The sequence below is a fragment of the Pelmatolapia mariae genome, linkage group LG15 (assembly GCF_036321145.2).
Source record: "Pelmatolapia mariae isolate MD_Pm_ZW linkage group LG15, Pm_UMD_F_2, whole genome shotgun sequence".
Classification (NCBI taxonomy): domain Eukaryota; kingdom Metazoa; phylum Chordata; class Actinopteri; order Cichliformes; family Cichlidae; genus Pelmatolapia; species Pelmatolapia mariae.
The window spans coordinates 25,010,893-25,154,778 of NC_086240.1; the positions used below are offsets into that span (position 1 = coordinate 25,010,893).

The window sequence follows — 143,886 nt, forward strand, 5'->3', positions numbered from 1 at the left end:
TTTGCTAAGAATGTCATATAAGATTAGAATTGTGTGTCTCAATATCATGTATCATAGCATCACCCTGTAGTTCAATTTGAAGTGGATGTCATAGTAATCTCGTTCTGTATGTGTGTATAAACCGGTGCTGAAAAAACACCGGAGACAGGTTAGCTGGTTACATTTGTTTAGATAGTCTACTGTCCCCAGAATTGATATTTTCAACGAATGGTCTTTTCTGCCTGTCAGTGTGCCATGCAGTTTTCAAGATTAAAGACCTTGGCAAAGAAAAAAAAAAAGCTCCCCACTCCTGGAAATGCATCTAGCCTTCATAACAATATTATTTTCAGACAACAATTAATTATTTTAATTTTGAATAGTGAAATGCCAAACAGTGAACTGATTTAATGCACATCAGAAAGTGCATATTCAAATGAATCTCCACATTAAGATGAGTAATGCCTTCAGACATTATATCTGTGGCTAATCAGACAACAATATTATTTTAAACAAAAGAATTAACCATAAGGCCTTTGGTTACACTTACTCATTTCTCTTTTCTGAAACACCTCATCAGAGAGAAGAAAAGGTCAGAGGTCACAAAATTCACATATTTAAATCGTTTCAGCTGCTGGTGAAAGAAATGAGCCAGCTCCTCAGGTTTATACAAGTTCATTTTTATTCATTACAGCATCTTGCAGGTGTGTTTCTAAATGAAAGTTCAAACCAAGATGAAAATATTCATATATCAGGACATAAACACTGATACAAACTCAAAATACAAACAGGTAAAATATTTTACAGCAAATGTTCGTCAGTAAATAACTGTTATGTGTATTACAAGGCCCCCAGAATCTCTGCACTCATCTGCAGAACGGAGGCTCAGCAGCTCCATTCCCCCCAAAGTCTTTCATACAAAAATGAATCTCCAAACATCCGGGTTAAACTGTCCTCATCCACATCAGTTACACGAAAAGTGGTGCCAAATGATCCATAAATAAAGTCCCCATCATGCCAGGACTCAGGTGATGACGTTCAGCTGAATATCATTTAGCTGACAATTCATTTCTGGATCTTTCCAGTCAAAACCGTTTTCAGAAACGTTTTGCAGTTTCTGTTAATGCTTTCAAATTCTTTGTGCTGAACCCTCAAATCAGACGATATCTTCTGGAGATCAGCTGGTAGCTACGTGCTCTGTGTGGGACTCTGTGGGATCGAGGTCTCTGCAACAGCAACAACAGCACCACGACCATGAATTCAGACTACAAACATCAGCTGAGTTACGTTTAGTGTTTATGCTCACCCATAAAAGAAACTGCAGAACCCAAGTGCAAAAACATACTCGAGGTCATTTAGAGAGAGTTTTATTACATAATCAAGCTTTCTGAGCGCACTGAGATCTGATCATGTTTATTGTTCCTGGCCCACTGCTTTCACTGAATGTTATTCAATCGAGTGCAGAGGCTCATGAGGAGGAAAGGGCCTTCCTGATGCATCCTCCATCAGAGGGGTATACTACGAAGCAAGTTTAACATATCCAAGCTTTGTTTATGTTAGCTGCTTTGACAGAACCTAAAACCTCAGTCAAAGATTTCATGCATCACAACGGTGGTTATCGACATTCTGGTGACTCAGGCTTTCTGCTTTAGGACAACTTTGATGCATCACTTCATTCTTAAGAGGAAAATGGATCAAGTGAGAGCCGCCTGCTTCTGTCAGACACATTTGTGATGTCATAATTGAATATATTTATTACTGAGTGCTCCCATTTATTGTTGTAACGGATCAGCTGCACATTGGAGCTCTGAAACTTTAATGATGGACAGAAAGGCTTAACTTTAGTAATGCCAGTAAAGTACGGCTCAACAGGCTGCATGTCTAAATGGCACTTAAGGGATACTGAAAGTAAAAGAGGCGTGACTGGCTGACTTTAAATGGAAATGGAACATAACTTGATCCAGACAGGTTTATGTAATCGGCCCTAAAAGCTCTGACTTTAGGCTCAACATGCCTCACTAACCCACTGATCTCTCTTTAAAGTACACTCCACAGTTAAATATGTAGGTATAAAAACTAGTGACATAATAAACCCACTGGCAATGATAAATACAGGTCCTGATGGTCATCTGCACTGAGCTCATTTATACACGGTGTGTAGCTCAACACTAAACAGTCTAAATATCAACCTGAACCAGTTCAGTTACTGAAACCTCAGGTTTTATCACCCTGTGTTACTCTGTTTTTTTCTGTTACCTCTGTGCAGTGTGGTCGTCTTTATCCGGCTTTCCTCCAGTGTCACAAAGCAGCCGCTCGTCTCGTCTGTCACAGCTTCACCTGTCCCGATATCGCAAGTCATCATCATGATGGGACCTTTCCCCCCCTTCAAGTGGACCTGGATGCTGTCCTGCACCAACACACATGCATGAATGTAACCTGAGTTTCAGCGTATGTTTAGAAAACTTTATCATCAGGTTTTGAAAAACAACAAAAACAATGATTATTTTACACACTATTTTAATCATGCTACATTTATTGGAGTTGAACTCAGATAAAAGAGACCAGATCATCCTGAAAATGAACTTTATCCTAGTCTATGATATTTTAGTATTTTTTATGTTGTTTTACCTCTGTCGGTGCAGGAACCTCCAGTTTGGTTTCCTCTGGAGCTTTGACGACGATCACCGTCTGCTCCTGGAAAGCTTCGAGCCGGCTGATGTCCTCATGGGTCACGTAGGCCAATGTGCAGGAGGACAGTTAAAGAAAACTATCTTCTGTTCACTTAACAGTTATTAAAGGGTGGTTTTAGACCTCACAGTTTCTTTTCATGCCAATGCCAAAAATGACATTTTAATCTTTATAGAGTGTCAGGAGTGATGCTCTCAGATGTGCAGCTACAGTAAATCATTGATAGATTTTCTGTTCTCTCATTTAACCTGCAGTAACTAATGTAATGGCCACAAGGGGGCAGTGGAAGCACAAATATGGAATTATAATAAGAATACAATTATAACTGAATAAAAGAATACAATTATAATTGTATTCTTATAATCTTGAAGGCAAACTCTGCAAACCAGGGGCTGTTTCTGTATCAGCAGGTGTGACACCAAGTGGCATTTAATTAAACTGCAGGTTTTTTCATGCATGAAGAGAGGAAGTTTTGGTGCTCAGAGGTTTTACACAAAGCCAGAGGAGTCTCAGCTCTCTTGGAGTTTTGTTTACTCAAGCATAACATACTTTTTTTTTTTTTTAACCAAAGAACATTTACATTAATTTTGATTCAAATTGGCAAAAACAAACTTCTTACCTTTAGTGTACATTGCCCAGTCATGCAAACTGACTTGTTTTGAGGCTCATTCTGAGAAAGGAAAAACTTTGACATGGTTAAATCATGGCTTACATTCAGGAGAGCATTGTTTTCATTACTTCTGTTCAAACTGTCCTAAGTCCCTGATGGAAATGCAGAAGGATATAGAGCGTTCTGCCACTCGTCAGTCATGTCAAACAGCTGCTGGGCGCAGCTTTTGATGAGGCTGTCAAGTGTGTCCTCCACCAGCTTCAGGTTCTCCAGCTCTCTCTGGAACTTCTGCCTGCTCTTTGGCAGAAAGCTGGAGATTGGACAGCTTCCTCTGGACAGACGACAAGTTTACTGTTACACTGTGTTACACAGACAGCACACAGGACATTAAGTTTAATTTTTAAAAAAAAAACAAAAAACATCTTTAAGCCACCTCTTTCTACTGATAGAAACCCAAGAGATGTTCATGAAGGCCCACAAAGAGACCTACTGTCAAAAAATGTATTTTGTCAGCGTTTAACATTAAACACACAAAGTATTCAGAACTCAACAGTAAGAAATTAACTTTTGCTCACTCACGTCCACTTAACCTTATTGGCCGTCTGCTTCTCAATGAAGTTGAAGCCCTCCAGGACATTGGTGATGTCATAAACTCGCCGCCTGCGGGTCTGCAGGCTTTTCGTCACCTCCCGGAGGTCGATCGAGCCATCGGGCGACATCAGCAGAAGCTCCAGGAAACGCACTGTCAAAACTCCCAGAGACACATCTGAAACCAACATGACACTCAGATAAAGGTGGAGCAAGGGGATAAAAACATTTTAAATCTACATCTTTCTATGTTATCCACTAAAAGATGTTGCAAACACAGCACAGGTTAGGACTACACTCCACGTGGCTGTTCAAGTCCCAAGCCGTGAGTCTCCAGTTGGCTGGCTGAACATTTACTCGATCTTATCCACTACTTCTCTGTATTTCAAATCTACCCTAACCTAAACCTAATAAATAAATCTGAATAAAGAGTAAATATAAAAGAAGGATGCACCTTGGCGGGTGGATATCCTGGTCTGTATCATCTCTTTTAAATGACTGAGGATTTCCCTGGAAAGAAAGATTTAAAAAAACAACTAAATTCATTTGTCATTTATCGTTAAGTTGTCTGCCATTTGTAAAATGTAGTAAGAAAGCAAAAAAAAAAAAAAAAGCATTTTTTTTACCTTCTTGTTCCTAAATTCGTCTTGGCATCTGGTTCCTCGAATTCAAAAAGTGAAAACAAAGCAGATCAAAGTCAGAATGGTTTCATGTCCACCAAAAAGTGTTAAAACACCAACGTATTCACACCAAAAAGAAAGAATCAGGATTAACACACAAAAAACAATCAATTACAAGCTGATTGTTTAAATACATGTTTTCAAACACTGTGGTTAATAAATTAAACAATATTGTAACTGCTTATACACTCAGTTATGTCTTCAAAGGAAAAAAATATATATATTCAGTAAGTCACTAGTTTGGAACTGAGAAGTAAAAGAAAATCAAAACAAAAAAAGTTTTTAACTTAAAAAAATGCATCAACGTGACATCCCTTTATCCTCCCACTCAACTAAAGGCATAATCTGGTCAAAAATTACTCCAAAGTTCCTCACAGTGGTACTGGAGGCCAAATACATTCCAGTATTCTCACTCCCAAATCACAGGTCGAGGCCTTTATGTATTTAACATGTGTTTACTGATTTGTGTGATTTGGTTAGTGATTCCACATTAGTGCAGACAATGTGCTGGAGGGCTTTCAAACCAGCAACCGTGACAAAAAAAAAAAAAAATACCCCAAACAAAACTGGCAAACTTGGCACTTACAGACAGACCCTGTATGACTCTATACAGGGAACAGCAACCAGCTGTGAACTGGACCTTACTTTACATCACACAAAGAAATGTAGAGATAGCCATTTTCTTACCTGCTTATGTGGAGTAGGTCCTTGTGCAAAAGGTATAACAGGAACATTAACTTCCTCCTCCTCTTCCTCCTCCTCACCAACTCCTCCTCCAGCAGCCCACTGATCCTCCTCCTCGGACGACTCGGCCCCCCATTGACTAAGCAGACCTAGGGCTCCGTCCAGGCAGGGGGGCATTATGGGAATGGCGTCGCTGCTGACGCCTTCATCTGAGATGTCCTCTGGCAGGAAGTGGTCTTCACAGATTAGATGCTGCTCTGCAGAGTCCTGCTTCTCCGTCTCCCTCAGCGCTGCAAGCCACACCTGAACAGTTACACAGTTAGTCTTTATTGACCTCTAGTTTGACTGACTGGGTTTTTACTCCATCACAGATATTGTGATACAGGCCCAAAGTATTTTTAAACTGGTAGTTATTTGTGATCAAAACTGCATTTATCTGGTAGAAATAAAAAGAAAAAAGTATTTACTCGTCTATTGGCCAAACTAGTTTTAAATATCGTAAACAGCAAAGCTGATTCTATGTTTTGGAAATGGCTTCCTGTTTACTCCAGCTGTGTAGTAAATGAGCTAACACATGTCATCAGGGTTATTTAAACAGCAGCTGTTTAACTGGCATCATGTTAGCCGATATAATCATAATAATATATAAGCGATGCTAACGGTCGTTATTCAAACATGTAGCTTGTAAATATGTTGTAACTCGCAAAGTTTTTTGACCCTACCTGGACACGCGCAGGGTCCTGGGGGAAGTTGAAGAACCTCTTCTTGGGTCTGTTGAAGAGCCCCCGGCTAACATTTACCATGCGGTTCGGACACCCAGAGACGACACACTTCACCATGGTAATCGTCTCTTCACCGCCCAGCCTCAACACACCGACCGGGCAAAGCGCACATCCGCAGCCCGTTTGTAACCGTTAGCACACGGGGAATAAAAACCCGCCACAGCACGACTGGTTTGTTTGTGCCGTCTTCCACGCCGGAAATAGACATGTTTTCACCCGGAAGTACAACAACGCAGGCCAACGATTGCGATAATGTATGTTGAAGCCAAATGTGCGCCGTCTACCGGACAATTGATTGTACTCCCCGGATTTACGGTTTTAGATTTGTTTATGGATTTAATTTCTTTTTAAACCTTTATTCACATATCACAGTTTGTTATTTACAATTGTTTGTACAGCAAGATTTATGTCCAATTGTATTTAGACATGTAGACATTCAAACCAGCCTGCTGAAATTCAAACTTCATGAAAAAGTGACTTATGTGACGTTGAAAGTAGCATTGTTGTCGGTGCTAGACAGGCAATATGCAGATTTGAGATGAGATAAGCATGGGAGGAGGCGTTGGATTCGGGGGAGGGAGGGTGATAGTATCAGTGTACATGTTTCGTGTGTGTGCGTGTGTGTGTATACCGTGTTCAGCGGAGAGAAAGTGACACCACGCCCGGTTAAGCGGAGATCAACAGTTTCCAGTGGACCCAGGTGGCCTTGAAGGAGGGACAAAGAGTTCTGACAACAATTCTGTTATCATGGAGAATTTTTGTTGCTCCAGTCAGCTTCGACCTTTGCAGGCCTTCAGCTGGCGCCAGTGGGATAGCCGCATGAGTGAAGATGGTGAATGTTTGGGTTTAGTGCGAACAACTGCATCCAGTTTTTACAGTTGGTCTAATGTCCATCACTGGTCACCAATTCTCTCAATTCCCGTTCTTCTTCTCCAAGATGTTATCCATATTGCAGAGCCATGAGCTTCTCCTAGATCTTATCCATCTGAGTACTCACAGCCCTGCCCATCGTCTATCATGTCGGCCAGTCTTATGGGATTTTGAACAGCTGTAGCCGCTTCTTGTTCTTCGATAAACCAGGTCTGAGCCAGCTCCAATCAGCCAGAACTCTGTTATCGTGGTTCCGAATTGGTAGATGTCCTTCAATGTCCTCCACCGAGAGTGTCGCCAGACACACGACGCAATCGACCATCGAGTATCCAGCAGCCCAGGAAGATGTCAATTTTGTTATGGGACCAGTTGATCAAATCCATAATTCTTTAGGTTCTAGAGAACAAGACTGAGAAACTCTTTGAGGGTTAGAGTTAGAGAAGACTAGACAAAGACATAGAAGCAGCAGCAGGGAAGATAAGGGAGGGAGAGGGTGAAAGATGAGTCCGCCTCCTCCGAGAGCCTTATTAATCTGAGCAGATTTCACAAAATGCTCAGATTTCCCCACACAACCATCTCTAGGGTTAATGGAGAGTGGCCAAAAAAGTAGAACATATCCAGAGCCCTCTCATCTATACCCACGGCTGCAATCAATCAATCAATCAATCAATCAATCAATCAATCAATTAATATACTTTATTAATCCCAAAGGAAATTAGGGTTACAGCAGGCAGCACGCTAATGGCGCATGCGCACTTACAAAGGAACCTTCTTACCAACTTTACACAAACATCACATTGGGGAGACATGTCAGAAAGGTAGGCTGATAGGAAAAAAAACAACGAAAATACGTAACATGAGGAGAGAGGAGGAGAAAAAAAAACTCCACTCAGACTGAACTCCTAGTGGGAGAACAGTTTGATAACAGAAAAAAACATCTCAGCACAAAAAGCACATGACTATCAATACACCATAGAAACACAAGACAAGCAACAGGGGCGGGTAAAGGGTAAGAGAGAGCCGGTGTAGACAGCGCTTCCGGTCCTGCAGCATGTCTGCGCTGGTCCAGTCGACTGCCATCTTCCCCGGTAGGGCACAAGCATCGAAGGCGTTTGGAAAGGGAGGGGGGATCAGTGTGTGCATATCAGTGTATGTGTATGTCCAGAGTCAAGCTGAGACAGTGTCCTTCGCCCTGCCAGGCTAAGTAAACAGTCTTCCAGCCAACTCAGGTGGCCTTGTATGGAATGGGAAGGAACAGACTCAACACAGTCGTTATCAGGGAGCTTTTGTTCAGCTCCAGCCTTGAGCCCACAGCTGGCGCTGAGGGGGTAGCCGCATTATGATGGTGATTTTTCTTTTGCAAACAACTCATGAGAATTTCAAGCTGCTTTTAGCACTCCGACACTGGTCTCTCAATTTCCCTTTGAATAGCTGCGAGCTTCTCCATGATGTTATTAACCGTCGATCCCGTGATCTTGTCACTCTGTTGCTCACAGAGCAGATTCTGAGACCTCACGACCGCAGCCAACTGATCTGAGATGTAATCCAGCTTCCGCCCCGAGTTGTTGTTTTGGGTGGATTCTTTCCTGATGAAATCCAATATACGCTCAGAGGTGTTATTTTGAGCATTTACTGCAATCGTAAGCGCCTCCAAGCTCTTAACCATGCTGCATTCAGTGAGCCCTCTCTGAGAAGTCGCACCTCGTCCAATCGTGTCAATTCCAGCGGGCAGCCTTGTGGGGGTTTGAACAGCCGGTTCCGCTCTCTTAATTCTCCGATAAGCCAGGGCCAAGCCAGCTCCGATCAGCAAGAACCCTGTTATCATGGTTCCGAATAGGTAGATATCTTCAGCGTCCTCGATCGACAGTCCCGCCAGGCACACGATCCTCCAGTTCTGCCACCCGTCCATCGTGTATCCGGCAGGGAAAGTCCCTCCAGGGCACTCGGGCTCTCCCGAGCCCAGACCTCTCGTTGAGAAAATGGTGTCAATAGCGTTCAGAGACCAGTTGATCAAATCCATAATTCTCTTTTAGGTTTTAGACACAGACTGTAAGAGAGTGTTCCAGGGAAAGTAAAAGCACGAGACAAGACAAGGACATAAGAAGCTAAGCAGGGAAGATAAGGGAGAGGAGAGGAGAAAAGTGCGACCGCCTTCGCTGAGAGCTGAAGAGCCCACAACAACAGCCTCATCATCATCAAGTTTGCTGACGGTAGTCGGACTCATCTCAAAGGGAGACAAGGCAGCCTACAGATAGGAAGTCCTGAAGTTGGCAGCATGGTGTTCAGAGAACAACCTGGCACTGAACATCAAGAAAACCAAAAAGGTCACTGTAGACTTCAGGAGGCACAGCATTGACTTAGCCACCTTATACATCAACGGGGAGTGTGTGTTCATATGTATATAGTGCTGCAGAAAGTGAGCACCTCACCCTCCTTTCTTCTCCCACATGTTTGCACTGAGTAGGAGATGCTCTGTATCTCATTGTACATCTGTATAGTGACAATAAAGGCATTCTATTCTATTTTATACTAAACAGCAATTCTGCCTTGTTGCTGGGGCAGCACCATCTCTGCTGTGGACAGAAAGAGACTGAACAGGCAAATCCATGGTGCCAGCTCTGTTCTAGGATGCCCAGTGGACGTCGTGAGTGACTGGAGAATGGAGGCTAAGCTGTCATCCCTGTTGGACAACATCTCCCACCCCATGCAGGAGAGATTCCACAGGTCTTTCCTTCCAACTGCTGTCAGACTCTACAACAAAGACTTTGCAGATGACCATACACGCGCAGACAGACGCACACACACACACATTCAATACACCACAATAGCCTTCGCCTAGTCTCCCTTATGTGTTACTACTAAGTGTAATTTTCCAATGCAATATAGTATTTTATTCAATTTATATAGTATTTTATTCTATTGTATACAGCATCTTGTTCTGTTTTATATAGTATGTTATTCTATTTTATCTCATTCTGTTCTTTGTTTTTCTTAATTTTTGCTGCTTGTAACTTTGTACTGTCCACTTTCTGCCATAACCTAACAAATTTCCCCATGTGTGGGACTAATAAAGGTTTATCTTATCTTATCTTATCTTATCTTATCTTATCTTATTTTGTCTTGTCTTGATACCAGACGAGAACAGCCAGACTGCTTTGAGCTTATAGGAAAGCATCAGAAACTCAAATAATAAGTACTTACAACCAAGGTATGCAGAATATCATGTTTAACCTTGAAGTATATGGACTACAGCAGGAGAAGACCACACCAAGTACCACTCCTTTCAGCTAAGAACAAAAAACCGAGGCTAGAATTCACCCAGGCTCACCAAACTGGAGAATCAGAAGACTGGAAGAACATTACCAGGTCTGATGAGAGTCGATTTCTGCTGACATTCAGAAGGTCAACAACATGAAAGCTTGGCTCTATCCTCCCCTCTATCAGTGGTTCAGGATGGTGTTATTGGTGTGATGGCATGGGGGATATTTTCTTCCAAACTTTGGGCCCCTAAGTGTCACTTCAGTATCCTTTAAATGTTACAGCTTACCTGAGTATCTTTGCTGACCATATTAATTCCTGTATGAACAGTGTACCCATCTCTGATGGCAACTTCCAGCAGGATGATGCACCATGTCAGAAAGTTGGTTTCAAACTGGTTAACTGATCATGGCAATGACTTTGCTGCAAAATCTGTGTGATGCTATCACGTCAATATAGACAAAAATCACAGAGGATTGTTTTCAGCACCCTGTTGAAACTGTGCCATGAAGAACCAAGGCAGCTCTCAAGACAAAAGGGATCCAACCTGGTACTAGTAAGGTATTGGTAACCTGCAGAAAATCACTGGTTCAGATCAAACACTTAAGTGCTTGTAGGTGCCACCAGTAGTAGATAGCTCAGTGTAAGATCCTGACCAACTGCAGAAGCTGTGTATGCTATCCCATTTCTGTTAAGTCCATCAATAAACTACCTAGGACTTAGGGTTAGGGATTGGGTCGATTTAATGTCCACCCCTCTTCATAGAATTTTTGCCCACCTAAACCGAATAAAATTTAAAATATGCTTATCTAGAATGTGGCTAAAACAAAAACCCAGTCTTAACTCTAATGAGTTCGCCAGTACCCAGGTAGATATCCCTGAACTACTTTAGGTACTGAAACTAGTACTAGCCAGTGCATCCTGGGAAGGCTTGCTTTACTGGAGATAGTCTCAGACTCAAACTACCATTTGTCAAGGTCACACAGATCCTTACATTTTCCTTTTTCCTACATCATAGTGGTTTTAATGTTTTGGCAAATTGGTGTATATTACATGTTACAAAGATAACTGGGCAACTGGATCTCTTTTCATTGGTGTATAAATAATAAAAACCACTAAATGTCTGCCAACTGCACACTATTAACATAACTAACTGTCAGCTTTAAAAATGACAAACAAAGTGAAGGTTATAATCAGTGTTGCAACACAAGATTTATTCAGAGCAAGAGATGCCAACACCAGCATGATAAAAATTGTACAAACTTCACAAGTCAAATTAAAATATCACATAGCAACTCATGACCTTAAACATACAGCAAAAATATCAACAGAAACCCATGCCATGTGGTAAGAAAACTGCTGTCGAAAGTTTTGCAAGTAACAGAGAAAAAGGGGTAAAAGGAGAGAAAATGAATGTTGTATAAAAACCCCTTATCTGTGCACTGCTGAAAAGAAACGATCATCTTCATAAATTGATGATTTCACAAATATTCATATGGATTTTCTTTTGCATTCTAGCGTGTCACATGTTAGTGTTGAGATTCTCTATGTAAATAGTTACAGTTTAGCTTTTACATCTGTTATTACAATATCTAGTCTATCGACTGTCTTTAAATGGCAGAATTGTGCTTTTACTCCCATTTCCTTTGTTATCAGTAAGAATAACTGACTAAATAAAAAATACAAGCTGTCAGTCTATCTAACGCAGAAGTTTACTGGCAGGAAGCTGCAGACGCCAAGTTCTGGACGAAGATGTAAAAGTCAGGGAATGAGACTTTGCAGTAAATGTCCAAAGAAGTCTTAAAAGAAAACTCCCCCCTTTGCAGTTTGTTTCTCCCTTGTGTGGAAAAATAAAAAAAATACATTAAAAAAATGTATTTTTGTATGATAGACAATTTGTAGTTTTTTACACAAGTAAATCTTTTCTCCTCATTTATATTCATATCTAGACAAGCTGGTTATTTGTGCAGGTTTAAATATATCAGCACATACTGCTGCACCTGATTACACAGAAATGCAGTTTAGTTTCCATAAAAGATTTATCAAAATTTCTGTACTTTGAAGTATCAGTTTTCATTAGTACCACTTGTCTAAAAACTTTCATATGGATACCAACTGTATCAAGTGTTTCTGCTAGTAATTATGGTGGTGTAATTATGTATCATTTAGAAACAATCCAATAAATTGCTTTCCTTTAAAACATTAAATTGAACGTTTATGCTTGTATAAGTGAGGAAAATTTCACCCTTTCATCAGTTTAACTGTCTAACTGCTATTACTAAGCTGTATAGTGCAAGTTCCAAAATTTGCCTTTATCCATGTATTACAATTTCAAACAAATATATTTTAAAAATATACTCAAACGTTTCCACCCTAGATTCTCACGAGGCTCCTGGATCATATACAGTGATACTATTCGTGTCTTAATTTGGTCCAGAGTGGCTTTACAGTAATATATCAGTCAGCGTATGCAGAGAAGCCCATCAGATGTGCAAATGTTTAAACATTTTGCATTGCATAAACACAGTTTCCCATCATATTATCTGTTTCTATAAAGAATTAGGTTTGATTTATACTTGTTGTTAGTGTTATTAGTGGGTAACCTAAAGTTACACTCGGTTGAATTAATCTTCTGGAAACATTGGGGGTTGTAATCAGCTTACAACATATAATCACGTTTTTATGTACACACAGAAAACATATGTGATTTTTTCCTTTAAAAGATCCAAATATTTTGGAACTCATTTTGGAACCACGCACCCTCCCTCCACTCCAACCAACACAGGCCTGTTACATCCCAAGTAACCCAAACATGAGCCCAGGTCTCAGGAGGTTAAGTGCTCCAGGAGTCATCTTACAATGTCTATGCAGAAAATAAAAGGGCACTACAGTTTTCCACTCTGTTGACACCATATTTTGGAAAAGATGGCAGACATATTAAAAAATGATTATTGTCTTATTATCCAGTGCAAACACGTTTTAGAATGTGTCTGCATACCAAAGAAGAGATCCTGAACTGTGATGTTTCAGACAAAAGTTTGACTGTGAAGACGTTTTCTTCTGCTAAATCTTGGACTGTGAAACAAAGGAGACTGGGGAGAGACCACAGGGGGAGTTTTCCCTTAATTAAATCAACTCAGTGAAATTTGCTTCAAGTTGCTTTCCAACAGGCATCTCCAGCACAAAGTCTTATCAAAGTCAGTTTCCACAAACTCGCTGTACAGTTTTTGCTTCATTTACCACGTGATAATACTTTAACATACTCCAATAAAGTGCATGCATGATCGACGGTGTTGAGAAAACATGTTCCATCAGTACTGTGATTTCAGACCGAATGTCATCAGTAAGGCCGATTCAGATCAAATACTCAGTCGGTAAATTCAGTGCACAGACGTCACGACTGCTGGCTCTAGTTTTCATTCATCTTTTTCAATTACAAAGACTTAAAAAAGAAAAAAAGAAAAGCGGTGCTTGGTCATCACGTCGTCTGGCATCATGTCCCATTGTGGCTCAGACAACAAGATGCATGACTGGAAAGACGTTTTCTACAGAACGAGTGCAATATACAATGAAGGATGGGAACTTTGACCCTGTTAGTCCAGCGGAGCCGTCAGCCTCGAGAAAGAAAAGTCATATCTACAGATCCGTTTGCCTGCTAAGTGCCTCTTAACGGGCAATAAAAACATCAAAACATGGAAACAAAGGTGTCCCTGTGCAAAGTCGAACATGACAGAACCAAAGTCCTCTCACCCGTGTCAGATTCCTAAAACATGATTGTAGTAAAAGGTTTATACAAAACGCAATACATTTATAGTTAGTAAAAAGATCTATCAGCTCTTTTCTAGTTTTATTCATAAGAAATTGCATATACCCAAACAACTTTTTTTCATATAGATTGCATCCCATATCTAAACAAACGCTTTAATATTATCATACCAATATTGCTGACACGTTGTTCTATTAGCTAGTCGAGGTTGATGATTTCAAATAAATTCACAATGGCAGATTGTCTCCTATATTTTCTGCAGCCATTGGTCTTTCCACTGGCACTCCCTCCCACGAACAAAGAAAAAGCGGGCCGCGGAACAGGACAGCTTTGAAACGGAACAACTCCGAAGGGGATGATGGGATTTTGCACCAGAAAGTTTCCGTGTCGTGATGTTTGAAATCTTCTTGCTCATAGCATCGCTTCTTCTCATAATTGCTAAAGATTTACATTAGTGTCCGCTTCCAGACATTAAGAGGAAAAAAAAAAAGAATTAATGAGCAACTTCCAAGCTCGTGAAAAGCTTTTCAGAAGTGGTTGCTCTTCATGTTCCAGTCGCCGCTCTGCTCCCTGTTAAACCCGTGACGCCCAGTTTGTATTTTTTTTCTTCTGATGTATGAAAAAAAATCGCATTAAAATAAAAAATGATTCAAGCTTACAATAAATAAATACATACATATACACTAGAATGTGCATACATTAGCAGCTATAAACAGTACATCACATTATATTAGGTCATATGAAAATGTACAAAACGTGAATGTTCATTTAAAACCTTTTTTTTTCAAAGCAAGGCAACAACAATCAACATAATAAAAAAAGAGATACCCATGGAGTTGAGAGCATTACCGCAGAAGAAATTAAAGAACTAATGATAGATTACAGCAGCAAAAAACAACCCACTCCCTTCTTTTTCCACTTTTTTTCCCCCATTTGTTGCTTTTGCTTTGCATTTGTTGTTCTGGCCTCAGTCAGAGTTAAACCTGGATGCCCTGCACGGCCTGTTTGATGTTCTCCAGCAGCGCCTTGTTCTCCGGGCTCTGGTACTGGTCCTGGTGGGTGTACATGTCTGTCAGTGTACTCACATAAGTGTCAAAGTTCTGTTCATTCATTGGTTCCTGTGAGGGGAAAGAAACCCATGTAGACACAATCAGGTGGGATAAAGGTGGCGGTTTATTTTCACTCAGACACTGGGGGGGAGGTTTGGAAGACAGGCGGGCGGCAGGAGGAGGAAGGGACACCATCGGGAAAGCATGGCTTCACTAAAATACTCCCTTTCTAAAAAGTAAATGTACGATATTTGATGTAATATCAGCCGAATATCTACGAAATGCAACTCCAAACCATGCAAAAACCAGGTGAGAGATGGTTAGCTGGTGGGTATATGAAAGGTTAATGTTTAGCACATGGAGACAAAATTGTGATGATAAAAACTAATGGGATGCTAATGAGCAGATGGGAAAGACATAACTGGAAAGTCATATTTGCCAACTGGGAGTTTCGGTGGTTCAAGTACTTCTCCGAGTGAGTGCAGCTTTGGCTTCAGGAATTTTGGTGGGTTATTTGATGATTGCGCACCTTAAATGTCACATTATGTTATAGTGTCACTATAGTCTTTGAGGTCTTCACTGACCTCCATTTAATACTTGCCATTTATAAGTTTTAAGGAACATTAATACAAATGACTATTTTGGTGCCTGACCCAGTTGCCCTGCACTTAACTGCACTGCTGTCATTGCATCCTGCTAACTTCACACTGACTCAGCCAATCAAAGAATTTGAGTCCAGAGCCTCAAAAAGCCAATGATCCGTCTTTAATTGGCACATAAAAGTCAAATATCCACGTCTCAAGTTAAATGATTCACACACTTTCATTGTTATTAGCCTCTTTAATGGTCATGATTGGTCATAATACCCCCATTAGATGCCCTCTTGTACTAAGAGGAGACAGGAAGGTTGTTATCATCCATTCTAATCACTGATCATTGTAATCCTTAAATGAAGTGATCAACTGAGCCCACTAAGAGGTCTTTCTATTGTCCATTTAATGGGCTTTAAATGGACAATAAAAAGATTTCAGTTATGTATGCTCTTTAATTAATAAGTCAATTTAGATCTTAGGCAACCTACCTTTAATACTAGTATGCCAGAAGACTGTTATCACCCATTGTGATCAGTAGGATAAAAAAAAAACCAACCCAGTGACATGACCATTAAATGAGGCGATAATAGACTACTGAGCTTACTAGTTGATGGAAGAGGCTGCCTGCGGGCAAATCTATGGGACTGACAGGAGTCGTTTAATGGACTGAAAACAGTTAAAAGATGTGTGTGAATCTGGTTTCAGTGTATGTGCCCACCGAATAATACTCATTTCAGCTTTTCAGTGCTGGTGCAATAGCAAAGCAGATAATACTGTTCAACTACAGACACCATAAAAAGCAGGACTTGGCTTCTGGGACTGAAAGAAAGAAGCGTAAACCAACTTTCTTTTTACTGGCCACCAGGGGGCGATACCTATGTTTACATACATACTTCAGTTCATAAAGTAGTCAAGGGGATTTTACCTCTGTAAGTACTTTCCTGATGAGTTTATAGGTTTAGTTTATAGGTAAGTGAAAAAACAAACAAACATTAAGTCATTAAGGCGTAGGATTGCAGTTAATGTCACGTTATCTAATGATCTATCTATCTAATGATTTCAGCATTTCAGTGCAGTCAGAAAAAACAAAGCAGGAGAATTTCTCACACTCTCTGCTGGGGCCAAATTTGATTTAAAGATAGATTTAGCTTCTCAATATATTTTTTGTCATAAAGAGGAAAAGCGGTTATCTACAGTTGATGTCACTATCAACATGGCTGAGTTGAAAGCTGCAGGATAAATGGATAGCTAGGATGTGCCTATGCCACAGTGAGCTACAGGAATTATAGGAAGGGGGGATGACAGTGCAGAAGAGAAGGATAATTGGATAAAGGATAAATGGATCTCTTACTCTGGGAGGCATCTGTAAACAGCAGTTATGCTTTACTGGGGCCTCTTTCTGTGGCAGCGGTCTCTACAGGAGAGGGTGTACAGAGAAGTCTATTAGCCCGCTAGACACACAGCGGCGGTCACAAAGCTTCATAAGCTACACCGAGGAGTGAAAAAAACATAATGTCCACCTTAACAAGTCTTTTCGCCCTGCAGCTCTGTTCAGACTGCAGCAAGCTTCCTGTTTCTGAATAATTTTAAAGTCAGAACGAACTGAAAAAGGTATAAAATGCCAAAAATAAAGAGACAACTGAGAGAACAAACTCTTACACTGTGAGCTAAAATAGAATCAAAGATATTAAGTCCTGCAGTGTAAACACAACTTTGGATTCAGTTCAGTATTTTTCTGGTAATGAGATTGTGTCTTTCTGAGAATTCCTTGTTAAGGCGGATATTTTTCTTACAGTGTGATATGAAGCATTCCCGCCCATTAAAGGAAGAAGGAAAGGAAGCAGAGAGTCCAGTTATCAAGCAACTCTGGTTTTTACTGCTTTAAGAGATTATCCAATTAGCCCCAGTCTTCTTCCAACACTGAGACAACATGACGTTAAAACAGCCATGAGCAACTTCACTGAAAGTCAACCAAAAACAAAAAAGCAACAACAAAAGAAAGAAAACAACGGGGCCGTTTCTTTATGTGAAAATCTGTGAGGCGTTTCAAAGCACAGGAGAAGCACAGCATGAACTGCTGGGAGGAAAAAAAAGAAGAAGAAGGTGGAGAACAGAAAGAAGCAGATGAAGAAAAACCTGAGTGTTGCTAAGGGGGGAAGAAGCTGGAGAAGGCTTTTTAAAAATCCCTGGGTCGAAATCATGAACAGCTGGCTTCAGATCTACATTTCATTTACAACACGTGAAACAGAAAAGCCTCCAACAAAAACTCAAAACACAATCATAAAATTTTCTAAGTGGCATTACACAAACTGTAACAGATATAATAGGTCATGTCAGACAAAGAACATAGAAATAAATACATAGATTTGCATTTCAGTCCATTTGGAAGTTTTTGCTCTTGCATAAATTAAAAAAAAAGAAACACTCATTGGATAATGCATGCTGGTTTATGCATGCTGGTTTTAGGCTTTACTACACTCTCACTGCTCTAAAAACTCAGTTTCAGACAGTTGTTTTTTCTAGTCTTGGGTCTGCATGATGTCGGATAGTGGAGATATCCCAAATATGGTCATCTCAGGCACAGAAGCCCCACCCACCTGGTCTTAAAACCTTCTGTTTATAAGGGGAATTTTTTTTTAACTGTGACACATTCAAAGTAAAGTCCAAGAATAAAAATAAGATCCACTTTAACTCTGCTCTAAAACTGCTGTATATTTGTTCTGAGATGTAATTATTTATATTTGTCTTTGTATTTAAAGCATGTTGTATACTGATGTTAAACATATAAGATTTTCAAACCAGTAAATTCAAAATTTAAAATATTTAACTGACATTTTTAAGTCTCTAGATGTTTAAATTACACGTTAAGGAAGCTTATATTTGTGGTAAAAGAATACTTGTCACATTATTAGTCATCCTAGGTTTACTTCTTCATGCCACATATGATTTTTTTTTTCTTACCATGTGTGGAAGCTGGATGTTAGCTAGGCTGTTGATGAGCGACTGGCTGAGGTTAGCCAGCTCGTGCAGCAGGGAGTCGTTCTGCTGCTCGATCACCTTGTTCTCCTCCTCGATGGACTTCAGGTTGGTCTCCATAGTGGTTATCTACCGGATGAGGAAATAAATCAGTAGGAGACCTTTTAAAGCTTTTGTATTAATAGTGACATTAGCAAAATGGCTGGGAAGCGTGCAAACAATCAACCAACATTAACTTCGGACAATTTTGGGAGAACTGAGTCAGCATATTGCCCACAGATGTCCTCTCTCCCATGTAGCACACAGCACTTGCATTTGCACTGCTGGAGCTGGTTTAGGGAGCCTCCTTGAAAACCCACGATGCCCACCTGCTATTGGTAAATGCACTGACTGACTATTAGCTGAAAGATCACACGGATTGTTGTACTCAAAGATGGCAGATTAAACACTGTGTCCGACCTATTGCATTGGACACATGCACATCTGTCAGGTAAAGTAGGAAAGTCTTGCATATGAAGGAAGATGCAGATGTTGTGTCCGTGCAGGTTCTCAGTCATCCAAGTCACATAACATCTGCATCTTCCTTCATCTTAGGATTTTAAAAAGAAGGCAGCTCTGGACCAAGAGGCTTCTTCAATTCGAAACATTTTTTAGAACTAACATTGATCTTCAACAAACTTAAAGAAGTTCTCTTCAGCCTCCTAAAGAGCATGCGTTACCAAGCATTAGCAAGATGGCTGCTGAGGGCAGGATTTTCTTATGAAAGTATTTTTTTATGAATGTCAAAAGTTCCTCTAACCCTTTCAGATTAAAAGTCTGAATGCAGTTAAGGTGCAAAATTTATTCTATACAAAAATTATTAGAAGAAAAAGAAAACATTGAAGGTTTTCATGAACTTAAAAAAACAGCATCATCTTCAAATAATCAAATAATTTAAATATCGAGTAGAAATGTTTTTGTCAAATAATATGACAAAAACATTTCTACTGGAAATAGCAGCTTACTGGGATACCTTTATCTCTGTCTATTACAGGACAGTCTAGTTTCTTACCCAACTAGTGTCTTACTTATTTATTTGTATTTATGTTACATTAACAAACAGAGACTATCTTACTTGTGTCCTCAGTTTTATCATGTCTGACTCCACTTGACTGTTGGACTCATTCAGATCTTTGATTTCTTCATCCAGCTGTTTGATTTCTTCATCGTTCTCGATACCTGAAACAAAAAAAAAACAAAAAAATCCATCTCCCCTGACTTAACGGTCAAAGCAGCATTACCGCATTTTATCACATTTAAAATGTCTAATATAAGGAAATTAGTTTTTTTCACTCTTTCAGATTAAACAATTCACTTAGGTTAAAGCTTCTTCTGTTTCTTGAGCTCTGACCTTTGCTTGCTCTTTGTTTGATTGTCAACATTTCCACGCCACTCATCCTGGCTTTCTTCATGGCTGAGGTGGCGCGGGGACAACCGGAGAGACTGGAAAAAAAAAATAAACCAAATGTTTCTCCAAGTTAAAAAATGTATCTATGTTAGCTTATTTTTGTACAGATAACGTCATACAAATCACTGCCTTATTTGGAAAACGGTGACCAAAAGCCAGCAGCATGTACGGCAGGAGGAGAGGACCTGAATATTGGCCATTATTTACCCCCAAAATTGTATAAATTGTATAAAAAAGTTGGAACTGATGACAAACTTTGTTTAAAGTAAGAAAGATCTTACCTCCGGTGGGTCAGGAAGCTCCCACTGACGTGCCCTGAGCCATCACAGCCCGGGGTCGGGCAGGTCATGCCATCTGTCTTGCCAGATTTCCAGACAAACTGCGAGCCATTGACGTAGCTGTCCTTTTGCCTCTTTGCCGCAAGGGGGCAGCCTGATGCACTGCGATGAGAAGCGTACTTCCCTGTCACATGACCCTGACCATCACAACCCGGCACTGGACACCTGAGAAACAAGTATAAAGGTCTCAGTTTGCTTTTGAAAAAAATTAAAATCCACAGTTCTAACCTGAAGTGAAGTCTTGTCACCTCCAAAAAGCTTTAGTTTAAGAAAAGACTAACGCAGCCAGCCGCGCTAACCATCATCAGCTCTTTGATCAGCTGGACAGAAACACTTTGCTTTAGAAACTGTCCACAGCACTCCATAGGACTCTTGATGAATAGGGGAGGACATTGAGTCACGACTCACTTCCTCATCTACAATCCTCCCCCACCCTTCCAAGGCCTCAAGGCCACAGCAGCGTAACGATGAGCAGGACAAACGCCTATCACCTCTTCAGCTTCCAGACACTCAGCTCTGCCTCCTGCATCCCAAAACGCCCTTCGCTGTGACATTTGGGCTGATTAGAATGAGCCGAGCGTCCACAGGCCGCTCCCCAGCCGAGCTCAGGTTAAGCTTAATTATGATTCTACTGTTAATGATGATGGTGGATGGAACAGAGGCGGCGGTGGCAGCTGGCTACAGACTGACACAAGCTGAACTTTAGATTATTCACAAGGTCGTATTGGCTTAGCATTATGGCTCTGCTTTAACACAAATGTCAAAGGCTCACTAGAGCTAACCTTTATTGGACTTGGTCTGCTGGGAGCCGGAGGTGGAGTGCAGCACTGACCGCGGCTCCCCGCTTTTGCAATATTCTTTGCAAAAGTTAGAAAGGTCAGTCTACATAGGCAGCATTTTAAGAGAGAGATGATGGATGAACCTGTCATTAACAAAGTGCTTTGACCTTGATGCAAAAAAATGCATAATAATGGGACCTGGAATGTGCTTTTAAGAGGCAACGAAACAAGCCAGTCCTTCTTGCTGATGATTTGAAAAGTCTAACTGATGCACCTTCTCTCTTTTCTCTAGAAAAGTTGTCAAAAGTTGAGAATCCTGTTCTACCTGTTTAAAATGTACGGCAACAGTTTAACCTGTTATTTTAATTCTTCATATATCCATTAGCATGTGCAGCAATCCTCCACAACACCTTCAAAGTCCCCAGATTCCAATCCCACCGACCTCACCAACAAACCTGCACAACCCAAAGAATGCCCCCCTCAGAGTTTGACATCACTAAATGTTTTGTTCTCTCTGACTTATTGTATTTTTTGGCAAGGTGCTGTTTCAAAGATTTATTCTCTTAAAATCCAACATCTGCCTTAAAATAATTATTTTACATTTAAGAGAGGAACATAAAGATGCTGATGAGCATGAATAAAACCAACAGCAACAAAAAAACTTTAAAGAGAAACTAGAATTTGCTTTTCTAAAGCGCTGTTATTGTTCTATAAGCTTTAATATAGTGGTAGGATCCAAAAACAGGACACCTAAGCCCTGTATTTGTGGACCTTACATAAAATCTATGAGCAACATCTCAGTTACTGGTCTGAAATCAGTTTGTTTGTTTTTTTACTTGTTCTTTGCTTTGTCTCAGACAGTTTAACAACACCAGGGAAGAAGCTGATAGAATATGGCAAAAACTGTCTCATACACCATAGGAAAATATTTAAGAAGTGCATTAACTTTAAATGAATGCACAACCTTGAATCTAGTCAGATCTTTAAATGTCTCAATGACAGAGATTTGATAGTTTTTTGAGTGGCACTGTCTTTGCCCCTGATATTGCTTGGGTTTACTTTTAATCTTGGACCTGACACTTCCCAATATTCTCAATATTAAGGCTGTGACATATCTCCAAAATATCTCCTTACTTGATTGGCTCCTGATCGTCTTTGTCCTCTTTGCTGTGGAGGATTTTTATGCCACTTTTCTTGGCTCGTGGACAACCAGACAGACTGCAGAACAGAAAATTACTTAAAACATGTGCGTTCAGTGAAGCATGGTTTACTGTCGCTGTTTGTTTGTCTGTGATTTCATGCACGGAGTTGTATATTATACTCTTTACGAGTGTACCTCCTGTGGGAGGCATAGTTTCCAGTGATGTGTCCAGATCCGTCACAGCCGGGCGTTGGACACCTGAGGAGTAAATACAAGATCAAACAACTGTATTATCACATAATGGTTCCTGTGTCGACAAACAAAAGTAAGACTACATCCACAAAAATGCTTTCTTTTTCCGTGAATGTCTGACATCAGAAACTCAGAGTTCTCACAAATCAATTACAGTAACACATTAGAGTGGTACCCAAAGCATCATAGACAGGAAGAAATGGTTTTAGGAAAACCGATCACGGATGAACCAGAGAAGAGCGGGCTCTAAATCCAACCATAGTAAAAGTTACACACTTTTAAATGAAAGGACACTGAATGGACAGCAGTCGTTATTTTTAACATTCTTTCCTTCCCACACTTTCCACTCTGCTGAGAACAACACACCAGTGATACACTGATCCTGTTGACTCACTTGAGTTCTTGTGAGTTAGTGGTCATCATCCCGCGGATGTTCTTGTCGGCCAGCTGACAGCTTGACAACCTGCAGGAGGAGAAGAGCCACTATTACTTTAACACCACCGACAGTTTTACAAACATGCTCTCATCCCAGGGCAACACGTAATGTGGTTTTCTCCTATGATGGCTGTGTCTCACCATTACACACAAGAGTTATTTTTCTTTTCTTTTTAGCACCAGTGCCTTGTTGGACTGGCTGCAGGAACATTGGCCACTGTGACATAAAGATCCTGTTTTACAGACCTATGGCAAGCACCTAGGTGGTGCTGGTGAAATGCATCACCAGCATTGTGGCAGCACTGTGCTGCTCATGCCACGTGTCGTTAACATTTGTCATCTTTTGTATTTTGTGTCTGTCCTGCTTATTGTTTGTGGTTTCCTCTGGTTGCTCCACTAAATCTGGGGTCTCCTCCTATTAAAGGGCAGTTCTTCCTCACTACTGTTGCCAATCAGTCACTTACAGGGGATTGTCTGACTGTTGAGCTTCTCACTATACTGTAAGGCCTTTACTTGGATTAATGAACTCAATAAGCCAAAGGCTTACTAGCCCGGATACCAAGATTTGCCTTTCCTTTAGAATTTTGAGTTTTACAGTTTGTTTCATTTCTAACTCATTAGTTGGGTTTAAGTTCAACTATTTGGTCACAAAAACAGCACAACATAGCACAAGAAAAAGGACTTGGATCTGACAAACACCTTCCTTCCCAAAGACCAAAGACCTTCTGCTAAAGAGGTTTGATTACAAGGAACAAGAAGAAAGTGCATCATTTGTGGTGTATCTCTAAATTCTCCACCAGGAGCAACCACCTCATGAGCCTCCCGTTGGAATTTCACTCATGTTTGGAAAACAATAGCCTTACTTACAGTCAGTGTACAAAACACTGGAGCCAACATACACTTCATAGATAGAAGTCCTCTTTCTTGATGGTGTTATGTTAACTGATGGCTGATGATTTTTTTTTGATGATGAAGTAACTGGTTTAGGAAAAAGATCGGGATTTGGGACAAAACACTATTCTTCACACCAAACATGATGAGTCAGGAGTAACAGCCAAAATGTGTCCCAAATTCTGAATGAAAGTAATCCGATTACATGTAGTTTTATACTATGGGTTAAGCTGTTCAGTCTTTTGAAGATGCCAGTGTTCACATTTTGGATGGGAAGCCAGATGGTTTGATAGCGGAGTAAAAGAGAACATCTATGTCCACTGTGAACGTCCATCACTGAACAGAGGGACACCAACTGTCTGCTACCTACAGTGTAGTCTTAAGATTCCTTCCCAGGTGTCAGGTGACCTCTGTAGGTCACATGATAGAATGAGGTTAGGTCTCAAAGTAGTTTCACCCTAAACCCTTAGTGGTAATGACCCATGCTGTTTTTCACACCTTGGCTCATCTGCTCACACAGATGATTAATTATGGGTCAACAACCACCTCTTAAGGGACAATCCCCACTGTGGTTTAAATACCTGCGACTCTTAACTTAAAGAAGTCCAGTCGCTTCCGTCCAAGCTCCTTAGACTCTGATGACAAAGAATCTTTGTTTTTTGAGTGTACCATGTTTCCACATTTTACAATCCAAAGTGTGGAAATACTAAAATCTCTATGAGAATCAATTTTTTTCTTTAAAATTTTTGAATTGAAAGAAACTTGAAGTTGCTGAAACAGGTCAAATAACATCTAAGCAGAAGTAAAATGTAAACTTTGCAGCGCAGAAGTGATAAGCCTCTGTAAGGGAACGATTAGGCTAAACACGCATAACAGAGATTTTCTCTGTCCTCACATGAATCCTGCTTCACTCGTGCAAAAAAATTCACAGCCTGAAGTCTTAGTTATTTTGTTTGTTGGTTGTTATGCAGTCTTCAAAGTAATTAACCAGATCAATTAAGGGAAACTGCTCTGGGATGATTTTGATGTCTGACCCTCCTCCAACTCAGACGCCTGCCTCATAATCAAGAGTTTCAGATTTTATTTGCTTACACGAGCGCCCGTGACACAAGCTGATGAAAGTAAAAACAATTTGGCCAGTTGCCCAAACCCCAAAGAAAAGGCTCGATCAGGACACATGCTATGCATAGCAAAGAAGTGATCCCCCCATAAGGCTCAAAGCAAGCTCCTCCACAGTTACTTGTTTATATCACACACATCTCCTGATATGTGTGCGCTGTGAAGTGTCTGCACTTATTGAGCTACAGTGAGGGGGAAAAGCAATAAATCAATAAAAAATGATGAGAACTATTTTTTTTTTCTTTTGGCCTGTGAATTTCTGTCATTACTAATCCTGAGCTGTTAGCATTTGTCTTATTGGCTCTTCGGCAGCTGGCGACAGAAGATGGTGCGAACGCCTGTGTCACATCTGATGAAGCCTCTCAACGAGATCAGAAACACCATCGAGACTAAAACGTGCACTAATGTGCTGATCTCCGTTTCTAAATTTACAAGGCTGCTAATTAGTTTTGTTCCCGCTTCAAACTTGTCCTGTTTGTCTTTGCTATCTGCTGATGTTTCAGGGTTATGTCTATATTTATGTACTTTTGTAAGACTGCTGCACCATCAATTTAATGAGACAGGAAAGTAAAGTGACGTATAGCGCATAGTGAACCTCAGCTGCCTTTGACTGAGGGTTTCTCGCCGTCCTTTGACCTGAACGTGAGAGTGTTTGGCTCAGAGGCTGCTGGGTAACAGCGTGCAGCAGTCGGATTAGAGGTACAACTTACGTAATGAGCTCCTTCTTGCTCTCCTTGCAGGGCAGATATTTGTGGTGCTTGGGGCTAGGCATGGTCACCTCGGCCGGGTAGTGCTGCTCGTCCAGCAGCTCCTGGAAGGGATCCAGCTCGTCGCTCTGGTGTAAGGACGAGAAATAAGCCGACTACAGCGCGTCACTAAAAGCTCTTCGTTTACAAATTTACACAAACTTCACAACACATTCCCATTTCAAACACAGGAGACAACAAGGTTATGTGAAAACAGCATGCATTATCAGGTAATGTTAGGTTTTCCTTAGTCAAAGATAATGTTATCCTCAGTGAAACAGTCGTTAAATTTCCTGTAACATTAATTAGACATTCCTCATGTCTGAACACACTGCTATGATATATTAAATTAATTTGTGTTCCATAACAACTTTAGAAGTAATTAAAATAAATTAAAAAGTCAGAATTAAAAGAACATTTTAATTTACTGAAATAAAAAATAATTACAGATGCAAACAAAGAGGGTAATATGTAAAGAAATAACATTAAAAAGTCAGACATTAAGTTTGTGAATTTAATGTCAGAATGTATAAATCTTCTATGTCATTTCACAGAATATGTGCTATTGTCATTCAATAGCTTCCTGCTTCCTGCCGTAAGTAAGAATATTACCCTCCACTGTAGTTTAGCTGATTTTAACCCACAACAGGGCTTCATCTCATATTATGTCAAAAATCAATATATCACAAAGTGAAAACATTTTAGGCATTATCCAAAATGTTACAATCTGAAAGTTTTAACGGCTAACTTATAAAAATGTGCAGATTACAACATGTACAAATGTTGTGTGTTATATATAAAACAGTTAAAACCAGGATTAGGAGAGAATAAAATGACTAGAAACCATTCTCACATTAGTTCCACACAACACATTTATCTCAAAAATTCAGAAGAAAACCTGATTCATTGAGTTGAATAAAATATGGAGTGTTTCCTTACATTAAGTTTAAAAAAATATTCTATAGTCCTCAGGAATGTATTTGGTATATAGATCTTTGCTTATAAATCTAAAAAGGTGCATTATAATCAGTGTTTTAGAAAACATTTGGCCTTTTTTTAGAACCTCATAAACCTGAATCAGCGTAGTGTGTCAGTGCCCAGAGAGCTACCAAGCATAAGGTCTAAAAACATACATATAGGCTGTTTACACATAAACAGCCTAAATGTACCTACAGGTTTGTTATATAGCTGTGCTTTATGTATATATATATTATGTTTTTTTCTCTGTGTGGTGGAATACTTTTAAACATATTGATATAAATTTAAATTTAAGAAAAAAATTATAAACATACCAGGGAATTATTGTGGACATAAATCGAGTGCTTTGGCATTTATGTGTGTACGAATAACTAATAAGAAGAGCCTGATTTATAGCATTTAAGGCCCTTTTTAATGTAACTGTATGAGTCATATCGATTTAGTGTCCCTGAAGTTCTGGTCATAATAAGCAGATCTGTACTGGTTGCCAGATGATTTCCAGATAAATGTGTTCCCAGCACAGGTGTCAGAGGCATGTCTCTCTGCTTGTTAACCAGGTCGAGCTTCTTTCTGCAGCAGTTTGTGAACAAAAAGCTTTTGTGGCTCTAAGAACACTGCAGTCTGCTCTGCAGTCCACACATCACACCTCCTCAGTCGGGAGCAGAAATCGTTGTGGACTGTCTGGAGAAAATCCCATCAGACGCCTCGCTCTGGGCTCCGGCCTCCTCTGCAATGTCGTGCTTCATTAACAAACGCAATTACTCTCCTGATTAAAACCTTTCACTCCAGCGCTCTAAATCCAACGAGGCAAATGTAGCAATTTGCTGCATGGGTTGCTCTGTGTGATATCAGATCTGTGAGGATTTAAAGCGTGCCGATGATCTATCGTGTTTTACTTATGTATTAGTGCTGTAATTCAGTATTTTAATGCACCGTGTGTGAGCTCCTGAAGCGTTCATTTAGTCTGAACCATGCAGTGCTGCTTCTGGCCACATGGGAGCGCACTGAGCCTTCCGGAGAGCCTGTCTGCATCCACCCTATCAGCCAGGGTTATTTATCAAACTGCACAGAGAAATTTGAACTTGCATGAGATAAAAATGGAAATTCTTGACTTTTACTCCCCAGAAACTTTAGATTAAAACCCATTTATCAAACTTATTTTGTCTCTGTTCACTTAGATCTTAGATTAGTGTTGCAGTACACCGACAACGTGGATGGACTGTAACGGCTGAGATGAATAGCTGTAACCCTATTTATGCTTGTATTGTATCACAACTTTTTGTTCTAAAAGACTAAAGCCGATTGATCCTTTTGTTCCGTGCCACACTGTAAGATTTTCTCTGATCTATCGCATCTCCGCAGCACGAACGACTTCCCTTTTATGTACGTAATATAAAGTTAATTTCACAGTAGTGTATTAAAGACTGGTAACACAATAACAACAATCTTCATAAATGGAAAGTGGATAATTAATTAAACTTTACAGGTTTTTACAGCCAACAAAAAAATCCAATGCAGTAGCAGAATAAGTGAAAAGTGGCACTGCGTGTGAGCCTGAAATTATTTTATAAGGATTACCTGTTATGTAAAGGAGTGAAAGAAGAAGTAAAAGTCATATTCCTATTGAAGTCACATTTTACTCCATATTTGATACAAATTTTTATTAGATACTGATATATTTAATATATCTAATATTATAGATATTAGATTATATATTAGATGCTGACTTGCTTAGAATAGTCAGATCTTGTTTTTTTATTTGCTTATTTTTTAGGAGACCACACCAAGGAGCTGGATAAAAAAAAGAAGTATATTTTCAAAATAAAAGACCCAGTTTCTGCAGCCCAAGCAGTAACCTCCAGAGCTGAAAAACGAAGCCAGTGCAGAGGCACCAAAACTGCAGTTCCTCTAATGGCCACTTGAGGCTGACTCCGAAAGTATATCATTCCCCAGACTTTCATGTTAATATCTCCAACTTTACAGCAGAAATAAGTATCTTTCCCCCTCCATATCAGTGCTTTAAAAAAAAAACCCATTTCATTCATCTAACTGTATAACGGAGTTAGGGGCGTCGCCATCTTCAGTGACAGGTGCTCTGACACAGCGGCCATTATTCAGATCAATAAACTGGACTTCTCTGCCATGTTTAACAATAAAGTCAATTTTGTTTGAGTTTTATTTTGAAAGTTTAACTTATTCTTTATCCCGTTCTTGTGTCTGACTTTCTGTCCTCCTCATCTGCTCTTCGCATGTCAAAGATTCACCAAAATAGACACATTATTATAAGAACAGCAACACAAACTAAACAACATTTGATGCCCCGAGAATTACGAATGAAACTTTTATCACCAAAAATATTATCTAAAAAAATTGATGCATTGTGCAATATCTACTTTTAAAAAACTAAATAATTACTTATTAACTTTTTATTAACGATTACAGTTTATATGTGATGGTTACTATAAAGTCTTATTTAAAGGCTTAAAAAAAGACACAGCTTGACTTTAAAGTTTAAATTACTTATGCTTTGGCAGAATAACATCACTGAGGTAACTCAGCAGCTAACAGCAATAAAGCTCTGTTTCTTTGTTTTCACTCATACACTTCGCTGTAAGTCTCTTGTGTGAGATGTGTGATGGCGTTTCTTCTTTTATATGATTTTGCAATCTCTCTCTTCAGCGGTCTTTCTTTATAATTCTTTTGTTGAACTGTTTCTGTTTGGTGGCTCCAGGGTGAGGGGTAAACAGCAGAAACTGAGCGGCGATGTACAATTTTGGCAAGCACCATCGTTCTGTGCCATTTCAATGCCTTGGGTTGGTGAAGAAGTGCATGCAAACATAATAAACCCTTCCAAACTCACAAAATTTCCTCTTGCGTATGTAAAGTGATGCAAAAATTATGCGTAACAATCGGCAACCAGAAGTACGCCCTCGCAAAAAATAAGCCCAGAACTTCTCTATGGCCCTTTCTGCTTTGCACCGCAGAATAAGGATTCCCTTTTAACAGCTTATAAACCCCGATCATCTTCTAATCTATGCATGAACACATAATATAAACTCTGGGTTCCTTAAATCTCTCAATTTCATGCTTGAAATTATCCTTACTTTGCACGATTAGGGGCCTAAATAAATCTTAAATCAAGTGCTTAAAACCCTTAATCATAACTGTAAGGGCAGAGAGTGCAGCAAGAGCAACATTTAGAGCTTTAGCGTGGCCTAAAAAATATTTAACTTCCACCTCTTCAGGTTACTTATTCAAAGCACTTGTCACCTTAATCCTAAAATGAAAAATTCAAGGTGTCTCTGCCTCCATATCATTAAATATTTTAAGTTTTAATCAAGCATACTGTAGTACAGAAATTACTCTCTACATTAGTTTGTGTCAGTGTAAATATTAATCTGCTCCCTGCTGAGCTAAGTTTCTATATAAACTACTTAAAGTGGTGCAGAACCTCCTGTAAGGACGAGTCCTGCAAGCTGTGTAATAATCTGCCGCAGCACTAAATACACCAAACTCTAGTCTTCTTTGCTGCATTTAAATCAGTAATTTTAATGTATTCAGTTTTTAAATATGTAGTGTAGATGCTGCTAATGTGATCAGTGATTCACAGTGAAGTGAAGTATTTTGCAGAACTTCAGATAACAGTTATTTTGAAGGCCAACAAATTCCTAATAACTGGTTTATAATTTCCGATGAAGGCTCTTTGAACGAAGTATATCAGTTGGTACAAATAAATCTAATTGTTTATTTCCTACAAGTCACATAATTTCAAATGAGTTGCTTCAATAATTTGGTCTGTAAGTCAGTGCACAGCAGGTTTGCTCAACATCTACAACAAGCTAACAAAGTTTTAACAAAGGCTGAATTTTTTATTTGAGTTTATTAAAGTTAACCTATAAATCTGTTCCTTATTTTCTGTCATATGCATACTGCCACAGTGTTGAATGCCCATTTTACACATGGCCAAAGTTTGAAATGATGATGTCAGTGTATGTGCAAGTAGTCCCTTTGAGCTGAAAGCTCAGGATTTCGACTGCTCTAAACACCCAGTTTCAAATGTTTTTTTCTACTCTTGACTCTGTATGATGTCATTGGGAGGGGGTATCCTTATATGGTCATCTAATGGCAAAGGCACGCTAGTAAACCTCCTTCTGATTATAAGTATTTCTTTGCCACAGCTACTACAGAGCCTCAGGGTGTTGCACACTCAACCTCTAGGTGACCACTTTCAACTGCAAGCAGATGTCACAGATGCAGTATCGTTTAATCACCATACTACACTATGTCACTATTTGTAGAGGAATATCTGAATTTGCATCCACCCATCGATTTTATTCCACTATTCCACCGCAGCGAAGGCTAAGGGAAGGAGCTAAAAATGCTTTTTTCATAGAAACTATGAAAAAAAGCTAGAAAAAGATTGTAAGGCTCATTTTGATCTGTGACTTATGCAAAGCTACTCTAAAAAGTAAAATAATAAAAAGCATCTAGTTGTAAAAGGGCATCATAGTCTATTTAACGATATCAGTGAATCAGGAGACCTCTTGTGAGGAAACACTAACAGAAAATAAACTCAATAGTGTCAGAACTTTTTAATCGCCCTATAATAAAAAGTCAGTATTTATAGGAAATTTTCAAATAACTACAAAAACACACCTTCCACCAAGGCCCATGACCTATTTTAATGAAATATGTTTAGATGTGCTTTGTCAGTGCTCTTCTTTTCAACCAAGTTTCATGAAATTTCACTTGGCAGATTTTGAAAAACCTTGCAGGCAGACAAACAGCACCAAAAACACACATTCGAACAGCACTGCAAATAAAACATTTTAAATTGAACGCATACCAAAAGTAATAATAATAATAATAATTTCTGGAAACATCGTCATCACAGAAATGTATTCTAACTATGAACATTTAGGTGTTAATGTGCTTTTATATTATATTTATATTATATTTTGTTGTATTAAATATTATATTTTATATTATAGTAGCTTTATAATATGTGCAAACTGTGATTTTTGAGGTTTTGTTCATAACATCCAAATGATAAGTCCTAGAAGAAAAAGTATGATGTCAGAGTTAAACTTTGTTGTTTGTATGTATAATTAATGTATTCATTAACTATATAAGCTGTAATAACAGCATGTTGTATTTAACCTCATTCTCATAATGCTCATTCTAAGCTCTGTAAGTTCTGCACAGTGTAGACCTTCCTGTTACCTCTTTGTGGTCCTGCTCATCTCCCAGACGTTTGATCTTGTTGCAGTCGACGGGCAGGTCCCAGCAGTCGGTGTCGCTCAGCTGGTAGCAGCGGCTGCTGAGCAGAGCCTGCCGCTGGGGAGACATCGGCTGCAGCGGGGTTAACACCGTCCCGCTGCCCTCGGGGCCGCCTGGCTGACCAGCCACATCCACCGCCCCGCTGTCATCCAGATCGCCAACTGGACTCTGAAGAGCAAAGGAATCTGAATACTGGTGAGGTATTCAGAGGGCTTATTTTTGTTATGTGTTTATTGTTGCTTTTTTTCAAAAAGCTTATTTTATCATTTCTAACAAGTTCTCAGAAGGTTACAGGCTAGTATACACATAGTCTCGGTCACAGAGGTTTTAAATGTTTTCAGTCTTCAGGTCATTCAAAAAGCTGCTGCCAAACCAGAAGACCTGTGTATATCCTTCTCCATACTAAACTCCTGCTCCACTGGCATCCAGTTACATTTCCTTTAGACTTGCAGGTGATGCTTAAATGTGATGCTACTTTTCTACTACTTTTGATTTGTTTCTTTTTTGCACCTTTACTTTTACTGTCACTGCACTCTGTTATCTTACTATATGCTACCCTAAATGATTTTATTCTATTTGTATCAACAGTAATGCCCAAAATTATTCGTACTCCTGTGAAATCTTTTACACGAAAGCTCAGCTGGTGAAATTTTGCCTTTATTCAGTTTATTGTAGTTGTGATAGAATGTTCCAGATGCATGCTGATTTTACACAATGGGCATAACAATAAAAATACTAATACTTATAATAATTTGTACATGCTGTCCAAAATGATTCATACTCTTCACCTGCCTCGGTATTAGGATTATTGTTTCTTTACAGTGTAGGTATTTTAGGCATTTTCAGCAATGTAAGGCAAGAAATCCATGTCGATTTCTAGAAAAGTCCAGAAGCCGAGAAGATGGGGGGAGTTGGTAAAAATGCTGCCAGTTCATGGGCAGCACTAGAATGTGCTATGAGTAAGAACTAAGTGAGGAGCTCCGGTCACGTATTTTGATTGTTGTCAAGGATGCCATGGGCTACAAAGCCATATCCAAATGATTCCAGGTCCCTGTACCCACAGAGCATCCTTAACAAGAACAAGATATTCCACACAGTCAAGACCCTGAAGAGACATTGTAGAAAGCCCAAAGTTACACGCCATCTGGGAAGAAGTGTGTTATGGGAGGCCAGCAGTAACCCACACATCACAACTAAGACTATTCTACAAAATCTGAGCAACACCAGAACACAGATTTCAAGAAGATACAGCAGCAAACACTATCCAAGGGGGCTTTTCATGGACAGTGACCACTCCTCCAACACAGGCACACACAAGCTCATCTAGTTTCTGTAGCTCTGTGACAGAGATGGGAACTCTTCAGGCACAGAGATGTGGCTTCTGTTTGGTGAAAGAAATGTGAAGCATTCACCCAGAAAACACAGTCTCACTGGTCAAACACTGAGGCAGGAATATCACGGTCTGGGGTCACTTTTCCACAGATGGACCCAGATGAACCTTTTAAAAGTAGAAGGAATCATTAAACTGGACCGGCATTCATCCAGCATTCTTGGGCAGCAATGGACCGTCTAACCAGATTACAGTCCAAAAACATATGGCTAAATTAGTCAAGGAACAATTTGTGGACAACAATCGAAATATTTTGGAGTGGCCAAGCCAGCGCACCAACCTGAACCCGGTTAGAATTTCTTGAGAGAACTAAAGACCAAGATCATATCAAACAAACCCTCAAACCTTGAGGACCTGGAGAAGTTCACCAAAGAGGACTGGGCCAAAATCCTTGTGGAGATGTGCAGAAACATATTCAACTGCATAAAGTACTTGGAGGCTGTAGCTACAAATAAAGGCATTTATACCACTGGCTACAGAGAAAGAGTATGAATAATTCTGGACATGAGATTTTTTTTGGAAATCAGTCAAATATAATCATGCAAATTGTTAAAAATATCGAACATCCATTTAAATGTTCTTCTTATAGCCTTATGTCACCCTTTTTATAAAATGGTGCAAGAATAAATTTGATGTGTCAATAATATATCTTAAAACCCAAAAATTCGACAGGGGTATGAAGAATTTTAGGCAAAATTACATTTAGATATGTCTTCCTAATGCTCCTCTCCTCTCTAGACAAAGCTGCCTTGTCTTATTTTTCCCCACTCCTGCCATTGTTTAGGGATGTGATGTAATAAGGCAGGCATCCCATTTTTACTTGCACCGCCTCAGATTACCTGTGTCAGCAGGTCCTGGGGTTTCCCTCCCAGAGCGTGCGGGAGCTCCCGGCACCGTGTCGACAAGTTAAGGATGGCCGTGGCCGCCATGTGGGCCGCCTCCATGTCGTGGGTGTAGTCGAAGCTACTCTTACTGCAGGTGCTGCTGGCGCTGCTTCCACCTCCACCGCCTCCCCCTCCTCCTCCACCTCCTCCTCCTCCACAGCTCAGGCTGCTGCTGCTGCTGGGAGCGTAGCTGCTGGTCGTACTGCTGGCCGGGCTGGACGTCTTACAGTAGCGCTTAGCTGCAGGGGTGCACACAAGTATGGCTGATTTGTTAGGCTGATGCTGGCTTTTGGCCAAGCTGTTCAGCAGATGGGTTTTTTGCACGGGGTTTAAAATTGCAGAGAGATCCTCTAGCTTTTAAGAATATGCAATAAAAAAGACAGATTGGTGAGGGGAAAGAGCGAGAGAAACAGATTGAAATTTAAGACTTTCTAGGATTAAGTGGGGAAACAATGAATTGACCAGAACAAGAATCCACTCCAAACTAAAATTCAAACAAGCTCAGTGCTTGAGATTGATGAAGTTGTTCAACTTTTTTGGTCACTTTGCCAAAATCAGAGCTCGTAAATCAAGATAACATATCTTAAGACTGTTCCTGCCTCAGCACTGAATTGAAAATGCTTTGGACTGATGTCTACATCTGATTTTTATTTGGAACAAATTCTAAGAACTGCAGTATTTCCTTCTTTGTGAGTAACATTTGCTAAAAAAAAAAAAAAAGAATACAATGCCCAGCTGTCCCAGAAAATAACTGACCTTTAAAAAAACAAAAAAAAAAAGTAACTACTTACAATATTTGTATCTTCAGTACATAAAAAATGGACCCACAGGAACAATAAGCAAAGTATTTAGAGGCCATTTTTGGTCTGTTTAAAGGATTTGCTGCCAGCTAGAAAACATATATGAACACCAGCCTTATGCGTTAAATAGGGAGACCTAGAGTCATTCAACATAAGACAGAGAAACAGATGTTTGGGCAAAGCCAGAGAAAGACGCTGCGTGGTGGTGAATTGGGCCTCAGCAGGCTGGAACGATGCTGATGGAGGGAAGAATGGTGGAAAGGAGGGAGGCAGGGAGGGAGTCGTGACAGAGGGGAGCTCAGACACCTCGTCTAAAAATCTCCCTCCTGCCTGCTTCTCACTAATGGCTCCCAGCCAAAGAAACAGGGCTCGCCTCCATTATCTCTCTCCTGTTTCACAATCCCTCCATCTGTACCTCCTCCCTCCCTCCATCCTCTGCTCAGAGGAGGCAGGCTCTTAGCTTGGCATTTCCATAACTCTGCTCCAGCCATGTGGAGAGGCCGAAAACATCAGTGTTTTTAGCTCTATAACAAAGAGAAGACAAGCAGCACAGAGCATGTGTCGTTGTGCACGTTATAATGCTTTTAACATCGGATACAAAATGTTCTCCTCAGAACAGGAAAATGAATAGTAATCCCTAAGAGTGGGATCATCTGGAAGGTTTCTTTTTCCTTTCAAACAAACAAAAAAAAAGGAATCACATTACGCCTGACCATGATTTTTACAGTGATTTTTTAATTTACCTATAATTTAATTTTTAGACACATGGATCCATCATTAACTCAAATAAATATCTCCAATATTCTTCAAAAGGTAAGGAGAACATCAGACCCCGTACAAACAAAAGACGCAAATCACCAATCAAAATATACGATAAATTGTTGTCACATGATCTAAATGTGGGACCTATGATTTGCAATTGTGTATGTTAATTCTTCTCACCGTCGTATCCCTTCGGGGAGGTGTCTCGCCCGTGGTGGTGGGACTTGGTTGTCAGACCTCTCTTTCCGTAGCTGCCGTGTTGGGCATCATAGCCGCCATAGTCATAGCTGGTCTTGGAGTATTTCTCCAGCTCCTTCGCCAAGTTGGATCGTGGCGTGCTGGTGGGAACATTGTTTTTGTAGCCATACTCAGGAATCTCCAGCTGCTTCACAAAACACATTGGTCTGAAAGGCAGCCAGAGGGTAAATAAGGCTGGGATCGAACTTCACTGCACCATTTAGCATCCCTACTTCGGATTAAAAAGTGGATTTTTTTTTAATTATATTTGTTTCGTTTTTTCAAAGAACTAATAACACGAGGTAGTCTGTGTTATTTACCTTTACGCTAAAAAATTGGCTGCACCATTCAGCATCCCTAAAAAACTGACTTGTTCGAATGGTAATTAGTGGAAGAAGATGGTGAGTTTCTGTATTGTGGAAGAATATTTAAGCCCAGCTTTTTATTTAGTTGCTAACTGACATCCTTTCAGCTTTCAGTGCATTCTGTTTAAGAAAGGCAACATATATTCCCAGATTGCCTTACAACTCAGAAATATACCAGGAAATTGTTAAACCATTTGGCGTCATCAAATAGAAAACAATGAAGGTTTTCTTTGTTATGGAATATTTTGCAAGTCTCAAGCTTAAAGACACTATTAAGCTTGCCCCGATCATTTAAGGTGGTGCGAGATGCCCTCCATCAAAATAAGTGCAAACTTTTAATGTAGATTTAATATGTAGAGATAAATGAAATCACAAAATACACTAAATCAAGCTGCCATAGATTTGATTTAAGAGTGTTACAACCACTAATAAAATTTTTTGTTTGTGCTTGCTAATTATTCACAGGATATTCTTTGATTCCGGAATTCCCAGCATATCTGAACTGGTCGCACATGTGGTTGAATGTACTAGTGACCTAAACTGCACCTAGATATAATGAGGATTACTAGCTGTTCTGCATCCTCAGTTCCTTATGTTTGATATGATCTGGAGCTGTATGTGTGGGAATTTCATTGCGCCATTCAACATCCCCGATTTAAGAAAAAGTAAAGGAAAAACAACTGCTTCCATAACATACCATATTCAGAGTTCAGTGAGCAATTCGGCATCCCTTGCTAACCTATCAGAATTCAAAATATGCTGCTTTATTGTACTGAAGTGGGGGGTACCTGAGGACACGGTCTGACGCCTGATTGGTCTTACTGCCACTGTCAGTTGAATGAGTCTTCTCGTGGACCTTCGCCATCTTCTCTGCAGCAGCGATGGGACAGCCGGACAGACTGAAGGATTAGGGAGGGGAAGACAGCACACGGCCTGGTTACACACTGTACCAACACACGCACACACATGCAGCATCTGGCTCTCAATGAAGAGCAGTTCAGCTGTCAGTACCAGCAGTTCAAAATGAATTATGGATTTAAAAATGGCCTACTTTGTGTTGACTTTATGACTTGCTTGCCAGATGACAAACTGGTTTACCAGTTGACTTTCTGTGTGACTTTTTTCTAAATAGGTATTGCTTAAATTTACAGACAGACACGTTTGTGACTCCTGCTTCTATACATCACTCAAACTGCAAAATCCTAGGCTGAAAATGAAGCCAGTGCAAAACTAACATTCAGCTAATGTCCACCTGAGGCTGGCTCAAAAAGTTAGTCACTGGTCCACTCCCACATCAATGTCCAACTTCAGCCATGAAAGCAGAATGTTTACAGCTTCATATAAGAACAGGCCTCTTGCCTGTGGTTGTGCTGTTGGTACCTTTTAAATAAGTTGTAGTTTGGAAATGGCAAGAAAATAAATGTTCCTGTTTTATTGGGCTGTTATTTAGCACTAGCTATGACCGGGTATCTTTGTCTATGCATTCTTTGATGTCCTAGCAGTCTACTCTCTCGCTCCAAAAACATCAACATAGTGATGGCCAAAACAATAATGTGAGGCTAGTAAAAGTGGAGACTAGAAACTAAGTGAGGGTATGTAAATGACCAGGTGACAGCATTTTTTATCTCCTTATTGTCCTCCCATTTCACATATTTGTCTGGATCAAATTTACAAATGTGACTAAACAACTAATCATCAAAGATGATTAGCTGACAGAACAGCAGCTCAGATTTGGCATATTTTTCCTTCACACATCACCGGCAAAACCTCTAACCTCTAACCATTTTAATGGAGATAGACAGAATATCAAAAATACAGAAAAAAAAATTTCATAAAAGTTATGAATTGATTTGCATGCAAAGCTCCAAACCGAGCGTAACTGATGATCTTTCTTTTATCAACCAATTCAGACTCGCTTGCAGTCTTAATAACATGTTCCAAAACGGGCCTTTGTCTTTATTTCGTTGGTCACTCTACGTCAGGCTCTTTAGAATTTAAGATAAGATAAGATAGGATAAGATAAGATAAGATAAGATAACCTTTATTAGTCCCACACGTGGGAAATTTGTTTTGTTACAGTGTTTGTATCTGGATCTGGATCTACTCCCGTGACTCTTTATACAGCAACTGAATACTTGGTTGAATAAGTGACTAAATTATTAGTTCTTAGCGGATGCCTCTTTACTAACAACACACACAGTTTTCTCCAGTTATTTGGGAGAGTTTGTAGCTATCTGTCCCACAGGCCACTTCCACTTAACAAAACTGTCACTTCCCACCAACTCCCAGTGATAAGTGTTAAAAGGTAACACCTTCTCCGTTTTTAATCATTAAATTTGTTTTTCATCCCTAACCAAGTGTAACCTCACAGGAAGCACACAAACACAAATCTAACACAAACACAAATCTAATCCTGCTCATCGGCCGCTGCAGTGATTGACTGATTGTGCGATAGATTAGATTACATTCATTAAGCAGCTGCTTTTGGTCTTCTGAGGAAAATAATTAAATGTCATCAACAATCATAAGTGGATTTCTTTAAAAACAAATTAAAATTGCAATAAACAGAAGAAAATTTGTGATGTCGGACCGAAAATTCCATCCTGTGTACTTCTGAGATGTACCAGTCATTAAAATGTGTGACTTGCTGACCCTCGTGCGGTGCAAACAGGGGTAAAGGAGAAGCTGATTGGTTGGGGATGTGGCTTCTCCCTCCTGCCACTTTGGGCTTTTCCTAATTGCTTCATACCCACAGAGGCTATGAAACATCGTTAGTACACACACGCACACACACACTCGTTTTAAAGCATGGCAGGGCTACTGTGTGAGTAGTGTGTGACAGATCAGCACGGCAGTGCCCGCTACTGCTGCTGCTGCTATGAAGGCGTTTCCATGGTGACTGCCAGACATGAAAGCTGGTGGCTAACAGTAGCTAAGCTAGCTAGCTAGTGCTTTGTTTCCTTTCCCAGTGGAGCTGTGCTACATAACACACCCTGCAGCCACGTCTGAGTGTGTATGTGTGTGTGTGAGTGTATTCTGTCTGCCAGCACACGTGTGCTGCTGTCTGTGAGCTAATTTGTAAGTGTCTGACTGTGTGTGTGTGTGTGTGTGTGTGTGTGTGTCAGGCTGTGTGCGAATGAAACAGTGTGTCATCTAAAGCTCTACGTATGTGTGAGCAAATCACTTTACATAATTCAAAAGTATGTATCTGTGTGTGTGTGTGTGTGTGTGTGTGCATATGTGTGCTGCCTGCACTTAATGTTCTGCTCTGCCTGTTAAACAGCTGAACTGCTGATATGATGCAGGTTCTCCTTCTCCAGTCCCTTCTCCACAATTCCACCTAAACCGGAATACATTACAACATTTTGCATGCTGTTGAAAGAAAATGTGACTTTTTTGTGCCAGAGCTGAGTTAAAACCAAAACTGTTTTTGCAAACTGTTCTTGTTTAGAGGAAAACTCCCACAGTGGCAGGTAAAACACAGAAACACTAATTATGATTTCACATTCTACGATGATTTTGAGCACTTATTTATATTTCTGCAGTTTTAAGGACAAAGCAATAACCAACCAGAAGCATCCAGAAATAAGAACTGAAACCACCATGTCAAAAAGCTGCAGTTCCCCTAATGGCCACTTGAGGCTGCCCCCCAAAATTATTTCAATCCCCATAACCTCCCATGTTAAAATGTCCATGTTTACAGGCAGCTACAAAAACTGGGTTTGTTCTTTCTAGCAGTTTTCTCCCTTTAAATCAACTCTACAAAGTTCAAACCTTTTAATGTTTGGGTTTTTTTTTTTTACACTTAAAGTTTTGTCTTATTTTGGTTGTTTCTGCCCTGAACGACAGGTAAGGATTCACTTAACTGGACCTCATGATGATGCTTGTGCTGTTAGTGCTTTCTGAAGCATTTATAACACATGACAAACAATATAACCCACTAACAATTAAATAATAAGAAACACTTCAAAAAGTTTGTGAGAGACATTCTTTAATTTTAATAGTCTGCAACTGAAGATATCTGTGTCTCCAGCCTTTGGATGCACCTGATCAAGTCTGGAGTAATACTGAAAACTGAACTCCTGGTCAACAATATCATTATCATCATCATCATAACAGTAACCAAATATAATCAAATGTAAATTCTGCTTTACTACATTTCCTCCATTATATTAAAATAAATAAATAAATATTAAATTCTATATTCAGGTTTCTAAAATGGGTGAAAAAACCCTAAGCCAGGAATTTGCTATACTTATAAATACAATTTATTATAGCCCTTTGCTTTCTGAGTGTAGCATCAAGACCAGGAATGTGCTCATTTCGTTATTTTGATTTGTAATTCATTCATTTTTATGTGTTTCATTTACTTTTTTCTACATTTTGGGCATACATGTTGCAAACAGAGTTAATAATCCGTTTAGGAGGTGTAATTCTGGACTGTACTGTACTAAAGTACTTATGTACTTTCTTCCATTCTTTATAAATAAAGTTGTTAATATTAAAGTCTAGAAGAAGAATTATAAGGACTCTGAGGACCAAGCTAGCTAATAACAAACTCTCAGTTCAGTTTTATTTATATAGTACCAAACAGTCAACAACAGCCAGCCAACAGCTTGAAAGAGTCAGTAAAGCCCCAGATTAGCACTTTATAAACAACTGGGTGATGTCACAGGAGCTCTGTCCTTCTTTTATATACAGTCTACAAGTGAAATTGAGCAGCATGTGCATTAACACAGTTTTTAATGCTGGACTTTCAACACATTTTTATTTTTCAAAACCTGAAATACTTATTTATAACTTGAGTTTCACTTGCACTCAGACATTTAGGACTTTGATACTTCCATCCATCTGTTAGCTACATCTTCTTACCCTGTAGTGAGTTGTGTGGGTGGTGGAGCCAAACTCAGCTTATACTAGGAGAGGGGTGGGGTGACCCAGTCAATCAGAGAGCTATTTTTAATAACCACACAGACAACCAATCAGACTCACATTCACGCCTAGGGGTGATTTAGAGTTACCAGTCATCATAACTTCCAAGTTTTTGGACTATGTGAACCACACAGAGGGGACACTGAAGTTTACTTACTTAGATTATGTTATCTATACTTTTTTCCTTCATACTGAGGAGTAAAGTTGCACATACTTGTGTTTTTATTCATTTATATACTTACTTTTTATAAGTAACGAACACTTCTGCAGAGGCAATTTAGTGTTGTGACTATTATTTAACTTATGCTGTGGTTCGACTTTGATTCTTAGTTTCCAGTATTTCTGTTCGGGTTTAGCTAACAGCAGGGGTCCATGACCAACCCCCCTGTAGCGATTAATGATGCCCAGTCTGTGGACTTGTTCAGAAATGCTGGTCAAATGCTGATAAAACCAATGTTTCTATAAGTGTGTGGCGTATGGGGCACAGTAATGTAATGTAAAAATTTATGTTTTTAACTTTCCAAAGAATTAAGGCCATTCATATCATACCATTAAGTATAAGTTAGAAGTTCCTACTTAAATCCCTGTTTCTTCATAAATGCTTCTTACATATTGCACACTAACAAATCATAATAATAAACAAAAATAAAAATAAGTAATACTTCATGTTAAGAGTTTGCAGAATCCTTTCAGCCAAAGCAAACATATCCGAGTTTATGGTGTACAGGACCTAAGCATCAGCAAGTAGTTTGACTGGAGATGTGCTCCTGAAACCACACACACACTGACGATATCTGTACGATAGAGGTGTGGATCAGCTGATAGTGGCCCGGCGAAAGGCCACTCACTCACCTGCGATGCGAGTTCCTGTTGCTATTGACATGACCCCGTCCAGAGCAGCCAGGAGTAGGGCACTTTAAAACATTTTCATACATGGCAAGGACTTTGACAGAGAGGAAAAGGTGAGAAAGACAGCCAGGGTTAGGAGCAGACAGGAGAGTTAACGGGTGTTCAGCTTGACGGTTAGGCATGCACAGATTACAGCTGCACGACTGATGCGACAGTGGGCAAGAATTTCACAAAACGGGCATGAACGCTAAGACAAAGTGCGTCAACAGCAGGAAGTCGCCAGTTCTCCTCTTTGTTTCCCTTGTAGCCACCTCAGATTCAGCTGTGCTTCATGTTTTGCATCGGTTTAAGAAACATGCCTCCTCATGGGACTTATTTTGTTACAAAAATCATTAAAGATTAAGGTATGTTTTTTGCCTTTTTCCCCACGAACTTTCCTCTAAACTGCTCTCCGTTTGTAGTTATGATTGCCCCAAGTATTCCCTTCCTACTGAGGAAACACAGCTCTCATTTGCCTTTTGATCACTGCGGTCATGTCATGAAATTTCATGAGATGAGACTGTACTGGATGCAGTAGTTCGTCATGCACTGTTAAGGATGGCTGATGACTCCGCAGGAGGAAGAGGAATGCGTCTGGTAATAAATGAAGGTTTAAAATTCTGTTTCAGATCGTTTTTTTCAAATATGTATAATCTTCATATACAGTTTAAGTTTCTAGATATTGCAAAGCCCTGCAAGCTTTTACCTGTATGTCTGAATATCTTTCTGTATTCTCCATACAGGTATTTCTTTTTGTCATTTTACCTTATTGCATACAGAAGATAAGCTCTACATAAAAAAGGAGGTGAAGTCTCATTTGGAAGGCTGAATGTTTTTGCTGCCGATACATTTTTCTTTTTGTTTTATATACCAGACTGACTTACAACTCACAAAATAGGCAGGATGATAAGGCAGGGCATGGTTTACAAAAGGGCTCACTTGTGATTGACAGATCAAATACGGTCCTCTCTCACCATGCCTGGTCTCAAAACAACACGATGCTAAAAGCCAAAATGTTCAGCGCAAGGCTTCTGAACAGGCTTCGTTCACTCAAAAAAATCTGTTGTTGGATGAACACAATTTAATCATGGCACCTTTTTCCACGTGATTTAACCAAGTACAATAACCCATTTTTGACCATGTCAAACCAACACATTTGGCATTTGGTGGTTTGATGTAATCACATTACGTTGGATCAACGTAGTATATTTACATTGACTTGAAGTGATTTATTTAAGTATGTAGAGTGAAATTTGTTTTAATTCATTCTACACAAGTTAAAAACTTCAGGAAAACGCAATGAAATCTTATTGTTTGAACAACTACTTTGTTAATCAAGGCAATTACTGCTAGTCTTGCTTAATGAACCAATATGCAGGTTGATGATTTCATAGAGGCAAACAACCATTTGCACTTACATTCATGGGTAATTTAGAATAATCAATTAACCTAACTCTAATTACACACTGCAAACCAGACAGATTGTGGATTTGAACCCAGGCCCTTCTTGCTGTGAGGCAATAGCACTAACCATCACACCACCAAGCTGTCAAGCCAGGCTTAACAAAACTAGGAAAGCTATGATTACAAGGCTTGATGCAGAATTTTCTGTACGTTTTTGTCCTTGATAGGTTAAACCACAATAAATAGCAATAGCAGAACGTGGTGTGGGTGTAGTTGTCTGCCTCTTAAAACTCCAGCGATTTTCCTGCAGGACTCACGAAATTCACAAGATCTAATGTGATCTTGTGAATTTCGTGAGTCCGGGCAACTAACCACTCTTACTAGATTGTATCATGTCATCTCAACAAGAACAAATTAAGTTGCTGAATTTCATGCAGATGCTACATGATTTAATTATGTTCACCATAGAAACATGAAATTATTTAGTTCAAAGTACAAGTTTGAATCTTGTACATGTAACAATCACCCAATTTCATTTTTCTGAGTATTCACAGAGGACAAGAGACTGCTTGGCAACCACCTGGCAACCACCGGTCGCTAGGGACAAATGAGTATTCTGATTGGCTCAGTTGCTATCAGTGGTTCTTGCTAGTCACTGTGAAATTGACTGCTGCGGGCCAGTCATGCAGGCCTCGAAAATGTGTATTCCCCTACCAGTTGACGAGTGGCTGGTCAAGATAGCTGGATGTTGCTGGGTGAAATTTGTTATATATTATTATTATATATTATATATTATTCATTATTCGTTCGTTAGAGGTATAAGGTGCCACACTGAAAACTGTGATTAAAACTGGAAACAGAGAAAATTCACCTTCAGAGTAAAAGTTGCACATTGTGAAATGTGTTGATTTCAGCAGGAAGACATGAAATGGTCTTTGTCTCCAGTTTGCATCACACATTTTTGAGTTTCAGTTTCAGTTTTGAGTGTTTGCAGACTTGGCATCTTTCATTCAAACTGTGGGTGAATGTGGTACTCTGCAAATAGCCAAAGCAAGAAGGTTTTTGGTGCAGCACCTTCTTTGCATCCTTTTCACTTAGCTACAGCCAGCAAACTCCAGCATCCACTTCCCACTTTTCTCCTAGTGACCGTTAGGTACTAGAGGGTCACTGACCGGTCTCTGGGCATGCATGACTGACGACTAACAAACTGCTGATGTCTTATCGATCTTTTATACAGTCTATGTGTTCAATTGTTCCACCAGGGTGAATGAAGCCTCATCTAAACTAATGTAATGTTTTAACTGTGAGTTCAGTGAGCATGCTTCAAGCAGGCTTAGATGGTTGGAAGTAATTTCATGTAGGTCTTTTTTTGAGGTTTTTTAGTCAGCAGGTTGATCAAACTGATTCTTCATGCTGTTCACGTTACAACAGCGACACAGAAATCAAAACAAGACTTCAGGCAGACGCGATGAGGAGAATGAAAAGAAAGTGAAGCAGTTCACGAAATTGAACCAAAAAAAGAAAGATAATACTATTTCTGGGGCCACAGTAAACATGAGTATGAACAGAAGCAGCTTTGTGTCCACAACAGCACTGCAGTATGTTTGCTTTTGATAATTAAGATACTTTATTAGAGACTTTCTAACAGATAGAAGTGAAATTACATTAATATATATCTATATATATATATACATATATATATATATACATAAACATTTAAAGCTCAGTTGGTTTTGAAACTCAAAAACCTTGATAATGTTTGGCAGCATAAATAGGTCTACCTTCTCGGTTGATCAAACATATGTTAAACAAGCTCAGTCGCGCATGGTGATTAGACAAGACGTTCACAACTCCTCGTGATCATAACAAAGTTAAACCCAGATTATCTAACACGTCCAACACAACAGAACACAAATGCAGACTCATGCAGGACAGATGCATGATGGTGAACAGCCAACACTGCCAGCACTGTCCGACTTTAACTGTGATACAATCCATCTAACAAGTCATTTGAAGTCATCATTTATTCCTTAAATCTCCTCAAATTGGAAGTAAAACTAAACAAAAACAGTTCTGACCAGTAAATTATTTCCATTTGGTCCCAAAGACATGGGATTTTGTTTTTCTAAGATATTAAGGGGCAAATTTTGGGGGTAGATGTCTGATATGAAATGTTTTTTGTGCTCTCAGTCTTATATAACTCTCAGAGGCAGAAATGATCTGACTGCATGAGTAAAACCTCAAAGTGCGCAGCTAAATAAACACGATTCAGCTCAATCGTTAATGTAACACAACAGAAAAAAGGGGTTTGTGACACTGAAGCGCAGCTACCTTTATTGCCAACTTTGTAGTCACATCAAGCATCAAACAAACTAGAATTCATTATTCATGTTGTATTACAAATATGTGGCAGTGAATAGCAGACGCAGAGAATCTTTTTACTTCTTTTTAACTAAATTTAAGAATTAGACTCATTATTGGATTTATTTCTTTCCATGTTGGCTTTTCAGACTTTTTGTCACCATTTCTTTTCATTACAAGTTATTATGGGATAACTGTTGGTCACTGTTGACACCTCAGTGGTTTATTTTAGACTAGAAAGATATTGTAACTACATCTTAACACAGAAGGATGACAAATTACAGATTTATGTAGTGCTTACATGTGGTTATTTATACATTTATACACATTAATTTATAAATAATACAGAATATTTATTCATTAATAACTGTGTTTATTATTCTGGAGAACCCTTTTCTGCAGATAGCTTGTGTTTAGTGAATCTGCCTATCTTATTGTCTACGGTTACCGTCAGCAACCCTGGGAGTTGCTGACCTCTCCTGTCATCATGTATGTAGTTCATCCTCTTATGAGCCAAAGTGTGACTAATATCATCAGATTAATTACTTGGGACTCCATTGTATGTTTAGACACCTCTCTGAGAAATGGTGAGATGTCTTTGTGAAGTTGAAATGAAGTCCAACTGCCTTAAAATCCAGCTTTAAGACCACTGTGGCCTGGATGATGAGCATCTACACAGACATTTGAGGCTATGTCGATATTTCAGTGCTTCTGATGTAGCCAAGAATGTTTTGATCAGTGATTTGATCATTTTCAGGATTTTCAGGAAAACCTTCTTTTTTAGAGCAGAACATTAAAAACGTACTGCATAATTATAAAAGTACCTTTTATTATTCAGGCCACAGTTTGGAGATTCAGCAAACGTGTCCTTGTCATCTGAGGTTTTACTCAACCAATAAGGTGATTCCTGCCTCCAGAGCGCTTTGAGAAATGTCTGCACATATAAAACCACCACCCCCACCAAAAGACTGAAATACCGCTCTGGGTGAAATGACTTGTCAGACTGCTACTGAGTTTGTGTTGTCAATGCAGCACAACATGCAAGCAGAGGGACCTACTCTCAGGTGGGACACGATCTTTGTGGGGACACCCAGAAAGGCTGCGGTGATGCGGGTACAGCCCCGTCACATGACCGGTTCCGTCACAGCCTGGAGTCGGACACTTGCTCTCCTTCTTCTCTCCCCTGGAAGAGTCTGTGAAGACAAGGGGCAGCGAAAATTAGACGGAGGTGGAGTTGAGTCAACAGGTAATCGGCGTCCAAGTGTCGGAGCAGTTTTTGGCCATGAAAGGACTGAACACGGACCGTATATGGCTCATGGATTTGGCCAGTAGCCTGGTTCTTAAAAACCACCCACAACTCAGATTTGTTTAGCAAGGCAAACACTGTAGGTGTGATATTGGACCCACTGATGGCTGCTTCATTTGGTTCAAGAAACAATTGATCAATCAGAGCTTATCATGCAGAATTAAGCATCATCCTCCTACATAGATAACTCATTACCTCAGCTAGCAAGCACGGATGAGATTCACTTGGGTGTGCATGCTGCAAATCACTGACTAAGTCGGGACAAACAGAACAAAATAGGCCCCCTCCCAACAAGAAACCACAATATCAGGCTGAATAGGTGAAGCGAGAGATAGGTCTGCTGTCCTTGCACAGATGCAGACATCATAATAAAAGCCTTCCTTTGGACTAATAACAGCTTCTTATGGGTTAACAAAGACTCTCTCTGTGCTAATGAAACAGTCTGAAGCCCATCTGAGTCTGTAGTGAGGATGATAACCGCACAGTGTCGACTCCCTACCAGTGGTAGTGGGGTTGTATATGAGTGGATTTGGAGAAATAGGCCGCAGATAGCGTCCCACAGATGAGATTTGCTCTTCTAACGGGCCGTGCAGATTGCCATTACTCATGCCTGACAAGCTGGCCGTCTGATGTTCCCACACCGGCCTATTTTAACAACATAAGCTGCTGTCAGTGGAAAACCATGCATCTGCAAAATAAAAAAAACCCCAAATTGTGTATAGCCCTGAATGCAGAAAATGAGTGCCCATTACCTCGTCTGCAGCCATGTACAACATTTCTGAAATAACACAGCGGGATTTTAACCAAGCCCAGAGGTCAGAAAACTCATTCAGTCCAGCAGTGTCCGTAAAAATGCTCAAATCAGGGAGGAAAAGACATTAAAGTTACTTTTATGTATTATTTTTTTCCTGCTGCAGCACTAATAGCCCCTGGCTGCTGCTGTACTGAGGGTTTCAATAAGTCAGACAGACAAGATAAACTCCCTCTCTGCTGATCCGGGGTCAACATTTTTGAGTTAAATATGGCTATGGTTAAATATGATGTGAAAAGGTGATGGGAAACTGGCAGAATTTAAAGAGAAGCATGATCATTTGACAACTTTGTGAATATAGTAATAGGTTAGAAGAAGCAGGAATGCAAGCAATATCTATTTCTCAGACAGGAGCCACAAAGTGCTTACATACATACATACACGGCATATAAGCTTACTGTAGAACAAAGAGCTAAACAGCAGTTTTACAAAAGTAAAAGAGGAAACATGGAAGTAAAATCACTACATAATGAATCCTATTCATTACCATCACATATAACCTTTACTGCTGAATTAAAGGCACATTTCTTTTAGGAAGTTTATTTTGATCAGATGCAGCGTGATCGTGTCGAGCTACAGAGGACTGACTGAACTAAATTCGTTTCTCAGTGTCCAGGCTTTTGTGATAAAAATAGTCCTGGCATGAAAAACCAGATGCAGGACTGTGTGAATGAAGAAAAGACTCCTTGTGAACATAAAGGAACGTTTCCAATTTAAACGTGTTACACAACATCTTACGCTGGAAGTCGAAACAGCAATAACGGCTAAAAGATCCTTAAGTTGGCTCCAAACTACTTAACAGACCTGACACATGGAACATGGAAAATCAGCATATGCTACAGTATAGTTTTCCAAGTTTGCCGAGCGCAGATCAATAATAACACAGACAGGGTCAGTGTGTGGGTTTTTCCTTGCCTACCTTTAGGGTAGTACGCCCTCTTCAACCCATCCTGCTGCATCCTGGACCTGCGCTCCTCTGCAGCGCTACTCAGCCTTGGGCTGTGCTCGCCGTGGCCGCGATGATGATGGTGGTGGTGATCCCGACGGGGCATCGCGTGCTCCGAGGCCATCCGGTCCCTCATGACCTTTGCCCTCTCCGATTCCAGTGCGATGGCCTTCTCCAGCAGCGACAGGTTTCCCTTGGCCATGTCGAAGGTCTCGTCCGAGCGGTCGGAGGCCACAGATGTGGTGTCCTCGTCGCCCTCCTGGCTACAGCTGGTCGGGTAGCCTCGGGACGCCGGGCTCAGCTGCTCCTCCAGCTTCATTAAGTTCACCATGTCGGAGTAGCTGCGCTCCAGAGACCGGGGCTCGTCTTGTGCACCCTGCTGGCAGCTGTCATACCTGAATGTTTCCACAAATGAAGTCAAGATGCGAATATGTGGAAAGGTTATCAAAAGGATGTTTTATATCTCCTCTCTAACTTGTTCAACTAAATGAACTTGAATGAAGGGTCACAATTTTGCCAATTCAGCTGTATTCTACAAAAAAGTTTATTACAGTTTTGATTTTATTAAAAAAAAAACCTTCTGAAATAATTTCGGAACTGTTGTTGTTGGAGTGAGCTACCTTGAAGTTTAAGAAGCAAAGCTACCTATACAATGTATGCTCAACAGTCAAAGTAAAAAATGTTATCAAATATTAAAAAGGATAAAGTTATGTTTTAAAAGGAGTCAAAAGTAGATCCTGCAACCTTACAAATGAAACCTGTAATTGAATGTTTAATAATTATAAAAATGTAATATTTAATAAGTTTGTGAAAGTACATTTTCACATTTAAAAAGGAGGACTAATATAAAGATAAATCAAAGATCTTCTGACCGTGCCCACAAAAAACTGATTAAGGTGTCTGACCTCCCCTTCAAGGCTGTCTCTTTGTGCACCTCTGGACCATGCAGAGCATTATTTTCAGAACGATCCCCTGCAGATGAGCGTTTGATACTTCACTGTCTGACATCTGTATCACCTTGAGTTTTATTTTGAGGATCATCATTATAAATGAGAGCCGGTGTGAGCTACAGCTCAGAAAGCAAACAGCAATTTTCATTTTTCAGTATAGCATAGTCTGAAATTTTCGAGGAGTAGTGCTTTAGTTTGCTTTATCCTACACACCCAAAACCCAAGCTACCCACAAGCTCCCTGTGGTTTGTCCTTTGCATCAAAATGGAATTAAACTTAAAAGCTCACATTTAGAGTCAGTGGAGGAGAACCAGCACGACAGCTGCAAGGGCAAAGAACTAAAGGAATACAGGAAGAGATCCAGAAATGCACAAGAAGACAGCCCTCAAGGGGGAGACAGGCCAAACTGAAAACATAACATTTTTTACATTGCACTATTTATGCAAATCCTCACACTTCATGCATTACTGATAGTAAATGGTTAATGGACTGGTTCTTTTATGACGTTTTTCTACTGTGAGCAGTCAGAGCACTTTATGCAATTTGCCTCATTCATCCATTCATGGAAGCACTTTTATCTATGCTTTCTTTGCTAGTGATATCTCTGTCTCACCATTCATGAACAGAAACACGTATCAGAAGGACTACAACTTTTAGTTTGCCGTTGGCTATGGAAGAAGAGTGCCCTCTACCCTTTCCATGCTTGCATGCTTGCATAAGAACTACTGCGTTACTGCTGTATTGTTTAAGTACCATCAGTACCATCTATGTAATTTTTAAAGGCCACCTAATATGTTTTTCCTTGTTTACTTGTAGATGCTCATGTTAAACATGACCAAAGGTTTCAATAATGAGGTCAACATATTGCAGGCAGGCAGAGGTAATGTGCATATTATTTTAATCTTAAAATCATATCTGTGAACTCTTAAGAGATTATCTACCTGTTCAGGTGGTGCACCCCCTGGTGGTCTGCTGGGTTTTGGAGTTGGTGGTGGAGAACGTGGTGGACAGGACGATCAGATGGCTGAGTCTCACTCAGCTTCCGGGCCAGATCAAAGCACTGATTCCTCAGACACTCTAGGCTACTGAGACACACCTCCTCCTCGCTCTCCTCAGTCTGACCCCTGACTCCCATGCCGGGCCGCCCGTTTGTATGGCTGCCGTCGTTCACCATGGTGTCTTCGGGGTAGCCGTCTTCAGCCAGCATGGCGCCGTGACCCTGCGCCAGAAGCTTCAGGGAGTCCACCGTCTCCCTGACCACGTCGCTGTCCAAGTCCACGCTCAGCTCACCCTTCCTCTCGCCCTGCTCGCTGCCGTCGTCCTCTTCATCGTCGTCGTCTTCCCCAGCGCTGTTGGAGGAGTTGCTGTTCATCTCGGACTCGGTCATGGCCTGGTAGGCAGCATCCTCAGCGATCTTGCCAAGGTTGAGAAGTGACTTGGCAACCAGCTCGTCGTAGTTCTCGTACTCCTCTCCGGTCCCGTTACCGGCGCTGATGGTACAGCTGTTGTTGTTGTTGTCGTCCTTCTGAATTGGAATGAGCTTTGATTGTCCACCGGGTTTGTAGTGATTCTCTGCAATCAGGAAAGCAAGAAACAAATCCCTTTGTTTTGATACTGTTTAGGAATCTCACAACACAGCCAAGAAAAGTTTCCCGCAATAACCCACGCAATACGCAACATAAACAGCAGGTAATTTGTGAAAAATGTGAGGGAAAGTGATTTGTTTTGCAGGTAACACAACTATCAGTCCATTTATAGAATCAAAATCCTGCAGATGAAGTGGAGATGAAACCCTTATCCTCTAATCATGTCAGCAGTGCTGATGAACTCTTTTTTTTTCCTGTTATATTCTCGCCTATATTATCTTCATCCCTCCCAATTATGATCCACTGTTTACTCACAAAAAACATACAACCCAGAGCGGTGCGCGGCAGTGTCGCTCTCTCCGCTAAGCCTCGCTGTTGATTTTGGGGACAGAGGCGGCGAATGAGAGCAGAGAAATTGAAAAGGGAGGCGTGTGAGGTGCTCCGATTCAGGAGCCATAAATATCCTCAGGAGGAGAAACCGAGGCAGAGCACATGTGACACGTCCGCCGAGACGAGGAGGCAAACGAGGAGGGGAGGGAGGGAGTTAATAACTCAGCAGAGCTCCTCTCCCATTTATTCGTGAGGCACTGTCAGAAGCGATTGAGGACACGGGGGGTGTTTGGGGGGAGAGGAGGAAGCGAGGTGGGAGGGAGAGCGCAGAGCATCTGGTCTACCAAACCCTCCTCAGCAGCACTCATCACTTAGTCCTCTCCTTCTGCAAACCGCATGCAAAAGTGGACATCAGCGCGACACAGAACAAGACCTGAATATCTGCAACATTGCTGCGTTTATCCATCTGTTAATTCGACAGCTTTTTGGCATCTTTACGTGTTGTAGGTTGGAAAAGTTCCACGAATCTGCACAAACACGGTGGCCCCGTTACGGATTGAGCTGCAGTGCTCGCAGAATATCTGGCACACAACACTGAAGGCATGTCCCGGCCAGAAGCACCGGTTTCATGAAAAGTGCAACAACAACAAATGTTTACAGCATTTGTTTAGCAAGCCCATGTGTTCTTTCTGTTGCTTTGTTCTAAGCTTAGTTATAATATTGAGCCTGTCTTTTCCTTCCATGTGCTCTCTGTGTTTTTCTGGGTTGTTCTTTCTCCCTTTTTTTTAACTTACTTCCTGTTTTATTTTAAAGGTTCTCCTTGTTTGGTTTCTCCTTTGTTCCTTCTCCTATAATCATTATAATCTTGATTTCACCTGTGTCTTACTGTCTTTCACTCCCTGGTATGTGTCTTTAGTCTGCAGCTTGTCAGTCTTTGTCTACTCGACATCTGGATCAGTTCTTGCAGTTTTTGATTAAAACAAAAAGTTGCTCTTCTCCAAACTGCAAATTTTTATTCTTTTTTCTTTTAATTTCTTTTATCTGCATAGTCTCGTTTTGCTTGTTTTACCCCAAGGCCTTTTGTATTCTATGTAAAGCAATTTGAATTTCCCTGTTGTTGAAATGTGCTATACTGATAAACCATGCATCAGCAGTGGTTCAGTTATTCACTACAGTACTTTTTCATTTAACCACCTGCCACTCCACCTTGATTTTCAGTTCACTTTATGAATTTAATTGCCAGCATGACACTGTTGTACATTCCTTTTTTTTAAATGACTCAAGTGTTGATTATTCTCCAACCCTATTTCCAAAGGGGTAAGGACGAAGTGTTAAAATAAAGAGAGAAAGTCGTGATTTGAAAGTCATTTAAGTCCTATATTTAATTGAAAAGAGCACAAGGACAACCCATCAGATGTTGAATGTGAAAAATTTCACAGCGTTTTTACAAATATAAACTCATTTTGTCATTTTGAAACAGGCAATGTGTTTTATAGAGGTTGGAACAAAGGACTGGAAAAGCTGTGTAATACTAAAAAACAAATGGTGGTGCATTGCATAAGTAAGTGGGAAGATGTCAGTATCATTATTAGGTATACAAAGAGTAACCCAATTAAAAAAAAAAAAAATTAAATTCACATCACGGTTGTGGGTTTTGGACGCAGGCTTTTTGAGTTTGGGATTTTGAATTCTTTTTGTGTTTTTATGATCAGTTTGGTTCTTGACTTTCATGTATTTTTGAATTTTTATTTGTATTTGAGTTTAACTATTCCTCAAGGTTTGATTTCTCTTTTTTACTAGTCTCGACAGTGTCCTAGGTGTTATTTATTATTTGTGGATTTTGTTAGTTTTCTGTGTGTTAGGTGTTTGTGTTAGTTATAGACTTTCTCCTTGAGTATTCTTCTCTCCTCCTCTGTGTCTTCCCAATTCCCTGATTACCCTTAGAGTATATATAGACCTGTCTACACTCTGTTGGTTGTCTGTTTGTTCCGTGATCTAGTCTTTGTCCACATTTGCTATTCATGGATTTAAGCCTGTGTACTTTTGTGGACTTTTGCATTCAACCTAAAAGAAAGTTCACTTTTAGTTATTTTGTCTGTGTCCTGTATTGTGTCCTGTACTATTACCTGAAATTTTAACAAATTCTCTAGAATTTTGGTAATTTTATCACATAATGTACTCAAGGCTGTTAAAAGATTCAGAGGATCAAAAATCACTGTGTGGCAATGCTGTAGTTTTTGAATGGCCGTGACCTTCAGACCATTTGGCAGTTAGGCAGTCTCGACCTGTCACATTTGGCAGATTGTGAAATGAAAAACACAACAATGAAGGCCTCAAACTGATGAACAGCTGAAGTCATACATTAGGCTACGTGGTTGCTGAAACGATAAACTCTTCTTCCTGATTGGAGCTCCAGATCCTGAAAAGCAACTCGTTTAATCTGCACGAACCAAAGCAAAACTATCACGTGGCTCGTGTCCTTCATCTTTTTCTCATCCAAGCAACTAAAGTAACAAACCGCACACTCACCCTGCTGACGACGCTGCTCCTCCTCTTCCTCTTCTTCCTCGTCTTCCTCTCCCTCATCATCTTGCTCCTCCTCGTCATAGCCGTCTTCCTCCTCTTCCTCATCCATCCCGTCTTCCTCTTCCTCCACCTGCTCACCCTCCATTGCTGTATCTGTTCTCTCCACCTCTATCTCCTCTTCTTCCTCTTCCTCCTCCTCTTCTTCTCCCTGCTCCTCGTTGTCCTCCGAGAACTCGTCTTCCACCTCGCCATCTTCTTCTTCTTCATCTCCTTCCCTCTCCCCTTCATCCTCCTCCTCGTCCTCTTCAACTACCTCCCCTTGCTCCTTCCCCTCCTGCCCCACCTCCATGGCTTCGTTCCCATAGCTGCCATAGCTGCCAGCATCCTCCTCCAACTCACCCGGGCAGGAGGTGAGGAAGGGCCTCCTCTTGGCAGCCGGTTCCAGCGGTTGTTTTTCCAGAGCCTTCCTCTTCTTGGCCAGCGGGCAGCCGTAGATGCTGAGGTGGGACAGAGGGCACACACATGATCAGTATCCATCTTTGCTCTGCTATTTACTCTTTGATCGTTTGCCCTTTTGCTGCAAACTGCAACAGATTCAGAGGATAAATAAGTTTAAAAACAGCCAAATCTGACAAACACATTTGATCCTGCTGAGCCAGAACACATACCGGCACTTAGCCATAATCAGCTCAGTTTGGCTGGACAGAGCGCTCGTATTTGGCCTCTCATACCGATGAAGCAGGTAAACTTCCAAATTTACCATGAAATATGAATCCAGAAGAGTAACACCGATCATACTGTAAATGAAGGGGACGGGATGCAGGAGGCAGGTGTGTTATTTATAATTAATACCACCTGATTTCCTCTTAGAGAAATTTAAGAGTAATTCTTAATGTTCTTTTTGTTTGTGCCTCTTGCCTTTTTGTCAAAAGCGTTTGTTTTACAAGTATGACCTCTGTCTGACTTAAAGATAGTTTAACTGTGCACATAAGATGTTTACAAGTATAACAGACAAAACCCAACTATATTTATGTGCTTCCTCAAAATCAAAAGCTTTTGACCATATTAATTATTGTAAATTATTGACTAAGTTACAAGAGCACGGGCTCATATCTGGAAAGGATGTTAAATATTACTGGTATCCACATCAAACTCTGTAAATCCAGGGTGGCAGGAGTAAAAAGCAGGGTTTGAAAAGGTGGGACCTTGTTCTGTTCAGATGTTCTAAAACATTAAACAAGCAGAATACTGAATGTATGAATGCAGAGAGCATTATTAATCACATGATGCATGCTGATTTAGTTCACTTGTCTCCTTATAGTGGCAGCTGCAGCAGCTGCTCAAGTTGTGGATGTCGAAGTGTGATACTGAGTTCAAATCTAAGCGTCCCGTAATATTGATCGCTTTGACCACATTGTTCCCTCATTCTGTTTCAATATCAAGTTTTAAATGTGGTAACTAAAGTCAGATATTAAAGTCACATCATCAGGAATGTTCTGTTATATATGTGTAGCATATAGCTCGATGCACAAGCTTTAAAGATGGGCAAGTGCAACTCAAATACCTGTGATGAGTAATGTTCCTACCTTTCACACTGTGCTAAGAAACTTTAGGTATAAATTTATGTCTCAATTAATTCATTTTGAAAATGTGCTTCTAAACAAAACAGAGACATTCCTCTAGCATCTCAAAAAAACAGGAACCACTGCTTACTTGTGCTGTTATTACTGATGATTGCTGTTTTGTCTTTTGGATTGAAATTGATTATACGTCTACTGTAAAGTTTCGTCCGCTTTATGTGTCTTGCATTTGGATCCTTCCTCCTCTCTCTGAAATCTGTGATGGAAGCTTTTCACACATCTCTGCTCCTGTGAGATAACATATGACTGAATGAATGAGTTCTTTGTGTTTTGGCCTTGAAGAGTTGCTGTCTGCAATAGCACATTCCTGACAATACACTGCGTCGCATTTTGTTGTGAACCTCTCCACTGACAAATTATACATGCATGTACAGTAGGCGTGAACACATCTGCACAGCATTTAGGAAAAGCTATTATCACAAAAAGTTATTATACTGTCGATAACAAGTGAGCGCAAACAAAAACATTCAAAAAAAGTAGAAAACAATTTTAATAAAATGTCTAGTGTTTGTTAGTAAGGTGAACAGCACGAGGAGTCTTCAGATGAATGTTTTAACATACTGAGCAACATACCAACATTTATGTAGCAGAAACTGCTCCAACAGCTAAATCTAATCAGAAATGCATAAATCCTACTGGAAATTTAATAAATATAAAAAAATAAATAAATATATAAAGTCAAGAGAAATCTACCTTGGAAAAATGTTAAACTGTAATACCTCGTGTCTCTATACATCTTTGAACTTATTACAAATGAAATGTTCAGTTCAGACTGAGAATCATCCACTGGGTCTCATTGTCAGAAGAATATTTAGCCTTGGCCTGCTTGGATAAGTCTAGTCTAGTCTACTCTCACAGAACACAGATGAACAGCATCTTGACTTTTTAATCACGTAAGTATTCAGACTACTTACTCTGTGTAGGCACCAGTGCAACATTTATTTATTCATGCATTTATGGAATTAAAGCATGAAAAAAGAAAGAAAACAATACCAATGACACATTTAAGCAAAGCAAAGTCTTGCTTTGGATTCAGCAACTAAAAAATAATATTATAATGATTTTTTGGCATTATCTAATGCTTTTTTGGACACGTTGGCATTCCTTATTTGAGCAAAAAGCTCTATACTGCGTTCCAAGACCTTTTCAAAGGATATAGTATTAAAATATATATATAAATATATGCTGTTAAAAACGTATTGCCATCTCACTCATTTTACCAAATCTTCCCCACGCGTCACATTACAGTGTGAAGTCAGATTTGCCCTGAAAACTGTTTCTTTTTAGCTCAAACAAGCAGAGAAACCAAGAGTGTGATGTGTGCGGACATTGTGAGGGTCATGAGTGTGAATGGCTTTGTGTGCACCAGGTTCAAAGGTCAAAGAGCTGTGACTCCCACTGCTGTGTGCTCATGTGTTAAGACACTGCAGTGGATTTCCACTCGCTCTCGCTGAGGCCCAGAATCTGCTGCGAGAAAAAAACCCCCAAACAAAGCTTATTCAAGCGGGGCCTCAATTACGCAAATCCCATAATAGTCATTAACTGTTGGGAAAATTCTGCTTTAATTGCTCCAAAACAGTGAGCACAATTATACACGGCTTTAATGTGGATTTTAGGAAATCAATTAGTCCATTTCCATATGAAAGAGCTTATTTTATGTTTGGAGGGCGAGATGGAGGAGGTGGCTGTGTCTTTCTGACAAAAACCGCTGCGTGTTTGTTGCACAAACCTGCACAAAAGACTTTCTTCTTTTAATTTCACTGGCTCAACAACAATGCAGGAAAGTGCCTATCGGCGTTAGTCTATATTACTGAACTCACTGCTAAATCATTGCCCAAGAAGAAACCATCCCAGGAATTTTCTGAGATCATTCTGAAACCTTCCTAAAGCAGTAAAGTGCAAGCAGCTCATTAAGAGAGTTTCTTAACCTAGAAAGAACACGTCTGTAGTGTTCCTGTGATCCCTCTGCATTTTCCGAAGGGATGATTTGAAGCCTAGAATTTAGGTTTTGTTGCTACCGAAGCCAAAAAATCCCAGTTTGAGAAATGAGGGATCGTGCGTGGGTGATGCAAACAAGCAGCAACTGCTACAACAACAAAAATCTACCCCTCCTTAAGCATATTTATCTCCCTAATGATAAAAATAACAACAATAAATGTGACATTTCATATCTTCTTCCTCTACTTGGCGGTTCCCTTTAGAGTTCACCACAGACCCCTTAAGAAGGCGGCAACCCAGCCACAGCGGGCAACAAGCCGCTTCCCAAGCCGGGATAAACGGTGAGGGTCAGGTAGGGAAGGGCACCTGGGCAACATGCGGATCACAAAGAAAGAATCAAAGAATAACGCTAAATATGTGTAACGTTTATTATATTCAGGCAAAGTATCTAAAACAGTTTTTAATTTTTAACCTTTCTTGATTGAAATGGTTCAAAACCCAGGTGCTAGGCTTTTTAGTAAAAGTCCATTATTGGCCCTACAGATACAAACACACAAACTCTGTAGGGCTAAATATTGGCCCTCAAGTTACTATATGAACCTTTTTTGAGGGCCAAGTAACTAAATATCTACTCTATGTAGTAAAAGGTACATAGATCCTAGATTTTAGAGTGATGCATTAAGAGACATGCATGAACAAATTATAAGTTATATAAGTTTAATTCTATTTTAGTCTTGTACATTGGCAGCGAGGTGGTGCAGAATTGAGAACTTTTTCAGCAAATAGGCTTCAGGTTCAGTTCGTTCCGTTCTTCTTCTTGTTTGTTTGTTGTATGTTTTTTTGCACCATAATATTAAGGTTGTACAAAATCTGTCACCACAGGTACACAACAAGGGTACAAATAAGTACTTATGAGAAGTCATACAATAAGTTTTTATTTTTTTAGAGTTTAGAAAAGACAACACATACATATTTGTTTTGGCTGAACTACATAGGCTGGCAGTGAAATACACTAATGGTTTTAAAATGTTATGAAACTGTATTATAAACAATTTTAAAATGCTGCTATATGCTTTAAATGGATAAGTGATGATATTACAGATGTACTGACTATACGTTCTGCTTCCAGGTCTCTTAGGTCATCCTCCCACCAACATTTCTCAGTCCTCATCTCTCCAAAGTGGCCATGCTTTCTCTGTGCTTGCCCCCAGGCTCTGCAATAGTCTGCCATCCCACATAAAGTCCATCCAGGTGTTAAAAATGCTAAATTAGGTCTTAAAAGCGATCTATTTTTACTTAGTTCATGTTACTCTGTTAAATTACTAGACTCTGTTTACATTTAACTTACATTTAGTAACTTACATTTAGTAAGTTACACTGTTAAAAAAAACAAAACAAAAAAACAAATGCCCTTGTAATTTTCTTCTAACAAAGGTTTCCCTAAATGGTACAATTAAATGTGTGGTTAAAATGTATAGAAGAATAGATAAATAAATGAAATACTGTAAATTTCTTTATCTTAAAACAGTTCCCTGAACTGTAGTTTTAAAGATTTCTTTTACTTTACACTTAGTTACATATAACGATTCTTTTTTTTTTCTTTTTGCTTTGAAATGCACATAAACTACTGTTCAGAAAAGAAAAGAAAGAAACTTACCGGGACATATTTGCACAGATTTTGTTTTACAGTGTATTCCTTTATTTACGCTATTTGCCACCATGTTTTTGTGGCTTTTACATTTTGTGGTTGTCATGTTTCTCTTGTCGTTTCTTTCAAAGTCTTTAGCACTAGATATTTGGTGCTGTCACTATCTATTCTGTATGCTTCTTTTGTACAATCAGCTGGAAAGCATTTTGGGTTAACTCCTGCTGTTTTGCAAAACACTACACAAATAAGAGTGACTTTATTTGACTACATATATTTTGTTTCTCAAGCAGGAGTAAGTAGCTTCCTATTATCTTATAATCTGAAGACCAAGAAGTAAATCTGTTATGCTAAAAGAAACATTCAGAAGTGACCAAACAAGTGTACAAAATTGCTGAAAATAGACCTGAGTGACATCAATCATCTGATTAAAGCAGATAAAATCCATAAATGGTGTAGTGACACACATTTGTAGCTTGCAAAACTCTTAGCACATTGTAGTGCGTCTGTCTGCTACACTTCCTAACTGAATGAAAATACGAGGCCAAGAGTCAGTCAGACAGTTTTTGAAGGAATCAGCCTCATTAGGCGATAATGAGCTCATTTTATCACAAGCAGTCTATTAAAAAATGGGTTTGTTTACTTCTTTGCTTTTCTGTCTCTTTTCATCTGGCTACATGAATGAAGACATTTGAAACAGTCCCACATGCAAACACTGTTTTCTACCAAATTGAGTCAGAGTCATGCTAGTTCTGAAACATCTCATCAGTAGTATGCTTATTAGCATTAACACAACAGATGCACTCTGTCTCTGCTGGCACAGGTTTCTGATGCACTGACCTCAGACCAGTGTACATAACCTTAACCCGATGCTCTCCAATCTGCGGTCTGTTTATATGAGCTGCCAGAACGGTCTGAAACTCAAACTCTGACGGTGGAAAAACAAAACAGGCAGCTGAATCTGAATCTCCTGCTGTAGCTTCAGCCAATTTTTGCTCTCAAAAAACTGACAAAGAGGGAAAATCTGTAGAGGTAGGTGTGTACCGTCAGCCTGTCCTTAAAAGCACCATGAAAATGTTAAATCCAATCTTTCTGAAAGTATACAAGAACGTGACCTGTCCCTTTTTCCTTTTGTTACATTCAGGGAAACTTTGAATAAATGTTTCAACAATACATGTTTTAAAGCGTCCTCTGCCGTAACTGATGTTCAACAGTGAAGCCTGAGCTTGACTGACCATATTCAATAGCTCACTGTATTACAGGTTTCCTTGAACCCACTTATATCCCTTAATGTCTTCATATTTAGCAATTGTTTCTCACAAATTCTCTACCCCCTTGTTTTATCCATTAGAATATAAAGTTTTAGAATTTGTAGGCAACTTTTAGAACAACCTGGGTATAATGAATTACAGTAGTCCAGCCTAAAATGAATAAATCCATGAACTTGTTTTTCAAAGTTACCCAGATAAATGATGTTTCTAATTTCAGAGATATTGTGGAAACGCAACAAAGCAGTCTTACATATTTGTTTAATATGTGCATTGAAGGGCATACCTGGTCAAAAACGACACCAAGGTTCCTCACAGTGTTACTGGATGCAATGTTATCCAGAGCAAGCATCTTGTTAGACACCATATTTCTAAGATTTTTAGGACTGAGTACAATAACCTCAGTTTTATCTGAATTTAGAAGCAGGAAATTAAGGGTCATCCAGGTCTTTATGTCTTTAAGCCATTCCTGCAGTTTAACTAATTTGTGTGTGTTATCTGGCTTCATGGATAGATAGAGTTGGGTGTCATCTGCAAAGCAATGAAAATGTATACTGTTATAATGCTATTATCTAAGGGAAGCATGTATAATGTAAACAGAATTGGTCCTAGCACTGAACCCTGTGGAATGCCATAACTAACCTCAGTGTCTGAAGAGAACTCTCCATTTACATGAATAAAATAGAGCCTACTGGATAGATATGATGCAAACCACTAAACCACTAATAAAGCATGCTCTAATCACTGTAATAAAATATTATTGTCAACAGCATAAAACACTGAACTCAGGTCTTTTAGGACTGTTCATGAAATGTGATGAATTCTGAATCAACTGCCATCAGTTGGCTGTTGTATGACTGCTTTTTCAAGATTTTTTTAGATAGATATCTGTAGATTGGTCTACAATTAAATAAGATGCCTGAGTCATGTGACAGCTTTTCAAGTAATGGTTTAATTACCATCATTTTAAAAGTTAATATAGCTTAATATACAGATGAATCTATGTCTAGTCTGCAAGAAATTATGTATAAAATTGCATCATTATATTTCATTATATAAAATCACTGGTTTGGGAAATAAAAGGCATCTATTATTTTATTCTTTATTTACTAAATGCTTTGCATAAATATTTCAGCAACATTGGATTTTTTTTAAAACTCAGATTTGAGTGTAGAATGAGAACAGAGCGAGCACAGTGATTAAAAGCTGCTCATTCACTACAAACCACTGCAGTGAATATTCCTTAAAGATGACACGCGCACACATGCAAACACGCTTCTCCTCAAATGATCCCTTCGTCTTTTACCTTATAGGCTGTCAGGCTGCCAACTTTCCTTCCTGTCTGTGCATGTGTGCAAGCGTGACCTCGGCCACCTTGCTGTCTCCCGCCAATTAAAATTCCAGTGGTAATTAAAGCAGATCAGAAACGAGGGAACACTGCAGACAAGGGCGAGAGACTACGCATGGTAATTACGGGGAGGAAAAGAGAGCGAGAGAGAGAGAGAGAGAGAGGGAACAAGAGAGGGTGGGTTTACACGCCACATTTTTTCTTCATTCTAAACTGGTGTGCTGCAGTCTTGAAGCATTATGATTGAATACATACTGTGGGCTGAATCACTTAATAATTTATTGGTTATCTATATGAGGATCTGGATCTCGGTGCAGTTTAGAATATCCAACATCAGATATTTTTTTTTAAAAATAAAGAATCCAACGCAACAGTGGACTCTACACAGTGTTGCATGACAGCTTATCCATTATTGTGTCTAAGTGGACACTCTGTGTTATTTTCTTTTTGTGGACAGCCAGAGTCCATTACTGCCTCTGTGACACAAACTGCAGTCCATTTTTGTGGCTATGAGGACAAGTGGAGGTGCCTAACAAAGACACCCACATATTTATCATCATTTCTATGAGGACTTCTGTAGATTATCAATTGTTTACAGGGCATTATTTTTCTGTATGGAAAGGAACAGTGTATTCTGGTCTCTTAAAGTTACACCTGATATTCCTTTTTGTCTCAGTGTCTTTTTAATGGCCAGCAGGTGGCGATTTGCAAATAGAGGTAACATTGTGTAGCAGTCTGTGAGAAAAAATTGATAGTTTGCTCTTGATTATGTATTTAATTAAACACCTTTCTGAGGAGTTTATGTCTCAATCTCTAGTTTAATGTCTTATTAAATTCCTCATGTTATTCACTGTCTAAGTTTCTGCCCTATTTAAAGTCAAATAGACATTAAAGCAGGGTTTGCTTTAGGATTTAACTCTCATGCCATCGAGTTGCTATAGCAAATGAACATGAAGTGTCTTTTTCAAAGCAGTAAAATAAAATGCCAATGGCCAAAAAGCTCAGAATGGGAAGGCTCAAACAAAAGCTGGAGTGCTTTATATTGTCTGTGTGTGACAACTAGCAGTTGTCTTTAAGCACACCTTGAATTTACACATTTTTATATCTACATCAAGATACCTGAAATGCCTGTCTCTATGAAGCCATTGGGAAGATTTTTTTCCTTAGTGTCCAATTTCTGTCCATTTTCCTCAAAGTGGACTTTCAAGAGTCCTTAAGGTTACATACAAGTCGACTACAGTCAATGACTAGATGGCTGAAAATTCAAAATATTTTCCATTATTCGATTTAGAGAGTATTCTCATTCAGCTCTTAAACCTCTAATCCACCAAAGTAATGCACGTACACAGTCTTGAAACGGATTCATGCAAAACTGGCCAAAAAAAAGCTGAATCTGTCAAAATCAATTCATCGATAAATAACAGATGGATCCAACAAGATTCTGCTTGCCATAATTTTCTTCAAACTAAACCTGCTGGTTCTCAAGGCACCAAGGGAGAACTGGGCCCCAACCAGCATTGACACCAAGTGTTGGTGTGAAACAAGTACAAGAGTCACTTTTTTTTCATTGAGGACACCTGTGAGGGATTTACTGTCTCTACATGAACACGCTGACTTACCAAAGTAACAAAGAGAGTCAGTTTATTTCAGTTTACCCTGCAGTCAGTCTATCTGAGCTTAAAGCATCAGCGTTAGCTTCAGTTTAATCGTACATATTAACACCTGTCAGCATAATCAGAAATTATTATAACATGACTGCGGTTCATTTATTATTAAACATTGCTAAGGTGAGACTAACATTTATATATTTTCCCCATTAAGAGGATAAATTATTGTTTATTAAAATCAGCTTTCCATTTGCTATTACTTATGTTAATAAACCGGCAGCTGTGTGATAATTATATCCAAGCATGTGTGGCTCGGTGGGATTAGTGCCCTCAGCTCTGGTGCCAGAGGTGACAGAGGAGATCTATAAGAGACTGGGTGGTGACAGTGATACAAGGAGTTGGTGGGGGGGGAGGTGGTGTGGGCGACACAATGTTCACATCGTATACTAGCAGTTGCCATGGGAGACAGGCTGCATCCCTCCTGGTCCTCATACTGCAGCATCCGCACAGTGCTGTCGCCATGGTGACATCCTCCAGAGAGAAAGCGAGAGAGGTAAAGAGAGAGAGAAAGAGAGGTAGGGGAAGGAGGGAGAATCAGAAGCATGGAGAAAGGGAGAGAGACAGTGACTCTGAACCTGACTGTCTCCTCCCCAAACTCATTCAGCAGCACTGAAAGCACTAACTGCGTCTCTGCCTCAAGGAGTTATTGATCCCAGCAGAACAATAGGAAGAAATAGGGAGAAATTGTGAATGGATCCTCAAAGCAGGAGGTTGGGTTTGGGGAATAAGACGAGACAAAGGGATAAAGCTTACTGCCAACAAATCCCATATAAACACACAAAATCTTCCACATGGGAAACTCAAACTGCACATAAACAGCACACTAATGTAACACATTGTGGTATGTAGTATTCTCTACAGTGATATACACTCCAGGGTTTCTCATGCACACTGTACTTGGACAGGTTGCTTAGGGGTTGTTTTTTTTGTCAGCCACCAAAGTAAAATTTGCAATTCATTTGTATTTTTATCTGTTATGACAACTGAAGGATGGGTGGACAATACCATTATTCTTATTCTGAAATTCAGTCCCTCACGAATCAGCAACCTGTCTTGCACAAGAACGCTGGTCACTTTTTCACATTCAATGTAATTCAGCTGTCTCAAGTCCCATTTTATGCCCACCATCTTGAACTGCAGCTGGAAACAGCAGTCCTTGTTCTTTTGAGATGTGCTGTGAGCTGGAGGTCCACTCAAACCAAAACCTGAAGCAGCTGGAGAGCTGCTGCCACTGCTTTGTAACTAAGCAAGGCTGCAGAGCAGAACAAGGACTGCCATCGCCTGCTGCAGTCCAGCACTGTACTGGAGTCTGTCCATGAGATAAGAAAATTATATATAATATTATTATATAATATTATTGACTGATTTAAATAATAAAATGTTGGTTCTTTTCTTATTGCTACTGCCAAAAAAAATCCAATCTAATTTTCTTGACAGAACACAGTAGACTGTATACAAAGATGGCCAAATCCTCTGGATCTGCAAAGTCAAGACAATATAGCAGTACCACAAGCTGCAGTTTTTCCAGTGGCCAACAGGGGGTGAGGTTTCTGGTTCCAAATAAAAGGCAGACCTTTGGTAAATGAAGCTTATGCTCACATGGTTTAAGGTTTCAGTAAAAAGACAATGATGACAATGGGAATATTATCTCATTTTCTAAATAAAAAGACGGTTGTTTTGTACATTACAATCCCATTTAGAGTCAAATTAACAATAAAGCATAAAACATGACTGCCACTTCTGCCCCGACTTCACTTTTCAGACCCAGAAACTACATGCAGCCTTTATTTGCAGTGCATGTCACACACTCAGGATCATTACAAAAAAGAGTGCAATGTTATTAAACAGTCTTTAATTACATAGAGAAAAAACAGTGAAATAAAATAAATAAATAAATAAATATTTTCCCTTTCACTGAACTACCTGAATCACTGTGCAATTATGAACACAGCTGAACTACTAGCAAGCAACAGCAAAATAGAGTTAATCTAGTTTAAATGCATCGACATCGCAACTCCTTAAGCCTGAATAAACACTTTTGGAGTAACAGTAAAACCAGAGTAACGAAAAAGGATGTAAGGGCAATACTACAGCAAATCCCATCTTTGTCGTCTCACCAACATGAAACCTTTAATAAACAGGTGTGCGTTTCCTATATTGACACTCTTTTTCCCCCCGTTTGACTCTTTCTTCGCCCAACACTGAAATTCCCGAGCTTCCTCTGTGCCCTTCGCTGCGCCATCCGTCTGCCCTGCCAGCGATTCACCATCATGCCCTCCTCATTATCTCTTTGTTACCACAGACTTTATCGAAATGCTGTCCTTAGCTGTGCACCCTCTGCATGCCGCCCTCCCCCACGCACACACAGACCAACCACCTACACTTAAAAACGATATTTTATGCTTATTTTGGACATACTCCAATGAAATCCAAGTGCTTGGATTTCATAATAAATTTCATAATAAATCTCTCTGTCTATATATATAATATGTATATAATCTCTATATATACATTTATTATGAATATATATGTGTATATATATATATATATATATATATATATATATATATATATATATATATATATATATATATATATATATATATATATATATATATATTCTCATATTCAGATTTCAAATAGATCTTCTTTGAGGGAAAACCTCTGTGATCCACGTCTACTTCAGTGGAGATACAGCAGACTTGCTTTGATATATATTTCACCTGGTTTTTATAATTCATACGTGTTCTACCAGGATTTGTGCAGAAAAAGTTTGGTGGTTTCATGTTGTTTCACTTCTATGTTTGTGCATACATAACCTCCTCAGGTTTGTTTTTTTGTCTTTTTTTGCAAGAAAAAAAGCTTTTAATGCTTTTTTAAATTTTAGAGCTCCTCTAATTTTGTTGGTAATTCACTATTTCCAGAGGTGATAGAGATCTGAGGCACAAACCATCTGTCCTACAGCCCGAGTGATGTGACCTGAGGACTTTGCAGCGCCACACTCCACCAGATTGGGTTTTTTTTCTATCTGCAGCCTCGTGACAGAGGGACGAATTTACTGAGATGAAGGCTGTGACCTGCCGATCGAGGAGGTCTGAAACCGTGACATGAGCCCATTTAATGTTGGTAGGATTCGTTTTCTCAGCTGCTGAGTGAGACGTTTGAAGCCTGTGAGCCACCACCAAGAAAAGTCTGTAACTTTTTTGTTATTCTTTTTCACTTTTCTCTCCATTTTATCTGTTTAAATCCTGTATTGTCATATTTCACAATATACAATATACACAATTTGTATCCATTATTTTACTTAAGTACATGAATACAGAAAGAAAGAAGGGGGAACGGCATAGAAACAGAAAGATTCAAAGAAGGTAGCAACTATGTCTTACAACTTCAAACATCGCCAATCAAAATCCATCCCAAAGATCTGCTGAGGTTTTCAATACCATTATCATCTCTTGCCAACATGTTTTTTAATATAATATCATTTCTAATGTAGCTTCTATATTTGAGTAGGATGAGTCTTTCCTTAGTTATAGGGTTCAACAATTCCAACTGATGGAGAAAGTGGCCAAGATTGACTGGAATGTATAAATATTCCTGTATCTGCTTTGCATTTCCAGCATATGTCGCTGGACATCAAGTGTAAGCAAGCCCGATCTTGTCTGATCTCAGACGGGAGACCATCGGGAAATACCAGGAGCTATAAGGTTGGGGGCAGCTATGGCTAGAGCAGGTCAGCTACTAATCAGAAAATTGGTGGTTCAATCCCTGGCAAGATACTAAACCCCAAGTTTCCCCCCATGTGTGTGAATGAGGCATGTTGTATCCAAGTGCTCAAGTAGAGCAGAACAGCATCATATAAAAACTAGTCCATTTACTATGAAGTTTACAGGGAGAAAAAATTAAACGTAATACATAGTTACAATGTATCTACGTTCCTTTTGCCAAATGATCGTCGGATTATTAAACGCATCATTTTTAAATTGGTTGAATATTTTATAAAACACAGCTGCCTAATGCACCATCTCGGGAGAATCCAAAAAATTCCCTCACTGGGTTCTTGTCCATGATAAATTGGCCTTTGGTAATACAGTCTGTCAGTGGTAGATATGTCCAAAAATTCTCTGTCTTCGCCAAACCATATTTCTGAAACATGTCAGTGAAAGACAGGATCACTCCATCCAAATGAAGGTCTGTTAATTTGAGCTATTGTTTCCAATGCAATCAATTTTACCCTGATCGTTACGGCAGGATTGTGCCATAGCGGCGCACAAGACTGCAATGCCACAGCCCACACATCTGTATGTGTACATTTACCCAAATGGCTCCAGAATGAGCCAGTACTGTCCATTAGTAACTGGGTCATGTGATAGACCATGCAAAAATCTTCAATTGTGATCTAGCTTAAGATTTCCAGTGACATTTTAAAAGAATCCTGAACAGGAAGAATTCTGAATGCTAATGATGGCGGATGTGACACACCCTAAGAGTCAATCAACACCCAAAATAGAAGACATTCACGTGTAATGAACCTCTTTACTTTTGCACCTCAGATGATTAGAATATACTGATAATTTATCCAACACAAAAGAAAAATCCACAGTTTTGTTTAAGAAACTTACTCTTTGTCAATCTAAAAAATTGCCTTGAGTTTTATGTGGACCAAAAACAACTTCTTGATGAGCTTTACTGGCAAAAGCAAGCAGTCAAAAAGTTGTCAAAAAATTGCCATTAGATGTTCCCTTCTTGGTCTCTCAGCTGCTGCTAAATTGATCTTAGTTTCTTAGTAAACTAGTGCATTTACGATTTCACTTTAAGCTCCTGTTGATGGCTCACTAGTAAGCCTCTTCTCTCAGCTACATGACCTTGTAATACCATACAACTCGGTATGTCGTTTACAATTCACAGGCTGAGGTGTTTTATCTGTCTCAGCGGTCTTTGAAGTCGAGGCTCCGGGGCTCTGAAACGGAGGAAACCAGCTGGTGGTGTCATTAACATCTCCTAAACCCCTATTTAAAATGGACTGTTGAAAATTTATGCAAGTATTTCCCTGACTATATTCATTTTTTTCTACTTTATTTCAGGTCATATCCTTCTTTAAATTGTCTTTTAGCTTACAACTGTTCATGTCATCAGTTTCATTTTATTTGAATACTCAATTTAAAGGACCTTGTAACAGATTTTTTTTATTTGCTGTCCAGAGTGAAGCCCTTTCTAAGTGCTTAAATAAAGATGATTAGTTCCACAAGTGTCGGCAGGACCGAGCCGATGACGTGTGCTGATTAGGAGGATATCCCAATCTTTCATATATACAGGACATATTTTAGAGCTCCCTCAGACCTCAACTGCACTGGCTTCATTTAAAGCAGCTTCATATCTCAGGCACAAGGAAAATAAAGACCAGCGCCAGCTCAAAGACACTGACATGACAATATATTACAACACCTAACATTATTCTAAGAGTATCTAAGAGCGTCATTTACACTGTAGAAAATATGTCGAGCATCTCATACCTGCGGTGTCTGGCGTACTTCCCGCTGACATGACCGCTGCCATCACAGCCGGGGGTGGGACAGCTGAGAAGGAAACACACATGGTCAGAAAGAAACAAGCAGCACATCATCTGTCCTTCAGCAAGTCTGTATTTTATTTTTCCTTTACCGCACGCAGACCATCTCAATCCAGCACGCAAAATATAATGATATCTGAGGTTCATCCAGGGCTGCACGTTCAGCCTATTTATATCTATCATTCATGCCCAGCTGTAGTTTTTTTTATAGCTTGTATAGCTTCTTAAGACTTTCGCTTACATGTGTTTTTCTGACTTTACATTCTCCAAGTATTTCTGTTCTCCTTGTGTACATACTGTTATGCACGTTTTAACAGTTAAGTATGCTTTTTTGCATCTATGACATGCATCGAGAGAAAATATCCTCATAAAGGTTACAATACAGTCAGATTAATGCAAGTTAAATAGATGCTTATAAGTATGTTATTACCTGTTACCACTACACTTACAAGGGTTTTAATCTGAAAGAGTAACTTCTGTACACAAAGCAGTCTCTAATGGCCATGAAATTTGTTCAGTATAAAGGTACAGTGAGTTACTTTTTGAGGTTATTTAATAGAAAAAATATTGTACGCATAAATATACACTGATTAGTGTGTAAGTGTGTCTTCCAATAAACTGAAGCACTCTCATAAACTCAGAATTAATACATTAAAAACACATAGGTGTGGGCACCGCTTTGTGGAAGCTGCCATGTTGTTCCACCATCTTGAATACAGTGGATGAGTTGGACCGCATTTTATGTATGTGGCTAAAGACACATATGCAGTATGGAAAACATGTAGGAGAGGAGAAATCGTAGGTGTTTTACCTGTGGTGGAGGTAAAATTTAAATTCTTGTCTGCACCTTCAGACCCAAGATATGAAGGATCATAGCTAAGTTTTATCATTTGAGAATGGTTCCTCTACAACAAAGAAGTGAAAAAATAAAGGAAAGCGACAACCCGACCAGCGCTGGGATAAAACAAAACTAAATACAGAGAGAGAAAGATTTTAACCCTTTAAGACCTATCATAGAACCCAGAGCTTATCTTTATATTTTTACATGCTGTAGTGCCATTTTTGGGAGTACTTCAAGTTGCTATACATCAATACAACCATTATATCCCAAATTTTAATAATATGTATGCATTAAGTCCATAGTACCTACATAAATGGCAAAAAAGTGCAATAAACTACAAAAAATCGTTGGGTTTTTTTTTTTGTTTTTTTTTTACACATATTTCTAGTTAGAGAAATTTTAGAGGGATATCCCTCAAAACTATAAATGCAAAAAAGTTGCACAGGAAATTTATTTTGAGTGTCTTCATAGTTTTATTTTTGAGATACACCAATTTTTATATACTGCAGGAAAAATAAAAACAAAAAAACATATTATAATGCAAACTTGCAAAAAACACAGGCATAAACTCAAACACAAATTTTAAAAACACCAGCATAACTTCGTAATTTCGAGGGATAGGAAACCAGAATTCAGTTGAATGAAATCTGCAATATACTGACATCTAGTGGTGAGATTTCCAACACTCTACCTTTAAAATTATTCAGCTTTGTGTTGCCACCAGTTAATTTGTCCAAGTCAAGATGGTCCTCTGGAAAAAAATGCTGCATAATCCTGTTTATACCATCATCTCTGAACTCCACAGGAGGTGGCTTCTTAGAATAGCAGGATTTATTTTAAAAATTATTTGAGATTTTACAGCAATATCCCATTTCTCACGTGTTGGGGCTCTAGTTCTAAAAAGTAAATGCTGCAGGAGAGAGAGTAACTTTGAAAAAAGCAGCCCAACTGGGAAGAAATGTGAATTACCACAAAGTCACAGTTTATACAGATTTAAAGTGAATAACGTGGACATTAGCACATAGCGGGTGTAAACTCAGCATTAGTAACATCCCACATTTGTCCACATTTAGCTTGTTGTGATCTGGACTGTCTTATCTGTGATTTATTTATTTTTTTCACCATTGGACTCCATTGTTGTTCCTCTAAATTCAAGGCCACTGCCTGCTTTTCATTGGATTATTCCTACAGTCGGCAATCAGACAGACAACAGCGCTTCAACTCAGCCTCCTCATTCATTTCTAATCCACAGGGGCACCAATACAAAAGGCTTCAGCCAAAAATGCAAGGATAACAGTTATTTTTTTTCCTTCAGCACAATATGATGACCTTTTCCAGCAAAACTGCGCAGTGCTGGCCAATCAAATACAAGCAATTGTACATAAAAGCATAATTCACTTACTAGGCCCCGAAAAACTGACTGAAATACTGACGACAAACAAATGTTTGAGTTTTATTATCACCATACATCCTGCTCATCAAAGAGGTTCAGTTTTTTTATATAGCACCAAATCACAATAACGGTTGCCTCAAGGTGTTTTATACCGTAAGCTAAGGACCGTACAATAATACAGAGAAAACCCCAACAACCAGAGGACAGTAGGAGGAAAAAACTCCCTTTTAACAGGAAGAAACTGGCAGAGCCAGGCTCAGGGAGGAGAAGCCACCTGCCGCAACCAGTTGTGGTTGAAGCCAGAGATAATAATAACTAATAATTAAATGCAGATTGGTGTATAAACATATAGTGAGTGAAAAAGAAACAGTGCATCATGGGAATCCCCCACAGCCTAGGCCTATTGCAGCATACTTTAACTAAGGGAGAATTCAGGGTCACCTGATCTAGCCCTAACTGCTTTATCAAAAAGTAAAGTTTTAAGCCTAATCTTAAAAGTAGAGATAGTGTCTGTCTCCCGAGAGATGTTACAAAAAAGATTTGCAAACTGAAATTTCAGTAGCAGATCAAAAATCAGTTCATGCTCATTGCTTGCATGGATTAATAAATTTTAACGGGTTATCGCAAACAAGTGTAACTTCTACCCATTATAATAAAGACATATTTATGAACTAATAACAGTTGAACTGAGATGCTTCACAGAAAGATTCTGGAAAGAGTTCAGCATGGCATATGAGAAAATTATCTCAAAGGAAATTCCACTAGAACCAAAGCTGTTTCTACTGAGAATGAACCTCAGTTGTTTAAGAACCCAAAAGATAACAGATAATCTTTTTGGAAAAGTAACTCATAGATCTAATCATGTCAAAACTTCCTTTTGCTGATTTTTATGTGGGGTGGGATTATTTTTTTAATGACTGATATATTTGTCTTTTTTTGTGGAGTGGACTTTTTGTTTTCACAGTGTGGTTTTGGGGGGGTTTTATGTCCTGAATAGATTGTTATTTGGTTTCGATATTTTTTCCATTGTAACAGCAGAAAATAAGGAAAACCATAATAGATCTATTTTGAAATTTAATGCTTAGGGACCCACAGCACCTAGTGGTCTGTTGTGATACAGAAAAACTCCACAGACTCAGACCTGTTGCTGAAAAATGAGCTTATTTAGAAGGTCCCACCAGAAGGATCCATGCATCCTCTTAACAACTAACGCAGTTCACACCAACAAAATTTTGAATCACCAGTTAACTTAACACACGTGTCTTTGGAGTGTGGCAGAAAACCAGAGTAGCTGGTGAGAATCCACAGGCACAGGGAAACATGCAAACTCCATGCAGCCAGTGTGGTGGATTCAGACCCTGTTACTGTGATGCAACAGTGCTAACCACTGGACCACTCCTCCCATTGAAAGAAAAGAAAGTGCCCTATCTAAATTAACAGTATCACTTTCAGTTTCATCTCCTTGTAACCACTTCCAGTATAGCTGCTGTTTTTGTTTTATTGCTTCATGGATATCCCGTTCAGACCGCAGGCACGCGTGCACCTGCGATTTCAGCATGGACCTCATGTGCAGTGTGCAGGAAATTTTGCAAGACTTGGCTCCGTGCAACACTGTCCTCTTTGCCAAAATGAAATTCAAATTTAAGGGATCCAGCGGACATGACAGAAGCGCGAGTGTTTGGGTCAGAGAGCAGCCTTTGACAGAGCGATGTAAAGTTGTTAGTCATGCTGGAAGCAAAGCAGCGCAGCAAGAGGAGATGATGTTTTTGTCCCAGGGATTTAGTTTGTTTGTCTTCTCATTACATGAAAAAACCCACACACAAGCATGCACTGTTTGCAGATTACTTCGCACGTGCATCTCTACTTGTTCCCTTTATGATTATCAGTCCTCCCTTGCAGCATCATAAAACCCTGTGAAGCACTGGCTGTTGGACAAAACCTTAAAAATCACATCTGTGATCCAATTTTGATTTCCTGGATTATGTTTTGCATCTTTTTTTTTTTATCAACATTTGTTCTGGTTCATTAAGACAGATGTGGAACATTTTCATCTGTCAGCAGCAGCTTTAACAGTTTTTATATCTTTATGTATTTATTAATTTTTTTATTATTATTTCTGCATCACAGCTGTAGATTTCTCCCGAGCTCTGAGTCACGCTTTCAGACCTCTTTGCAGTGAAGACACGCAGACCATGCAGCCAAATCACGCTGCCTGCCTTCAGGGACTCCACACCCAGCACGACCTCTGACCCCGCACTGCAGAGCTCCACCCACCCTTCCACCCACCCGACATCACCTGATCTATATGCTTTGCAACCTCGGGCTAAAATGAGAGCTGCTCGAAAATAGAGGTGAGGCTCACGAGCGCAGGGAGGCAGAGGGGGTGGAGAACAGAGGGGAGGAGGTTAAAGAGGAGGAAGAAGAGTAGGACTGCAGGTAGGTAAATGAGAGAAATTGGAGGGAGGGAAAATGAGAAGTAGGAAGACAAAAAGAGAGTGACGGAGAGGTGAAGAAGAAGGAAAAAACAGCCAAATGGAGGAGGAATAGAAGGAGAAAGAGGAGAGGAGGAGAAGGAGAAGGAGATGGTTTGTTCAAGGTGAGGCAGCTCATCAACCGGTGTGGGAGCTGAGACTGATAGCACTGCATTATTGATCCCACCACAGCTTTGTGTGTGTGTGTGTGTGTGTGTGTGTGTGTGTGTGTGTGTGTGTGTGTGTGTGTGTGTGTGTGTGTGTGTGTGTGTGGTTAGAGCCAAACACACATGGTAAAACTTCTTTTTTTTTTTTTACAATGCATCAGCGCGACCTTAACCTTAACGAGCCCGAGTTTGAAATTACAAAATGTTGTTTCTCTTTTGCGGTGAGATATTTCCACTTGTTTCCACAGCAGCTGAATATGCCCTTGACTTCAGCATTATTCTCCCGATCACAGTGTAATAATCAGTCTTACTGATGTCAGCACAGTGACATACAGTACTATTGAAATCAGTTTCAAGTCACTCTCATCTGAAGAGCATTTTTAGATTCATTGTGAGATTGAAAGGCTTGCTGTGTGCTAACCCTTCCTGAGCTAAAGTTTAGACACAGTGACACAATACAATGGCTTTCTTTAAATCTGCACCCTCTGATCTTCTGTTTCTCTGATTATTGTTTGCAATTATTCAAATCCACTGATTGAAGTTGATTGAAAATGACTGATTACCAACAGCAGGGCTGCTTTAATAAAGAAAGAAGTATCACATTCCCACTCCTATCATCTATCAGTATGTCACAGATAAGTGGACACACAAACAGAAAAATGTTCATCCAATCTGTTTTTTTTCCACCAAACATCCAGTCATGCATTATAATATTAAATAAAGGGGACCCATTATACTAGCTCCATACTTTTCTTGGAGTATGCATGATTCATATTTCAAAACTATTCTTCTTTATCTTGTAGTTGTACTTTACGTATCCTGTCAGTTCAGTCAGCTCATCTCCTCAATCCAATTCAGCCTTCTTCTGTTTGGCCGGCTCTTCTCAAGGGAGCTGCTCGTCCACAGAGCTCCCGGCACACAGTATTTGTGCTGATGTTAATGGCAGAGGAGGTTCAGAGCTCTGCAGTTCTTCAGTCAGCAGAGCGTTGGTGACTTTTAGGCTCTGTGCAGGTTGGCACTCCCCAATCCTGCCACTTTGCAGCTGAGTTGCCACAGTACTTCCACTCTCTAATAACATCAAAATCAGTTGATCATGAAACATCGAGGTGACGTCCTGTTAAAGCACTACGCTCGACTACAACGACGCATTCTTTCACAAGTTGGTTAAGGCAGACTGTGGCTGGGTTCTTGATTTTATACCTGTGTGGCAATGGGGCTGAAAACACCTGAATAAGAGGTGTGACATTGTCTGTTTAAACTTCAGTTATGCTTCATCATTCTAAGATTAGAATAGGAGCGTGATCTGAGTTAATGCAGAAAAAGCTAACAAAGCTAATAAATTTGCATAAGAAACTGATCTGACACATCAGGTCAGGGTCATGTGACTTGATGCACCCTTTGTCCTCTTCCCCAAAGGAAATCCAAATCACATCGTGGAAGCACATGTTCTTGGCTCAGAAATGGACTGCAAAAGGAGACAACCTTGAAGGGGATAACAGCTAGATTACAATCAGGTATGATTTTTGCTTTTTTCCTTTTGTTTTCTGCAGCCAGAAACACATCAGGCACACCGGGATTTAGACGAGAGTTTGTCCCCACAGTGTGCTCATCAAATGTTGACATTTCATGGGTACAAGCTGAAATTGTAGCCCAATGGTTACACCAGAAGAGAGTTCAAGGGGGCCACCAAAACACCATCCGCAGGGAACTGTAAATGGCCACCATTAGCTGTACTCATTAGTCATCCCAGAAATTACTGCAGCTAAAGTTAAAATTCATTGCTGTGGTGCAGCATTAGCTGCAGCTCTGATTCCCACTGAGCTGACAGATGTGATGTATTTATTTAGCAATTTAAATTAAGTCATGGTAGAATTTTAATTTCACTCCCCCCCCCCCCCCCCCCCAAAAAAAAAAAAAAATCTGCCGCATCACACCGCAATGACAAATTTATTTGTACATGTTTATCCCCGAAGATTAGTCAGATTAGTCAGCGACTGTGATGAAAAAATAAAACTGACGAACACATTTAAGAAATTGGTCATGATGTTCTTATAATATTTTGCAGTATTTACTCTGTGAATCATTTCCACGATTTACTGCTGACTTTGCCCTGTCCGTGTCTGGCCCTCACCAGCACCCATCAGATTTAAATTCCGGGTGAATCACGCCGAGTTTTCTGCTCCTTCGCTCCGGGCTCACGCAGCACAGGCAGGACATGTTGTTTACAGTAAAGCGCTGACCTGGATCAAACCGGGTTCGACCATAATCTGCTGCACACACCAATATTTGTCAGTTTTACTAAATGAGATTAAGTGAAGCAGAAACCTGCCCTTCTTGCACACACACACACACACACACACATGTCTGGTTTGCTATCCTCGTGGGGACATCCCATTGACATAATGCTTTCCCTAGCCCCTTACCCTAACCCTAACCATTAAAAATGAATGCCTAACCCTAACCCTTACCCTAAACCTAACCATAACCTAATTGTAACCCTGACAGTAAAACCGCATTTTGAGTGTGAAAATTGCTTTCAACCCCGAGGGGACCTGGATTTTGGTCCCCACGGTGCAGAAAGTCCCCACCAGGATAGTAAAAGTCAGATTTTGGTCCCCACCAGGATAGTACGAACCCGTACACACACACACACACACACACACACACACACACACACACACAGGTAGCAGTGGTATTCAGCAGTCACTGTCAGGAGCTGCTGCTGATTCTCTCTAGTCAGTCATCAAAATTTAATGAATTACTGGCTGCATTTAATTTAAATTAGCTGTTCGTGTAATACACAGCGTTGGACAAATTAACACGCGACCGACGGTATTTATTTATCGCCTTCGAGCTCAGCTCAGGCTCAAAAATCTGATGTACTGCATCAGGCCGATTCCTGTATTTCACAGGCTGGACCCCAGCAGCAGACGTGGTGGGCCTGAGAATAAGAACTGCGAGATGATGGATAGAAATGACATATAACTGATTATACAGGAAAAGTCTCTCAGTAATATTTTCTTTGATGAATGCTAGCTGCTGCCTCAATACAAAGCCAAAATGCAATAAAAAAAGAAGGAAAAAAAAGAGCAGTACAGTGATGGATGCATGAGATCAGCAGAGGTTTACCTACCTGAATAACTCCTGTGTTACTGCTTCCACGGCGGCTGCAGACAGGGACACAACAACAAAGATTAATGTTAATGCTTTCAACAGTCACGAGCTAACAATAATAAACACATCCACTGTAATTGTGCTTCAGATGATCCCACTGTAGTTAGCATGAAGTGGAGGCAGAAATACAACCTGTAAAATATGTTAAAATTTCCACATTTATTAACTGGACATCACTAGAAAGGTATCTTCTAATTTTACTGTTGTAGACAAACTTACTTTCCTTTTTATAATACAACAGGTCATCGAGGGTTATAAGAGAAATCTTATAATAGAGTGACTTAGGCTTCTCAAGCGGCCCACGCTAAAAATGATATATAAACCTAATCCTGCGTGCAGAGGTTAACAGGTTGGGTCCTGCTTTCAGGCATCATTGTGCTTTTCTACCTTAACTGAGCCCTTAGAGATCTTTCTAAGGTACAAGCCACATTGACCCGCTTACACACACACACATGCGTTCATACATCTCTTTATTGTATGTCCTTTATCATGCACACAATCACACTGCAATGGATGCATCACAGGCAATTTGGAGTTCAATATCTTGCACAGGGACACTTTGACATGGAGACTTTTCACAAAGAATAGATGTTGAAAGATTTGTTACATTCAAATTTGTGTGAATAAAAGTTTTGGGACAGGAGCAGCTAACATATTAGATGTCTAAATTGGCTTTTTCCTAATGGACGGTGATTCATTCAGCGGTCTTGAGCCACACTGGCAAAAAAAAAAACAAAAAAACATTTGTAAAACCTGACAGGCAGATGGACAGACACATACCTCTGACTCCTTTGGATCGCGTTCGATGGCGTTTTTCAACTGCATTCACCTCCATCTGCAGAGGGAAAACGAGTTAGCTTCCTGAAACTGCAGTGGCAGAAGTAGTTGTGTTCATATTTCCGTGAGGCACTGTGCCACCTCTGCTTTAAGCTGTCCTTGGAGACATGAGGACTTTAATTCCCATTTGCAGCATTCACATCAGCATCAAAGTCATTAATTACAAGCGGGAATGCCAAGTTTCCAAAAGCTCCGACAGATACTGTTTAGACTAAATAGTGCAAACAAAAAGCTAATGTGGACATGTTAAAGTAACATTTCATTTATATAAACAGTTCTGCAGTAAAACAGCTGAATGCGTGATTTATAGTTCTGCATTAAACCCACGATAAAGGCTACGGCGTCACTCTATACCCCAACCTAAACTGTAGCCTGGCCTGCACCCCAAGAATCCTAATAGGTCTGTCTGTGTAAACACATTAAGGTATATTAACTACCACAAAGACCAAACCTCCTGAAAGAAAATGTAATAGTGCAGCGGAGTGAGCATCTGCTGAACATTTAGACTCAATCAGCCCTGATTTCTTCTCTCCTTCCTGTGTTTCAGCTGTTGTTCAGCTTAGTTTTTCTTGTGATTGCAGAGGAACCCAAACACACCAGTGCACAAGTTTGCAAATAATGATATCACCAACTACAGCAAGGATTTAATGCATTACTCTATCTTAAGATTTCGGTTTAGGTTCTTTGTTCTCATGTGGCTGATATAAAACCACTTAAACCACCACTTGGAAACCACTCTGAACAACTCCTTATATGGACTACTGAAGCCATTACAACCATACACACCCTGTAGACACACTAATCAGTCAGTCTTAAACCTGCTAGCTCTGGAGCTCCCTGTTTCCTGCTGAATACTAGGTGAGAGAAAGCCCATCTGATCTGACTCTCTTGAAATTGTCCAGAGTTTGTGCACAAAAAAGGGTTTAATTGCAGAGATTATCATCAGATTGCTGCTGGAATTAGAATTTTTGAGGTTTTAGTCCCAGGATCAGAACAAATCAACTATAAAAATGCAACCACCGCCATACTTTGAGCCAAAAAGAATAGAAACACCAGTCAGTTGTGACGATACCTGGCTGTAGCTCAGTGTGGCACTTCTGTATCTGCTGTTGGTCCTGTAGCTTTAGACTTCAAATTCAAATCTCAGACACCATCTTCCAGAGTCATGATCTGCAAAAAAACAAAAACCACAACACTTTCTCAGTTCTGCTGCCAGACTTTTGTTGTCTGCAGCTGTTTGCTCTGAGGTAGTTTCCTTTAGCGAGACACTGTGTGTGAAAAGGTGGCGAACTTCATTGTCTCTGTGAAATGTATAATTATGAAGCCTAATGACATTTCACGACTTGAGAGACTGGTGCCAAACACCGTCTAAACATTTCACTGATATTTTCAAATGTGAGATTTAATTCATCCAGTCAATTAGGTGTTTCTCAAGAGAGGTCCTTGAAAGTCACTGCTAAACACATTTCAGAAACCCGTAGCATGACCTGCAAATTATGGATAATAAGGCCATCTACACAGAAATCTTACCCCTGGAAGGATAACGCGCTTCAAAGACATACCTGTCTGAATTATCAGCATAAAAGAAGAGCATCTCCCTGCACGTTTGATTAAAAAAGGTGCAAGTCTATGTAAAGGCATAAAAAACTATGACTCCTAAGGAGCATCTGAGCACAAGCAGCATTTTAGTCAGCAAGTAACAAAAACCCAAAACTCCCCCACGCCTCGACATCGATCACCTTTAAAAGAGGGTCAGAGCCTCCCTGTTTTTAACGCAGAAGAAAAGCACTTTGAAACTACGCACGAAAGGTCTTCTCCTAATGACTTTGCACACGTCGGCATCGGTGTCTGCAGGCAGACATTTGTGTTCCTGAAACAGTCGTGGTATTTATGCGTTTTCGAGGCTTGAATTCCTTCCCATCAACACGTTTCTCATCAGGCCGCGTCGACATCTGTTGAGTTTTGCACATGTAGACGAAGCTGAGATTTTGCAGAGCTCAAAACGCGACGTTTCGGAGGCAAGAGGCAAGAATAATTAGATCGATCACACCAGAGATCACGTTTCAAGTCCTACACTGAACCACAGACTTATTTTTTTATTTTTACACTTTCACAGTAAATATATTCTGTTAGGGTTTGAAAGTAAAACCAAATTTGGTCACTGTTTTGATTTGTTATTCCTTCTCATGTTTCTGATGTTTATATACTTTGTCTCCCTCTGTTTTGAACATGTGGTACTTTTGCTTGCCTCCCTTGTTTCCACTTCCTGTTTCACACTGAAAAAAATATTCTTGAAGCAAAAACATTTTTAGTAAAATGTAACTGAAATATATATATATATATATATGTATATATATATATATATATATATATATATATACATATATATAGTTTTATTGAAATAATGGGAATAATGGGATAATGGGAGTCCCATGATGCATTTAGTATTTCTTCTTCAGTCACTATGTTTTAATAGACCTCTCTGCACTTAATCATACTTGTTATTAATCTCTAACATCTCCTTAACAGGTTTCTTCCTGTTAAAAGGGAGTTTTTCCTCCTCACTGTCGCCAAAGTGCTTGCCCATAGGGGGTCGTATGATTGTTGGGTTTTTCTCTGTATGTATTATTGTAGGGTCTACCTTAGATTATAAAGCACCTTGAGGTGACTGTTGTTGTGAGTTGGCGCTAAATAAATAAAATTGAATTGAAATGATTAATTATTAAGAAAAATATGCTTGTTATTATTGGCCAGAATCCATTAAATTGAACCCTTTACACCTTTATGTAACAAAACTACTACCTCTCCTCATTCGTTTCATCTTCATGTGCATCATAGCAGGTCAAGGATTGCACTGGAATATTGTTAAATATAGTTAAATATCAGAATAGATTCATTTTAGGTCAGGTTCTTTGCCATAAACCTTTTAATGATCTTATTTTGTTGTGAGGAGCACCACAGAGAAGACCCATGGATGTAGTGAAGGAGGACATACAGAGGTTGGTGTGACAGGGTGAGATGAAGGCTGATGGTCTGCTCAAAGGGAGCAGCCGAAGGAAGAAATCTCTTATATGATGTACTGCATTTTTAAATAGGTAGTAGAAAGCTGAGTGCATGCCATCAACACTAACTTGTCCACTGTGGGAATTGTTGAGGGCCACTTAGATGCCAGAGAAAGTATAGTGTGACTATAGCACACAGTATGATAAATGAAACTGGGAGTGATTTAGGGCACTGTTTAAGATTCTCATAATGTGCTTCTTCTGTGAAATATGATGCAATGTTAAAAAACCATTAATGCAGCGCTGAGATCAGTAAAATCCCAACCGAACCAACGCACTGCATCTTTTCGACATTTTAAGCAACGCAAAAACCACATCTTGGGCTGAAGTGAGCCCCCCAAAATTCTCCACAGCATCTTGCTGCGAGCATTTCAATGCAAAGAGCAACATAAGACGGAGCGAAACAAGAGTGAAACAACAGTTTGATCATGAAGACGTGAACACAGCAGCTCCGAATACGTCTCTCTCCTCGGCTGCAGTGCAGCTCGGGGGGGTTTGCAGCCTTAATATAAATGTAAATTCTGGACAGCCTCGCCTGAACTCTCAACCAGCTCCCATTATGTTTCCACAGCATACCGAGGCTGGGTGCATCTAAGGCCGCCACTTCACTGAGCGCGCTCCAACGCGCCCTACATCAAACACAGTCTTCCCTCCCTCTGCTGTGAAGAGCTGAGCCGAAAAAAAAAAATTCCTCCACCTCCCTGGAAACTATACGACTGAGTGGGCTGCACGCTTAATGTGCGCGCACTAATGTGAGTTTGAGCGCGTGCAGAGGGTGCGCTAACCTCACTACTGTGTCTTTATGAATGTGCATTTCTATAGGCTGCATCCTCTTTGTCGTTCTCTTTGTCTTTCTGAGGACCGCGCTCAGGTTTTGGACACGGGGACTTTCAGGACTGCGAGGACATTTCTGGAAAGTGAGGAGATTTGTGGAGAGTTATATTCTTAGACGGAATGAAGGGGGAAATAACAAGTAGTTTTGGAAAGTGAGGAAAACTGGGACAAAATAACAATACTTTTGTGAAATAGAACAATAAGAGGAAGGGGAAGTCAGAGACTTTTTTTGGAAAAGGAAAACATTATTGAAAAGGGAGGACATCTGGAATTGTTAAACAGCAAGTCGTTATAACGAGAAGAGTGAAAGAAATACTGTAAAGAGGGGAATTAAAGACATTTTGGCACTGACATGAATGAAAGACATTAAGTGGAAAGTGTGAGCTTTTTTAGAAACTAAGGACATGCTAAACTATGATGAGACTTTAAAATATGTGAGGAAAGTTGTAATATTTTTGTATATTGTATTGGTAAATAAGAAAAGAATGAGACAAAATGTCAAATTTTGGGAAACTGATTTTAACATTTTATTATTTTTGTTTTGTTTTTCTTTTTTTGTTTCTTAAGGGGAAGGGCATTATTATAAGTCAAGGATAATGAAAATGTTGTTGGAAAGAGGACTTATTGAAATAAGAGAAGCCTTCTGTTGAGTGAGGACAAGGACTTCTTTATAACAGGGAGAAGAAAAATACTTCTGAAATCGAGGAATTGAGGAGATTTTGTGGAAACCGATTTTTAATTCTGACAAAATCAGAACATTTTAAAAACATTTCAGAAAAGGGAGGAAAGAAGAACATTTTAAGTTAACTTATTATATCTTATTCTTATTTCTGAAAAGTGAGAGCATCTCTACAAATTAGGGAGATTTTGAGTATACTGCATTATGTTCTGGAGTCAGAACAGACTGTGTTTGGAAAGAAAACAGATTTTGGTGAACAGCATTTTTAAAAATTAATTTGAATTGTGATTTTTTTTAGTTATATTTTATCAGATTTTTGGAGAGAAGAAATAATATTAAAGACTTACTAGGAAAATGGGGAAATTCTGATATCAATATTATCCAATAATCTTATGCTATATGAAAAAGGATATTTTCATATAGCATCATTTTTGGTGAAGACAGTAGAATTATGGAGAAAGAAAGGCTTTTATAGACGTTTGCGAGTAAGGAAAAACATTTTCAAAAAGAAGGGCATATTTGAAATCATTAGAAATTTATTTTTTGAGAGCTATGACATAAATAGGAACATTTACAATGACACCAAGTTGGAAAATTACATTAGAAAATGAGGAACTTCCCGCATTTTCTTAGAAACTTCTGAAAGTCACACGGCATTTGAAAGGACTCAGCTGGAAGGAAAAGTGTGTTGTTTTCATAGGATACACTGTAGGTTTGCAAATGTATATTATTTTAAATTAGCAGCCTTTTTGGAACATCAAGTTTCATAATTTCACTATTTTGTGGTTTTAATAAGGTTATTAGCTATAAAATGCATAATGTTTATGAAACCCCTGCAAGAGGAGCATACAAACATATGTGTTTGGTTGTCTAATAATAAGCAATATTAAGCTATGGAGTAGTAATTACCGTGTAATAATACAGTGCGACTCTTAGATGTCCATTAATTTTGCTATGAAAGACCAACCTGAATTAGTAAAGTGAAAAATGGAAAGAAATAGAAGCTCTCAGCCAGCGAGTGTATGTGTCACTGTGTCCTATATGGCTGGATTGGTGCTGTGTGAAGAGGAGCTTCCTGCTGCTTAGTATTCAGTCCAGCACTCTGCCTGTCTGGTACAATATGATGCAGAGCTCCCCTATACTGAGGAACACACTTCAATATAAAGCGTGTACCCTCACACACACACACAGTCTTCCAAATGCACACAAATTCATTCGAATTTCACGCACTTTTGGGTTACAGCAGAAATGTACATTACGTACCGGTGTTCTCATTTTTGTTGCACTATTTTTTTTGCCTGAAAACAATCTAAAGGTGCCACATTAAAAAGAAATGGTGGCTGCAGATTGCCCTGTAGGTCAAAGCCATCGCAGCACTTAATAACTATATCTGTGACGGGCTTATTTTTTTAGCAAAACTGTGCCAAAGTTCAATACAATGTAAGAACATCATGAAGGAGGCGGAGCAAGCACCATCAAATCATTTACTTTCTATATCAAGACACCATGGGGTGCAATAAGGAGAGGCATGGCACTTAGAGATGGCCTGCCCCCCCAACGAGCCAATCAAAAACCGATCCTTGAAACACATGAACCAGTCACGTTGTGGCATTCATGCATGCACACAAAAGAGATTCATGAGGGTTGTATGCATGCTAACCGTGTACTGCAGGAAACATGTGGCTTACTGTATCCATAACATGAACTGCATTTGTTCAGCACCCTGGTGGGAGGAGCCAGAGACCCCTGATCATGTGGAGAGCCTGGATTGAGCTGTTAATGAGACTGTGAAGTTACCTGAATCAGCTGGTGTTTTTGTACAATAACTGTACTATGTGTAATGAAGCCATAGAGACCCTTCAAGTACACAAGAGTGGGCTGAAAACTGACGAGTTTTACATGCCTGGCGTATGACTGAAAATCAATCAGTACCACAAAAAAGTGCTTTAAAATTGAAGTTGGGACCACCTTTGAAGCCAAATGTTTGAAGTCCAGGGTTCTACTCCAAGCTGAGGGATTTTTGATACAAGTAATGGAAAAGTCCTGCTGTAATGACACTTACTTCAACCTAGAGTGTATAAAGTAATTCCCAGCAATTAAAGAAAACGACAGATCAACCCGAAGACAAGGAATTCAAGCTCAAAAGTGTCAGAGGAGGGGCTTAACTTTTCGATCTATGTTTCAGTCCTCCGCTACGGTCATGAGCTCTGAGTAGTGACTGAAAGAAAGATCAGAAAGTACAAGCAGCTGAAATTATTTTCCTCCACGGGGTAGCTGGACTCACACAGCGAGGAGCTACAGAAAGGAGCCAATTTACGTGTTTCAGGATGCCTCCTAGGTGGCTTCCATTGGAGGATTTCCAGACCCAACCAACTGGTAGGAGACTCCAGAACCGACCCCGAACACGCTGGAGAGATGATTTATCTCATCTGGCCTGGAAATGCCGCCCACATCACCCAGGAGGAGCTGGAAGATATTGCCAGGAAGATGGACGTGTGGACTAATTTGCTTAGTCTGCTGCCACTTTGACCCGACTGCAGATAAGCAGCTGAAAATGGATGGATGGACAGACGGACAGGAAATCACTCAACAACCCGAGGACCCACTTTCATACCTAAAAATGACTGTAAATCATTTGTCATCGCTCCCTAAAATTGCTCCAGTTTCAGGCTGGAGCAGAGAATCTGCTGCACACATCCAAACACTCACAGGCAAATGTTTGTGAGTCCAAACAAGCTCACACACACACACACACACACACACACACACACACACACACACACACACACACACACACACACACACACACAGATCAGGCAGCCAGGTGAGGTGTGTGTTTGTGCCAGAGCCAGACAGCAGCTCTGTGTTTTATTACAGCAGAGAACTTTTATCAAACCCAACAAACAGAAACACCTGGTGTGTGATGTGATGCTGCAGTGCACAAACCAAACAGCACAAATGAACAGAGAGAGAGAGGTGCAATGCTGCCTCGTGTTTGTCTTCATATCATTGCAGAATTTTTTATTATTCTAGATGTAAACTGCTTTTATTGGTGACCTATAAAATATTATTTATGTGAGCCGTGCGAGTCTAGAGCCGATGGCAGCTGCTTGACCACTTAAGGTCTTGCCAAAATATCAGTGGAGCTGTTTGATGGATTGGCATGAAATTTCTGCAGAACGTCTTAATGAACCGTTCTATTTTTTTCATATTTTAAAGCCTGATTTAGCAGCCATACAGTTGTAGTCCACAGCAAGACAGTTCTCAGCAATTAAAAGCATATTAACCCTGCATAGGCATAAAAAATAATGGCCAGTGTCTCTCAGAGTCAGAGTCAGTCCCAGAAGTTGTCTAACAACAATAATAATAAAGTACCATAAAGCCAGTGTTCACATTAGTTTCTTAACTCATTGTAACAATCTTTTTATTTCTAAACCTGTCTAAACCTGTGATAATCAGGACATCCGCCAAAACGAGTTCACTTGTGAGACCAGCCCTATTTTTAATTTCTTCAAACATCAGCAAGTGAAATCAAAAGAAAAAAAGTGACTGAAAAATAAAACGAGACATGAACCAAGGTGTCGAAGGTGAAGAACTTGCAACCGACTCAACCGCCACACTTCAAGCCTCCTAATGAGGATTTTGTAGCTTGTTAAAAGAGGCCGTCGCGTCCCTGCATTGAGTTTCCAGTTCATCAAGGCACAGATGCCAAAACTTCTGCTTATCTAAAGGGCGTCCAGGCATTGGAATGGGCTATATTTGCAGTCCGTATTATTCCTGTGGCATCAGATAGTGCTATTTGTCCAAGCTGCTCTCTGTGGTTCATGGATGCATAAGCTATCCTTTACCATCTGTACCCTGATGCAACGGTTAGCGAACAGGGTTACTCTGTAAGAAGTGAGAAAAGGCCAGAGAACACAAAGGTCCCAACGAGAAGATCTCAGAGTCTGACAAACCTGCAATAACAGGATCATTTCCTATCAGCAGGTAATGCGTTAGGACGCTAACGTCAAAGAACATCTTGTACATAAGCAGATTACATTATGTCTAGCTATTTCACTCCATGCTATTTCTATTATTTTAAGATTTATTTTGAGGAATTTTGTTTTGATTTTGACACAGACAGTGGAGAGGAATAAAGGAAAAATAGCAAGAAGCCAAGTAGAGATCCACTGCTCTCGTTTGCATCGTAACCACCTGCTCATTCACCTGAACCATTGTATTTTCTGAAAGTTCATATTAACACAGTAAAGTGGTGTCTACAAAAGATGACCACATTTACTCAACCTCTGCACTCACAGCCTGCTGGAGATAAATATTTCCGTGCTATTAGGACTGACAGCTGATACGAAGAACAGAGCAGACCCTCACTCTGTTACACTGGTGTGCAAACAGTACTGCAGTACAGTTTGTGGTGTAAACAGACACTATTAAAAAAAAGCTGCAGCATTTAAGCCTGGTGTGAAGGCCTCGACTCCTCGTTCATCACCTCCCTCATTCCATTCTGGTTTCCATGGAGACTGGACTGATCGGGTGATTAGCCGCGTCAATTAACCTCTGACCAATCACAGAGAGAGGCTGAGAAGCAGCAGCTCATTGTGAGCTGCAGGTTCAGTCACAGCTGAATCCAAAAGCTCGAACGGCGAAATACAACAAACAAAAAACGATCTTCTCGAGTCGATCGAGAAGCGTTCGGCGCCGCGTGACAGGCAAATATCACAGCGTAAAATCACTCTGCTGCAAGGTGAGGTTGAGCTGTTGAGATATTTAAGTAAAAGTATGAGAGGCTAATCAGGAGAATTGCGTTTAAAAGAAGTAGAAATACTGTGAGAGTCATTTTCCGCTGCTGCTGTTCACAGTGGAGTCATTTTAATGACTTTTTACAGGACTGAAGCTCATTATTATTTTCACAATTTCCCAGCTACTTTTTTTCAGTAAAATCACTTTTATAATTCGCAAAATATGAACAAAAGCCTGTTACGCTTGCACTTGGTAACTGCAGCTCGGAAATAAATGCAGTTTTCTGCCTCGGCGTAATTTTTTCCATAAATGTACGGATACATGAGCCCACTTCACACATGGGCTTGCCAAAGACCTGACTCTCCTGCAGGGTGTGCTGGCCATAATTAACCCTGCTGCACTCCATGTGCCCTCCTGTAAATGTGGGAATCTGAAGTGCCATGTTTCATATCCTCAGGCCTGGACACAAACACCCCGCCGGCCTCCTCCTTCTTCCAGTTAGATGACCAGGTCTGAGGTGTCACGTCAGCACTTCAGAGGAGATAAAACTCCTCCTCAGCCCTTGGAACAGCTTCTGTCAAACATTATTCACTTCATAACTGTGAAGATCCACACACGGACACAGTTTTAAAAGCTGAATTTGGCCTCAAATGATCCCATACAGCAGTGGTTGTCAATCACTGACATGCAGGTATGTGTCTGTTTCTGTTAGACAACTGAAAAACTGATAAAAGAGATGCAGCAGAAGGTTGTAAAATGCCAAAAGGCTAAAGGCCAACATTAATTCATGGGTGTCAGTGAGTCATCAGATCACTATATTATAATCCTGCTTTCATCTCACAAAGAAACTCGCAGCACTCTTATGTAAGTCAGCATCTTAACATGCTATGAATTCTTAACAGGATGACTGTGAGCAACAAGTCGTGCTTCTCGATATCTGGATTTTTTTTTCCAGTAACATGAGCTCGATTTCTTTCAGGTTCGTGTGGAGGAGGAGGCTTGAAGGATGCAGAAAAAAACTCCACAGGGTAATGTACTGAACGTGAAGGATTTGGCTCGATGGACATTCAGGATCTTCATTTTCAAATAACTTTATCTTCTCTAAAGCTTACTTAGGGATATGGAAGAATTAAGGAAGGCTCTTACTTCCTGCTAAGGCTCAGCACAAAGTTTTGATCGCTGACAATAAACTTTACTGAAAACAAAACTACTTCCAAACCCAGTCCAGCAGTGTCAGTCTGAATCATTACTCTATGCTGTGTTTTCCAGTAACAAAGTACACACTTTAAGTGTGCTTTTTTGGCTCTTAATAACAAGATAAGTGTGAGTGTAAAGAACATGTACAGTAACTTGTGCTTCTTACAATGAACACTCCAGAACATAAACAGGAAGCAAAGCTAAACGTTCATTTTGATGCCCAAAAAAGTTGATTCTGTTCATCTGGAATGTTTTCAGCGGGAGAAACAAGTCGTCACTCATCCAAGGGACTTCTTCACCTATGTCCAGATGAACAGAATGAACTTTTTGGGATTTCCTTACCTGGATGATTGAGCATGCATCAAGTCAATTTTGATGAACACAAATTTGGATGTTAGAGCAGGAACTGCTCTCCAAGAGATGCAAGACGGGAGTTCTGTCTGCAGTAAGGTGGATTTGAAAGCCTGGCTCTATTCTGAAACTTCCAGTACTTACGTGTTCAGACAAGAAAATACAAAAAAGTGAGGAAGGCATGAGCAAGACCAACAAATAAGACAGAGCAGTCATCAGTGACCATAGATATGACACTGATTAAGTCAAATGTAGCATGAAACGGAGGAGTTGAGGTGGGCTGCAAAGAGGCTTGCAGCGACAGAAGCAAATCTATGAAGGCTGAACCAGCTTAAAACATGTCCCCTATATGGATAAAATAATGACACTACATTACACTCTGCAATGTAGTGTAATTACTTTATCCAAAAAGTATTAAAGACTGGCACTGACCACAAGACCCTAGAGAGCAATGATGCAAACTTGCTTGCATGTTAGTTGCCTGAGTACGGTGACTGACTGACCAAACTTCTAAAAATAAACATTGTTTATTGTAATTGTTTATATGTGAAAATGAATTTTATTGTGACATCTACTCTTATTGTAGTTCAATAAAACTACACTATAGGTTACAATGCACTGATGAGCTAAGTATCTGCGGCAATGTCCCGATCTATCAAATTCAGTTTCATGCTGTTCTGTGTTTTTACTGCAGCACCTCAGAAGCAATGCAGCGATTTCTACTGAGAGAAATCATCGAGAAGCCTAACAGCAAAGTGGCAGCAGTTTGGAGGCGTTTCAGCTGTGCTACACCAACAGCTTCTCTTTGTATGTCTGCAATTTTTTGTGCTTAAACACAAACTGTGATTAAGTAAGTCAACACGACTAAAGAGCTCCAATGACTGCAACCATTTTAGTCTTTGTTTGGTAGGATAGCGGAGACAAGGCAGGGAAAGCTGGAAGAAAGACATTTAGTAAATGGTATCCAAGCAGACTTGGACCCAGGCATTCGCATTAGCCTTACCGCATATGGCATATGGTCGCCTATTTAACCCGTTGGTTAAATAGGCGACCCATACCGTAAACTGGTGCCACGTTCTTGGAAAACGGTTGTTGTACTTGTGGTAAAATAACCTTGCCCTAAACGTCAGAGAATGATTCCCAGTCTCTTCCACAGAGTGAGGAATTTGGCTTGTTGATCAAACACTGGTATTGGATCGGGTATTTCCATAAAGTTAATTATAATGTAACTCAGTGTCAAATTATAGTGTTTCTTTGTTTGTTTGTTTTACTTAGGAGGAGCTGGACAAAGTTGGGGCAGTCGATCCTTAAAAAAAAGTTTCTGTTAACTGGCATAAAACTCAGGTGTAATAATATAGCATTCTTATAAATGAAAAAAAATAAAGAATAAAAAACTGTTTGGGCTGATGCCTTTCAACAAAACAAGCATGAGCAGGTTTTGGTGCTTCTGTTTATTGAGGCTGTGATGTCTACATGACTGGTATTTGACAACTGGCTTGTCTGACAAACACTATGCAAATTATATAAAGACTAAAACTATTACAAACCGAAGTGAAACTAAACATTTGTTAGAACAGAAAGCACTCAAATGAAAAAACCATCCACAAAAACTAAACAGAGGACAAAAGGTTTAAAGTAAATAAAAATTAAAAATGAATAAAAGTAAGGAAATCTTATCCAACCTTCAGCAGGTTCACTGGAGCAAAAACAACACTTTGCTTCTAAAAGCAAGAAACCAACGTGTTAGATACCAGCTCACAGCTCACGTGGCCAAATCTCAATCGAATTGTCATTTTTCATCATGTAGACACAGATTTGGCCGCTAACGACTCCTCCACCTCCCATCATTCACCTCTGTGGCAAAGAGCAGCGGGGCGGGGCTGAGTGACTGACAGGATGACGAGTGGATGCGGTCAATGTGTGAAGCTTTAATGATCTGTAACAAGCAGACAAAGCAGGTCGTGAGTGGCTACAGAGATCCACAATCATTACTCCTGCTTGAATTTGTGTGTGTGTGTGTGTGTGTGTGTGTGTGTGTGTGTGTGTGTGTGTGTGTGTGTGTGTGTGTGTGTGTGTGTGTGTGTGTGTGAAGGAACAGAAAACATCCAACCGAATCTGAGGTGACTCTCTGAATCATTTTTACCTTTTTTATGAAAGGAAGCCTAACAATTAAGATATTTGAGTTTTTCACCCAGACAGACTCCAGCTGTGAGATAAGATTACAGATGTTTCAGGGGTCAGAGGTCATAAAAGATGGAAAACATATTACTAAGTTTTCCAGTAATCAATGCTCTGAGTCGGACTCCACAGAAACCAGCTGTCGGTCTGCTAACATGAATGATTTTACACACACACACACACACACACACACACTCTTCATGGAGAACAGAATCTACCCACACTGAATCACTGAAAATGTGTGTGTCCTTATCCAGAGAGTGTGTGTGCGTCTGTGATTTTTACACTATGAGTCATTCGAGGCTCCACAATAGACTGTGATGAAGCCTTCTGCATCGTGTCTGTGTGTGAGTGTGTGTGTGTGACCTCCATTGATCAGAGTGAGGTAATCAGATTGATGGCAGTCTTGGCAGCAGCTTAGATTTAATAAACCGCAGACAGACAGACAGACGGACAGACAGACATGCAGGCGGGCAGTTCAGATGAGGTCGCGTCGGTCTGACTTGACAGTGTGACATCACAGAGAAAGACTGTCTGATGTTCAGATGTTACGTAAACGTGCAAATGTCGGTTTCATGCCAATGTCTCGTATGGTGCTTGTCTTCCTGAGCTGGAATTTTCTGGAAACCGCAAACGATGTCAGTTATAATTCCAGCACAGACCCAGTGCGTTCTAATCACAGAGCATCACATAATGTTTCCTCTGCCTTTGTTAGACACAAGGCGTCTTCTGGTGTTGGTGCACCAACTGGGAATATTGGCCATGGAGAGATACTACAACCGTTTTTGGATAGCTCGAAGTGTTAGGTTCACCAGCCAGGAGGCTTTAGTTTGTATTTATTCATGTTTGGTTTTACCACTAGCTGATTCTTATATTCCCACTTTCTCTTGCTGGTTGTGCTTAGGGCAGTGTTTCTCAAAGTTGATATGCCAACTTAGAGATCCACCACATGAATGAAGGCTGTAAAGGTAAAATGGCGATGGCAGTGTCATTATTTGAGCCACTGATACAACAATAAAAGCAATTTGGTTGCTCCTTGTAACATATCTTTGGGGTTGATGGTGTTTTAGGCTGGCTAAAGTCATTTTTGTACTCGTTTACAGTTCATACACCATTACTGAAATGGCACTGCATGTGTATGTGTTAAGAATGCGTAGTCTTTCATGATGGCTATAAGACAAGAAGTGAAATTTGAAGAAAAGAACTCATTTTGTCATGTTTTGTGCTGCTATGTCCTACATTATGAAGGAAAAGCCATTTTGGCCCACTTAAAATGACATCGAGCGCTGCCCCTGGACCACCTCATGTGTTTCCTCATTTGTTGAGCTGTCTGCAGACATGACGACCGACATTCTGATATGTGATGTTCTTTATAACCAGGGAACAGTTTGCTATAACATTTGCCCTGTTGAGATTTAATTTCAGCTTCTCCTCCAGTCTTCATCAGCTCTGTGGGTGCAGAGTTTTTTGAACCCCAGAGATCCAAATGGGACTGCCATCTATCACATTTTCACAAGGCAACGTGACTTCATGTCTGTCTCCGACAGCTGAATGCTGCACAGTCGCTACTAGAAAGCTACTGCCGGCTGCTCCTTGCCAAAAGGAGTTGCCACAGTTGGTAGCTCTGAGGATGCTTTCCTTGACCCCACCCCAATAGGAATTTAAGTCTCTGGGTGGAATTGTACCAGCGCCAAAGCCGAAAGATCACGGTTTGGGTTATAACACACCCTGTAATCCTTCACACTGAAAAACTGCAGGTTGACTGCACCATCTTACTAATACCATAACCAACAGCATACTAACTGCTATACAACAGCATTATTTTACACCCCCAGAATGAGAACGGTCTGACTGCTGACCCACAGCGTCCACTGCAAGAATTCTGCAGTTTTAGTTTTAAATCAAATTTCAGCTCATTTAAGTTCTTTTTTGTTTTGTTTTTTAGTTCCGGTATTAGTTATAGTTTTTATTATATAATGGGTGGATTTAAGAACTGCTCAATGATACAGCGATACAACAATGCCTGCTAATTATTACTAAGTGACAGACTAATTAAATACCAGGATTTCACTTGCAACAGCTACAACTACAATTACCTGCACAGCAGTTCACTTACTTAACACTAGAAGTCCCAGGCTTTTCTAACCCTCTGTCAGCCAAGTGGAAGCTAACTTGGCTAGTCTGTTAGCATCATTTCATATGTAAATTGGGTTGTTACCTGAGAATTGTGGAGGGGAGTGGGGGTGTGTGAATGATTGCGGATTTCTAACTGCAAACTGCCTCTTTGTTTGTGTGTGGGGAGGGGGAACTGCTAAAAGCTGTGAACTTCATTTTGTGTTCGTCTTGATGCATTCTCAGTCATCCAGGAAAATAAATCTCCAAAAGATTTATTGATAAAAACAGTACAAAAAAACCAAAAAATATTTCTACAAAAACAACCATTTGTACACATATTTACAGATAATAATAAAAAGTGAGTGAGTACATTTCAATCACTCACAATCCTGGCACTGCCATGGTATCTGTAGTCTGCATTTACCACATGTGTATCTGTAGCAGTGAACACATCGCACAGTGGCATGATTGTTCTTGCATTTGTGTTTGACCTGACACGTGGCTCTTTTTCCAGGGCTAGGTGTGGAGGGTTGTGTCCGAAGCAACTGTTCTTTTCTTGCCTTCTTCCCAGCCATATGAGAGTTAGCCAACTCTTTTGCAAGCTGCACCAGGAAGTCCACCCATCTTTCCTGCGTCCCGGTGCATGCTTGATACAGCACATGTGCATTCAGTGCTGCCATGTCAATCATGTTATAGGACCGTGTACTCCCGCACCATCTGGTCCATCACATCCACGCCACACTTTGTGGTGTTGTAAAGGGTGACAGTGTTTGGCTTCCTTTTGGTGGTGTTATCAGTCTGAACCACGCTGTGCATGCTGCTAAGAATATAGACTGTCTTCTTCCGTTTGGCCGCATACGCCGTCAGCGTGGCAGCAGAGGTTGAAAACACCTAAGAAATAAGATAAATTGTTATTTCCATAGCACTTTTACACACAATGAAACACATAAACATAGAACCACAAAAGACCTGCAGCCTACCTGAGTGGTGAATTCATTGCGATTTGTGTATCTAGCGGATTGAGGAATTTCCTGGCGAATCTTGTTGACTGTGCCGAGGATGGTGGTTTTCCGTCTAAGAAGTTTTTGCGCAAGTGAAAGTGATGTGAAGAAATTGTCCGTGGTAACATTTCTGCCCTTGTCTAGGAATGGTTCCATCAGCCTCATCACTACATTTTCAGACAGTCTCTCCCCACTGGGACGATTGGGGTCCTTGCCAAGATATGTGAGGACATTGCAAATGTACTTGGATTTTAGGTCGCAGGCCACCCAAAACTTGATCCCAAACTTGTCAGGTTTACTTGCAATATACTGCAGGAAACAGCACCGAGTCTTTGATCTTGATCTTGATCAAAGATCTTGATCTTGCGGGGGGTTACTAGGGTTCCATCACTACGTGACTGCTGGTCAGCAAACCTGGGAAACCCACAGATCATTGGAACTATGCCGCGTAACCACTTCCAAGACATCATGCAACACCTACGCTTTGATGACAGGTCCACCCGCAGTGATCGAGCAAAGACTGATAAGTTCGCTGCAGTTTCCAGTGTGTGGGGATCATTTGTCACCAACTGCATCACGTGCTACCAGCCTGGTCTACATATCACCGTTGATGAACAGCTCTTCCCATCAAAGACTCGGTGCTGTTTCCTGCAGTATATTGCAAGTAAACCTGACAGGTTTGGGATCAAGTTTTGGGTGGCCTGCGACCTAAAATCCAAGTACATTTGCAATGTCCTCCTATATCTTGGCAAGGACCCCAATCGTCCCAGTGGGGAGAGACTGTCTGAAAATGTAGTGATGAGGCTGATGGAACCATTCCTAGACAAGGGCAGAAATGTTACCACGGACAATTTCTTCACATCGCTTTCACTTGCGCAAAAACTTCTTAGACGGAAAACCACCATCCTCGGCACAGTCAACAAGATTCGCCGGGAAATTCCTCAATCCGCTAGATACACAAATCGCAATGAATTCACCACTCAGGTAGGCTGCAGGTCTTTTGTGGTTCTATGTTTATGTGTTTCATTGTGTGTAAAAGTGCTATGGAAATAACAATTTATCTTATTTCTTAGGTGTTTTCAACCTCTGCTGCCACGCTGACGGCGTATGCGGCCAAACGGAAGAAGACAGTCTATATTCTTAGCAGCATGCACAGCGTGGTTCAGACTGATAACACCAACAAAAGGAAGCCAAACACTGTCACCCTTTACAACACCACAAAGTGTGGCGTGGATGTGATGGACCAGATGGTGCGGGAGTACACGGTCCGCAGAGGAACACGGCGCTGGCCAGTTGCCGTGTTCTATAACATGATTGACATGGCAGCACTGAATGCACATGTGCTGTATCAAGCATGCAACGGGACGCAGGAAAGACGGGTGGACTTCCTGGTGGAGTTTGCAAGAGAGTTGGCTAACTCTCATATGGCTGGGAAGAAGGCAAGAAAAGAACAGTTGCTTCGGACACAACCCTCCACACCTAGCCCTGGAAAAAGAGCCACGTGTCAGGTCAAACACAAATGCAAGAATAATCATGCCACTGTGCGATGTGTTCACTGCTACAGATACACATGTGGTAAATGCAGACTACAGATACCATGGCAGTGCCAGGATTGTGAGTGATTGCTGAAAATGTTGAAATGTACTCACTCACTTTTTATTGTTATTTGTAAATATGTGTACAAATGGTTGTTTTTTTATTTTTGTTTTTTTGTACTGTTTTATCAATAAATCTCAGCAACAAAGGAAATACACCCATGTGTGTTGATTTCTCCCTAAGGCAAACTGAAACACAAGTTTCCTTGTGGCTCAGGAAACTAACCACTCCAAGTGGTTCAGCATGGCCCCACCTTATTTACATAACAAAAGCAGCTGTTCACAGGTGATTAAGGATATTAGCTAAAAGCCTACCAGCCATTTGGCTCGACGGTGGGTTTTATAGGTAGAAAAGCCAAATGGCTCTTCTCTGGGACTTCTAGTGTTAAATTTGTGGAAGTGAGGCCCATACACCAATAAGCTACAGCATCCACGCCCCTAAATTAAGCCTAAACACACATGAATGAATTGAGGTGTTTCAGCTGTTAAGAAAGGGGAACTAGGAGGAGCTCCAAACTGTTTTTGTCTATTTCTGCTTTAAAGTTGGACATTTAGATGTCAGGAAAACTGACAAACTGTTGGAGGAAGCCTCAAGTGGCCATTAGAGGAATTGCAGTTTTTGGTACTTCAACACAGGAAGTTTCCCCTTGGTTGTCATAACTACCACAAATTAGTTTGTGACAATATTATGCTTTGTTTCTTAAATGACTGGGCTCTTTCGTGTCTGGGTAACCAGTATAGCTTTGGTTTGTTAGGTGAAATGTTCCAAACTTTCTCATGTTGCAAACTATCGTTTAAAACTTCTTTTGGCTGCTCCCTTACTCACGAGGGGATCCCACAGCAGATGGACCCACATATTTGATTTGGCAGATTTTTACCGAAACAACCCTCCCAGGCATTTTTGTCTCCTCCAAGACTTGAACCCGAGGTCTCTCATGTGTCAGATGAATGTGTAAACCACTACATTGTAAACTATAGTTTGCAAAAATCAAAATTCCTCCAACTTCCCCCACCTTACTGCTGTAAATCTGCATTCAACCACTGATTTGCAAGTCAGTTGTTGAGTAAAAGCTTAGCATAACAAATGTGAATGGCAGCCTGATGTTCAAAGTGACATCCTCATCCCGGCTGTAAAGAAACTGAGCTGAACTTTCCCGAATGCTGCAAATTGAAACACAACAGCTCGTTGAGCACAGAGAGCAGCAGCAGGAATGATTTTATCTGTGATGTGAAGAGACCCACAGGTGTGAATGGAGAATTTATCTGTGACCAGCAGTCTGCTATGACTGGTCAAGTGTAAGCTGAACCTGTGTTTAATATCCTCTGTCACACACAGGTGGTGCTGGGCTGCGGAGATGAGGCAGGTTTATTTTCCTCTGCAGTTATGAACGATCGCCGGGCTCTGGCCTGTCTCTGACTCAGACTCTGCAGAGAGCCGACAGAAAATAAAGGAGTTTTTCTTTCATTACTTCTCAACTGAGTTCACCTGGTGTCTTTGTTTACACAGCAAAACAGCCAGGAGAGAAATCTCCTACGGTTCATGCAGAGCCACAACACCCGGTCTGACAGGAAGATTATATTTCGTCAGGTCTCTTCTCATTCTTCATCGCAGCAGAGAAGAAGACCGTTTACGCAAAACCACATGCTGAGATCAACGAGAAGCGTGATCCTAAACCTTTTCACAGAAAATTTCCCGTCTGTCCGGGTTGGAGCACGAGTTTGACATCACTGAACTAAAGTCCACTTCATTCCCTCCAACAACAGCGATACGACAAACAACAGAGACGTGGTCAAAGATCAAAGCTCGCTCAGCCAAGAACACTGTGATCACCCAGTAATGATGACAAAAGGTGAAAATACAGACATCTATAAACATAAATGTCTAAATAAAGACATAGACATACTGTCTTAGGATGAAAAAGTAAATAAAGTTTTGGGCCTTTCACCCTACACAACCTCACGCTCTAAATTAGCAGGTAGGACAGCAGCAAGTTTTAGAAAACTATCGACTTTCAGCATCTGCAACAACACTTAAAGCACTCTTCAAACACAAATTCAAAAAAATGCATTAAAAAGGCTACAAAAACATCTAAAAACGAAGACATTTTTCACAAAAATCTAATGACGCATAATTCATAAGTAGGTGGAGTTTCCCTGATATTTGACATAAACAGTTGTACCATCACAAACTGTCCTGAATAGTGTGCCGACTTGCTGTTGGTGGGTTTTATAACCTAAATCAACTTAAGGTCGGTTAGTGGAGAAAAAGCACTTGATGCGGTGGACCTTCTACAGGAACGGATGCTAACGCAGCAAATGATTCACTTAAAAGCACAATATAAACTTTAACCAACACCTGAGCTAGAATATTTCATTACTTTGCAGAGCGCATTCACATGAAATTCATAAAATCTTTCGTCATGTATAGAAGCATCTGAGAGTCTCTCTTTTTTAATACACGTTTAGGGAATAAAGCCACTGGAAACTGGACAAAAATCCTCACGCCTGATTGAGACTACAGTCTCGACACTTTGCTATCCATGCAAAACTATGAACTTCTGCTTTAAATGGAACCAAACAAACACAAGGAATAAAGTATATTTTATATATAAAGGATATCTATGCAAACACTCATCCTACGCTAAGACAGCCTGCCTTTGACCTCTAAAGTTCTCTTTTATATTCACTGGTGGACACCTCAGACAGTTTAAAGAAATCCTGCATTAAATCGGAACTCATTCATGGAAAAGCTTGAATGTTGTCCCTGACTCTGACTATACTATACGTCCAGACAGCGGCCCACCTCTCCAGTTTCAAGGGTCAAGTCCACCTGAAGCCAGGGTCTAAATCCATTTCCAGTGAGATTGATTTAACCCCAAAATGATTCCCCAGTAGTTACAACAACACTGAGCAGTACTTTTTAAGGCGCTACTGCAGGAAAGATTTCTAGTTTCTTTAGCTTTTCACCCCCAACTATAAGATCCATACAAGAATAAAGAAAACTACAGAAGAAGAACAAACAAACATAATCTGTTAAATGAAATTCCATTATGCTAGTACATGTTTTTTGTAGAATATTATATTTATCTAATTGAGTAAAGGTTTTAATGTTTCTTTACTTTCTTCACCTCGCATCCTTTCCTCATCACTACTTGCTCTCCTGTTCCTTTGTCACCTGCTCATTTCCTGATTGAATTCACCTGTCACACCTTATTTGAGGGCAGCACTCACTTTTTTCACCTTCACACCATCGACGGTTCCAATTTAGCAGTCAGTGTGCATCTTTCTCACATTTCTCATCGTGGCTGAAATTAACTTTAAGTCAGATAATAAACCTTTGTTCACTGGATAATAATCTAATAGCTTATTAATTAAATGCATTCTGATCGGATGCTCATGACGACAACAAAACCTTCTTATGAACTTCCTAATTAATAACCTGCCTTTGTACCCTGGACTGGGGGTATTTATTTGCACCCTCAGGGTTGGTTCCCTACAGAGGCCGGTGTTGAACCTCTGGTAAGAACTCTGCACGTTAATGTGACGGCACAGAAACGGACCCTTTAAAAAAGGAAAAATTAGGCCCAGGGGCTTTTACAGGTTTCTTTTTTTATTATTCATTCATACATGTGGAAATGACATTTGTGAGGCACTTTTCTAGCCTTGCTCACCTCACAACTCTTTATCTTTTTAACATCTTTGGCCAATTTAGAATCACAAAGACCTCCAGAAGATTCAAAGTCCAGGACCTTCTTGTGTGCAAACCTCTGCTGCTGATATGCAAGACGAAAAAGAAGGAAGCTTGTAAGGATATATATTGATTTTAATGAAACAATAAAGTTAATATTTTATATCATAATATTTCTTTTTTCTATTTTTTGCCAAACAGCTGCACAAATATTATTGCTTGAGAACTTCTATGTGCCTTTTGAGGACCTTAAGAAGAAACACATGGTTACTTTGGGGTCCAGTAATTGGTCCTAAGGGAAACATAAACGTGTACTGTACCTGTCGGGAATGCACTGATTGTGTTAGCGCCTTTAACAGCAATTTTATTCACCCAGTTTTTTTGGAAAACTTTCAACTGCACACCGGTTCTTTGTTATTTGTAGTTTGTAGCAGATGATAATCAGGAAGCACAGGAGGTTTCATACCAATGAAGAACTGGGTTTGCTGTCCAGATTTGATGTGTCAGCAGGCTAATTTGCTTTATCTTCCTGTGGATTTGACCCTTGTGTGGAAATGCACTGAAGGAACCTTAAATCTGGGAAAGTTTCTGAAACTTTAATTTTAGTTAATATCTCAGTAAAGACACGAGTGATAAATGTTAAAGATGCCCTGATTTTGCTTCAGAGCTTCCAATCCCCCCAAAATTTTCCCCAGCAGGGAAATCAGGTGGTTCTTATTCAAGAGTTTCAGTGATGTAATTTCCCACGGCTGTACTAACACTTTTTTCAAAATTAAGCAACTTTAATTTGCACACTGGGTTCGACATGAATATGTACAATAAGCTCAGCATAGGCGCCTGCACAGCTAGCAGACTGAAGATAAGCCAGGACAGATTTTCCTATATAATCCACTGATGGTTGGGTTGGATGATGAAGTCTAAAAGTAATCCAGGTTTCATGTGAAGCTGTCGCATAATCTAAATTAGTCAATTTTAGCATGTATTTTATGTTATTGTATGACGTTTTTTGCATTCTTGCCTGCTGTTAAAAGTAAACAACGAAAATGCAGCATTAAGTTACTTTAAGTGTTAAAAATGTAACTACTTTTTTATTTTTACTGTAGACGTCAATAATCTCTTAAGGATTTAAGCAATTACCTTAATTTTATGGAGATTCTTCCCATGCTGGGAAAAGCAGATTATTCAAACATGTCAAACTGAAAATAGAGATGTTAAAGGTTCCAAAAGGTCAACGCAGACTTCACTTCAGCTCTGCATAAATCATTACAGGAAAATTAGGTAGGAATAAACAGCATTACATACAGTGGTCTCAGCCCAGATTATCATATTCTACAGAGGTATCCTATACACTCACCATACAGAACAATACAGGCTTCATGGCACCCAGTAGGAACATTACATAAATATTACAGGGATGTTACGGAGCCCCGGGTCTGTTCACTCACACCTCTAAGCAATAAAAGTGAAATCATAAACGAGCACGATAATGAGCATAAACATAATCAAAGAGGTGGCATAAGGTCACCACAGGCTGAGCGGCTCAAACAGCTCACTGTGGCGCTGCGATGGGAATATCACAGGAATATTAAAGTCAGTACAACGCGTGACAAAAGGCACAGTGAGGCAAAGAGCCACGGCACCATAGAAACAGCGCACAACATGACAAACATGTGCAAAATATCATGGGAACAACAAGCATGACTGACTCACTACAGGGAGATTACAGAGGTGCCACAGTCAGACAATGTCCCCGCGAAGGCGCACGGAGAGCGGCACAGACACACTCCACAGCCTCGCGCTCTTACGGGAATAATAAGAGGACTGTCAACACAACTGAGCTGTGAAACAACGCGAGCGTGACACTATAGGAAAATTACAGCAGTGTGCTCAACGTAACCGGAGCCGCAGAAAGAGCGAGAATGAGAGAAACCTCAGAGAAGGAAAACATACTGAAATGGCGAAGATGGAGACTCCTCTATCTCTTCTTCCTCCTCTCCTCTTCCTCTCAGGTCTGAAAGTCTGCAGCCTTCTTCCCTCGCTCTCACTCTCTCTCTTTCTCTCTAAAGGTCTCTCTACCACTGTCTCTCTCTTTTGTCGCTGTGATATCTGGCCATGCCTTCACAGGAGGGGGAGGAGGGGGTGGAAGAGGAGGAGGGGGAGGAGGAGAAGGGGGGGCCAGACAGACAGAGAGGAGGGAGAAGAGGATGATGATGTTGATGAAGATGGTGGAGGGAGAATCAGACACTGCAGCAGAGAGCGAAGAAGAAGAAGACGGCGCCTTTACCTCTCTCTCTCTCTCTCTCTCTCTCTCTCTCTCACCTTCTTCCTGATCCTCTTTTCTTTATTTCTCGAGGACGCGCACGCAAGCCCAGCGACGCTCCCGATGATGTGTGCACGCGCGCGTGCAGGCTCCAAGGATAGCGATGCATTCACCACCACCGCTCCACCTCCTCATCCCTCCTTCTCATTCGCTTTTTTTCTGAATTAATTTCAAGCCTGTAGACTCTGAGAGCGTGTGTGTGTGTGTTGTTTTTGCACCCTGCAGACACACACACACACACACAGACAAAAGTCTCTCCATAGGCGTTGAAATGTGTCAGTGTGTAATTCCCTTTGTTCAGCTCTGTGTGAACAAAGAGGTTAGACTCTCTTCATTAGTAGTAGCTGCTGGAGTAGGCCACTACTCACACTGCAGTTTTATTTTGAGAGTAAAATGTTCATTAACACAACTTTTGGGGTGTCACATTGTGAAAGTGTCCTTTTCTCCTTCTCCAGCTTTTATTTGGTACAGATGTGTTGCAGCTTTTCCAGAGGATGAGCGCTCAGACTGTCCAGTGGAACTGCTTCCCTGGTGCATCAAAGAGGCAAAAAGACAAGCATCGCTGGACAAGTGTCATTTTAGAGGATGGCTGCTGAAATAAATGACCTATAACTCATCTAAAGTAGATGTTGTGGGATATCGGCTTTTTGTTTTGCCTCTACTTGCCTTGCAGTTGCAAGACTCTGTGGTTGTTGCCAGTGATGGGAATAATGGCGTTACAAGTAACGGCGTTACTAACGGCGTTACTTTTTTCAGTAACGAGTAATCTAACTAATTACTATTTCTATCGTTACAACGCCGTTACCGTTACTAAGAAGAAAATGCGGTGCGGTCGCGTTACTATTTTTCAACAAACAGACGGTTGAAGCTGTGTTCAGCTTACCGCACCTTATATCAGTTCCACGGAAGTAGCTGTAAGTAATCTGAGCGCTACAGCTTTAAGCAGCTGCGTGCGCTCCTGCGGACGGCAATCACTTTCTGCCCGACGATCACTTTTTGGCACAACACCTGGAGCTAAGGGGGCAAAACAATCGCATGAGTGCTGCTGTTTGACTGAGAAAGAATAAAGTAGTCGTGGTAAGCCAATCACATGACCACTTAAAGACAAAGCAACAAGGTGATATATACCAGTTTATAAATTGTGTTGATAGGCCACGTAAAACCACAGTCATGATAAACAATATATAAGCGGCGTTTTTTCCTTAATAGTTTCTTCATGTTTAACGTCTAAGGACAGCGCTAGCAAGCACTCTCTGCTTATGACCAAAAAAACCCCAAAAGAAAACAACAAAAACCCTGCCTTTTGGTCTTGGTGGAAAAATGCACCATGCCGACCAATCAAAAACTATATGGCAACATGACATTTGGTTGTTTAGGAAGAGGGGGAAGTTTTAGGAGTGACGGTGAGAGAGAGAGAGAGAGAGGGAGAGAGAAAGACAGCAGAAACAGAGAGAGAGCGAGTTTTGAGATGTGAGAGATTTGTGACATTTAACGTGTTTGGAGTGTGTAGTTAATGTGTTGTCTTTTGTAGTTAGTGTGTAGTGTTGTGGATAGTTTTGTGTTGTGTGTCAGAACAATGAGGTGACTAACGTCTCCAGGTAGAGAACAGGAGTGATACACCTGCTGCTGTCAGACCTGCAGGTATCAGGCTGTGATGTTCTCCTTTATAGTGGACAGAAATTATTTTTTTGGAGTGGCACAAATAATTTGTGTGGCATCTTATTGAAGAACAGCTGATTGTTCTTTAAATAGTTTGAAATGGTTATTTAAAAAAAGGGTAAAAGTAAACTTGTGCATAGGATTTTAAAATTGACAATTTATATTTGCATTTAAAGTTATGAAATATGATTCATTAAACATGTTTGTGGTTGTTACAGTAAAGAATATAACTTTTTCTACTCGGATTTTGTTTTTTGTCTGATTTTAGATCAATTGTGTTAATACAGTATGTCAAAATGAAAAAGCATTTGACAAATTCAGACACGCAAGGTTGTGCTGAAAAGAATGATACCAAACAAGGCAAAGTAAATAGTTTTTAAAGGTGAAATGTAGAGGAAACATCAAAAGTAGTTAAAAATGGGCAATTATACCCTGGACCCCAGAGGGTTTTTTTTTTTTTTTTAAAGTAACGCAATAGTTGCTTTTCAAGTAATTAATTACTTTTAGAATATTGTAACTCAGTTACTAACTCAGTTACTTTTTTGAAGAAGTAACTAGTAGCTGTAATTAATTACTTTTTCAAAGTAACTTGCCCAACACTGGTTGTTGCATGGACTTAATTCCTTAGTCACCAATTATCCACACCTGACATGGCATGCTGGCTTGGCTTGGGAGGAGCACCTCTTTTTACAGCTGTTGCTCATCATGTTTCTGCTGAAGACATCTAGTGATGTACATTTTTTTAAGGCTCTCTCTATATATACATTTATAATTGAGAAGAGTATAAATGCATTTATGTAAGCACAAAGTTGAGCAGGCTTGCATTAAAACTTGTATATGTGGTTTCTGGATATTCTGCAGTACAGGGGAATTATGCTTGCTGGAAAATAAGTGGGAAATAGCAAGAGACAAATCTGGAGGATTTAATATTTAACGTATTTTCTTCTGTATTTTGGCAACAGTTTGTAAAATATTCATGATTTTTATTTTATTAAAATGTGTTTCTGGACACAATTTTCATCAGATTGGTCTCATATGTCAAAAAAACCCCAAAACAAACAAAGTGTCCATGTACACACTGATATGCACATTTTTCATTTTTGAAAGGCAGTCAGAGCCACATTTGGAGGCTGAAGGGGGCATTTCACTGCCAGCACCAGAGTACCAGTTTGAATCCTACATGCATCCTCTACTTACCTGCATGATTTCAAATGCATTAAACCTCTTATCTTATAAAAATTACTGGACTCAAATAAAATGACTGACAACTCATTTTCATCCCATCTGAGAAGTAAAAGTAGAAACAAACGTACTGCAAACACAAAATTTACATCATATGGAAACAGATTTCATTCTAACTCATCCTTTGAATGCATCTGGGCTGATATGAAGGGTGGGGGTGGATTGCGACAGCCTCTCTAAACTCTAGTTTTAAGGATATTTGGATGAATCATTCATTACACTAAAAGTTCGGAAAATACATTCATGTTTGGTATGAACATTTAGCTTAATTGTTCATTTCTCCTTTCCTTAGTTGTTTCATAGGTTTGAATTTATAGATTAAACATTTGGATTAGGAATTAGCACTAGATGTTTCTGTAAAACTGCAATCTCTGTAAAAGGAACAAAAGGACATTATTTATTTATTATTGGTAAAATAATCAATGCTGTATTTGTGAAAACTAAAATCAACTTTAGATGAACTACAGCCAGCTTTGGAGCAATAGGCTTCCTGGGCAGTGGAATAACAGGAATTAGGAATAATCAGGTTTGGTAATGCTCACTGTGGCCAGTGTGAGTCACATGATGAACGATGGAAATTGTAATGCTGTTTGGGCACTGGGCTATGCTGAAAATGTTGCACAGCCCTGTGCTACCTTGTGGCAGAAGAGTGAAACAGTAGCAGAATATCGAAAACAGTAGCAGAATTAGAGCTTATAAACCTTAAATGCCCCCATTAGACCCCATTAGCTCAGAGCTGCATGGTAGAATTTGAACATGACTTTTTTATGAAGTTTAAGACACCAAAAACATCTTGTTGATCTCTCCTTGAGCTGTCAGTCATTTCAGTTTGCTTTCCTCGCCTCCACAGACATCACGAGGAGAGAGAAGCTTGCTCAGTGCTAGACACTACTAGACACTTGGGCTATTTCCTGGAAGCAGTACCACACCAATCCACCTCATCTTTTCATTCCCCCACCCCTTTAAAGTTCCCTCCTTCCCTCCCATTTTTTAAACTTTCACTTCCATCCATCGCCACGCTGTCTTTTCCCCACCTTTCCCCTGATCCACCGCTTTGTCTTTTAACTGAATCATTGTATTTCTCTCCATCGCTGCGTGTCCTCCTGCACATCTCTGTTATCCCTTCTTCTTCCCTCTCTCGTCTCTCTGCTCTGACAGCAGACCAGAGTGAACTGAGGACAGAGATGGAGGGAGAGAGGCTGGAAGAGAGAGCTTGGTTTGAACAGGCTGACCTAGTTAGACTCTCCTTTCAATAAAACATTGAGCCTGAGAAAAGAAACACACAGGTCTCTCTCTCCCTCACTCTCTCTCTCTCTCAGTGTCTGTCTCTGCTTCCTCAGCTCTCTCTACCTTGACTTCTTTTGGAGAGTTCAGTTTTGGATTCAAGGTTTAGTTCTGGAAACTTGAGAAACAGTTCCTGCGATGCTTGTTAAAGATGTCAGTCTGACTAAATATTAAAACTTACAGTGGCCTTGAAATTTCCAAGAACTGCAATTTATGAGAGAACACAAAGTAAAAACAGTGGCAAACCAGAAAGAAAACATCTTTTCACCTGTGTGGCATTTACTAAAAATCCTGCACAGAGGAGAAAATAAGACAGCTGTTTCCAGGGGAAACTAGGAAGTGCCTGGACACGACTGGGATACGTCTGTTGTTGCCATGGTTTGTGACTTATGAAGTTACTGGAGCCAACAGTTTATGTTGCTGCAGAGTTTCAGTGTTTGCTGGACTTGTTTTGTTGTATCGGTCAGTTATTGCTGCAGAAATCTGCTATTTGCCAAATTTTTACTTCTCGACCAGCTCTCCACATATGGGCACTTACAGGCCAGCTGCCCTGCATCATAACCTCCATGTCCCCCCAGTACTGCCTCCTCTTCTCTCCATTTGCTTGCCAAATTCTAATTGGTAGAGAAGCAGTTTAAGTGTATATTTTATGATTTTTATTGCTACAATGATGGATGCTGATATTAAACATGTCAGAGATTAAGTGTGTACAAATAATTCCTATGAGCCAGAAGCAGTTTTCTTTTCTTTAATTAGATCTGTGTGATGTCAGTGAGAGCTAATATATTATTATAATATGTGAGCATTGAAGCCCAACCCACCTCCTAATCAAACCTTCTGTTTATCAGAGGGAGCCAATCACAAGAAAGCTGGCTTAAAGCATCTTTTCAAGCCCCATTTCAAATGCCACACCCTACTCACCACAATTTGTAATCAGTGGGTAGTTCGGTTTAGTTTTACTCCATATGTTTCCTCTGAGCATCCACATCCCTATGGCCCACCCAGCAGTTGAGAGCTACTGGCTAAAAGAAGAGGAGATAAATCCCTTGAGTTGGACATAAGATCAACTGCCCAGCCCCAGTATTATGAACATAATCATTCATTTGGATTGGGAATTATGCGAAACTACTATGTTATTAGAAATAAGCTTAAGGAAGCTCATTTAGGAAAATGGATCAATGCTGTTAAAGCCAAAGCCTGAAAACCACCTACTGAATATTGTGTTAGGGTTAGGTGCTCCCTCTGGGCCGTTGGAGAATGGGTACAGTACCTCTAAGGGTGTCATGTGCTGATGGCATGAGGATGTTGCCAAACGCTTCTATGAGTCATGGAGATGGATAGACATGTTGTGGTGTATTCCAAGTGGATGGATGTTTGATTAGATTAGGATCAGGGGAGCTTGGAGCCTGGGTCAAAGTCATTGGGTCTCTGTAATATTCCAGCATGGGGCCCGCAGGCTATGATTAGTAAGCACCTCTGCACTGACATTCACTGTAACATCAGATGATCAATTTCTGCAACTTCATCAAACCATGGCTTTAATGTTGGGGTCGATAATCTACTATTTCCATCTATCCATCCATCCAAACTTTTCAAACTTAGCTATCTTCAGGGAGTTCTGGGTCTATCTGGGGTGGTCTCTTTTCAATTGGGCTTTTCCTGAAAGCTTTCCAAAGAAGGCACTGAAGAGGAACCCCAATCAGAAACTACAACCACCTCAGCTGGATGCAAAGGAGCAGCATCTTTACCCCCAGCTCCCTCCAAATATCAGAGAGTCTCTAAACTCAGCCACCCCACAGAGGAAACTCATTGACCTCATTCTTCCACCCTGAGCTCACGATGAGATGAGGGTTAGAACATAGCTCCTTTGGTAAATTTTAGGATTCACTTCCCGACCCATCACAACAGTCCAGTGCAACACACACATTACTGTAGTTCCAGATCCTGGAACAAGATCCCGCGATACTCGAACTCTGCTTTGGGCAGTAATCTGGAATGTCATATAAGCTCTGATAAAAGTTAGAAAATCAACAAAGAGTGGCTGCCAAAAATGTCTTTTTACACATGTGAGGTAAGGTACATAGAGGCACAGGAAGATAGCCCACTGTGAGTGAAAGCAGCAGCCAGCAGAAGAAAAGGGTTTTTTTCTCCTGTTGCAGATTTATCCTAATCAGAGAGCAGGTGGAGTCCTTAATGTTGGCTTGTTGTAGATGATGAGGACTCACGTTTGTTAATCTGTGAGACTTTATCCTTTAAATTAGACTAGAACATTTATAGTGCCTTAATTATTTAGTCATCTAATTTAAATCTAAGCTGTTGTGTCACTGATTCGAACTAATGCAGCTGCTTTTAAGAAAGTCTGTTTAATGCTGCTACTGCTGCGGTTCATAATCAGAACAATTCTGAAATTTGCATAAGGTTAGCTTTAACTTTTCTATTTGTAATGAGTTTTGTATTTTATAATCTGTAACGTTTCTTGACATCTCTCATATATTATGGAGGTCAGGTTTCTATTTAGTTCAAAACTTTAGCTGCAAAAAGCATCAGGGCAGCGCTTCTGCTCGAGCAGCTCATCAAGAGAGCACAGCGTCTCTCTGCAGAGCAGCACATTCAGCTCCTTTATTTCAAATCTTTACATAAAAAAGAAACACGGGGCCACATGAAAAGACATATGAAAGGCTTTAAAAGACTGAAATTAAATTATTGTAAAAGTGGAGAAAAACTGAAAGTGCTGTAAGTGGTGTCTCAAAACCTTCTCCACATCGCCAGGAACAATAGTTTGGGCTCTTTTATGACCCAGAGATGTATCATCTGCTCCTGTAAAATCCTCAGATCAGCTTAGATCCTCATAAGCATGATTAACCTTCTTTTCTTTCTGCAAAGTTTTCTTAAAAGAGAAAAGTTCCCTCTGTTTTTCTATGTAGTCCTAATGCATCACCAACAGCATCAGCGGGAACTGAGTCGCGCCAGGTGCTCCACCTCGGCTTCTTAAATGATATTTCTGAATTATTCCAACATTACCATTGATACACAATGCCATTGTTAAGGTTATCATCAAGTATTGTTAGACGTCTTCCAGAGAACATCATCCTGCTTTTAAAAAAAATCGCTTTGGGAACAAAATAAAAACCTGCTGTTCCAAACTTTAATCAAACACAGATGGTAATGTTTTCAGAAAATGTTTAAACAAAAGTTTTCCAGCTCTGCTTCATGTATTCTGAGGTTATCCATCGATCTTACCTTCCTTAGCATCGTGTTTATCTCTGAAAATTTCTGCTGTTTCAGTTGTTGCTGTGGGTACAAGTCTGTAAATGCATTTTAACTCTGGGCTCTGAGGGTAGGTTATGACTATTAGATGAAATATTCTGCTGTTGATGACTTAGGCAATGCCATCTTTCCTCCAACAACTTGCTGGCCACTTTATTAGATGCACCTTGATAGCAGTGGGTTGGACCCCCTTAGAGTTGATTGAATTCTTCTTGGCTCAGATTCAACAAGGTGATAGAAACGTTCCTGAGAGACTTTGCTCCACGTTGGCATGAGAGCATCACACAGTTGCCGCAGATGTGTCTCATTCCACCACATCCCAAAGCTGCTCTATTGGACTGAGATATGATGACTGTGGAGACCATTTGAATACAGTGAAGTCATTTTCATATTCAAGAAGCCAATTTGAGATGATGTGAGATTTGTGAAATGGAGCATTATCGTGTTCAGAGCAGCCATCGGAAAACTGGTAGACTGCAGCCACATAATGATGGATGTGGTCAGCAACAAAACTCAGGTAGGCTGTCTCATTTGAACAATGCTGCCAAGAGAATACCACCATGTTGAAGCGGTCTGGCCATTCTCCTTTAACCTCTGACATCAATAGGGCCAGAGGACTGCCGCTCATTTGATATTTTTCATCTTTCAGAGATGATTGTGTGAGAAAATCCCAGGAGATCTGGAATTTCTGAAATACTCAGACCTATCTCGGCCACATTCACAGTTGTCTTCTCGTTCTTCCTAATTCTTATTGAACTTCAAGCAGGTCGTCTTGACCATGTCTACATGTCCAAGTGATCTGAGTTGCTGTCATGTGACTGGCTGATTAAATAAGTGCATTAACAAGCAGCTAAACATTTGAGCAGTGTATCTAATAAAGTGACCAGTGACTGAATTTTGGAGAGAGGAAACATGCTCTGTCATTCTCGCAAAGACATCCCAACAATATTTGTTAACAGTGCAGACAGTTGTCCTGAGTTATTTGCCCAAATGTGCTTAAATTTTTGGGCAAACAACTGACAATGAGAAAAGGGTCTTTGTTTTGTGCACAAGTAACAAACTGTGAAGGATTTCACACATTGTTTAGAGAGTTGAGACAAAGCAGCCAAGAGAAACTGTAAACTGAAAGTCTTCATTAGGATGTCTGAAAAAATAAAGCACCAAAAATGAAGGAGAGGCTGCAAAAATCCAGCAGGAAAACAAAAAAGCTGCTTGACCATCGACTCCTCCAGTGCATTTTCACAATGAAATATGCAAGAATGAAGCCATCCAAAAAAGTTACCTAACAGGGGTTTAATTCACTCAACCTGAGGAACTTCTGCACCAAAAAACTTTTCCATTTACAAATTCTGGATTTAATTCAATATATTGACTAAACCTTGGGATTTTCTTCATTTAAGTGCTGAAACCCCAAAAAGTTTCCCTCGAAGTCCTTTTTCCAAGTTCCTCTCTTCCTCTAATAGTCTCAAGAATGACCTCGATGCCAGCTGCTTTCACATAATCAGGGTTATGTAACATAATGTCTGGCTGTGAAATATTCCTCATTATGAACACTTACAGAATATTTATGTTCCCTCTAACCTTCATGCCCACAGACAAGCTTTTACTGGTCTGCACATTTTTAATTAAAAAAAAAAAAGTTGTGTTTTGTTGACTTTAGGCAAAGAAAAAACAACTTGAAATAAGCAGAGGCTCGAAAATATTTCTGTTTAAAAAGAAACTCAGTGTAAATACAACAGAGTGAGTGAGGGTCCCGTTTTTTTATATTGCTTTTTTATTGATTTTTGCAGTTATTTGACTACCAAGTGTTATTTTTACTCTTAAAGTGAATTCTGGAAGATTTCAGCCCCTTTCTCTTTTCACAAACTTTATTATGTTGTTGAAGGAGAAAAATAAATGCTATCTAGAATGAAACACTCTCCAAATTGTCAAGACCCTGGACTTTATCAAAAGATGGACATATCCTCTGGTTCTATAAAGTGAACCAATGTTGAGGTAGCAGAAATAGGCATGATTTCTAATGGTCAGCAGGGGGCGACTCCTCTGATTGTCCAGATTTCTAAAAGTGCATGGGAAAATAATACTTCTGTTCCCTTGACTTATGACCTCACTAACAACTTTCCTGATGAGTTTATGATCCCAATTGCTAGCTGCAAGCCTCACTGACAGCATCACAGCTTTAATTATCTAAATAATTAATAAAAAGACAACTTTCAGAGTTAAAATGATCCAATTTTTGTCTCATGAGTGCCTCAGCTACAAACAAACAAACAAACAAACAAACAAACAGCAGGTTTTCAGGAGACGATTCCACAATTTCTGAACCCAAATGCTAGTGCTCCTTAAATTCAAGTCTCCAAGGTCTACTGTAATGTACTAATGCACCAAAACATTTCTTGCTCACCATCCACCATGCAGTCAGAGTAATTGTCTAAAGGCACTTTCACACCTATAATCCGTTTACTGTGGTCCAAATCAGCTGACGAGTTTGTGAACCTGTCGTTTTTATTCCTCTGGTTTGTTTTCTTTACTCACAGAACAAAACCCAGGTGAATTCAAACCACGTGAGAATGTTCAGTCCACTAATTGACCAGATGTGTCTGAGCTGAGATCAACAAGTAAATGCAGGAAGAAGTGTTTGTGTTCTGGATTATTGGAGAACATGAAGAATATACGTTAATTTCACAGCTAGCTGTTAGCCCATTAGTTCACCTTTGCACATCACTGAATATGTGGCTACGGGAAAGTGTTTAGCTCAAACTTGAAACATACACCTGGTAGTTGGGTCGGTCTGATCACGTTCACACCATAAACCAGGCATGTAAAACTCATTTTAGGTCATGGCCCACATGCAGCCCACTTTGATCTTAAGTGGGCCGGACCAGTGAAACTGGTCTTTATCAGTAGGGAAAGCTTCAAAAGTTTAAATATCGTTAAAAGTCCAAAATCTATGTCGTCCTTTACATTTTCCAAAGCTCTGCAGTGAGATTGGAGTCTTTGCATAGCTAATTTTGGTCCCCAGGCCTTTTGTTTGACACCTCTTTCACAAACAAACCACAGTGGAGTTCATTTGGAACTGGACTTAGACCACCCCAAAGTCTCTGAGTTTAGTTGTTTGGGTCCAATTGCGAAACAAACTAAGTGCACCAACCGAACACCGCAGGTGTAAAAACACCCTAAATATAGCAACTGTGCTGGAAACAGTCCCCAGGTGGATGAGAAGGTGACACTTCAGGGGGCAAATGTCCTGTGACATTTGGCAGCGTTTACAGCTGCTGCCAAAGAGGCTTCTATCACATGCTCGAGCAAGGTACTGGTGTAAATATAAAACATTTCAGGTTTTTATTTGTAATACTTTCACTTGATCTTTATGAATTGTAAATGAAGTTTCTAACACCAACACAAAGTGCAAAAAGTTAAGGCGTCTGAATACTGTCTGAATCAATAATATGAAAATTTACAGTAAAACAGAAGAAGGTGACCTTGTCCTCTGGTATCGGCTGCCGCGCACTTTCTCTTCATATAACTCTGACAATAAAAGCAGGCAGGATTTTTACTCTGATAGATCACACAAACTTGAGCAAGTTTCAGACCTCTGCAGATGGGTTTGTCTGAAAGCAGACACACACACCTTCGCACACACTCACACACACACACACACACACACAGATCCATCATCCTCACACTGATCTAAGCTGGTTAATCAGATTTCTGTCGTTCCTACCTGTTTGGATCTGTACCAAGACACACGCTGTCGACTCCTCTGGATGAATTCAGGCACACACTCCCTCCCTCCTCTCCCTCTCTATAGGTCTGCAGTGTGTAGGTGTGCAGCAGTGTGTAATAGGTTTTTCAGTGCAGCTCTGCAGCCTGAAGCTTCCACTGGGCTCAGTGGGAGAAAGTCAATTACAGCAGGGCTGAGCCTGGCCTGCGGGGGGGCGTATGGGAGGAAGATAAGAACATAAAGATGGCTGCCGACGAGCGCTCCCCCAGCTGCACGCATGGGCGGCGAGCGCTGCACTTTGCCCTGCTGCATCTTTCCAGACGCAGAGCCAGAAAGCTGCAGCACAGCCTCTGAGGAAGGCAGGAGAGGAAGTGGGGTGACTCTTAAACTTTAATATTTCACATCCATATGGTTACACGAGTCATTTATTGATTAGCTGTATCGATCCATATGCCCAATCATTAATTTTGTGCCTTGTAAAATTGCACTTTATTCACAGAGTTTAATAATATATAGTGATTCACTGCATCTTGATGCTTGTTTGCTAAGTTTTGTTTATCATTTACATCAGTAATGATAACTTCACTGTTGAAATCAAGGTGACATTGCTACAACAGAAACAGCCTGCTCAATATGCATCCTGCTCAAGTCAAAGTACAAAAGTATCATCTAAAAAATACAATATTAAAAGTATAAGCATTCATTCTGCAGCTGAGAAACTGTCACCAATTTGTGACATGCATCACTTTTTACTGCTTAAGTTTAGACTATGTGCAAATGCATTCCCCCGCAGCACGTCAGAATATAGATCGGAGGTGTTTTCAGGTCGTTAGCGGGTAAGAAAAAAAGGAAACATTTTCATTTTTTGCAAGTCTCTCTTATCCCAGGCATATCTCTTTGTGAAATACTATTAATTATTCATCTTTTCAAACAGTTATAGAAATGAAACCATGTGAGAATTTTAGCAGGGAAATGTTTCTGTGATTAAACTGCTAACCACTCAAATAGAGCTGAAACATGACCAGAAGCCCCAAATACTCACTAAAATTAACAGAATCAGCTTAACTGGTCCAAACAGCATTGGGTGTATGTGCTTGAAATTAACAACAGGAGCATAAAGGACACAGGCAAGGAAAAGCAAAGAAAATATCAAAAAAAAAAAATGGAAGTTTAAATACGGAAGACAACATAGAAAACAGAAAAACATGAATGTAGAAACAAAACAAACTATTTTAATTAAATCAGAACAGAAACCAGAACTCAACAAATACCATAAAAGAACCTGGGACAGTGCCATTGTTCTCAACACAGTGCTCCTAATGTGGCCTTTGGCAGGTTTTTGTTGTTGCTCACTTTTGAGATCAGCGATAATAAAGGGGGGTAACTCCTGCGTTACAATGTGAGGAGAATGGGCTTCTGACCAAACATCACCATCTGACGAGCTGCGAGTGAGAATGTGTTGACTGTACCGCCTGCTGGAGAGGAGGAGTTGAAAAAGGCTGTGTGCAAGCAGGGTGTGAGGGATCTGTGAAAATATTCCCTACCTGCTTCCTGTTTCCTGAAGAGTGGAAGCCCTGGATGTTGGAAAGAGAAGCACCAGATTTTATTGATTCATTTATTTATTTATTTTTTTTACTGTTCACCGCAGTGTGTTCCTGTTTTTATATATATATTTTTGTGGCTTCTCCCCAGCAGACTAGGATAGATGTCCACAGAACCCATTCACTAACAAATCATATCTAGATTTGAAGAAAATACATTCTACGATGTGTCTTTTGAGGATGGATTTGTGCAGTTATGCACAAAGGTTGAAATAAAAGCTGTCCAGTCAACTATATCTAGTAGCCTATCTTTTAACCTGCATATCTCCAATGCAGTGCATATCTTTGGTATAAAGAGTTCTACAGACACATTCAGGATTAAGCAACTGTAAAGTCATAGAAGGTTAATTTAAAAGAAGGTGGACAATCAGATATTAAACTGTGGTCTGACAAAACCAGAAGCTGAACTCGATGTGAAAATTAATAAATAAATCCTCATTCTGACTGCAGCCCACCTCCCGCAACTCGGAGGCTTTGTTGTTTGTTGCCATGTTTGTTCGGAGCAACCAAAGCTTCTGCTGCAGCCAGAAATGATGCTCTGAGAGCAGTGAACCAAAACGGTAAAGCTGAGGGCCCCAGCAGCCAAACAGCGCGCTGAAAGTCACCGTAAAGCTGCAGATTCAGCTGATAATCCTCTGAAGGCTCTCGCTATCGCTGATTTCATATCAGTTTCATGTTAGCATTTGATAAACTGTTATCAGGAAAATGCTGAGGTATAATTAGATATATTGGACACTGCCAATGTGTCTATATCAGGTGAAGGTCTCCACAGTGATATATACAACATGTGTGTGTGTGTGTGTGTGTGTGTGTGTGTGTGTGTGTGTGTGTGTGTACGGGTTCGTACTATCCTGGTGGGGACCAAAATCTGACTTTTACTATCCTGGTGGGGACTTTCTGCACCGTGGGGACCAAAATCCAGGTCCCCTCGGGGTTGAAAGCAATTTTCACACTCAAAATGCGGTTTTACTGTCAGGGTTACAATTAGGTTATGGTTAGGTTTATGGTAAGGGTTAGGGTTAGGCATTCATTTTTAATGGTTAGGGTTAGGGTAAGGGGCTAGGGAAAGCATTATGTCAATGGGATGTCCCCACGAGGATAGCAAACCAGACATGTGTGTGTGTGTGTGTGTGTGTGTGTGTACATCTGAAAGCCTAAAGCTCTCACTGCACAGGATTAGTAGTCTTGTGAGAGAGCGCCGAGCTCATGAGCGTGCTCTCTCTCTGTCTCTGCAGAAGCTAATAAGCTCCACTGGTTTTCCTCCTGCAGTGAACTGATTACAGCATTATACCTCATATACCCCCCATTCACCTCCCATTACACCAATGTACCCTCAAATAAAGCCCAATACACTTTATACCTAAATATAACCCACCGCATACCCACCAGAGGGTTAATCATGTTTGTTCCTGCGATTTAAAGCACCACATTACACCCCTGTGTCTCACTATAGACACTCCCGCACCTTATAGCTGAACAAATTTTATTTTCTTAATACTCAAAGGGTAACTCTTGATACTGTGTAGGTTTTAAAATTAACATGTAGGCAAATTCTGTTTTGTTTTTTTTTAATCTATCAGAGCTTAAAAAATACATCAGTGAAAACACAATAGACTTTATTCGTATTCAGTTCATCAAATGCTCAAATAGTCCTTAAAATAACTTTATCTGTGTCAAATGTTGACCTATTCTTTCTTTATTTAATGCCATACATGCATATATATGTTCACACTGTTACACTGGCGATTGCACATCTCAAGCAAGTTTCAAATAATGAGGTCAGTAATCTCTGTAAGCCAGAAGTTCAGACTTCAGGCTGCTTTAAATGCTCAGTTTAAGTCTTCTTTTTTTTTTTTACTCTTGGCTTGTATGATGTCAGTAAGAGAGGATAAAGAAGCATACCAATAGAATGACATCATCTGCATAAACACGGAATGATAATCTGAAGTTCCCAAAAAATGGACAGCCTCCCCGCCCCCAGTAAACCATGAGATCATGTTCATGAACATCAGAAACATGATCGGAGACAAGGGGTGATCATGACAAAGTCCAAGACCCACTCAAAACATCACTTGACTTTGTGCAAAGGACACAGACTCAGCGCTCGCTTTAGTTATACAAAGACCTGGTGGCCTATAACAACAGATGTAGAGCCTCGTACTCTTAGAGTGTACCCCACATGTGCCCTACCAGATCTGTTTGTTACTAGATCTCGATGAACAACTCCTAAGAACCCTCTAGAAGGTTTGGTCCAGCAGTCAGCTGGAGTCTGTAGTTTTCAGTCCTTTAGGAATTCCACCTGTTATCAACCTTATCAGCCACAGCACAAAAGAACCGACTTTTGTATCCAGTATCCATCAGATATCGCCCAAAGTTTCGAAAACACTGCTCTCTCTTTTGTTGTCTTAATTCCCTTTCTCCTTGTTCCCAGTGTTTCCCTGCTAAAGTCCCCAGTGGATTCCCTCCAGTTAGTGCACTGAATCAGTGTCCTTTTTTCTCTGTGGAAACTTTGGAAATCACTCACCAGGCCAAACTACTCTCCCCTGAGACCTGGAAAGCTCACCTTTGATCTCCTTTTGCCCTTTCCATTGTTAAATGATTCCTTGTGTTTAAATAAAGAGTGTGAGACTTAATCTGTCATCTTTATTGGATTTGCATTTGAGTTTATTTGTAACAATCGGCTTCAGCCTAGACGATCCTGAAGGAGCTGTTTAAGCACTTTGAACCTGAAAACAGTCAGGTTTAGTTTGGGGTAAACGGCATCACACATGAAGGCTCGTCATACTTATATAGAAGTGCAATCACACTTGTGTTTGTTTGGGGTGAGTCCCAGGCTTTGGGTGTCCTCTCTGTAGGTCACTCAGATGGCTCACACACAGTTATGTTTTTATTACTTCATAGGACATTACATTAATTGCCTTTATTTCCTCAATGTTAACTACAACATCTACTGGACCATAACCTAAAAAGAGCCTTGGCTTTAATTTTATGTTTACTTACATTATCTTTACATACATTGTAGGGATTTTTTTTTTATTCCCGCACCCCCAAAAGGTGAGAGCAAACAGGTGATAGACCCCACAATGTCAGCAAAACCAGTGCAAACACCCCAAACTTCTGTCTTTCAAACAACAAGTCATGAGTAAAGAAACATCTGAACTGCATGACTACCTCCTCTGCCACATCCAACTCTTTCCTCTCCTTCTTGCCCCTCGTCTCCTGTCATCTCTTCTTCCTCCTTTCTACTTTTCACCTCTCTTGCCGCCCCCTCTTTCTTCGTCTTCTGCTCCTACTCCAGACAGAAAGTTTCACCTGTGGTTCCTGAGCTCTCTCAGCCCCTCTCCTGCACGCACATCTCCTCCTAACACCTCCTCAAAGAGCTTACCACCTCCTCCATAACACATACACACACATACGGATCCATATTTGAATTCAGTTATCTAACGTTATTGAGGCCTGTCATGTTGCGGTGGGATGTACGTTCAATGTTCGGATGGGGAGGTCTGGGAATTGCGAGCGTGTGTGTGCATGTGTGTGTAAATTATTCATCACCGCTTGAAATGCAAACGACAGCCGAGGCGAGGGAGCCGCCACGCTATGTAGGTCATTTCCTATCTTGCGCGGCCTCTGTGCTGGAGGAGAGAGAGAAAGAGGGATTGAAGCGAAGCAGCCGGGTGATGAATCGCCAATCAGAGAAGCACGAAAATCACCGCTGACAGGAGGTGGAGGTATCGATGGGGATGAAGTCCTCTTCACTGGTTTTTCTCAGAGACGCAAATATCAGTGTGAATAAGAAGTTACAGATTTACTTACTTTAAAAAAGACTTGTCAAAGAATAATAATAATAAGCTCATGGGAGTGTGTTTTTGAGGAGTTTATAGAGAATTTAGCCACAGAAACATTTATTAGAAAGTGGATATTTTATCATGGAGACAGGTCATGTTGTCAGTTTTATATTTTTTAGTCATGTTTTCAGTTTTACATTCCTGTTTTTGATTCATTCTTTGCTTTCTGTTTTAATTGTATTCCTTATTCTAACCTCCACAGTGTTTTCCAGTCAGCGTTCCACTGTCTCCGTGTTTCAGTATATGACGTTTGAGTTGCTTCCCGTTTTGATGGTTAAGTTTTGCTTGTGTTCTTTGTATGAAATCTTGTCTGTATGATTACCTTTATTACTTTTGCCTGTGCTTACCCAGTTAATCGAACCCACTTTTTGCGTTGTCTTTATGGACTTTATGTCTTTTGTTTTCCTACATCTACATTTCTGTCCTTTAGGCACGGAGAGGACCCAGATAATGTTTCAGTTACTTGACTGTTTGATTTTGGAGTGGAAAAAATTAAATATTTCTCATGAACTTTTTCCTAAACATTCAAGGATGTTCTACAGGGACAAAGCCATCAAAAAAACAAAAGAACAAGAAGAATGTTGAAATGTTGGACATGTTTTATTTTAATCAATATAAAACTGAAGTTTAAACGATACAGCACCATTTTACATGATGCACAACACAAGAAAATCTATTAATGTATAATGTCTTTATTGATTGAACAGAATCAATACACAATATGTTTTTCCTGTTGTTTCCAGTTTGCTTATTCTCAATTCTTTTGCTGAGATAAAAAATAAAAGAAGAGCTTGTCTGGACACAAACACACTGTTGCTAGTTGACTTATATCTAATGTTCGTGCAATTAATTCCACAACAGCCTGATGTGCAATTATAGAAGCTATTATACTATAGGTTAGGAAAAGTTTATGTCCCTGCAGTGTTCCTCCCCAGCCAAATTCCTGCTCTAATAACCACTTGGCTGTGAAGCTGGGTTTTTGTTTATGTCACAAGACTTGGGCACTGCTTTAAGAGCCTCAAGCTGAATCTTTAAACATCGGTGTCTTGGTGTTTTTAAATTAAACGTGACTGATGAGGAGTGGATCTGAACCTGAAATCATACCCTACGCATTATCTGCATTTTTTTTTTTTTGTTATCTCACATAATTTGTTAAATGATAATCATTTTGTATAAAGTGACACTTCTTTTCCGTTCATTTCTGTACAACTGGACAGCCAGCAGAGGAAATGCCCCCTGCTGGCCATTAGAAAGAATTTAGGTTTAAGGCACTTCTGAATTGCCTTTAATTTACATAAGCAAATGCTTAAAGAATTTTATGGACAAGACTTTTTAGCTTCGGTCTCTTAACCCCCCACCCCTTCCAAAAAGCCACTTTCATCTGATTGGCTAACTACTGGAAGGCTGTTGAGTGATTATAACCTGTAATAAATGGATTAGAGATAAAACGGATCAAATAAAGCTCAAGCAAACCTGCAGATCTCTGCCTACACTGCTGAGTGTTTGAGCTCTTTACATCACTTAAGCATTTGCCCCGCTGTTAGACTCAATTCTGTCATCATCACTGTGGTCCAACAATTTTCTTGCCACCTTCTGCAAGCCAATCAACCTGTGTTCCCAGTGATTTAAACCTCATTGTTCTTCTATCATTCTGCATCTGACCTCCTCCCCATCTCCACCTCATTCTGGGCACTCTGGTCAGGGAGCCTCATCCAAGACTCCAACTGCTTCATCTCCATCACCACCAAAGTCTAGACTCCAGGGGGCATTCAGTCTAATTTCTAATAGTTGCTGAGACCCAGCACTGCAAATCTGGAAAATTCAGTAACAGCAAAGATGGTGGTTATCCCATCCCTACCCTCACCCCCAAAAAGCTTATTAGCCAACTGTGCTGTTGCACTCACACATGCACAGACGAGGGCTACATTTTTTTTCAGCTGTATGTTGGTAAGTGAACTTTTTCATGTTTTTCGGTTAGATTGTGTCATTCCTTTTTGACTACATATTTTGGACCATTTTTATGTCATGCTAATGCTGAGGCTCTATCCTCATTCCTTTAGATAAGGGATTGAAAATAAATGCTCAAAAAAACACCTGGTGTCAAAGGCCAGTCAGACCAATATTCAAAACCGAAAAAACAACTGGTGAAGTTCAAACACCAGAAGAAGAGAGAGACACTAAGGGGACCCGGGGGAGTGGTTAGTCCAGACGAGTCGATTCAGTTAATCCACTAGAATTGTCCTTTGCTGCAAAAGAAACTGAAACACAGTGCTCACTTGGATCTCGGGAGGAATTATGCGGAGAGGTGTCTGTCCACTGGGTTGTTCCTTGGAGAGGAGGAGGTCAATGGAGGCTGAGCAGGCAGACGGGGAAGCAGGATTTCGGTGGAAGCTGACCAGCTCAGCGGAAACAGGCTGGATCATGAGTGGAGGAAAGCACTTCTTCAGCCAGCAGGGAGGCACTGGAAACAAAGAAACAGGACGGTACGTTCACAAAGGAGTTACAAAAGAGCCTGATTACCACACTTAGGAGGCCGATGAACTGGCAGAGACTCGGAGCAGGAGCTGGTCCTTTCATACAGTTGCTGATGAGGTTGATGGAGCACAGGTAGCACGGCTGAAGAACAGTTATATCAGCTAAGACATCTTTTACATTGGATGTAACAGAGTTTAGTACTCTATAAGTTACTGTGAGTGGCACAGTGTGCAGCATTTAGCACTGTCGCCTCCCAGCAGGAAGATTCCTGCTGTGAATCCAGTCTGGGGCCTTTCTGCGTGGAGTTTCCGTGTTCTCCCTGTGCCTGCTTCTGTTTCCTCTGCACTTTTACCCACAGTCCAAAGACATGCATGTTAGGTTAACTGATGAGTCTGAACTGATTGTGGATGTGAGGTGGATAAAGAGCTTAAAGTGTACATAATAACATCCTGTATGGATTTGACTCGTAGTCTAAACGTCTTGAGTCACCAGAACATTACACAGGAGCAGAGGAAGGACGTCACAAGCTCGGTGATGGATTTCTGAACAGCTGGACACCATCCAGGACTTCCCAACACATGCATCATCATTAACGACGGCTTCTTTCGCAATAAAACAGATCGACTAAAACCGTGACCTCCCTTTCTTTCACTCCCTCCGTCTGCCTCTCCTGGAACACGGAGAATTTTCATTCATCTCCCTAGCAGGGGGGCACGTCTGTTGTCTCCGTGGAAACAGGCAGCCATTTTGGATTCTCACAGGGAAGCTGATGGCGTAAATGCGGCTGCCATCAATCAAACTGTGGTTCCCTGTGGCGACAGGGCTTCTGATATGAGCTGTGACACACATACAGAGTACAGTGTGTGTGTGTGTGTGTGTGTGTGTGTGTGTGTGTGTGTGTGTGTGTACGGGTTCGTACTATCCTGGTGGGGACCAAAATCTGACTTTTACTATCCTGGTGGGGACTTTCTGCACCGTGGGGACCAAAATCCAGGTCCCCTCGGGGTTGAAAGCAATTTTCACACTCAAAATGCGGTTTTACTGTCAGGGTTACAATTAGGTTATGGTTAGGTTTAGGGTAAGGGTTAGGGTTAGGCATTCATTTTTAATGGTTAGGGTTAGGGTAAGGGGCTAGGGAAAGCATTATGTCAATGGGATGTCCCCACGAGGATAGCAAACCAGACATGTGTGTGTGTGTGTGTGTGTGTGTGTGTGCATGTTTAAACCGTGGGCTTGAATGCAAAGAAATACATGTTCTTCATGACTCTTATCTTACGTATACACAAAATAAATGCTTTTTTATTGTTGTTGTTGGTTTTTAAATATATCAAAACATTTCTAAACATAATTGAGAACATTAGCTGATGACAAACTTGCTTTTTACCATCAAACCACAATTTCAAAAATCTTTAAACATGTATGACATTCCCACTAATTTCAGAGAATAACTGGTGGCTCGTGGTTTTGGCTTTAAGGCACATTGATTGTTGAGTCCAGCAGCAGGAGGTGTTTACAGAAAACACGCTCTGATTAACCTGCTGCACACTGTCTGCTCAGCACCAAGCAGCAGACACAGTCAGAGACTAGCTGGTGAAGCAGCCAGTTCTCGTGCCATTTCATTCAACTACGACAAAAATGTCATCTTTTTGTTTGTGTACAATACCACGAGTTATTCTTTATTTTTCTTGTGGCATAACTGAAGTGACTTTCGTGCCTGCACCACACGCACAGCCTGGCAGCTTCATTAGGTAAACCTGTTCATCTTTACCGGGCAATCACAGGCAGCAAGTCAGTCCATTAGGGTATGTAGACACGGTCAAAATGACCTGCTGAAGATCAAACCTTGCATCAGAATTGGGAAGAGAGGTGATTTTTCAGACTTTGAACGTGGCGTGGTGTTATTGGTCTGAGTATTTTAAAAACTGCAGGATTTTCCCACACAACCGACTCTAGGATGCTGGGTGCCACTCCTGTCAGCTAAGAACAGAGAGCTGAGGCTACTCAGACTCTGAATCTCGATTTCTGCTGCGACACTCAGATGGCAGACTCAGAAATTTGGCATTAATAGCATAAAAGCATGGATCCATCCTGCCTTGTATCAACTGTTCAGGCTGGTGTAATGGTGTGGGGGATATTTTTTTGGCATACTTTGGGCCTTTTAGTACCAACTGAGCATCATTTCAGTCCCACAGCCTACCTGAGTATTGTTGCTGACCTTGTCCATCTATTTATGACCACAGTGAACCCATCTTCTGCTTCCAGCAGCATGTCACAGAACTCAGATCATCTCAAACTGGTTTCCTGAACATGACAATGAGTTCAGTGCAGCAACTGTGTGATACTATCATGTCAATATGGATCAAAATCTCTGAGAAATTTTTCCAGCACTTTGCTGAATCCATGTCAGGAAGAATTAAAGCAACTCTGAAACCAAAGGGGGTACTAGCAGGGTGTACCTAATAAAGTGGATGGCCAAGCGTATTTCCCTATCATCTTTTCTTCAGCCTAACAAAGCAGGTGCCCAAATCTATCAAAACAGCGTGAAAACTAAATTAAACAGTGAGTTAAAACATAGTTTAAGTGTAAAGATGAAACATTAAGATAAACGTGTGCATGGCTCATGATCTCTGGTTTGGATGAAATTAGCAGTTCATACATCCAAACTCATGCTCTTGGTGGCCGATGGGTAAAAGATCAAGATTTGGTTTAAAGTTTACCCCAACAGCGTTAACCCTGCACATTTAAAAATGTAGCTAGCTCAGTGTGTTTACATGCAATGCCATGTTATTTGGTTAGGAGTGAGTGCTGTCTCACTCTTGCCTTAACCCAGCACGTCCAGATACTAAAGGACAGCTTGTGCAACTCTGCAACACATGAGAGAGCAGAGAGCTTTACAGCTCTTCTGCAGCCAAGTAGAAAAAAAACATTTATTGATACAGCTTTAATTTTCCTCTTATGGATTTTAATGCCAGTTAGTCTTTGCATTTTTATATCGCGGTTGGTTTCAATCTCCCATCACCTATTAGCACTGAAATTAGCATGAAATGTGCATGTGGATAGTTTTCTACCCTAGGGGTTTGAATCTTAATGATTTGTGTAACCCTCTGACCTTTGCTCTTGCACCACTTCAGGGCAAATATTGCACCTGTATTGAAGAAATGTCAAAAATCTACAGTAATTGTGGACAAAATTAGCATAAAATTTACTGACAGCATTTAACCTCCCCAGAGGATCACCTTTCAACCTTTCTTCTGGTAACTCCCCGGGGACACACTTCACATTTTTTCTAAGAATAGCTCTCTGTCAGTCTTTCTGTGTTGTAATTTGGGAGTGCGGTTTGTCTCTCTGCAGGTTTTTTTTTTCTCTCTAAGACTTCTGCATAAAGAATGAGGAGAAGCTTTGGAGCTGAATTAAGAAACACAAATCCAGAGAGAGCAGCTGAGTCTGCAGGAGGCTGATTAACATTTAATACAAGTGAGAGACAGACAGAGTGAGACAGCGCTGTCCATGTTACTGAAGGAATTCATTCAAGCTGCCAGAAATGAATGGAAACATCACAACACTGAGAAGCCTTCTGATTTCTGGATAAAACAGTAATGAATAAATGAATGCTGATCATTAAATAAAAATTTTAACATCATTGTACGTAAATGTAAACAAGGCCAGGATGTGCAGCTTTGGTAGAACGGTTAATATTCACTGCACTGACCTTCGGTATATCTGTGACATTAGAATGACCTTCCACCAGCTTTCAACAGGAAGTAGAGTTTGCTTCTTACGAGGACGACGGTGACTACATTTGTTCTGAGTGAGCTTTATAAAGTCTGAAAGAATTACACACAATACCATGGCAGTTTGTGAAATAGTTGCGAAAATACACCTACTTATGTACACAAAAAACAATCACATGCTGAAGTATAATGAAGGCAGGAGGGGGAGCAGCGGAATAAGTTAGAAAACGTTTGCCCAAAAGATTAGGCAGACGTTTGATTTCACTCGCTGTTCAATTCCGACTCTGTCACACTGGATCAGACCGCGGTCTCGGACGCTCTCCGGACCACATCCGGCCCTTTCATTCTCCCCAAGGAGCTCAGTGGGAAATCAGAATTCAAACACAAATCAGTGTGGAGTTTGTCCCATTTCAGACACCAAACAGTCTTTAATAAATCAGACAATGGCTTAGTGCTTTTTTGTAAACGTCTTCGAAACTACAATACAACTTTGTACCTTTTATTTTTGAAGGTGACTGCATTTTTTTCCCTCACATTCTGTTCTGGTCAGTAGCAGTAAGTAGCCGAGGGGGTTGTTAATCAGTTTTTCCCTCATCTTTTCTGACTGTTTTTTTCACTAGTTTTGCATTTGGCTAGCGTCAGGATCATTACTGGTAGCATGAGGTGATAGCTGGACCCTACAGACGTTAAATAAGTAGCCCAACTCCTCCACGATGGCACATCAATACGTGTCATTGCCAGAAGGTTTTGCTGTATAATTTTAATTTCCATCAAATGATGTGGCACCCTTTCGTTCCTAACATTGCTGAATCCATGTCAGTGTAGATTTGGAGGATGACTTTTTTCCCATTGAGATCTGATGTGTTTTCAATGTGTTCCTTTTTGAGCAGTGTATTTACTTGCTTAAGTTAAAGGTAAAGCTGTGTGCTTAGTTTGTTTGAATGCCATTCTGAGACTAAACATGCAAAGGAATACAAGAATTTGACTGATGCAGGCCGCGTGTAGACGTCTGAACCTTTTCCAGGAGAGCTGCAAAAGCAACAAGGACTTTTTACTCAGCTTTACACACTCAGGGATGAAGCAGTCATGACCAGCTTGGCGATTTCCCACAAAATCACAAAAACCAGTAAATCATTCTCTGATGGGGAGTTATCAAAGAGTGTTTGGCGGACTGTGCCCCACTGATATGCCCTGAGAAAAAAATATTTGAGAACTGTGTCCCTTTCCTGGCGAACCGTAACAAGACAGATCAAGGACATTGCAGGAAATCTGGAGCTTCAGCTGAAAAACCAACTCGGACTGGATAAAGTGGTATAAAGAATGTGGGACCTGAGAGCAGGAATTAGAGAGTTCTGTGAGAAGAAAGGCATTCCAGGGCTCTCAGATGTCGAATGCAAGGGAGATCCTGCTGTTGATGCGACTGTCCTTCACATTTCTATGTCAGAAACTGAACCTGACTTTAATACACTTGTTCAAGCCCAAAAACAACCAGATTTTTCTCACTGAACAAGAAAATGAACTGAAAAACTAAAGATTAAGCAATTAAACCACAAGCCAAATAGCAATAGCATATTGTTTGTAAGTTAAAAGTCTTTAAGTTAAAACATTCATTCAGTTTGTTCACTACTGTTTTGGGGAATGTTGATCAAATAGTGATAAATTGTTGGTGTTACTATGCCCTTTTCACATTTTCACTGCCCAAATATAACATCTATTCTCACTAGAGGCACTTTAATCTGAGGTAAAATGAATATTGAGCAGAGTAGAGTTCATTTTATTGGTGCTGGGTCCCCGTTACTCATGCGGCCCCTTTGGAAAATTTATTGCCCATTCCTGCACTGGAGGAGGTCCAACTCTTCCTATACAACGGCAACCTCAACCTCTGGATGACCCCTTTCAATCAGATGATTCCACGGGTCACCTGGTGAGAGGCAACCTGCCTCCAAACAGTTATGGTCCAACTCTGACTGTCTGCAGTCACTCTCAGACAGTTTGGCAAAGTCTGCGATCTAATTTATAAGCGTAGACTTTTGATTTCCACTGATGCACTGATGAACGCAAACAATCACAATGCATTCTTTTGGAAACATTGATATCAAAATGTGTTATTAGCTGCAGGTTGTGTTCTCACTACTGCTCCAAAAATGACTCTCTAGCATCCTCTGGCCACTAGTGAAAAATGTGCATTCTCTAAGCAGTTGGAAAGTGGTTGCTGGAGGTTGCTAGCTTATACCAAGGCAAATTGGTACCACAGTGGTATACGGTGCTTCATAGAAAACCTGGTCACTAGAAGATTGGTGCAGTTACCCATAGTTTTAAGGGAAGACTTTTGTGCAAATACTTGTGAACTACTCGCTAAGCATGTGTGAAACAATGAAGAAGGTCATTTATGCTGTTTTTACTTTGAAGTCAGACAGTGTCCATTTCCAATTTGCATCACACTAAGTTTCACTACTGCTTGGTGGTTAGTTAGCGAGTGTTTGCAGAAATGTTGGCATCTTTGATGCAAACTACAGGCAACCCCATCAATCTTCCAGTGACCAAAGCAATCACCACAAATTGGTTTTTGGTGCAGCGATCTGTTTTCAACCGATTTCACTCAGCAACAACCAAAAACCTCCGGCAGCCTCTCATCAGCTGGTTAGGGAATACTCATTTTTCCCTAGTTGAGAGTGGTTGCCAGGGTGCAATGACAATACAATAGTTGGGACAATCAAAATAAATCAATAAAACGAACATAAATTCCATATTTCTGTGAAATATGATCTTTACATAATTACTGGTTTGACGGTCCTGCTTCAGTCTGTCAGCACAGACTGAAAGCCCCCTTAACTGTTAGAACAATAATGACGTTACCTAAGTAATCTAAATTCACCAACAGTATTTACATGAATTATCACTTTCTTTTGAGGATTTTCTGAAACTTCTATCAGAATTTAATTTGCATGGAAACTTCAGTGTATAACTTTTCTTGTTGCCCTGGGTTCTGGCTCTCAGGCAATCTGCAGGCTGCCCTGCCTCATTTTATGGATGCTTACAGCCATATTCTCCCGAGCACCCTGGATTATTTAAAGAGCTTGCCTGGGCTGTGTGAAGCCTGAGAAACAGACTCCACTCAAGTTTTTGTTTTTAAGAGAAAAAGAATTCTGACTAAAAGTGATTTATTTTCACTTACTCTTCTCCAAAGACATGAAGTGCAGGGGACATACCTTTTTATAGTCATGACTACACTAAATTACAATAATTTATTAGGCTGGGTTTCTGCAGTGATTTACACAGCAGTTGTAACTGGATCTGAAACCAAACTCACAGCCTTGCTTGATGTTTTCTTAATGCCTTTCATTTCAGTCCCTATAAAGGATTTCAACAAAGCACAAAATCAAAGCAGCACACAAAAAATCAAAACAGATTACAGACTCTGAAGCATCTATAAATGTCTGTTTTCTTTGTTAACACATAAAAACTGCTGCACAGTCTGCGGATGATTTCTACATATGCTGAGGTCTCCATCAGTGGAAATATGCAAAGCAGAAAAAGAATAATTTAGAAATATTTGGCTCACTTCCTCACCCCCAAAAATATCAGCAAGGGCTGTGAGTCAAAATAAGATCAGCATTTCCATCTGCTGTAATTTATATTTGGTGGCATGGCTGTGCTCTGAGTCCTCCTCAGCGTTCCACATGTGTACATGGAAAGCTAGACATGAGGAGATTAACAGCAAGACTCCAGCACAGGGACAGATCAGCCATCAGGGACAACAGATATGGCACTGAGTGAGAAACGGCATGATAAGGAGGAGCTTCATTCACATCACACACACATTACAGTTACAGTTACAGACTATACTCCTGAGTCATACATGTTTTTCAGTTATTTGCATAACAGAAACATTTCATTGCTTTAAACAATTGATTTTCACTTTTTACTATGTTAGAACTTCAGCTTCCCTCAAGAGAAAACCCAAGAGTAGCCCACAGACCAGTTGCTTGTCTCAGTAGCCGCTGATGGTGGAAAACAGCTGCAGCATGTGGACAACACTCTGTAGGGTAGGACCAACGCACAACTATGATTTTTTCTGACAAAAACAAGATGATAACTGCGAAAATATTCTGAAGAGATGAGACCCAATCAGAACTTATTAACTTGTGTAGAAAGGCGAGATGAGTTCCAAGCAGAAGTAATCTCCTTGTGTAGTAAGAGTGATCCGCCACTGGAAATCTAACTTCCACGCTCCCTGTTTTTCATGAAAACGCAACAAAATGCTGGCGCTTCGGAGGAAGAGAACAGCACACATATGGACACATTTTGCATTTGATGTCAACAAAAATGAGATGCTTTGTAAACCGTGTGACTAAAACTAAAAAAATGTGGATGCCTAAATTATGATGTTTTAGATAAAAGACTATGACTATAAATGAAAGTTTGCTGTCAAAAGTAAGACTGCCATGCGTTGTATTGAAAGAGTCGACTTTGGGCAGGCTGAAGCAGCCTTAAGAGCACATCTCATTTGGGATTTGCCAACTGGATGAGTAAAAGAGCAACCTCAGGAAATTACTCTGTGATCGATTAGTCGAAATCAAACTCAAAACAGAGTGCAACTTCAAAAGAAGACTGTTTATTTATTGTTATGTCTCACTGGTGGAGTCTGAAACCCCCATATTTCACCTTTTTCATTTTAACGGCACTTTCACATGGAGAAGAAGCTAAAATTCACACAGCGCCGGAGATATTTTCCCTCTTATTCAATTACAATACGCCTACGAAATAATAATTCTTCATATGACTGCTTATGACTGGGAAGATCTGGTCCCCCTCAAGCAAGTTATGTGAAACAATTGATGCCGAGTGGAAAAATGAGCCAAAAATCAGTTAATTTATGCAGAAATATGCAGGCCTGTGGCAGACACCACAGGCCTTTACGGAAGCAGACGAAGAGCCGCTCTGCATTGTTGCTGGTTGTGTTTGGTTAAATTAAGACCACATTTCCCATCAGCCTTGTCTTTCTTCCAATAATCTTGCCTCCAACTAAAAAGTCTGATTGCAAAATTCCTGCTGCCAGCTGAGCTGTGTGGATGAAGATGTTTTCCGTTGAGGCAGGCAGGATGTGTGCTTGGGATTCAGGCTGTCTGCCTTTTTGCTGCCGGCTGTCTCACTGGATCTCAGCCTGCTGCAGACCTGAGCAGCATTTTAACAGCCACCAGGCAGCTTGCAGTACCCTCACAGTCCCACTTCTAACCCATGCAGAGCTGAGAGCAGAGCTGGAGAGTAATAACGTACATCCAAACAGGTGACTTGTCATTTGTCACTGCAGAGAGTTGTATATTTAAAGAAATACTTAACTTCCGGCTGATTTGTGCCCTCCCCCTCACCCACTGTATGCACAAGATGGACAAAGCCACAGGCACCTCACCCATGAGTCTTTCTGCCATCACCCTCTTTTTGTCTTAACCTAGGAATCAAAAGGGCAGAGCAGAGTTGAATGACAAGTCGAGGGACACTCTGTGCAGTGGCAGTCCATCGATTATAAGATAGGCCTGCCCTTAAATATACTCTACAATATATTATTGGGATCATGTTTTACAAATGAGTGTCATGCTTTACTCAAAAAGACTTGAGACTATTGATTGAGACCATAAACCAATAGGTAAAGTGTTTCCTGAAGTCACAGACCAAGGATACAAAAGATTGATTTTCTGGTAGATTTCAATACAAATCACATTTGTTTTTACAAACCATGGAGTCGCCCTCTGCTGGCCATTAAAAAAATGACATTTTAGGCACTTCTGCTTTAGTATTAAAGCAATTTTGCAGTGGAGAGACAATGCAGAGTACACAAGAGGCTAATAGAAAAATCTAAAAACAATCCAAATATTTAATCAAAGCTGGGCCAGTGGAAACAAACACAGACAGCAGACAGTGCTTCAAATCCGCTTCAAAGCTACAAATTCTAACACATTTTCAACCCAGCAGCACAGAAGAGCTGTGCAGTCACAAAAGTATAAAGATTAGTGTCACCAAGTCAGTATCTGACCAAATATGAACTATGGTCACAGTATCCCCTTTTGTCACTGAGTCATGGAAGAATTTCTGCAGAATGTCCAGAAAAGTCTTTTTGCTGAACATTTGGATGTCACGGTAAAAGCAACCTTTCACTTTTTTTGGATATAAATGTCATCACCTCATCATTTTATCTGATATTATAGAAGAGAGACATGGTACTTGGATTATCGGGGAGGAAAAAAGCTTTTTAAAACATCGTGTTTGGAGGGGTCAAAGTCGGCTAATTCTTTCTAAGGAGGTTGTTTTATCAGATATGACTTATTCCATGCATGCAGTTTTGTGCAGAGGAGGCATGGTGGGTATATCAGACAAAGGATGTTGAAGACTGATGAGCACCTGGGCAGGAAGAGAAGAGGGAGACCACAGAGAAGATTCATGCAGAGGTTGGTGTAAAAGAAGAGGATGCTGGTGACTGGGTGAGATGGAGGCAGATGATCTGCTGTGGCGACCCCTGACAAGGGAGCACCTGAAAGAGGAAGATTCCAGACATGCAGTTTTAATGTCCTGGTGACTATTGAGATGAAAGTTAACTTAGTTAATACTTCAAAATAAGAACTTCCCAGACACATGATCACTGGAAAACCACACAGGGCCATTTCTAAGTGACCCCGTATTTACTTTTTTTTTTATTTCCTCACCTGCCTGTACTTTTCTTTACTTTGTCTCCACTCTCTTCAACCACTTTATTTATCCACCTGGTTTTCTTCTCAGTTTTATCCACCTCGTCCTCCCAAAGTTCCTCTCCCCCCTCCTTCTCCTCTCTTTGTTTCTGTCTATCGTTGCCGTATGTTTCCTCAAATCTCTCCCCATTCCCTCGCTGTCATCTCCTTCCTTTCCCACGTCTTTTTTTTCCTCGCTCCTCGCCCTCGCCAGCTTTTTTCCCCCAATTCTAATCTGTTTTTTTTGTTCCATCTCGTCCGTCCTCTCTTTCGTCTCCCTCCTCCTGTTTCCCGCATTTTGAAACATCAGCGCTCACAGCGGGCTGTCAAACCACCCGCAGATTCTACCCACAATTCACCTCTTCTCATAATGAGGACGCTGGGCGCTCACGGTGCCGAGTTCAAACGCTGAAAGCAGCAATTAGAAGAAGTTTATGAGTCAGTTTTGGTGAGGAGGTGAAAGTGGGAGTTTGGGGTTTGATGCTGGAGACAGCTGAGTGTTTTCCTCTGATGTAAAAACCTTTTCGAGTCTTTTTTATGATAATTCTGATCTTGTGTTTCTGTTTCAGCGTTTGGTCGCCTCAGAGCCTCCTGAGAGTCACAGTGGGAAATTTTCCACTGGACTATTTTTATGTTCCTCCACAATTACTGTTCCCTTTCCCCTAATAAGTCCTGTAACCAAACAGTGACATCATTTGTTTGTTCCTGCCCTCTGAAACAACTGGTGCGAACCAGAAACACAAATTTTGACCAGCACACTGGAGTTTGAGCCCCATCGTGGATTTTTAAGTTTCACTTCCACTCACTGTTTGGTCTGAAGGCCACCAGACGGCAATAGTTGAGGTTTTAAAAAGGCTTCTGGTCCAATAGAAGTTTATGGGAAAACAGCTTTCTGATATGACCTCTGTAGAAATTTACCTGTTTATGGGCTCAGTCCCTCATTCTGGATCCTATTATATATAAAAGTCATGTATTCAAAATTAAATCTGTTTTGTAAGACTTGGTTATGCTGTGGTTCGACATGGAGGTTATCCGTCGTATCCTCTTCAGCTAATGAGAATCTCATGACATTGTCACATCCATTTTTTGGAAACCAAGATGACGATGCTGAAAACACTCATCCTGAGGCTTCAAAGCTATTTCCATCTTCTCAGCCTCAAGTGGCCACTAGAGGAACTGGCACCTTGATTTTGGTGTATATAAAGGTCTTATACCATCATATACATCAACATATACTGTACTGTGCAATAAAGGTCTATAGCAGGCGGCGGAAACTCCAGGCCATAAGGGCCGGTGTCCTGGAGGTTTTAGATATCATCATGGGTCAAATGATTAGTTCATTACCAGACCTCACGAGAACTTCAAGACATGTTGAGGAGGTAAATTAGCCATTTAAATCAGCTGTGTTGGATCAAAAACCTGCAGGACACTGGCCTTTGTGGCCTGGAGTTCCTCCGCCCCTGTTGCATAGAAACATTGATAGTTACGTTATCTGAATAAGTAAATAAATAGTATGACCGTAATGATACTGCTTTGCAGTTTGGCAGTTAAATTCTACTTTTTAAAAGGTGCCATGTTCAAAAAAACATGCATAATTATGTATATATTACCACTGTACAAGTAAAATAATGAAGTAATGCATAAATATACAGTTTAAAATGTTTAATATAGTGACACTATCAAAAGAGGAAAAGGAAAAATGATTACAAATATTAGAGTAACTATAATTTTACTTAGGTGAATTTACTTCACCTGGTCACTACAGATCACAGACAGACACTTTCTTTTAGCCATGAAGGTCGGGGAGCATTGTTTTTAATTTGACTTTACTCATGTCAGAGTAATCCCTTAAAACGTCATTGTCAGCAAGCTAATTGTTGGCATTGCTTTAACTTTGCTGTTGCTCACACCTGACTCGGAAAGTCCACAGAGATTTACGTTTCCAAACACCAAACTCTTGTCACTATTTGAATGTTGACAACAGCTGCCCACACACTGTGCACACACAGCCTGGTGGAGCATTGTCTTTACTGCGCGGTAAGTAATGCAGAGGTAGATTCATCTATCATGTTAAGAATTCACAGGTGACATTAAAAAGCAACACAGATTATCATATGCCAGCCCACAGCTGGAAGCATCTGTTCACACAAAAAGAATACTATAGACAAGACTGTTTCCAGCTATCCTGCCTCAGATAATGAATGTGTACACACACACACACACACTCACACACACACAGATGAACACTGATGCAGCCTGACAGACAAACAGATGCAGACTCACTCTCTCTCCTCTAGAGCTCCATCTGTGTAATGACATCTCACGCTTGGTTAGGACTCTGCTGCATAATTGGAGCCTTGGCAGCTGATGGATGGCACTGCAGCACCTCCACCCTGACGACCTTGGCCTCACCTCAGCCGTGCTGAGGCCTGCATGGGCCTGAAAACGACCCGTACTTTCCTCCTTTATACAGACCAAAAACAAGCAGCCACCTATTTTCTTATGCCTCCAGCAGCGTCTCACGGCAGACGTTTAGACGTGTTACAGTAAGAAAGGCACGAGTATTAACAATGACTGCTTAGTTCATATACTGTGCTGAGAAATCCAGTACAAACATGTAACTCCTCCGTGCAGAGCCAACTTAAACATGAATATATGCTTTTAAGAGGATGAAGAGCCACAGCCTTGAACAGGGAAAGCTGTTCACGCCAGTTAAACTGCTACTGTTGGAGTAAATAAAAGCAGGGTAAAAGATGGATGTAGCTTCCACATCTGAAAAGAGACGCCTCTGCCTTTTTTTCCGTCTGCTTTCAGGTCATATTGAGCATTAAGTCAGTTTCATAACAGTTGGTCATTCTCAGATTCAAAGGATGATTATCCATGGTGGGCTCTTTGGTTTCAAAACACCAAGGTGAACATCGCCAAGCTCGAGGCTTCATAGCTTCATACATCATGACATCACAGTCACTATGTCCATTTATACCAGCTATGATTTGGACGCAGAATTAAGCAGTTTTTCAATTAAGTGAGAGTTTATTGTGTTGCTGTCAGCCAAGCTAAGCCGATGAGGTTGTGTTATTTGGGCTGTAAAACGTACCACCACCAGGGGGAGCAGTCGGGGTTCACATTACACAGGTGTCGTTAGCTTGAGCAGAGGCTAACAGTTTTTTCATGCTAATGATTTTCGGTTTGTTGTTTCTGTCAAATAATTGCACTCATTACAGGAAAATAGATACATTTAGCTTGTTTGTGACTGAAGACTGTAACTCATAGTTCTCTGTAATGACATTACATTTTTCAGTAACACGGTAATGTGTCACTGCACAAAATTCAGCACTTATGTTACAGCTGCTGTTACAGCAGTTCTTAGTTATCTGCAGGCAGGGCAGCAGAACGTTTCTTTTTTTCTTCCCTTGCACAGGTGGAGGAAAATGGTAAAAGAGGATCACCGAGGTGAACACTTTGAAGTCTCTTGTGGCTGGTTTTGATCTTTGCTTTGTCAGTTTATTGTTCGTGCTTAAAAACTAAAAGAGAGATTGTTTCTGTCCTCCGGGATTTGTGTTTGGTTTTTATAGTTGACTGGCAATTATGTGACAATGGATTTCAGGTCATTTTACAGAGTAACACAGACGTCATACAGCCGATTGCGTAACAAATTACTTTTTCTAGCAAGTGATTAAGTAACATATTGTAAAAAATGACTTTTCTTGATTAAGGACTCAAACTATTAATTTGTGCTCACATCTAAATGAGCTTCCTGCAGTAAATGCTTTAGCTTTTGTTTTTTGGTTTTTTTTGGTTTTTAAAGAAAACTGGATAACAAGGGGTCATACTAAAGCCAAAATCAGCAAGATTATAAGCTTAGCTAAATTTTCATCACGTACAACAAAAGGTGAAAGTAAAGAGTGCAAAGAAAAAGATGTTTGAGGGTTTAATGGGACTGAACTAACAGAGCACTAGCTTAAATTAGCTCTTAGAGGTGTTCAGCATGTGATCTTATGTTGCTGAATGAAACCATCACCAGCATCATTGAGCAAAGAGCCACAGAAACAGTCAAATATTGTAATTTTGCCTGTGTATGTGCACAGATTTTCCCATGGAAATTGGCTGCAAGTTGAATCAATTTAGCATGTTATACATTATATCATGTATTTATACTAAAATTCTACCAAAGCAATTCCACATCAGCGCACACACTAACATGGCTAAGCACACACAATATGCTGAAATGCTCCGGCCCGAAAACAATTCTGGGTATTTGGCTGGTTTAGTCACACAGGCCTGGCAGCCCTGCAAGCGCACAATGTGCTGAACATACACTGGAGTGTGTCTGGAAATTAGGATTGCATGATGTCTGGTGTATAGTGTGCAATTTTTGTATGTCCAAGATAAAAGATGACCAGCGTGAAAGAACAGCGGTGATGTGTTTGGTCGCAGCTCTGAAACAGCAGTCTCGTGCTGCACAGTGATAGAGTTTCAAAGATGGCTGTTGAAATGACCTAATGGCATCTAAAAGTCTAAAAAGGTGAGAAGGTCACAGTTTGATGGTTGCAAACAGTTAAGTCATGCCACTGTGGGGGGAAACAAAAAGACAAGAATTAAATCCAAAGATGAAAGTAAACTGTGCAAAACCAAATCTGGAGGATTCCAGCAAAGAAGAAAATCCAGTTGAGTCCTTCAGGAGTTATCCTGACTGTGCTCTGGAGGACATAGCATAAACATAAACAACAGAGGAACTGAATCAGTGGGCAATATTATCACTGCAGCCTACACAGTCCTGATTACCTGCCTAAGTTTATGTTGCATATGTTTTTTGAAGTTTTACAGTCTGGAGCCTGAAGTTTGACACTGGACCAGCAGTTCAGCACATTAAATACAAATCAGTCATCATTAATTTTATTATTTACACCAGTGAGTTTCCTACTTTGACCTGTTAAAATGTCCAGTTGTAAGATCTCATAATCAGAAGAGTTAGGAAAGTTCTGGTAGAGATGTTATCATGGCCAGGTCATGGCAACCTAATGATGTTAATGGTGTTGATTGATTGTGAGGCTCTGATAGTGTTCATGTGTCTGTTAAGGGACCCTCGAGTGAGTAGGGAACAAGTGCTGTCTTTTGCTGGACCTCGGCCACAAGCACACAGCCTGATCATTATTAGAGAGTGGAGAAGTTGTAGTACCCTCAGAGATGACTTGCAGTATTCACTGAATCGTTTATAAGCAGTTTTGTTGGTGCATGTAAAAGATATTAAAAAGAGCATTTTGTCCTTATTCACTTCTTGAGGGATTTCTTTATATTAAAGTGGAGTTTCCTTCACAATAGTCCGTCTCTTCATACTGCCTGATTTCTTTATTCAGACTGTGGTTCTCAGCTACATGCATATTATTTCATTTTGAGGGATGTGAAACCTTAAAAAACACACAAATGGACAGCCGATCGATTGAAACCGCTGGCAGGTGAAGCGATTAACACTGATGATCTCATTACAATACATGGTTTTGCTGGTCAGCCTCGGATCCTGGCTTTCATGTGAATATAAGACCTTCATGGCAACAGCACATCCAGAAGGCAGCAGCCTCCCTCAGTGGTGCAATACCTCCTCCAAAACTGCAGAAAAAACTTGGGAACATTGAGAGAAACACGATGATTTATCTGCATTACTGTGGGATCTTTACCACAGCTCCTATATAAAGCATGCAAAGCACCTTGATGCAACTGATTACATTAATTCAAATATAAAACATCCATAAGAAATTAGTATTTTAGGTTTGGTTACTGTGCTTTTACACAATTTTGTTTGTGTTCTCTGAAATGTTTTTTCCAAAACTTCTTTTCTTTTTGTTCTGCTTTTTAAAACCTCGAGGTCATCATAATGCGCTCATTATTTTTTTATCTACACAAAATAACCCATTCATTCATCTTCTTAACAAATTTTTCAGGTCAGGGTACCAGTCTGACACACACACAGAGATGTTCACATTCGCACCTGCTGAACAGGCAAAAGAGAGTCAACCACCACTCACCTGTGCCACAGATCAATACAAAATAAAGATTTCCTTTAATTGCTATAATTGTGTTGCATTAGAAAAATGCAGAAGAGGACACTTACAGGTAAATTAGAGTCTGATATTTACTGTAACTTTACTCTCTATATTTTTTCCTGGAATAACACAGACTGTAATACACTCACCCAAACAAATAATTACTTATGACAAATTTACCTCTGTGGATCTCAAAAACCACAGACACCCTTCTGGAAACTTCCCGTCGTTTGCAGGCAAATCCCATGAATAGTCAATAAGTTCAATGTATTTCCATAATGAGTTTTACTTTCATGGCAGAATCTGGGTTCTTCTTTTTTTTTTTTTTTAATCAGAGTGGGCGTCATAATTTTGAAATGCTTGAAATCTCATTTTGGAGTGAAACTTTACAAACGCCGAGATGGCTGCAGGGGCGCTGAGCCTGCCAAACTTTCCACGAGGGCACAGATTGATTCATACGTTTCTGTCCACGATGCAAATCAGCAGGGAGACGAGATAATGAAGCCCCGGATGACAGGAACCTGCCAAACTGCAAATAGCTGATCCACTGATTGGTGGGTATGAAGGAAAAATTGATCAGACAGAGAGTCCGACTGAGGCCGTCGGTGCGTTCAGTGACCTGGCTGACCAACAGATTCATCCATCCAAGTGTTAAAAGCAGAGAAATGCAGTCTTTGTATCCTTTGTTGCCAGGAAATACCATCACATGGTCATATGGCCACAACGACTAAAGGGTCAGACTACATACATTTACATACTATGCTTCAAATTTGTGAGCCCAGAGTTGGAATTAAGCTGATGTCAGCATGACTGATTGACATCAGCACAAGGGAACAAATTGAGATTTTATTTTTAAAGATAAATGTGTTAGCTTCTTAATGAGCTGAGAGCTGGCGGGGTTTTGACCTCGAGTATTTTCTGATTTCATTGATTAGCACAAATTTACCCAGAGAGGAAAATCTGAGCAGCTGCCTCTTTGCTTGATTTGTTAAAGCGAAAAAAGAAATAAAAAATCAGATCCCGATGGGAGCAAATTATTTAACAAATCAGAGAGAGATTTTGGCCAATGCCTTCCTCTTAGGAAACCAGAAGAGTCAATAAAAAACACAAAAATCTTTAAGAAACGTTGACCACAAGATTTGAATTATAGGGATCAGGACGTGCGGTGGGTCTGACCCCCCAGTGAAGTAGTGAAAACCTCCCTTTTAAGGGGAAAATATATATTGTATGTATATATGGTATGTGGGGGTGGTATGCTATCACTGACGGTAACAAAAACAGACACGCGGAGCTCAGTTAACCTCGATAACTATTCCCCAGTCACCTCAAAATTACCCTGGATTGGATTTTCTTCCTGTGGAAGGAGCTGGACACAGACAACTGTCATGGAAACAGATGCCACTTCACATCTCACCATCTTTGATTGTGACTCCTTCTGTGCCCTGATCGCCGATGACACCGTGCTGAGCTACACTTCTGCCTCGTGTCTGATGAAAAAGGAAGCGCCAGTGACTGGAGAGATGGGGAAGAAATCATTTCAGAGCAGGAGCCTGGCTCATGAGCTCAGCCGTGATCAGACCCGGAACCAGTGATATGACCCCAGATATTTCTGACAATACCTCAGAGGATGACAGCAGCTACACCTGACATGAACTCAGACTTACCACGGCTTCACTAACTCAGATATGAGGCTCTGGCATGCTCTCATCCTGCGGTTTGCTTACTGTTTGGACCTATGAACCAACTACCCTTGGATGTTCCTGGGTCCATCCCTAATTTTTCATAGAAGAGCTGCCCAGACACTCAGTGATTTTCAAAACACTTCCAAAAACGTACTTAGTCTTGATGGCATTCATTTCTAGATTAGCAGAATATAATAGAAAATGATCATTTAAATGTATGTTCTATTGTGTGTTTTACTGCATTTCTATTGTTGATTTAGTGATTTTATAGCATGAGTAAAATGTGGTCAGCTGAGGTTATTTTAAATGTGCTATAGAAATAAACTTTGACTTGACTCAGTCTTTAAGTGCTCAGGCTGACGCACCAAGATCGACTTACCTTCCAGAACACAAACCCTGCATGTTGAAAATGACGAGTTGGGACTGCCAGCCCCGTCTCACTAATGTCATAAACTAGTTTGTAAATGAGCCACAGCATAATGTGCATATCTCCCATTCACTGTCTGTGTATCCAGGCATGCGTCGGATTCTAGAAAAGAGCGGGAGGTACAGCAGCTCATGCATTCTGGGATATTTGGCTGCACCAAGTCCACTAAGTCACCACTGATGCATGCTCAATAAAACAGGAGGAGCGAGAACACATCTGGGAATTTTGAGCATACTTTAAATTGGAACAGTACTTGGTCTGCGGCTGATGACGTATCACAAGTCCACGAGAAAGCAAGTACACACAAGTACGCATATTGAGACACGGCCAGTTGTTTGCACAGTGGTAGCAGAGGGAGAGCACATACTGTGACACGCCCATTAAGTATCCAGTGCTAAACAGCAGCACAGATGCTCACATATGAAAATACCCCAGTGTTTATGGACTCAAACATTTAGACATGACTTTAGTGACTTAAGGATAAACTTTGCAATTACTGGTCCTGCACTAATGTCCTCCAAAAAGCCAACAGCATGTAGCTCTGTGCTGGTAGACTGCTGACTGGTTAAAAGGTTTACTTGAACAGGGAAGAAGAACCACATCGGAGCTCTCCACAAAGAGGAAAAGGTGCTAAATAAAAGATCAAAAAACCTTGCATGAGGAGCACAGACAGCTGCTGCAGTAGAGTTTCACTTGTTTCCAACACTGTGTTTCATTTCAGTGAAAAGAAGTTAGCTGCGCCCTGCTTGCGGCCGAAGGACCAGCAACGGGACGAAGATGGACACGAGCAGCCCACATTGCCATTTATTATAAATATTCTCAACACTGCCCCTGCTGACAAAGTAGAGCTATAACATTTAGATGCGTGTGTGCAAAGCTCTGCGTAGTACCATGTGAGACACTTTAGTTCTAACCTCTAAGCAACTTTGGTGCAGCCTCGTCAACCTGCACACGACCGAAAGCAGGACCTTAACTCCGAAGCCTCAAACTTCGTGAGACTTTACTTGGACTGGAGCGACTTGGCTAACGCAGCGGCGTAGACCGGGTTGATTTCCTGTCAAGCGGCTGAACGCCTGCGTGAAGTTTTCTTTTCTCCCCGTCAGCACTGCGAGCACTTCAGCGAACATCCCCCGCTCAGTGTCAGACGGTTTGCGGTGTCAGAGAGTTCTGCAACCCCAGCAGAACATTGTGGTTTATTTTAGAGCAGATGATCTAAAAATTGACAAAACCTCCAGCTGAAGTGTGAGCAGGATGTTTCTAATGTCTGGTTAGTTAAGTTTCTTTGCAGTTTGTTTGGTCTTCCTCCCCTCCAGCAGGGCAGCGGCGGAACGATGCCAGAGCTCATTCTGCTAAGGAGGCATGTATGTGTTGAGGAGGAGTGCTAACGAGTCTCAGCCAACGAGGAGGTGAAGCTGCTGCGGGGTGACCTTTGACCCTCAGAGGCACTCTCTTTCAGACTGGGCTGCCTCTGGCGGGGTCGCGGTGCCCCACGCTTGCCGGAAGGCAGCGGTCGAGGTCAGAGCGAGAAACCCAGAGCCTCCGTCCTGTTTCCAACATCGACACCGACCAATCGAAAGGCTGCAGGAGAATGGAGGAGGAGGAGGAGGAAGGACAAATGAGTCTAATTCCTCTTTCTCCGTGTTGGAGAAAAAAGCTTTTCTCAGTGTGTGCAGAAGTTTTGGGCCTACAAGATGTTTCCATTTATTATCCAATAATATCAGGGAGGCGTCTGATTGGCTCTGAATTCCTTCTGAAGCAGCTACAGATGAGGAACTAACTTCAGCCACGAGAAGAACAACAAGTCCTGCAGCAGAAGGTTTAGGCCTCATGGAGAAAAAGAAGACATTCAGATGGGTTTTCCAAAATGTTCAAAACAACGTGTCTGCCAACTGCAACCAAGTGTCATTTTGAACCCTGTGAGGTCACAAACCCAAGCCCATGTCTTAAAGAAAGTGAAACAGGACTCATTTGGAAAGAATTTCATTAATTTTTGAGGTGTGCCAGTTAAAATGTCCATTTTTTGCCCACGGATTGCTAATATTTGGAAGCACAATTTAAATAAATAATAAATTCCATGTTCTGATTGCAAAGGGTTATCACGAGAACACCCCACATGCTGGATCGCGTTCCAGCTCCAATCCTGTCACCTCCTCAAGACAATGTTTGTCATTCCACCAGGAATATTTTAAGCATCTGATTCACTGAGCTTCACTTAAAATATAGCCGTGTCTATTTTTTAGGCTTGTCGGGCTGCACAGACCAGATGAGGAGGTCAGGAAGCCTGACACAGGACTTGCACAGAGAAGCAAAATAAAAGACTGGGTGCATGGCTAAATCCTTCAATTCGGAGGTGCTTTTTGTGTGATTCAAACCTCTGCGGAGCTCTGGGTTTACTTGCAGGGTTAGCGGTCATCATTGATGTCAAGAGTTTAAAGGGTGCTTACGCCAAATATCGAAAGGACTAGATCAATTTAAGGGACACAAGTGAACAACTTTTCACTGTGGTAACGACATAGTTTTAGTTTAATCTCATTCTGTGAGCGTGTATGAAGAGTTAACCTATCAGCAGTGATGCATACAACAACACAGCATATTAAAGAGACTGCACTCTGGAATTTCAGCAGGTGCAGCCTCAGATTAGCACTTTATAATTGGTTAATATGACCATATGTAACTCCTGCCAAGTTAAGTAATAAAAATATAAAAAGACATATGTACTAAAGTCACAGTCAAACATTACATTTGTAATTGACTGGATAATAAGCGGCTTGAATTCCTGTCTTCGGCGCTCTGATTTCCTGATTGTTTCTACCTGTGTCAGGTTTCTCTCCTTTGATTTTCTCCCCTGCCCTCGTTAGCTTCAAATGTGTCCAATTGCCTTTCTCATTTTTCTAATTTGTGGCTCCTCGTCTGCTCCGTTTTCCTGCTTATGACACGTAAATCAGTCTCAGTCTCAGTCTCAATTGTTAAAAAGCATCTGGAGGATGGAGGAGATATAATCAAGGAGTCACAGGTGTACCCTCAGAGGGGGAGGTCACCTTTAAGTATATAAATATGCCACAGCACGGCTGGAAAATACAGGAGAAGGACTCTTTAAGCAGCACACGTTTAGTTAAATCACTGTTTTATTTGGGAATATAAAATATCCTATAGGCACAGGTAACATTAATTACCTCCAAGCACTACCTGGACTTTTATAATATAAACACTTGGAATTGACCACATCTTGAAGAAAAAGGCATCTTAACCAAAAGGAAACTACTGAATACCCCAACTTACAGTAAATGAGGACTAAGATTTTATTTCTTTGTTATAACATTTATGTTATCTGTGTTTTGTTTTTCTCATCTGATTTGGATTGAATTTGATTCATTTTGGTTAATTCTAGGATATTGAAGACTCCTCCTATTGGTGGAGTTTTCCTGGTGGAATTTTCCGCTCTCACCTAAACGGAAGTTTCCTACTGGTAGAGCACCAACTGGAAAATAGTCAGTGTGTTCATGGAGTCCGTTTTCTCCCATGTGTGTGCCTGTGTGTCTAAACGAGTCGGAGTTTTAGGTTGAATATAATGATGCCATGAGCTTAAGGAAATATAATTTCATATAAAAAGAGAGTGCCTTGGAGATTTTTGATTATTTAGCTTATATTTGTCCCTTCCAAAAAGCTGTTGCTCCATCTGAGACATAAAGATTTAGTTGGGCTACTTAGCTGGTTTAAAATGAGGCTCTGAAAGAAGGATGCCTCATTAAGTTAAATGCCTGTTGCTTTGACTCCTCTGCTCCTCTCTGGTGGACTACAGGAAGGCTAAGATGTGAGGAATGTGAGAATTTACATTTTAAGCAATAAAGGGGGACAGTGCTGCCCTTCCTCCTTGTCAGCTGTTAGTTCTATAGATGTCTTCCTTTCGTTATTTATGCTTCTATTTAGGATTCCTGTTTCTTTTACAATAACGGCTCAATTGTTTTGAAAGGTGATGCCCGTTTCTGCATGGAAGCAGTGTCCAAGTCTTTAAAGATAAACACTGTCTTATACATCTTTGTAATTGGGTTCATGTGTTTTTGTGCTTG

General features: G+C 40.4%; 2 protein-coding genes across 6 annotated transcripts; both read right to left on the bottom strand.

Moving 5' to 3' along the window:
* Positions 1–646: 646 nt before the first annotated feature.
* Positions 647–6,200, bottom strand: e2f6 (E2F transcription factor 6). The gene is given in 9 exon segments (XM_063495229.1): positions 647–1,202; positions 2,233–2,383; positions 2,605–2,743; positions 3,465–3,605; positions 3,854–4,040; positions 4,317–4,372; positions 4,489–4,523; positions 5,230–5,529; positions 5,949–6,200. Coding segments are annotated over 9 exon segments (1,164 nt in total). The 5' UTR covers positions 6,066–6,200; the 3' UTR covers positions 647–1,164.
* Positions 6,201–11,345: 5,145 nt separating this feature from the next.
* myt1la (myelin transcription factor 1-like, a) lies at positions 11,346–101,973 on the bottom strand. Of its 5 annotated transcripts, none has more exons than XM_063494529.1 (24): positions 101,753–101,973; positions 79,435–79,532; positions 78,306–78,360; positions 77,485–77,518; positions 69,424–69,486; positions 54,408–54,901; positions 50,904–51,534; positions 48,986–49,407; positions 47,008–47,142; positions 42,149–42,239; positions 37,153–37,263; positions 35,943–36,100; positions 34,156–34,439; positions 31,870–32,094; positions 25,633–25,784; positions 22,872–22,940; positions 22,421–22,483; positions 22,219–22,302; positions 20,249–20,470; positions 19,911–20,002; positions 19,635–19,738; positions 18,506–18,649; positions 16,896–16,958; positions 11,346–15,020 (listed from the first exon to the last, which is right to left on the bottom strand). In XM_063494529.1, the coding sequence occupies exons 3-24, from the start codon at positions 78,358–78,360 to the stop codon at positions 14,880–14,882; spliced, it is 3,837 nt and encodes a 1,278-aa protein (XP_063350599.1). In that variant the 5' UTR covers positions 79,435–79,532; positions 101,753–101,973; the 3' UTR covers positions 11,346–14,879. The 5 variants fall into 5 exon arrangements, with proteins under 5 accessions (XP_063350599.1, XP_063350596.1, XP_063350594.1 ...); XM_063494526.1 differs by having other exon boundaries at positions 25,633–25,757; positions 35,943–36,166; XM_063494524.1 differs by having other exon boundaries at positions 35,943–36,166.
* Between the last annotated feature and the right edge of the window lie 41,913 nt (positions 101,974–143,886).

Excerpts from the sequence above, each read along its gene's own strand:
- myt1la (XM_063494524.1), bottom strand. The coding sequence starts at position 78,360 with ATGGAGGTGAATGCAGTTGAAAAACGCCATCGAACGCGATCCAAAGGA. Across the intron at positions 37,264-42,148 it reads AACAGGAACTCGCATCGCAG|TCTGTCCGGCTGTCCCATCG; the intron begins GTGAGTGAGTGG and ends CTAATCCTTCAG. Across the intron at positions 22,303-22,420 it reads AACTATGCCTCCCACAGGAG|TCTGTCTGGTTGTCCACGAG; the intron begins GTACACTCGTAA and ends TCTGTTCTGCAG.